Source organism: Oncorhynchus clarkii, chromosome 6, assembly GCF_045791955.1.
Source record: "Oncorhynchus clarkii lewisi isolate Uvic-CL-2024 chromosome 6, UVic_Ocla_1.0, whole genome shotgun sequence".
NCBI lineage: Eukaryota > Metazoa > Chordata > Actinopteri > Salmoniformes > Salmonidae > Oncorhynchus > Oncorhynchus clarkii.
Window position 1 is genome coordinate 68,082,962 of NC_092152.1, and position 143,662 is coordinate 68,226,623.

At 43.1% G+C, this 143,662-nt stretch overlaps 7 protein-coding genes, 1 non-coding gene and 1 pseudogene across 12 annotated transcripts; 7 read left to right on the forward strand and 2 right to left on the reverse strand.

Moving 5' to 3' along the window:
- Positions 1-5,443: 5,443 nt before the first annotated feature.
- On the forward strand, positions 5,444-10,970 carry LOC139411519 (tubulin beta-3 chain-like). Its single transcript, XM_071157984.1, has 4 exons — positions 5,444-5,698; positions 8,879-8,987; positions 9,186-9,296; positions 9,591-10,970. Exons 1-4 carry the CDS (start codon positions 5,642-5,644, stop codon positions 10,661-10,663), a joined length of 1,350 nt encoding a protein of 449 aa, XP_071014085.1. The 5' UTR covers positions 5,444-5,641; the 3' UTR covers positions 10,664-10,970.
- Positions 10,971-16,984: 6,014 nt separating this feature from the next.
- LOC139411521 (differentially expressed in FDCP 8 homolog) lies at positions 16,985-36,605 on the forward strand. Of its 2 annotated transcripts, XM_071157986.1 has the most exons (12): positions 16,985-17,178; positions 19,990-20,112; positions 22,055-22,152; positions 22,378-22,527; positions 26,481-26,622; positions 26,967-27,131; positions 27,809-27,936; positions 28,813-28,926; positions 29,446-29,526; positions 34,624-34,764; positions 34,911-35,020; positions 35,314-36,605. In XM_071157986.1, exons 2-12 carry the CDS (start codon positions 20,004-20,006, stop codon positions 35,405-35,407), a joined length of 1,332 nt encoding a protein of 443 aa, XP_071014087.1. In that variant the 5' UTR covers positions 16,985-17,178; positions 19,990-20,003; the 3' UTR covers positions 35,408-36,605. The 2 variants fall into 2 exon arrangements, with proteins under 2 accessions (XP_071014087.1, XP_071014088.1); XM_071157987.1 differs by lacking the exons at positions 16,985-17,178; positions 19,990-20,112 and adding an exon at positions 20,668-20,873.
- Positions 36,606-37,555: 950 nt separating this feature from the next.
- Positions 37,556-55,340, forward strand: LOC139411520 (mitochondrial inner membrane m-AAA protease component AFG3L1-like). Its single transcript, XM_071157985.1, has 18 exons — positions 37,556-37,569; positions 37,767-37,970; positions 38,900-38,987; positions 39,144-39,212; positions 39,331-39,452; positions 39,914-40,063; positions 40,251-40,325; positions 40,559-40,683; positions 40,888-41,158; positions 41,442-41,579; positions 41,837-41,990; positions 42,214-42,321; positions 50,675-50,800; positions 51,159-51,269; positions 51,537-51,652; positions 52,382-52,582; positions 52,682-52,876; positions 53,086-55,340. The coding sequence occupies exons 2-18, from the start codon at positions 37,842-37,844 to the stop codon at positions 53,311-53,313; spliced, it is 2,406 nt and encodes an 801-aa protein (XP_071014086.1). The 5' UTR covers positions 37,556-37,569; positions 37,767-37,841; the 3' UTR covers positions 53,314-55,340.
- Positions 55,341-59,196: 3,856 nt separating this feature from the next.
- Positions 59,197-86,611, reverse strand: LOC139412198 (dysbindin domain-containing protein 1-like). 2 transcript variants are annotated; one of them, XM_071159013.1, is made up of 4 exons: positions 86,356-86,611; positions 78,815-78,970; positions 71,378-71,515; positions 59,197-60,340 (listed from the first exon to the last, which is right to left on the reverse strand). In XM_071159013.1, the coding sequence occupies exons 1-4, from the start codon at positions 86,384-86,386 to the stop codon at positions 60,183-60,185; spliced, it is 483 nt and encodes a 160-aa protein (XP_071015114.1). In that variant the 5' UTR covers positions 86,387-86,611; the 3' UTR covers positions 59,197-60,182. The 2 variants fall into 2 exon arrangements, with proteins under 2 accessions (XP_071015114.1, XP_071015115.1); XM_071159014.1 differs by having other exon boundaries at positions 78,827-78,970; positions 86,356-86,602.
- A 3,713-nt stretch (positions 86,612-90,324) lies between these two features.
- On the forward strand, positions 90,325-99,952 carry LOC139412199 (dynein regulatory complex subunit 4-like). 2 transcript variants are annotated; one of them, XM_071159016.1, is made up of 11 exons: positions 90,325-90,356; positions 92,166-92,258; positions 95,248-95,445; positions 95,543-95,749; positions 95,894-95,948; positions 96,067-96,272; positions 96,621-96,788; positions 97,051-97,137; positions 98,421-98,630; positions 99,319-99,384; positions 99,599-99,952. In XM_071159016.1, the coding sequence occupies exons 2-11, from the start codon at positions 92,244-92,246 to the stop codon at positions 99,746-99,748; spliced, it is 1,362 nt and encodes a 453-aa protein (XP_071015117.1). In that variant the 5' UTR covers positions 90,325-90,356; positions 92,166-92,243; the 3' UTR covers positions 99,749-99,952. The 2 variants fall into 2 exon arrangements, with proteins under 2 accessions (XP_071015117.1, XP_071015116.1); XM_071159015.1 differs by lacking the exon at positions 90,325-90,356 and adding an exon at positions 91,599-91,730.
- trnav-cac (transfer RNA valine (anticodon CAC)) lies at positions 91,349-91,421 on the forward strand. Its single transcript has one exon. It is a non-coding gene; the product is annotated as a tRNA-Val (tRNA).
- Positions 99,953-109,812: 9,860 nt separating the features above from the next.
- Positions 109,813-116,573, forward strand: LOC139412432 (carboxylesterase 5A-like; annotated as a pseudogene).
- Positions 116,574-117,118: 545 nt separating this feature from the next.
- LOC139411522 (methenyltetrahydrofolate synthase domain-containing protein-like) lies at positions 117,119-125,276 on the forward strand. Of its 2 annotated transcripts, none has more exons than XM_071157988.1 (8): positions 117,119-117,295; positions 117,449-117,552; positions 121,059-121,172; positions 121,342-121,455; positions 122,403-122,493; positions 122,613-122,725; positions 122,858-122,983; positions 123,972-125,276. In XM_071157988.1, the coding sequence occupies exons 1-8, from the start codon at positions 117,268-117,270 to the stop codon at positions 124,893-124,895; spliced, it is 1,614 nt and encodes a 537-aa protein (XP_071014089.1). In that variant the 5' UTR covers positions 117,119-117,267; the 3' UTR covers positions 124,896-125,276. The 2 variants fall into 2 exon arrangements, with proteins under 2 accessions (XP_071014089.1, XP_071014090.1); XM_071157989.1 differs by lacking the exon at positions 121,059-121,172 and adding an exon at positions 120,889-121,002 and having other exon boundaries at positions 117,121-117,295.
- A 2,761-nt stretch (positions 125,277-128,037) lies between these two features.
- LOC139412200 (forkhead box F1) lies at positions 128,038-132,033 on the reverse strand. The gene is made up of 2 exons (XM_071159017.1): positions 130,711-132,033; positions 128,038-129,263 (listed from the first exon to the last, which is right to left on the reverse strand). The coding sequence occupies exons 1-2, from the start codon at positions 131,681-131,683 to the stop codon at positions 129,100-129,102; spliced, it is 1,137 nt and encodes a 378-aa protein (XP_071015118.1). The 5' UTR covers positions 131,684-132,033; the 3' UTR covers positions 128,038-129,099.
- Between the last annotated feature and the right edge of the window lie 11,629 nt (positions 132,034-143,662).

The following is a 143,662-nucleotide window of genomic DNA, read 5'->3' on the forward strand; positions in this document are numbered from 1 at the left end:
GAACAAAAATATAAACAGAACATGCAACAATTTCTAAGACTTTACTGAGTTACAGTTTGTATAAGGAAATCATTCATTTGAAGTAAATTCATTAGGCCCTAATCTATGAATTTCACATGACTTCGCAGGGGTGCAGCCATAGGTGGGCTTTGGAGAGCATAGGCCCACCCACTTGCCAGCCAGGCCCACCCACTGGGGAGCCAGGCCCAGCCAATCAGAGGTGCAGCCATAGTTGAGCCTTGTAGAGCATAAGCCCAACCACTTGTCAGCCAGGTCCACCCACCACCCAGGCCAGATGTGGAGGGGCTGGTGTGGTTACACGGGGTCTGCAGTTGTGAGGCCGGTTGGACATACTGCCAAATTCTCTAAAACAACGTTAGTGGCAGCTTATGGTAAAGAAATTGACATTAAATTCTCTGGCAGCAGCTCTGGTGGACATTCCTGTAGTGAGCATGCCAATTGCATGCTCCCCCAAAACTTGAGACATCTGTGGCATTGTGTTGTGTGACAAAACTGCACATTTTAAAGTGGTCTTTTATTGTCCCCGGCACAAGGTGCACCTGTGTAATGATCATGCTGTTTAATCAGCTTCTTGATATGTCACAGCTGTCAGGTGGATAGATTATATTGACAAAGGAGAAATGCTCACTTACAGGGATGTAAACAAATTTGTGCACAACATTTGAGAGAAATAAGCTATTTGTGTATGGACATTTCTGGGATTTTTTATTTTTTATTTTTTATTTTATGATGGTGTGTCATTTAATAACAGCATCAGTAATGAGGACTGTGATAGTACGCATGATAACAAATTAATTATAACATTATTGTTGTCATATCATTTGTTGCTATAATATTGTTGTAATATTGATAATTAATAATTACTATTATTATTTCAATACTAATAATAACATAATTAATCAAAAAATATGTATTGCTCTTGTTATTGTATGTACAGTGTACATATTGCATGTCATACATTTCTTAATCGTGTAATGTTTGTTGATGTCAATCCTCATTTCTTTTAGTCAACATGTGATCGATCCTGTGGATAAAAAAAAACATTTTGGTCCAGAAGTGTAATTTCAACCTTTTCTCAAGCCACAAGTGATGTTATGTGAGAATTAATTTAGTTCCCTCTGAATTACTGTATGTGTCTCTCTTGTCCATATGAAGGTCCTCAGTGTAATCTGGGCTGACCGTCTGTCTAACTGCCTCCTCTCTCGGACAAGAGGAGAGGTCTCTATCTAGGCCTACAGTCCACTGCTCTTTTAAGTCCTCCAAAGAAAGATTCAATCACTTTTAATATATTATTAAATCATTGTGAAACATAATAATTACTTCCTTTTTCTATTTCAGGTATCAATATGTTTGGAGACACTATTTTTAATATAAGAATACAATTATATACAGCTGTATTAGCCTGGCTGATACAAGACCAGGAAGAGAGGAGGACAGTTTTTTGAGCCAGGCTATACAGCTGTATACTTGCTATCATGTGATTGACAAATAATTTTTTCAATGTATTTTAAAATGCATTTATTTTTAGTGAAGCTGCCCTCTGATACACAAGGTCCATTCAACTAGCTGACCCCGGGGTGCTTTTTAATGGAAGGAGACATTTTTAAACTGATGGGGAAAATTAAAAGCTGCTTATGGGCGTCTTAATTAAGTTGGATAATTTTCTGATCCCCGTTTTAAAATCAAAGCCTTTGAACCATAACCTTCACAAATCACCTAGTTCCTTTCCTTCGGGGTGAAATGAAAAGCGTGTTTGTCTGTGAGCTTTCTAGATTTCCTTTGCACTATTGTTTGTTGAATGACTTCAATTGGCAACCAAAGTCAACCAAGTCAACCAAAGCCATATGTTGTAGGCAAAGATGTGACAGGAGCCTTCTACCAAATAAACAGAAAAGTGGTTGAGCAGCATCTGAGATTGAGAGTGTGCTGATGATACTGTAACCTTTGGAACTTTGTGGACCCTCTCCACGTGTTAGCCAGTCGTTGTGGGCCCTGGGGTAGGCTGTGTATTTTGGGAGGACTGAGCGCCTGGAATAACAGAGGGCTTTCATATCAATTTTTTTTTGCGGGGGCCCTTTATTAGGCATCAAATAGGAATTCTTGCCACTTCACTGAAGCAATAGGCTTTGTGTAGCTCTGCTACACAAAGCCGCTCTGTTCACATCTTCCACTGCTTTGGCTTGAAGAACCAACATGCTTGCCCTCATTGTTGCAACCTATGGAGGAAGCTTACACCCCGTCCTGACAAATGAGTCCTATAAATGAAAAATATTTCCCCTTCAAACTCAAATTCATCATAGTGCTTTATAATAGTTTCGGTTTTAGTGTATTACATGATGAAGTCAATGTGGACATAGTGTAACCTCAGTCATGCCCCTTTTGACCTTGAGTGCACTCCAAGAACAGGGATTCTATGCAGGTCTGTGCAGATAAATCAGTACAATGACAGTAGAAGTGCAACATCTCAGGAACCATGTAAAAATGATGGAAGGGTCTACGCAGAAAACTGCTCAGAAAATGTGTATCTGGAACACACCCCTTATGTACGGGTGTCTCTGCATGCACACAGTCCCCCTGCCATGCCTCTGAGGTCACCACATCCAATCAGAGCACATCGATAGAGGCGATTAGACATGTAGGGGTTATGGATGGATGACTGAGGTTGGGGTGAGATGGGTGCAGTAATCATTTAGTGGCTGGCATCCAAATGAGAGCTTGAAATCCTGACAAGGACCTGATTGTACAGGCTCCATTGTACAGCTCCATACTGTGCGTGTTTTACCCAAGAAAGTCTGGTCTGAGCCCAATGTCTCCTAGTCACACTGGAATCAAATTAGGTAACCAACATTCTTACTTGCCTGTTGATGCCTTCTGCCTAACCCTGTATAGGTTATATATACAACAATGGTCTATACAATCAACTGTACGTAAGTATGAAACTGTAAACTGTATGATACGACCCCAATCAAAAAAATAGCACAAGTATTTGTTTGAGTTCTGTGCATGGAAGCTTCCATGAAAATCTAACTACAGTATTCTCGACAGCAATAGGTTAATTAGAAAGTGAGACATTACTGGGAAATGCTGAAATTAGCTGGTATGCTCATTTTTAAAGAGAGGTTAGATAAAGGACAGTTTGAAACTCTTAGGGAGATACCAAGTGCCCAGTTGAATTGTGTTTGTGTGGGTTTCGAAAACTCCACATTCAATCCCTTTCTGAGGTGAGAGGTTATACAGAGGTTGTTTCAGACGTATTGGTTTACAATTTATTTCCCACCGGACATTCAGAATACATCTCAATAGTGGTTTTGTCATGAATAAGAGAGGTCCTCAGAATCAACCAAAAATGAAGTGAGTCTTAAACTCACTTAAGGCCTTTCAAATATGGATACTGTCTCATCAACAGTGCTTCATGATGTGAACTGCCATTTTATAACTGTTGACCAGATAACCCTGTCATCAAGTCCACTGGTGCTGTGTGACTCATCATGGCAATCCTCCTCTCTAACCTTACTGGCATGTAAGGCATGTCACTGGCATGTCAGAGAAGGATAGATAAGTTATGAGATGCATGATTTAATCATTTTGAAGGAGGGTTATATGACAGTAGCATCAATTTGATCAGCTTCACCACACTCTGTGCCACTATTGGGGCCCTTTATATCAAACATGTTAGAGAGGCTCTGGCAGTTTCTGACCACTAGATGGCCATATTGGCTTTGAGACATGGGAGGGGTGGACAAGCAACTCTTGACCTGTTCTTGCAAAACATTTAGCCTCAGTTTTTCTCACTACCCCCATAATTGGCAGTGCATGGGTCAGTGTTCTACAGACGTGGTCGTGGAGACCCACAGGATGTGGATACTTTTGGGATTAAAGAACAGTGACATAGTCCATGATTCAACTTTCAGCTCTCAAACCCTGTCGGATTCCATACATAAACCCTCTGATCTAGTTTTCCACTCCCTTGTCTATGGCAGTGTGGTCAGTAACGTAATCATTGTTGTTAGTGTCATCTTTAGAGGGACACTATGGTTCATTGATGTTCTAACAGGTGAACGCCCCTCTGCTAAAGCAGTTAGCTCAGCTGTATTAGCAGACGAACAGGAAATCAACAGCTATCCCACACTGTGTGGCTGATTAGTGACAGTGGCTCGCTCACATTGTGTGGATCTAGTTGCTAAGCAGCAGTGGTTGGCAGACACTGAGGGTGCAGAGAGGAGGGGGCTGTGGTGGCTGCCTCATACTGGTCTCTGTGCTCAGAGCAGAGGTTCCTCAGCTGTTGGTTTCACGGGTGTTGGCTTGTCATCCTCTCCACAGGCTCTGTGTGAAGACAAAGCAGGCCCAGACATCCAAAGAGACTAATGGCCCATCACAATCGTGTTTCTGGAAATCAGAACACACGGCTACTGGAACAGACGCAACTTACAGTGTGAGATGTACTGTATGCATGTACTGTAGATGTCTCATACACACACGTGCACACAAACAAACAAGTACACAAACAGGACCTGCTTCATAGGCAGACCATCTGTCCATGAGGAGCGCCACTGGAGTCTTCCTCGGAGCACTTAACCAGAACTGCTACCTGACTCAGCAATCAATACATATCTCAGCGGGCAGAGACTGCAGAGAGTTGAGGCATAGATAAAACATCCTTGGACCAGACTATTCACTGTATAATGATTGCAGTGTTCATGCTAATAAGGGCCACAGCAAGGTTGTGGTCATCAGTGTTCACTGTGCTCCACTCTTCTTCCTCCCTGAATCTACCGATACTGAATCTTAATGTTTCTGAGATTACAGTTAAGGGACTGACTGGGAAAATATATATTTTTCTGTAAGAAATTGTTAATCTCTGTCATTAAGGATATGTAGGTGTGAGTGATCTCCTAGTCTATAGAAAAAATGCACCATGCCACAAGACTATGTGCACACAGAGCAAGAAGCAGTAACACTGTTCAGTGTTTAAGATCATTTTCTCTCCTCTCTCATCACCCTGACATCTAACTAAGCTGTGTTGTTGCTTCCACCATGACTCTGGGATTTTTCAAATGTTGGTGGTCGTGTTTGTAGAGGTGGTGTGTGTGTGTGTGTGTGTGTGTGTGTGTGTGTGTGTGTGTGTGTGTGTGTGTGTGTGTGTGTGTGTGTGTGTGTGTGTGTGCGTGCGTGCGTGTGCGTGCGTGCGTGCGTGCGTGTACATGTGTGTTTCTGACCAGCATCCCTTTGACAGCCACGACTAGCCTAAATCTATTACTGACCCTTACCTTAACCTTTACCAAATGTTAACCAATTCGAAAATTAAATATCGGTTTGCAAGTTTGCAAGTCAGCCGCGTCCCGTTAGTTTTTCCCTGACTCACACACTGGGATGCTCTGTCGCAGGTGTCTGCCATTGGTCAGCGACCGTCTCTCTCCAGGACATAGATGACGTCAGCAATTGGTGGAACATACTACCCGTTTCCCCACACAGCAGACCTGCGCAGGATAAAACCTCTACTCAGCACATACCAATCCCTTTGCTTCCGTGTGCGACTGGGATCAGCGCTCTCTCCGACTCGCCCACAACAGTCAACTCGCCCACATCCACAAGAAGACGAACATAACACACAGAGGACAGGATGAGGGAAATAGTTCACCTTCAAGCCGGCCAGTGTGGCAACCAGATCGGAGCCAAGGTATAAACAAAATAATATTCCCAACAGCTGACTAGTTTAACCGTTATAATATTTTTACGCAAGTGCCGTTGTTCCATTTTAAAGCATTGTGATAATCTTTTTTTTTTTTAAATGTAATGCATTCGTATATATGTAGTTATACCGAAGTTGTGGGGCAGATGGTTTACTCAGTAACGTTAGGTTAGTTGAATAGTTTGGGACCCCCGCCTGTGTCGCAGATTGCAATAGATGCGTAGGTAGATGGAACTAAACTCAGAGACGGGAAAGGAAGTGAGGCATTTCACTCGCTCATTTTTTCTGGGTCATACACAGTCAATAGAGTAAACAGACGTGACCCAGATGCTGTCGCATTGGTGCCTATGGGAGAGCCCACACCTTAACCAGACCGGAACTGTGACCATTTGTTTTAATGGTAAACGGCCAGAGATCCACCATCTTTTGTAAACTGCGAGTGTTGATGCACAGAAAGGCGTGGTGAGACACTGTTGAAAACCACCACGCCCTCGGGTGGACTGCAGGGGGGCCAGACAAAGGCTCGGACTGTTGGGGCTGGTCCCGCTGCGCAAACACTCTACTGAGGGCCGAACACAGTTTACAGGCCACTGTCACAATGACAAGTATAGCTCAGGTTCTCTAAGCAGCATGCCAGCCTCCAGTAGATGTGGTCGTTGATCAACTATATAGATAGACATATATGACATGTTTGACTTCGCAGCAAACTGAATGGATCAGTTAATCCAAGTTTTGTTAACGGAGGATCAAATTATGATAACTGGTCCTAAATTAACACTGCAGATAACCTACAATCGCACTGACTAGTGGTTTGGGTTGCTTTCAGGTTTGATGGTCTATTAGACAGTGAGTCTTCAGGAAGGGTATTGCCTAAATGCTGAAAGCTTTTCTGTCTAAACTGTAATGCATTTTTTTATGGTCCGTGACTGTGAGGCTGTTTTTTAGACTACAGTTGACAGTTTCTTATTTTGTTGTTGCTCTGTTTTGGATGACATCACCTGCACTTACAGCCAGCCAATCAGGTGATGTTGTATGTGACCATCTAAAACTAAACCGGTCTAGAGTTCTTCTTCTTTTTTGTTCTGTTTTGACCATCTGGGGATAGCCTACATTAGTTCACTATGATCTGTGAGTCTCTACTGGAGCTGGAGACTATTTATCATGGATTTGTTCAACATGGTGGATCATAAATGGAAATCATTTCAGAGTGAAAGACATAAGGGGGCTAATGATACTGTCTCGTCAACCTGATGAGCACATTTATTATTCATAACATGTAAGGCAGCCTTTCCTGAGCCTCAGGTGCCTCCGTAGTGATTTTGGACAGCTACGTAACCTCCTCCTCATCATAATCAGCCTCATCACCATAATTATCATTACCCAGAACCAAATCTAGAACTACAGCATCAGCTGAAACATACTTGTTTGACCACAGCTGAACAAGTGAACGTGTCATGTGTCCACTTTTCTTCACTCCCCTCTGGAGTATTTCACTAGTGACTCGGCTCTTTTGCTGATTCTGACCACCGTTTCTCTAATGGGGCAGTTGTTGGGAAAATGACTTGTTCCTAATGCTCAGGTTACTCCCAACAAAGAGAAACCCAGAGAGATGGGGAGGGGGAGAGAATGTGTTGGGAGTGGGACTTTTTGTCATCTGATATACTGCAATGGTGACCTCATTTTGATGCTCAACTATGATATGGCAGTCTGTCTACTAGCACCACACATCTGCCATTGCTAATGCAGTACATGATGAAGTCAGATAACAACGGAAGAAATCTACACTTTTGCCAGTGTAGCGATCGTAACTGAGAATGAGAGAGCAGAAATCCCCTACATAGTCTTTAGTCATCTAACTCTGATTTCTCTATCGCTGTCTAGCGGTTTCCCTTTAATCTCTCTGTCTCTCTCTTTTGGATTTATTGTCTGTTTCTTTGTTTGTCCCCTAGAAGAAACATTGCCAGATTAAGTTACAGAGCCATAATTAAGGAACAAGAGGAACTCCTAATTACTGATTTAGATGGCAGGGGACATATGTTTGGGACAGGATAGATAATTAGAGAACTAAGGAGTATCTTCTGCGGAGTAGAGGGAGGGAGTACTTCACCTGGGGAGAGGAAGAGGGACACCATTGTCGGAACTCAGACCTAAAATAGTCTTCATACTGGGTGTGGTGCCCTTGGTCACAGCAGTCTAGACAGCCGGATAGAGGAAAGGTCATTTTTGTCAACACACTGACACCATATGGGATTAATGTCACTCCATCTGGCTGGCTGTTGAGTGACACAGATATGGGATTAACACACTGATACCAATATGGGATTGATATGGGGCTTTTGAGTGACCATTTTTATTGTGTACAGTATCGTTTTGGTGTTTGTCTGCTTTTAGTGAATGCCCAGATGGTGTTTTTTGCTTAAAGGAGAACAGCACTTTGCAGATAAGGACCTTCTATTGCACAGTAATGAGCAACTGAGATTAGCACAGTAAAATTGACAGCATCTAATCTATGATTTGAAATGGCCATTTGGCATCCTCCTTCCAAGTACGTGTCCTGTGTTTGCCCTTGATAGTGATGACTGTGTGGGCCTGCGGGGGTCTGTCTGTGTTCTATTTTAGACTTTCATGGGTCTCTGTCTGTCTCCCTTTGTCTGTCTCTCTGTCTGATAAACACACACACTGGGCTATATACTCAGTGACAGTATACATATTTGAAGTGATCAAGGGGACTACATTAGGCAGTGTCCTCTTGTCTTTTAACCTAGCAACACACTTTCTGTACGTGTGTGGAGGCATATTTATGTATGTATGTGTGTATGTTGAAGCGGAGAGAGCCTCTCCAGATGGAGTCTGTCCCCTCTGAGAGGGCCTCTACCACAGTATGATTCTTGTGGCCCTGGGGGAGGGTGGAGACAGCTGGACTAACTGTTGGCTTAAATGGGGTCATGGAGCAGAACCCAGGACGGATGGCAGACAAAGCCTAGATGCCCACTATCCCAACTTACATTGGCCCACCGTTTTTACTAGAGCCCCCCATTAATTCACCTCCAAGTACCCCAGTGATAGTTCAATATGGTCCCGACTATAAATCTGCTGAGAAATTTCTATCCACTTTGCTTGTATAGAACTATGTTTTACTGGTAATGTTTGTGTCTTTGTGTTCTGCAGTTCTGGGAGGTGATCAGTGATGAACATGGCATCAGCCCTACAGGGAACTATGAGGGCGACTCCCCACTGCAGCTGGAGAGGATCAGTGTCTACTACAATGAGGCCTCATGTGAGTCTGATACTGGAACTAAATACACATCTACACAAGCCCAGAAACAACACAACACTAAAAGCTCGGTTGCTCAATACTTGTAATGACCTAGACTTGAGAATATCCACTTTAATCCTATTGTACTGAACTTGACTGTGATATACAGTAGTATTTATTAGGGCGTTGCAGGTAACATCATCTGCTGTCTCTCCCCAGCCTCTAAGTACGTCCCCAGGGCCATCCTAGTAGACCTGGAGCCAGGAACTATGGACAGTGTTCGCTCTGGGACCTACGGACAACTCTTCAGACCAGACAACTTCATCTTCGGTCAGTATCTGTCTGTCCAACGTGGGTTAAATATGGCCACAGTGCTCAGTGATAGCATTAGAAGAGTGGCTGTTACGGCCTAACCACAATCTGCCATTTACAGTCTCTTCTGTCATTATCACTAACAACATAAATCGTTTGATGTAATATTTCCATTAAAGACATTTGCTTTTATTTACTTACAGTAAATGCCCCCAAATGTCATTAAAACATTATGTAAATGTGTAGCTCCTGTACAAGTGCAGCGTTGATAACTGCTGAAGCTCTATCTTGAAGTGTGTTGTTGCCCTATAGGTCAGAGTGGAGCTGGTAACAACTGGGCCAAGGGCCACTACACAGAGGGAGCAGAGCTGGTGGACTCAGTACTGGACGTAGTCAGGAAGGAATGTGAGAACTGTGACTGTCTCCAGGGCTTCCAGCTCACCCACTCCCTCGGAGGGGGCACAGGCTCTGGCATGGGGACCCTGCTCATCAGCAAGATCCGGGAAGAGTACCCTGACCGCATCATGAACACCTTCAGCGTGGTGCCCTCCCCTAAAGTATCAGACACAGTGGTGGAGCCCTACAATGCCACCCTGTCCATCCATCAGCTGCTGGAGAACACAGACGAAACCTACTGCATTGACAACGAGGCGCTTTATGACATCTGCTTCCGCACGCTCAAGCTCCCCACGCCCACCTACGGAGACCTCAACCACCTGGTGTCGGCCACCATGAGCGGTGTTACTACCTCCTTCCGCTTCCCCGGCCAGCTCAATGCTGACCTCCGCAAACTGGCTGTCAACATGGTGCCCTTCCCCCGTCTGCACTTCTTCATGCCTGGCTTCGCCCCCCTCACGGCGCGTGGCAGTGCGTGCTACAATGCACTGTCTGTGCCTGAGCTCACCCAGCAGTTGTTTGATGCCAAGAACATGATGGCCGCTTGCGACCCGCGTCACGGACGCTACCTGACCGTGGCCATGGTGTTCCGTGGTCAGATGTCCATGAAGGAGGTGGACGAACAGATGTTGGCCATCCAGAGTAAGAACAGCAGCTACTTTGTTGAATGGATCCCCAACAACGTCAAAGTGGCCGTCTGTAACATCCCGCCCCGCGGTCTCAAGATGTCCGCCACCTTCATCGGGAACAACACGGCCATCCAGGAGCTATTCAAGCGCATCTCTGAGCAGTTCACCGCCATGTTTCGCCGCAAGGCGTTCCTGCACTGGTATACCGGAGAGGGCATGGACGAGATGGAGTTCACCGAGGCAGAGAGCAACATGAACGACCTGGTGTCAGAGTACCAGCAGTACCAGGACGCCACCACCGAGGAGGAGGGAGAGATGTATGAAGAGGATGAGGAAGAGTCAGAGAGCCAGGCCCGGTGAACACCTTGGAAGAAGAGCCAAGCTTGTGGAAGGAAACCCAGCCGACAGCACTTTGTCTATGTGTAGCAGGGTTGTTATCTGCCTCATGTACACTGTACTGTATAACCCGCCCTCCCTATACCCCTCCCTGCTCTCACTGTCTTTGCTAACTGTTAGCCCCAATTCTCTTAGCCCTCTGACCAACTCATGGCCTCCTGTTGATAAAAATCTCCCAGACAGACCACTAAGTTGAATGGGTGAAATAAAGTATCTCATAAACTGATGACGAATATCCCTTAATTTCTTATAATAAACATGTTCAAGCCTACTTTGTAATTAGCTTTTTCTGACTTGTTTTGGGATATTAAACATGAATAATATTATACACCATCTTGTTTTGCTACACTGTGTTCAGGGTTTCTGAGGTTGTTTTTAGTGGAAACCGGAACAGTGTATTGCAGTACAATGACTAGGGGTCTTTCTTGGACTTGAACTTGGACTCCACTGCATGACAGTCCCATGTGGAGGTGACCTAGATGCTGGATAAAAATACTGGATCTCAGTCCCCTGGAGGTTGAGGCACACCTTGAGCAGCATGGGTGGAGTCTGGATAGAACAGTCTGTGAGGAGCTAAGATGGTGGATGATCTACAACAAGTGTCAAACTGATTCCACAGAGGGGTTGCGTGAGTTTTTTCTCCTCCCTCCCTTGGACTTAAGGTCACTGACTAGTAAGGAACTCCCCTCACCTGGTTGTCTAGGTCTTAATTGAAAGGAAAAAACAGCAGATACTAGGGCTAGGCCCTAATGGAATGAGTGTGACACTGCTGATCTACAAGATAGTCTGCTGAAGGCCTTCCAATTACATACTTATCTGCATGGTCTAAAACATGTAGGCAACCCTGGTCCTGGAGTGTCGCAGGCACTTCATGTTTTGGATTTAACCGACCTGGAAGACCAGGTGTGTTGAGTTTAGTCAATCACTGAACTGATCAATTAGTTTAGATGGTCAGGTGTGGTGCCTTGTTGGAACAAAATCTAGTCGCTTACCCCTGTTCTAAAAGGAGGCAGACACTAGTGCATACGGTTAGAGCCAATTGATTTGAAGGACAAGGAGGAACAGGTGAAATGTGGAGAGTGCCGCGAATATGACACGTTCAAAAACAAATCAACAATCCCAAGAAAACACCTGCATTTCTTGAAGAAACAGGAGAAGTGACTATCTCTCTGGTTAGAGAGATGGAGGCTGTTTGTGCTCTCTCTTCTACAATGTATGGGGCCAGTCGGCTGGGTGGATCACATGCTGGCGATGCCTCAGCACTTAGAGCCTGTGTGAAGGGGCCCTGGGCAGAGCAGCTCTTTATACAGTATCACAGAACACACAGTATAAATACTGGTAAAATAAACTGTAGTATATACCTTAGTAATTTATGTACTGTCTTTGCATATTGTAGTATACTTTAGTATTTACTGTAGTGTTTTTGTTTTATCTTTTGCATAGAAGTGGAGGCTTTCTCCTTCAGGAAACCTTTTGGAGAAATACTAATATAGCACATTTTCCATAACCTGTAAATAGGATTGGGAGTCTGAACGGACAGCTCAGAGCTTCTGCTCTCTTCTATAACCTGTAGGGAATACAATATATGGTTTATACTTTGCATGTAGGTTCCTCACTTATGGTTGGCACAAATTGCGATATGGAGGAGAGGAATGAGCAGGGTGTATGCAAATTAAATACGGTAGTATTTACTATAGTGAAAAAGGGTAGTGGTTTTGTGGACATTACTGTAGTATTTACTATAGTATTCTACAGTATACTACAACATTCTATGGTAAGTACTACACATGATCAAGGGACACGGGTGTAGTATATTATTATACAGTTTACTATAGAATTCTATGTAGTATTCTATAGTAAACTGTAGTATTTTCTCATGTGGGAAGCAAAGAGATGAGGAAGGCCTGTTGACTGTAGGGAGAGGCCTAGTGAGTCAGTGTCTCACTTGCAGCCAATCTGTAGAGGAAAGTGACATATACAGCTCACAGCACAGACCAGCTAGACTGATGCACTGGATCACGACACACAGAACGTATGGACGGGCCAATCAGTTTATATGTCACGTGCGCCGAATACAACAGGTTTAAACCTTACAGTGAAATGCTTACTTACAAGCCCTTAAACAACAGTGCAGTTAAGTAAAAATAGGTATTAGGTAAACAGTAGATAAATAAAAAATAACAGTAGCGAGGCTATATACAGTTGAAGTCGGAAGTTTACATACACTTAGGTTGGAGTCATTAAAACTTGTTTTTCAACCACTCCACAAATGTCTTGTTATCAAACTATAGTTTTGGCAAGTCGGCTAGGACATCTACTTTGTGCATGACACAAGTAATTTTTCCAACAATTGTTTACAGACAGATTATTTAAATTATAATTTACTGTATCACAATTCCAGTGGGTCAGAAGTTTACATACACTAAGTTGACTGTGCCTTTTAACAGTTTGGAAAATTCCAGAAAATAATGTCATGGCTTTAGAAGCTTCTGATAGGCTAATTGACATAATTTGAGTCAATGTACCTGCGGATGTATTTCAAGGCCTACCTTCAAACTCAGTGCCTCTTTGCTTGACATCATGGGAAAATAAAGAGAAATCAGCCAAGAGCAATTTCCAAACGCCTGAAGGTACCACGTTCATCTGTACAAACAATAGTACGCAAGTATAAACACCATGGGACCACACAGCCGTCATAGCGCTCAGGAAGGAGACGCGTTCTGTCTCCTAGAGATGAACGTACTTTGTTGCAAAAAGTGCAAATCAATCCCAGAACAACAGCAAAGGACCGTGTGAAGATGCTGGAGGAAACAGATACAAAAGTATCTATATCCACAGTAAAACGAGTCCTATATCGGCATAACCTGAAAGGCCGCTCAGCAAGGAAGAAGCCACTGCTCCAAAACCGCCATAACATAGCCAGACTATGGTTTGCAACTGCACATGGGTACAAAGATCGTACTTTTTGGAGAAATGTCCTCTAGTCTGATGAAACAAAAATAGAATTGTTTGGCCATAATGACCATCGTTATGTTTGGAGGAAAAAGGGGGAGGCTTGCAAGCCGAAGAACACCATCCCAACCGTGAAGCACGGGGGTGGCAGCATCATGTTGTGGGGGTGCTTTACTGCAGAAGGGACTGGTGCACTTCACAAAATAGATGGCTTCATGAGGTAGGGAAATTATGTGGATATATTAAAGCAACATCTCAAGACATCAGTCAGGAAGTTAAAGCTTGGTCGCAAATGGGTCTTCCAAATGGACAATGACCCCAAGCATACTTCCAGAGTTGTGGCAAAATGGCTTAAGGACAACAAAGTCAAGGTATTGGAGTGGCCATCACAAAGCCCTGACCTCAATCCTATTGAAAATGTGTGGGCAGAACTGAAAAAGCGTGTGCGAGCAAGGAGGCCTACAAACCTGACTCAGTTGCATCAGCTCTGTCAGGAGGAATGGGCCAAAATTCACCAAACTTATTGTGGGAAGCTTGTGGAAGGCTACCCAAAACACTTGACCCAAGTTAAACAATTTAAAGGCAATGCTACCAAATATGAATTGAGTGTATGTAAACTTCTGACCCACTGGGAATGTGATGAAAGATGAAAAAAATAAAAGCTGAAATACATAATTTTCTCTACTATTATTCTTACATTTCACATTCTTAAAATAAAGCGGTGATCCTAACTGACCTAATACAAGGAATTGTTACTAGGACTAAATGTCAGGAATTGTGAACAACTGAGTTTAAATGTATTTGGCTATGGTGTATTTAAACTTCGGACGTCAACTGTACAGGTGGTACAGAGTCAGTGTGCGGTTGCACCAGTTAGTCGGGCTATTTGAGGTAATATGTACATGTAGGATTAGTTAAAGTGACTATGAATAGATTATAAACAAAGAGGGGGTTGTGGGGCACAATGCATAGTCTGGGTAGCCATTTGATTGGCTGTTTGTTCAGTCTTATAGCTTGGGGGTAAAAGCTGTTGAGAAGCCTTTTGGTGCAAGACCTGGTGCTCCGGTACCGCATGCCATGCAGTTGCAGAGAGAACAGTCTATGACTGGGGTGGCTGGAGTCGGAGGCTGAGCAGTTGCCGTACCTGGCAATGATGCAACCAGCTCTCGATGTTGCAGCTGTAGAACCTTTTGAGGACCCATGCCAAATATTTTTAATTTCCTGAGGGGGAATAGGCTTTGTCGTGCCCTCTTCACGACTGTCTTGGTGTGTTTGGAACATAATAGTTTGTTGGTGATGTGGACACCAAGGAACTTGATGCTCTCAACCTGCTCCACTACAGCCCCGTCGATGAGAATGGGGACGTACTCGGTCCTCTTTTTCCTGTAGTCCGCAACCATCTCCTTTGTCTTGATTACGTTGAGGGATAGGTTGTTATTCTGGCACCACCTGGGCCAGTTCTCTGACCTCCTCCCTATCGGCTGTCTCGTCGTTGTCAGTGATCAGGCCTACCACTGTTGTGTCGGCTGAAAACTTAATGATGGTGTTGGAGTCATGCCTGGCTATGCAGTCGTGGGTGAACAGGGAGTACAGGAGGGGACTGAGCACGCACCCTTGAGGGGCTCCAGTGTTGAGGATCAGCGTAGCAGATGTGTTGTTACCTACCCTTACCACCTGGGGGCGGCCCGTCAGGAAGTCCAGGATCCAGTTACAGAAGGAGATGTTTAGTCCCAGGATCCTTAGTTTAGTGATGAGCTTTGAGGGCACTATGGTGTTGAGCTGAGGTCAATGAATAGCATTCTCACATTGGCGTTCCTTTTGTCCAGGTGGGAAAGGGCGGTGTGGAGTGCAATAGAGATTGCAACATCTGTGGATCTGTTTGAGCGGTATGCAAATTGGAGTGTGTCTAGGGTTTCTGGGATAATGGTTTTAATGTGAGCCATGACCTGCCTTTCAAAGCACTTCATTGCTATGGACGTGGGTGCTACAGGTCTGTAGTCATTTAGGCAGTTTGCCTTAGTGTCCTTGGGCACAGGGACTATGGTGGTCTGCTTGAAACATGTTGGTATTACAGACTCAATCAGGGACATATTGAAAATGTCAGTTGGTCAGCACATGCCCGGAGCACCCTCCTGGTAATCCGTCTGGCCCAGCGGCCTTGTGAATGTTGACCTGTTTAAAGATCTTACTCACATTGGCTGAGGAGAGTGTGATCACACAGTCTCCCTGAACAGCTGATGCGCTCATGCATGCCTCAGTGTTGCTTCCCTCGAAGCGAGCATAGAAGTGATTTAGCTCGTCTGGTAGTCTCGTGTCACTGTGCAGCTCACGTCTGTGCTTCCCTTTGTAGTCTGTAATAGTTTGCAAGCCCTGCCACATTCAGCGAGCGTTGGAGCCGGTGTAGTACGATTCAATCTTAGTCCTGTGTTGGCGCTTTGCCTGTTTGATGGTTCGTCTGAGGGCGTAGTGGGATTTCATATAAGTGTCCGTGTTAGAGTCCCGCTCCTTGAAGCCGGCAGCTCTACCCTTTAGCTCAGTGCGGATGTTGCCTGTAATCCATGGCTTCTGGTTGGGGTATGTACGTGATGTGGTGTACTCCTCAATACTCCTCAATGCCATCAGAGGAATCCCGGAACATATTCCAGTCTGTGCTAGCAAAACAGTCCTGTAGCTTAGCATCTGCGTCATCTGACCACTTCTTTATTGAACGAGTCACTGGTGCTTCCTGCTTTAGATAATCCAGCAGCAAGATCCAGCAGCAATTGGGAGACTTCAGTGCAACAGTTGCAATAATTAGATAGTACCATTGAGGAAGATCTATCTATTTGTTCTCTCCTGCCAAAGGAAACAAGGAGGAAGGATGATAATAGAGGGGCACAGTAAGGAAGCTATACCCAGACAACACTGCCAAAAATGGTAGAGGAAAAGTATTTGACACTGCTAGCAAAGTAAAGGCCATATCTAGTTATGTTAACACATTATAGAGGAGAGATGAGAAGAAGAGTTACTTGAGAGGTGGCTCTATAATGGCCCCAACACAAAAGCAATATTTTCCTTTCTTGCTCTGGCATTCATGAGCTGACGATGACCCTGTTGGTTTTAAACAAGCATACAATGAACAAAAAAACACTGTCTCTAAGCAATCTTCACCAAACGCTACTCAGATTTTGTGTAGATCTTTTTTTGAGGCGTTGAGACAGAGCTAGTGATTCAAGAAACAAAATGCCACGATATCCAGGTTGATTTATGAATGTTGTATCATGTACGCATGCATCAAGTGCATACCACTTTTGCCAGCAAAACACCAGTCATGGTTGTTGTTACATAAATTTCCCGCGAGGTATCGCTGCAAAGAAGTATTCCTGCGCTGACAGAGAAAAACATTGGAATCATGCTGTGTGATGGTGATGACAGAGAACCAGAGGATACAGGATATTTTTGCGAAGAAAACTGATTGCACAGCGTTCAAAGTGTCCAACATCAATAATATACGGATGAAATCTTGTTGTTTGAAGGTGGACAATGGGGTAAGTAAACTGTCTAGGGAATGTTAGCTAGCAAGTAGGCTAGCTAGCTAAGCTAACGACTGTTTTACTAGCAAGCTGGCTATTCATATTTACAGTGATTTTAGTTTTCACAGCTAACATTGTTGATAACATGGCCGTTTATAGTTACTGGCTACTTGGCTCATGCAAGTCTTCCAATGTTTTAAAACTCTTCTTACGTGCTACCCTTTTGTTTTGTAGGTAACGTTATCTAACTAGCTAGTTGAGATACTATTAAATTACTAGATAGAGGGATATTGTCAGAAACCCTTGACGTTCCAGAATGGAGTGATATGGCAGCCATATTGGCCAGGGAGATATCCAAAACAGTCTAAATTGAATACATGGCAGTAGAGGCATACTCCGGATTTTAGTTATGCAGCAAAATAAAAGTATGGCATGTGATATCAAATTGTTTAATATAATTATTGTCAACCTAAAATATTGTATTGGAACTATACAGGTTGTATACCAATTTTTTGTATAAAGCAGAGTTGTGGACTCCAGTCACATGACTTGATGAAATTTGATGACTTGATAGAAAAGGAAAATGACTTGGAGCATCAGCACTCGACTTTGACATGAGATTTATGAATTAAAATGATCTGGCCAGGTTTGTAATATTTTGTGGCACAGATTATACTGTGGATTGATTTCTACACGTAGCCAGAGACAGTAGCCGCAGCATCGCCCTTGCAAAAAACCTGCAACAGATTGGCTAGTGAAACGCACACTCGGCACACTGATCGGACCAGCAAACTGTCAATCAACACAGGTTGGGTGAGCTAGCGAAGAGATTGATGATTTGTAGCGCAAAAGAGACGATAAATATGCAGCTCCAAAAAAATGTGGTGATCAAGAATATTAACGGTTTACTTTGTAAACTCACCAGCAACGGGGCAACACTTATGATCAAATGCCTACTGGTGTTTTGGTTAGTAACAATTGCTTGAAATTGGTAATTTACTTATGAAGCTGGCATTTGGAATTTGTTGTTAAAATGAATTATTACTGTGGCGAAGACGCACCATAGCCTCCTGCGCGGCTCTAGCCTCAGCTTTTTTCCTGTTGTTAAAATGTTTGCTGTTGCTTTCACACGTTTAAATGCATATGCCCTATGAGGTAAATATATATTCCATCAAATACTACAATAATTGCTAAAGTTTCATCATTCTATATTCATACCGTTTATTGCAACACGTAGAGATTTCTGTTTCTGGTTTGATAAACATACGATCGATACCATTTCATTTAGCCAACCATTTCTTACTCTGAGTTGGCGCAATATGTGTAGTGCACATTAACGTTCGTAAGACTCATGAAGTAGAAGTTCTGTTTATTAAATTCAATGTATGGTTTCCTTTGTTCATATTCCCTGGGTTATGTCGGGGTTCTGTGTGTCTGTGTCCTATGACTGTCATGTTTGTTGTGTGTGAACATATTATTGTTCCATGTATGCATGGGGTTGAAATATCATGAATAATCATTAAGTCTGATTAAGACGAATGTACCAATGGATGTGGAAATGTCCTTTTACATTGTAGAACCAGTTTATTGGTTGTAATTGCCAATTGGGTAATTGTATGGTCTTGGGGGCCAAGCGCTTATATTATGTAGGCCTACCTGTTTGAGCTTCTGTTAGATTTGGTTTCTCAGGGGGGAGGGTGTACAGTCTTGCCCTCGACCTGTGTCCATTCAGATAGGACAGGTTAAGCCTGATACAGAAGCTATTTCTTTTGGGCTATTGCCTGTGTATATTTGGTAAATCTCCTCATATATTTTGTATGATCTGGCTTTCACCATTGGATTACCAAGACGTGTAAATAAGTCTACATTCTGAGCACGTTGACGTGTCTTCAGCTGATGTCTTGCCCTTATGACTGCTACAAGGTCCCTATTTTACTATTACATAGACTAGTCAAAATGTGTTGTAGCAAAATAATGGAAAGGGCTGTCTGGTAGCTCAATAGATAGACAAAGATTTGTAGTTGGACAAGGCGTTTGCATGTATAGTTATTTTTTTTACTTGAGACTTGACTTAAACTTGTGACTGGACTTGACTTGCTCTTAGAATGCACGACTTGGACTTGACTTGCTCTTAGAATGCACGACTTGGACTTGACTTGCTCTTAGAATGCACGACTTGGACTTGACTCGAGTCTTGAACTGTTCTACTTGGGACTCGACTTAAGGCTCATCTTGTGACTTGACGCTCGAATAATAGTGACTTGGTCCACCTCTGGTAAAATAGCTTCTAAATGCATGTAAAATAATAAAATATAGTATTTGAGGACATGTTTAGGCTATAAGTCAAAGCAAAAACAGTGACAACCCTCTAAACTATTACTTTTAATGGGAGTCTTGCTTGTTTTCAGACAGTGCAGTCGCTCATCTGAGCTGATCCTGCAGTTCTGATGACTGCTAAGGTTATGTGTCTATGATAATGCATATTAGATGTGTCTATCTGATCCCTACAAGACATCATAATATGGCATATCAACCATGCCTGAGTACCAATTCTCTGTACCCATATCCTCATGCTTATGGTAGCTCACCTTCATCTATAAAACATGGAAGATCAACACTCACAGGATCAAATTACAAAGCAATAAATGGCAGTACAGCCATATTGACTGGATAGAAAATAACCACTCTGTCCTTGAGGGAGTGTCAAGTTAGAGCGAGATTGACCCCCCCCTTCTCTTGAGGCTTGGCTTGGTGGAACGTAGCCTAGTCCATGTGTCTCTCGTCCTTCTGGTTCATGACTGACCATGTGTTGTGTGTCTTCCACAGATGTAGCCGGTGAGATGGAATATCATGAGAGACCTGCTTCTTTTCGCCAAGCCCGCCTCAACCCCTTTGATCGGGGTGAGGAGGAGGGCGGCCCCCCAGGGGGTAAAACCCCCTCTCGAGATGGTGAGTGTGACTGGCGGGTTGAATAGGAGCCTAGTTCATTGATGGGTCCCAATATACATGTGTTATAGAATGTGAAATGAACTAACACCTGTGCTGAATGTGATTGCCATGTGATGAAAAGAGAATGCAGAGGCAGATTCTGTGTGTTTTACTCATCTCAGCAAAGGCCTGGAGAATGGATGAGCCGGCAACCTGATGACACTGCAGCAGTCTCTTATGGAAGATGGAGTAGTGCAGTAGCCTGATGGGAAGTCAGTTCATGTTGTCTGTGCAGCCAGTCTGCATCTGCAAGTTTAGTGCTGCAACCGGTACCAGAGCAAGCTTTGTCTGCAGAACTATAGTCTGCAAGCGATGGAACAATCTATACATTTTGAAATGATGTGACTGACTGTACAGCTAAACAACAGCATAGACTGAAAGAGGAAGAAGGCTGCTGTCCTTTCCATATCTCTGTTGCTTAATATCTGATTTAGTACCACTCTTGCAACAGCGCCCTAACCATTATGAGCTCATCAAGAACATCAACTGACCCTGGATCTGTAGTTATGGGCCAAAAGTAATGAGAGGAACTGAGACAGGAGCATTAGGTGGTACTGTGGTTCAGAACGATTCCTGTAATCATATGCCTACACTTAGCCTAGTTCACTAGAACACTGTCTAGGCTTCAGCTGCATCTGTCTGCCTCTCCAGCACTTTCTGGCAGCCAGCGACTCAGGATGTCTTGTCTCTCGCTACCATGATGTCATCTGAGGTGTATGCAGGTACAAACAATATGCAGGCCTAGATAGTGAGATTAGGTATGGGTTTACTTGATACGGGCTACCTTGAGACTACTACCTGCTGAACGTTGTTTGTAATGATATGTTCTTGCTCTAGGTCTATCTATTAGTCAGTTGTTAGACATCCAAAATGCTTATTGCCGAGGGTCCAGGCTAACTGCTGATGTAATAGCACATGTCATGTAGCATCTCTGTATTTTCATAATATATATATTTTTTTTTTATGATGATAGGAGGAGAATCTTGTCCCTCGTGATCTTTAGGCCTAATTGATCAATTTCTTACTGTGTTGGGGCGTCTGTTACAGCCAAAAGTAAAAGCTTTGGGAAGCAGCTTTTTATCAGGAAGTGGTCTTTGGAGATGTAGAAGCTTAGAGTTTCAAAGAGGCTAGCCCTCAGCCAATGTCTGGTACCCTGGCACAAAACCACACAAAATGGCTTAAAGCCTCTCTCTGGTTCCTCTAAGGCTTTAAATATTTGATTAGTTTACATGCCCCCCAGGCCTACTAGCACTCCCTTTGATTTAAAGACTGGCGAGCTGAACTGTGTATGCTCTGGTGCTGAAGTTGGGAGCCGAGCTAAACCAAGGAGAACTTTCTTCATCAGATTGTCAGATTGCTTTGATCTGTGTGATTAGTCTGATAATACAGCAACCCACATTTGAGTTGGTGTCAGAGAATAAAGCTCCTATCTGCCATGACTTGCCTTTGTACTATAATTCTAAATTCTTTGTTGTCAAACCCTTTAATGAAGTAGCATAAACGTTTCCCAAATAATTTTACGAAGAAGAATAAGATTATTGCAAATCAGGGACGATAGCCTTTGTTAAATCCAACAGGTGAGGTGTAAATTGTGGGAGCGTAAGCTGATGCCTGGCCCACATCCATACCCACATCTGTACAGTGGGACTGTTAGATGAATCATATCTGCCTGTTAATCTTGAGTTTGTATAGGTTTAAGTCTGTTACCTAGCGACCTTTAGCACTTCAAAGGCAGTTTCCCTTTGGTTTTAAACAGAGCACATATTTGTATAAAAACAGTATCTTGTGACTGCTTTATCCATTCAGAGGGTGAAACTCCTTTTAGACAAATGTGTGTTCTGTAAAAGGTTGTGTGTGTGTGAGAGAACAATGCTTACAGTACTTCTTGTCTGTCTTTCCTCAGAGCTGAGACCTGAGCTCTTCTCCTCTAAGAGCAGAAACCAGAGTTTGGACCGAGCCATGGACCTGGGACTGGCAGAGGACCACTTCTCTCGTCCTGTCGTAAGAACAATCCTTATACGTCCATTTTGGATGTTAGTGAACCACTGACTAGTCGGTGTGGTTGCATGAAAAGTAATTCTTAGTGAAAACACAACTGTGATGGATACACTTGTCTGTCTATGTGCAGTTTAAATGGCAATCAGTATGTGTTAATGTGAGACTTGGTGTCTGGTCATGCATGGACTTATGTGTGTTTGTGTGTTTTTACTATATGTCCCCGTGCAGGGCTCGTTTGTAGCGTCGGACATTGAGCAGCTGAAGATGGCCATAGAGGAGTGTAAGAGATTAATCCTGGAGCTGCCTGAGCATTCAGAGAGACAGAAGGACACTGTGGTCAAACTCATCCACCTACGCCTCAAACTACAGGAGCTCAATGTAAGACCAGGGGAGAGGGGAGGTAGAGGGAAGTATTGAACTGCCCAGAGGCCATGAGTTAAGGGGGTAAGGAATTAGTCATGGTAGGTAGATGGCAGTAGTCATATCTACGTAAGAAGAGTCAACCAATGTAGAAGAGTCAGAGCACTTACTTGTGAACATGAACTGTGTATGCACTGTGTATGCATGAAAGCCATTCACAAATCATTCACTACCTCTGGAAATGTCAATACAATATTACTGTGTAGCATACAGTGCCTTCAGAAAGTAGTCACCCCTTGACTTTTTCACATTTAGTTGTTTTCCAGCCTGAATTTAAAATGTATTAAATTGAGATTTTGTGTCACTGGCCTACACACAATATCCCATAATGTCAAAGTGGAATTATGTTTTTAGAAATGTTTACAACTTAAATAAAAATGAAAAGCTGAAATGTCTTGAGTCAAGTATTCAACCCCTTTGTTATGGCAAGCCTAAATAAGTTCAGGAGTAAACATTTGCTTAACAAGTCACATAAGTTGCATGGACTCAATAATAGTCTGCAATAATAGTGTTTAACATTATTTTCGAATGACTACCTCAGCTCTGTATCCCACACTGACAATTAACTGTAAGGTCCCTCAGTCGAGCAATGAATTTCAAACACAGATTCAACCACAAAGACCAGCAAGGTTTTCCAATGCCTCGCAAAGAAGGGCACCTAATTGAGTAAAAAAAAGCAGACATTGAAATATCTCTTTGAGCATGGTAAACTTATTAATTGCACTTTGAATGGCATATCAATAAACTCAGCCACTCTGTTGCCGGAGAAGAAGGAAACCGCTCAGGGATTCCACCATTCCACCAGTTAGAGTTTAAAGCAGTGGTTCTTAACCTGGGTTCGATCGAACCCCAGGGGTTCGGTGAGTCAGTCTCAGGGGTTCGGCGGAGGTCAAGACACACTTCCGATTCATATGATTCGTGATGACACGCTCCGCTTGGCCATCATTGGCTGCATGTGATCACGCTACATCGCTAGGCCTATCTGTGCTGCAGGGAATTTGGTGTGCTCAGTAGTCGACTTGTGACTGTCGTGATGGTACGTCTTGTGATTTCTTTCTTAATATTTTAATCCCTTCATACTTACTATGTCGAGCAAAAAAAAGAAAGTGGTCGGACGAATATGTACAATATGGATTCACATGTATAACGGAACGTGATGGGAGTCAGTGTCCTAACTGCATGATTTGCAATGCCAAGTTGAGAAATTCTAGTCTAGCACCGGCAAAACTAAGAGAACACTTCCTTAAGCTGCATGGAGATGGAAAATACAAGAACACAACACTCGCTGAATTCAAGGTGAAGAGAGACAAATTCGATGAAAAGGCTACTCTGCCTGTTCTCGGCTTTGTACCCATCAACAAACCGATCCTCACAGCATCGTACGAAGTTGCTTACCTGATCGAAAAGCAGGGCAAACCACACACCATTGGTGAAACACTCATAAAACCAGCTGTGTTGAAGATGGCGAATATCATGCTGGGAAAAGAGGCTGAAGTTAAGTTATCCCAAATTCCTCTTTCAAATGACACCATCAGCGACAGAATAGAGGACATGAGCAACGACATCTTGGCTCAAGTAGTTGCAGATCTGATTTCAAGCCCGGCAAAATTCAGCCTTCAACTGGACGAGACCACAGACGTTTCCAATCTAAGCCAGCTTGCTGTATTCGTGCGCTATGTGAAAGACGACGTGATAAAGGACGATTTTTTATTTTGTAAGCCTCTTACAACAACAACTAAGGCAGCCGATGTGAAGAAACTTGTGGATGAATTCTTCAAAGACAACAATCTTTCGTGGGATATGGTTTCTGCAGTTTGTTCGGACGGAGCTCCAGTCATGCTGGGAAGAAAGTCTGGTTTTGGTGCGCTAGTGAAAGCCGATGCACCACACATCATTGTTACGCATTGTATTCTGCACAGGCATGCGTTGGCAACAAAAACCTTGCCTCCAAAACTGGCAGAAGTATTACAAATTGTAGTGGAATGCGTGAACTATGTGCGAACTAGTGCTCTGCGGCATTGCATCTTCAGTGAGCTGTGTAAAGAAATGGGCTCTGAATTCGAGGTACTTCTGTACCATTCTATAGTTCGGTGGTTATCCCGGGGACAGGTGCTGAATCGTGTTTTTGCCATGCATGTGGAATTAGCCCTGTTTTTGCAAGAGCACCAACATTGCCATGCAGATTGCTTCAAAAATTCTGAGTTCATTCTCATTTTAGCGTACATGGCCGATATCTTCGCAGCTCTCAATCATCTCAATCAAAAGATGCAGGGCGGTGGAGTCAACATCATCGAAGCAAAGGAAAACCTGAAGGCTTTTCAAAAAAGGCTACCGTTATGGAAACGACGAACAGAGAACAATAACTTCGCAAACTTTCCCCTGCTGGACGACTGTGTAAGTAAGATCGAAGATGTATCTGGAATCGGAGACATTTCTGTACCCGCGGAACTGAAGCAAGCAATTGCCACGCACTTAGATTTTGATGATTTTGTTCTTTGAACACAGTGATGTTGATGCATGTTGGTTCATTTTGTGCACCAGTCAAATATATACCTGTTTTGAATTTGAAAAAATCATTTTATTTTTCCAATTAAGAAGGGTTCGGTGAATGCGCATATGAAACTGGTGGGGTTCAGTACCTCCAACAAGGTTAAGAACCACTGGTTTAAAGGCTGTGACAGGAGTAAACTGAAGATGGATCAACAACATTGTAGCTACTCTACAATACTAACCTAAATGCCAGAGTGAAAAGAAGGGACGCCTGTACGGAAAAATAATATTCCAAAATATGCATCCTGTTTGCAATAAGGCACTAAAGTAAAACTGCAAAACATGTGGCTAAGAAATTAACTTCATGCACAGAATACAAAGTGTTATGTTTGGGGCAAACACAACACATCACTGAATACCACTCTATATATTTTCAATCATGGTGGTGGCTGCATCATGCTATGGGTATACTTGTCATCGGCAAAGACTGAGTTTTTTTGGGGGGGGGGGGATAAAAATAAATGGTATAGAGCTAAGCACAGGCAATATCCTAGAGGAAAACCTGGTTCAGTCTGCTTTCCAACAGACAATGGGAGCCAAATTTGTCTTTCAGCAGGACAATAACCTAACACAGGCCAAATATACACTGGAGTTGTTTACCAAGATGACATTGAATATTCTAGAGTGGCCAAGTTAGTTTTGACTTAAATCAGCTTGAAAATCTATGGCAAAACTTGAAAATGGCTGTCTAGCGATGATCAACAACCAACTTTATTGAGCTTGAAGAATTTTAAAAAGAATAATGGGGCAAATAATGTACAAGCCAAGTGTGCAAGGTGCTTAGACTTACTCAGAAAGACTCACAGCTGTAATCGCTGAAAAAGGTGATTCTAACATGTATTGACTCGGGGGTCTGAATACTTATGTAAATTAGAGAATTCTGTATTTTATTTTCAATACATTTGCAAAACCTTCTAAAACATGTTTTCACTTTGTCATTATGGGGTATTGTCTTTAGATGGGGGAGAGGGGAAAAAATCAATTGAATCCATTTTTAATTCCGGCTGTAACCACAAAATGTGGAATATGTCGAAGGGGTGTGAATACTTTCTAAAGGCAATGTACGTCTTGTTTTGGTCTTCGTGTCCATGTTATGTCAGTCTCTCGCTGTGGTTGTCACATTTGAACTTTTAAAAAACCATTTGAAACCACCCGTATAGCCCTTGCAGTGTCTGGATTCTGCTGGGATTGCCTGAATTGTTTAAAATATGGGTTGTTTTGGTGTCATTCACACACTGTGAGAATGAGTGGGTTGAAAGTGCTGCAGTGAACTCGTCCAGTTGATTAATAACAGAGACTATAGTGTAGGTCTCTGACACAATGCTGTGTTCTGATTGACTCTGCTCCTTGTCACTCAACAGGACCCTGAAGAGGATGAGCCAAACCTGAGGGTACTATTGGAGCATCGTTTCTCCAAGGAGAAGAGCAAGAGTGTGAAACAGACGTGTGATAAGTGCAGCACTATCATCTGGGGCCTCATCCAGACCTGGTACACCTGCACAGGTAAGAGTGCATTAAAACTAAGTCAAAATGTTCTCAGTGGTAAAACCTCATGGACACTGAACGGTTACAGCTGTATGGCTGAACTTGGGTAAACTATAAAAGAGAGAGCATTGCTAAGCAACCAAAACTGAACAGCGTTAGTTGCTAGGCAACACTGCCCTCCTGAAACCTTCTATTCTCCTCTATTGGTCGACGTTGGCCCTGGTGAATTAATTGAGTTGGAGAGAGAAATTGAATTGGTGTACCGTATGGCCAACTTTCTCTCCAGAATCTTAAGTCACATTGAATTTTAAAACGGTACTTAGCTGTTGACTAATATCTCTGTCCCCCTGTCCCTCTCGCAGGATGTTACTACCGTTGCCATAGCAAGTGCTTGAACCTCATCAACAAGTCCTGCGTGAGGTCAAAGGTCAGTCACCAGTCAGAGTACGAGCTAAGCATCTGCCCAGAGATCGGGCTGGACCGGCAGGACTACCGTTGTGCTGAGTGCCGCATGCCTGTGTCACTAAGTGAGTGTTCAGCCTTTATGAGACCGACTTGATAGCCAATTAGCAGTCAACACAAATTGAAATATATGGGCATGATGTCTATGGACCCTTGTTGTTTTAACACAATCACAGTTCTAAAAGCAATGCCTAACCTCTGGGTCAATGGGCTGTGTGGACATTCTTCTCCTCTCACAGACTAATGTGACTAAACCTACTGTACTGTACAAGGTAAACCTGGAGCCCAGTAAGTGCTTCTCTGTGGGGATCTAAAGAGATTTAGCTAGAGCACAGTCACTCATCCACTCTCTATGCTAATAGAACAGATGGTGCTTAACTCAGCCCGCTAATCTAATGCACTCACATCGAGCTTGGAGAGTTAAATCAGCTTTGATAGTATAATGTGATCATTAAAAGTTACAGCAATAGTTACTTGCCAGGGTTCTCCTCCCTGGGAGATGTTGAATGTAAATCAAAAGCTATGCTGAGTTGTAGTATCTCATTAAGAGTTGAATTATGTTGTGGTTAGGAAAATATTTGTTCCGGGATGTGTCAGTGAGTGTTGTGTGACAGTGTTAGTTGCATGATCAGTGAGTTGTCTCTGAGACCGTTATGTCAGTGAGAGTTGTGTGGCGTGGTGTCATTATCGCTCTAGGAGCCCCATGCTGCAATGCTCTTCACTGTGTTGTGTTGTCCTGTAGGGGGCGTGCCCAGCGAGGCCAGGCAGTGTGACTACACGGGCCAGTACTACTGCAGCACCTGCCACTGGAATGACACCGCTGTCATCCCTGCACGCGTCATCCACAACTGGGAGTTTGAGCCACGCAAGGTACCAAAGAGAGACGCTAATAGCACACTGTTTTTCCTTTATCAATATAGATTTTTTACACAAGCAGGAACTTCAACAAACTCTACCTTATATTACGTGATGTTTACACAAGCAGGAACTTCAACTAACTCTACCTTATATTACGTGATGTTTACACAAGCAGGAACTTCAACTAACTCTACCTTATATTACATGATGTTTACACTACCAGGAACTTCAACAAACTCTACCTTATATTACATGATGTTTACACAACCAGGAACTTCAACTAACTCTACCTTATATTACATGATGTTTACACAAGCAGGAACTTCAACTAACTCTACCTTATATTACATGATGTTTACACAAGCAGGAACTTCAACTAACTCTACCTTATATTACATGGTGTTTACACTACCAGGAACTTCAACAAACTCTACATTATATTACGTGATGTTTACACAAGCAGGAACTTCAACTAACTCTACCTTATATTACATGATGTTTACACTACCAGGAACTTCAACAAACTCTACATTATATTACATGATGTTTACACTACCAGGAACTTCAACAAACTCTACCTTATATTACATGATGTTTACACAACCAGGAACTTCAACAAACTCTACCTTATATTACATGATGAGCAGCTGGTAAGAGAATGCACCTCTGTTTCCTTTGGTGACCGTGTAATGGATAAAAATCACTGAAGAACCAGGCCTGAAGCCGGGAATAAGAATGATCCTATGATGTTGAGAGAATATAACCCTATCACAGTGTATCACATGGAGACAGAACACATTAAAACACTGTTTTCTTAGCGTCTGTGTTTGACTATTTTCATTCTGTGCAGTTCTATCTCTAACAGTGTGTCCCCTGCTCTCTGGTCAGGTATGTCGTTCCTCCATGCGTTACCTGGCCCTGATGATACCCCGGCCTGTACTGAAACTGAGGGAGGTCAACCCACTGCTCTTCAACTTTGTGGAGGAACTAGTGGAGATCAGGGTAGGTGACATATCAGCAACAGGGACTCTGCATGAATAGTGTGTACTGAATGTTTGTGACATAAATTCATTCAAATGTGGTTTTGTCTTTTTGTACAGTTTTTGGTTTTGTCTTGCACTCCATCTCCACTCCATATAAACTGGGATGAAGTCTGGGTTTGCTATAGAACTTGTTTTGGGAGCTCTTCCTTGTCTGTACTATCACACAGTAGGCCAGGCTTTTGTTTTCAGGACATTCTCACCAGTCAGCGGTTCTATTTGTGCCAGTGTGTTTTGTGGTGAGGGATTAGAATACTGAGGGAGATAGACAGCTCTTTCTGTCATTGGGGAGATTGTCGGGCCAGAGAAGAAAAACACTTGTTTATGGTATATAAAAGAACTAGCTTCATCAGATAGTTTCATGAAATTAGAAATATTCACATTCAAAAGCGATTTCCCATAGAACATGTTGTGTCTGACATTGGCCTATGGAATCAGGGTGTGACTAATGGCTAGTGTGTGAATGTGTTCCTTCCTGCAGAAGCTCCGTCAGGACATCCTACTGATGAAGCCCTACTTCATCACCTGTAAGGAGGCCATGGAGGCACGGCTGCTACTGCAGGTCAGCAACATCCCCGCAATATCAACACAACATCATCCCAACACCTCCACGACATCTTCACCACAGCCATAGCATCACATAAATATCACATTCCAATCTCTGTATAAAGGACATTGCATTTGCGTCCAGTGCCTTGCATAAGGGTCTTGCAGCAGTATTGTTAAACAACCCAGAGGAACCCATTTTTGCTGATGTCATGGCTCAGTATGTGCTGCAACAGCGCCACTCTCTGGCCTTTTATTAATAACATGCTGATATAAGAATCATATCAAGTTTAAAATGTGACATGCTTCGTAAATAACAGATGTAGACTAAATAAAATGTTTACTTACGGGCCCTTCCCAACAATGCAGAATACAATAAAGAAAATAAATATACACTACCGTTCAAAAGTTTTAGAACACCTACTTATTCAAGGGTTTTTCTTTATTTTTACCATTTTCTACATTGTAGTATATTGTCCATGTGCACATATCCATATGTATGATATCCATATGCGTATTTCTCTCAAATGCTGTGCATGAATGTGTTAGGAAGTATTTATCTTTTGCCAAGTTAATCCATCCACCTGACAAGTGTGGCATATCAAGAAGCTGATTAAACAGCATGAATATTACACAGGTGCGCCTTGTACTGGGGATAATAAAAGGCCACTCTAAAATGTGCAGTTTTGTTACACAACACAATGCCAGAGATGTCTCAAGTTTTGAGAGAGTGTGCAATTGGCATGCTGACAGCAGGAATGTCACCTGTTAATTTCTCTACCATAAGTCATTGTTTTAGAGAATTTGGCAGTATGTCCAACTGGCCTCACAACCGCAGACCACATGTAACTACGCAAGCCCAGGACCTCCACGTTCATCTGCGATCATCTGAGACTAGCCACCCGGACAACTGATGAAACTGTGGGTTTGCATAACAGAAGAATTTCTGCACAAACTCTCAAACCGTCTTAGGGAAGCTCAACTGCATGCTCAACGTCCTCACCATGGTCTTGACCTGATTGCAGTTTGGCATCGTAACCGATTTCAATAGCCACTGGCACGCTGGAGAAGTGTGCTCTTCACAGATGAATCCCGGTTTCAATTGTACCGGGCAGATGGCAGACAGTGTAGTGTGTGTGGTGTCGATTGGGTGAGTGGTTTGCTGGTGGGGTTATGGTATGGGAAGGAATAAGCTACAGACAATGAGCACAATTGCATTTTATCTATGGCAGTTTGAATGCACAGAGATACCATGACGAGAGCCTGAGGCCCATTGTCGTGCCATTCATCTACTGCCATCACCTCATGGTTCAGCATAATGCACAGCCCCATGTTGCAGGGATCTGTACACAATTCCTGGAGGCTGAAAATGTTCCAGTCCATGGCCTTCATACTCACCAGACATGTCACCTGTTGAGCATGTTTGGGTTGCTCTGGATCGACGTGTACAACAGTATTTTCCAGTTCCCGCCAATATCCAGCGTTTTTCGCACAGCCATTGACTGATTTCCTTATGAACTGTAACTCAGTAAAACATTTGAAATTGTTGCAATTTGCTTTTTATTTTTGTTCAGTGTACATGAATCCACAGTACTGAGTCGATGTTCAAGGGTACGGGGAAATGGAAGTAGATATGCACAGTTGAAGTCGGAAGTTTATATACACATTAGCCAAATACATTTAAACTCAGTTTTTTCACAATGCCTGACATTTAGTCCTAGTAAAAATGCACTGTCTTAGGTCATTTAGGATCACCACTTTATTTTTAATGTCAGGATAATAGTAGAGAGTGATTTATTTCAGCTTTTATTTATTTCATCACATTCCCAGTGGGTCAGAAGTTTACATACACTCAATTAGTATTTGGTAGCATTGCCTTTAAATTGTTTAACTTGGGTCAAACGTTTCGGGTAGCCTTCCACAAGCTTCCCACAATTATTTGGGTGAATTTTGGTCCATTCCTCCTGACAGAGCTGGTGTAACTGAGTCAGGTTTGTAGGCCTCCTTGCTCGCACATGCTTTTTCAGTTCTGCCCACAAATTTTCTATGGGATTGATGTCAGGGCTTTGTGATGGCCTCTCCAATACCTTGACTTTGTTGTCCTTAAGCCATTTTGCCACAACTTTGGAAGTATGCTTGGGGTCATTGTCCGTTTGGAAGACCCATTTGCGACCAAGCTTTAACTTTCTGACTGATGTCTTGAGATGTTGCTTTAATATATCTACTAGCATCTCATGATGCCATCTATTTTGTGAAGTGCACCAGTCCCTCTTGCAGCAAAGCACCCCCACAACATGATGCTGCCACCCCCGTGCTTCACGGTTGGGATGGTGTTCTTCAGCTTGCAAGCTTCCCTCTTTTTCCTCCAAACATAACGATGGTCATTATGGCCAAACAGTTCCATTTTTGTTTCATCAGACCAGAGGACATTTCTCCAAAAAGTACGATATTTTTCCCCATGTGCAGTCACAAACCGTAGTCTGGCTTTTTTATGGCGGTCTTCCTTGCTAAGCGGCCTTTCAGGTTATGTCGATATGGGACTTGTTTTACTGTGGATATAGATACTTTTGTACCTGTTACCTCCAGCATCTTCAAAAGGTCCTTTGCTGCTGTTCTGGGATTGATTTACACTTTTCGCGCCAAAGTACGTTCATCTTTAGGAGACAGAACACGTCTCCTTCCTGAGCGGTATGACGGCTGCGTGGTCCCATGGTGTTAATACTTGTCTACTATTGTTTGTACAGATGAACGTGTTACCTTCAGGCGTTTGAAAATTGCTCCCAAGGATGAACCAGACTTGTTGAGGTCTGTTTTTTTTTGGCTGATTTTCTTTTGATTTTCCCATGATGTCAAGCAAAGAGGCACTAAGTTTGAAGGTAGGCCTTGAAATACATCCACAGGTACACCTCCATTTGAGTCAAATGATGTCAATTAGCCTATCAGAAGCTTCTTATGCCATGACATAGTTTTCTGGAATTTTCCAAGTTGTTTAAAGGCACAGTCAACTTAGTGTTTTGTTAACTTCTGACCCACTAGAATTGTGATACAGTGAAATAATCTGTCTGTAAACAATTGTTGGAAAATTTACTTGTGTCATGCACAAAGTAGATGTCCGGACCGACTTGCCAAAACTATAGTTTGCTAACAAGAAATTTGTGGAGTGGCTGAAAAACGAGTTTTAATGACTCCAACGTGTGTGTGTGTGTGTGTGTGTGTGTGTGTGTGTGTGTCTGCTTAGTTGTGAGCAGTTATGGTATATGATACATACAGCACAAGAGGGGATTGTTCTAGTTCGAATGCAAATGAAACATGCATATGAAAATATTGTCCCAAGTAAGGGTTTGTTTTTACAGGGAAAGGTGCTCAAATTTCAGGCAATGCTTTTAGTTATTACATTATGTGAATTAACATTCTGTTGGTTTAAAGTCAGTCAACCTCATTTAATGGATATGGAAATGTGTCAGGTCCCTCTCTCTCTATATACAGTGGGGCAAAAAAGTATTTAGTCAGCCACCAATTGTGCAAGTTCTCCCACTTTAAAAGATGAGAGAGGCCTGTAATTTTCATCATAGGTACACTTCAACTATGACAGACAAAATGAGAGAGAAAAAATCCATAAAATCACATTGTAGGATTTTTAATTCATTTATTTGCAAATTATGGTGGAAAATATGTATTTGGTCAATAACAAAAGTTTATCTCAATACTTTGTTATATACCCTTTGTTGGCAATGACAGAGGTCAAACGTTTTCTGTAAGTCTTCACAAGGTTTTCACACACTGTTGCTGGTGTTTTGGCCCATTCCTCAATGCAGATCTCCTCTAGAGCAGTGGTGTTTTGGGGCTGTTGCTGGGCAACACGGACTTTCAACTCCCTCCAAAGATTTTCTATGGGGTTGAGATCTGGAGACTGGCTAGGCCACTCCAGGACCTTGAAATGCTTCTTACGAAGCCACTCCTTCGTTGCCCGGGCGGTGTGTTTGGGATCATTGTCATGCTGAAAGACCCAGCCACGTTTCATCTTCAATGCCCTTGCTGATGGAAGGAGGTTTTCACTCAAAATCTCACAATACATGGTCCCATTCATTCTTTCCTTTACACGGATCAGTCGTCCTGGTCCCTTTGCAGAAAAACAGCCCCAAAGCATGATGCTTCCACCTCCATGCTTCACAGTAGGTATGGTGTTATTTGAATGCAACTCAGCATTCTTTGTCCTCCAAACACGACAAGTTGAGTTTTTACCCAAAAAGTTCTGTTTTGGTTTCATCTGGCCATATGCCATTCTCCCAATCCTCTTCTGGATCATCCAAATGCTCTCTAGCAAACTTCAGACGGGCCTGGACATGTACTGGCTTAAGCAGGGGGACACGTCTGGCACTGCAGGATTTGAGTCCCTGTCGGCGTAGTGTGTTACTGATGGTAGGCTTTGTTACTTTGGTCCCAGCTCTCTGCAGGTCATTCACTAGGTCCCCCCGTGTGGTTCTGGGATTTTTGATCACTGTTCTTGTGAGCATTTTGACCCCACGGGGTGAGATCTTGCGTGTAGCCCCAGATCGAGGGAGATTATCAGTGGTCTTGTATGTCTTCCATTTCCTAATAATTGCTCCCACAGTTGATTTCTTCAAACCAAGCTGCTTACCTATTGCAGATTCAGTCTTCCCAGCCTGGTGCAGGTCTACAATTTTGTTTCTGGTGTCCTTTGACAGCTCTTTGGTCTTGGCCATAGTGGAGTTTGGAGTGTGACTGTTTGAGGTTGTGGACAGGTGTCTTTTATACTGATAACAAGTTCAAACAGGTGCCATTAATACAGGTAACGAGTGGAGGACAGAGGAGCCTCTTAAAGAAGAAGTTACAGGTCTGTGAGAGCCAGAAATCTTGCTTGTTTGTAGGTGACCAAATACTTATTTTCCACCATAATTTGCAAATAAATTCATAAAAAGTCCTACAATGTGATTTTCTGGATTTTTTTCTTCTCATTTTGTCTGTCATAGTTGAAGTGTACCTATGATGAAAATTACAGGCCTCATCTTTTTAAGTGGGAGAACTTGAACAATTGGTGGCTGACTAAATACTTTTTTGCCCCACTGTATTTGAATCTCCCGTCCTCTCTTAGCTCCATGATCGCCAGCACTTTGTGGAGAACAATGACATGTACTCGCTGCAGGATTTGATTGACATCTCTAGTGGCAGACTCAGCTGCTCTCTCACAGAGATCCACACTACCTTTGCCAAGCACATCAAACTCGACTGTGACGTGAGTTTTATACTGTACTTGTCTATCACAAAGGTGAGGAAGAACAGGAATCATTCTGGGGAGAAAACCAGTTGAGCAGGCAGATGTTTTACTGAGCTGTAGAGACCTGTGATACTGACGTGTGCCCTGTCTTTTGCCCTCTCCAGCGGTGCCAAGCCAAAGGCTTTATGTGTGAGCTGTGTAAGGAGGGAGACATCCTGTTCCCGTTTGACAGCCACACCTCAGTGTGCCACGACTGCTCTGCTGTCTTCCACAGGTCAGTCCCCTATCTGTAGACAACAGGTGAGGCTGATTGGTGGAGCTATAGGAAGATGAGCTCATTGATACTGTTCCATTCCATCCATTACAAACACATCATATATAAGGAAACCACATGTTTGACTCTGTTGCATTTATTCCATTCCAGCCATTACATTGAGTCAGTCCTCCTATAGCTCCTTCCACCAGCCTCCACTGGCAGACACGTTTATCAGACATATGTAGTGTTCATGTATAATATCAGTGATTGGTTGACACTTGCCTTTTTCCCTGTGTGCTGTTTCTCTTTAGGGACTGTTTCTATGACAATTCCACAACTTGCCCGAAATGTGCCCGGATGACCGAACGCAAGCACGACGATCCGCCGGATCCGAAAGACAAGTAGCCCTGTCGATCTAAGCCTGTCACTGTGACGGACAACCTGTGGGAGTGGCCATGTCACTTTTTCTTATGTTGAGGACCATCAAGACATTTTTATGACACAAACATGACTAGCTTTCCCTCTTGCTCTCTCTCTCTCTGTTGTTTTGTGGGGATGTTAAGTTACTTTGTTCCAGTTCAGTGGACTACGGAAGATGGTAGCAGGATACTAGAGTTTTATATGATCCGGTAATGAAGTGTGATACTCTGAGACTGGCTGCACTGTATAGCCCACAGTAACGCATCCCTGAGCACTTAACCAATGTTGTACAGTTTGTGTGTTACTGTGAGAGAGTACTGTATGGGCATCATGTTGCAGGCATGAATTGCAATGTGAGTCACATAATTGTCTTTACCTCTTAACAATCAAATATCTTTAACTACCTTGAAGTAGGTGTTAAATTCCAAATTAATCTTAACAAATAAATTTAACAAAACTACCATTCACCTCCAGGCCTTAACTGACATCGATAACGAGACAGGTATTTTAATGAGGTTAGGTCGTAGCTCTTCAAGACTTCCTCCCTATGGGCATGAGGTATTTCACCCCACTGTTGTGAAACAATGCGTTACATGATGGACAATGACACTAAAATGTTTTTTTTATTGTTTATTTGAACACCACAGAATTATCTCCCTGAAACACTTAAGAGAACATGTGGTATGTTATGTCTTAGGGAACTTTAATCTAGTACTTTTTTTACAGTAGAATTATTGGGCAGCCATGTAAACAATGTCAAGAGAGTAAAGTGAAGGAGAGCTCATTATGATGTGCTGATTAACTATATCTTAAGTGTACACACTGTATGCTGACATATTTGGAATTCCAATTGAACACTGTGTGCATTTACCCATTGATCAAGTGATCTATTTACAGTATTTTGTGAGGGGTTTTGCAGCCCGCATCAAGGTATGGCACATTATTTTCAGAGATGAGAAAGCTGACGAATGATACTTCTGGGGACATGAGCATGATGATGTTGACAAATTATTTGTTTTAAAATAATGAGTATTTGGCTGTGTTATGTTTTTCTCTACATAATGATCTTCATAACATGCAAGTGTAATGTTCCATGTGTTAGTGAAAATCCAGATATTAACATGAATTGTAAGATCATGTGAAGTTGAGCATGAATAATGTATTAATAAATTCTATGTTGTGAGGAGTGTTTTAGCTGACGTTGTGGCAGCTTTTGCCAATGTAGCTCTATGCTCCAGGCCTGTGGCAGAGGCTAATGCATATGTTACTGTGTACCTTGGCCATACTGAATGCTGTTTTGAACAGTGTACCAACAAACTGTATTTAAAAAGGAATGAGGGATTGTTTCTATCTGATCGTAGTGGAAAATGTGACCACTGAATGAGGGGATTCAATTATCTGGCCCGGTGGGAGGAGTTTGTTTAGGTGTGCGTTCGTTTGCCCCCAACCTCAGTGATTCAAAGCCCACGGCTCCAAAGAAAAGTGACATAGCCCAGGCTAGATCAAACACGTGGGGTAAAGAGTAAGATTCGGTATTTTCACATGCAGAAGTGATTTATTTTTATAAAAAGCTTTATCTGCATTCCCATCCCAGAGTAGCCTAGTGGTTAGAGCATTCGACTAGTAAACGGAAGGTTGCAAGTTCCAACCCCCGAGCTGACAAGGTACAAATCTGACGTTCTGCCCCTGAACAGGCAGTTAACCCACTGTTCCTAGGCCGTCATTGAAAATAAGAATTTGTTCTTAACTGACTTGCCTAGTTAAATAAATGTAAAATAAATGTTAAAAACTAGTTAGAAAATTCTAACATATATTTTATAGACAGGATATGTACATGTATAGATAGACCTTGCTGCCTTGTTGGCAACCTTGCCTAGTTAAATAAATGTAAAATAAATTTTAAAAACTAGTTAGAAAATTCTAACATATATTTTATGTATTATGTATTTATATATTTTTAAGGTTTGAGAAGGGCGCTCCTTCGCCGCTTTTGCTCGTTACGTCACGGGCCATTGACAGGTGCACCGCGGCTCAGGTTAATAGAACTCCCTCATTTTCATAAACGTCACTTGTTGTTATCGTTCCACGCATATTGACCAATCGCAAAGCAGCAGTTCGGTCTTTCGAAGGACCCGATGAGGTCGTGGGTATGCATGAACATAAATATAATAAAATGTGAATACTTTAACTTAAATTAATTGAATGTCCTTATTGTACAAATCATAAAACCAATGATTGACAGCAGTGATACATGCATAGATACATATTTGTGAATGTTATTTTTTGTTGAAATTATTTTACGTCAGGCTGTTGACTTGGTTTATCTCCCTCGGCGTAATCGTAGCTAGTTTTAAACTGTTGAGGCTCGGGAGTCGATCGACCCCAACAGCGGGGACACTCTGCCTGCTCCAGACGAAGTATGGTTCACATGATGGGGCTGCTTTCAGTGAGTGTTGTGCCCCTGCGGAACGGGGTGCAGGCTTGGGGCAGAGGCTGCGCCACCATCCACGCAGCTTTTCGCTACAGTAACTTTAGCTCATTATCGAAGGTAGGGTGCAATTTATTTAAATAATGCCGTCCGCCGTCATGCTATCACACAACATTGATTACAGATATGCAATATATTTAAAAATGCATGATTAAGCCTTGTTTGCCTATGCTTGATGAACTTTGTCATAAAGAGTTTATTGCACAAAGATCCCGTCCTTGCTTATGAAACATTTTCCCCCTCATTCACTTCATAACATGTAGAGTTGCTGCGTCCTGTGGGGAAGGGGGCGTCTCAGCTGCAGCAAATTGTGGGTCATGGCTAGAAGCGATCACTTCAGTTTTGATCAAATTAACGTCAGATTTGATTTTTCGTATCAGGTTAGGATAATTTACTCAGCAGGTTAGGAGAATTAACGTATCATTTAGGATAATTGGGTTAAGGTGAGGACAATCTGTTAGTGTTAAATAAAATGCAAAAAACTTTTGCAAATCTACTTTTGACGTAAATTTGACAAACTGCATCCTGTCGCAACGGTCTCGGAGCTTTTCGTATTATTCTAGCCTTGACCCAAATTGTGTGACACATTCAAAGGCCTTTTGCCAAATCTAATGCTTTTATAGCCTAACATAAATTCAATGAGTTAATCTGTTTATTAAGGACTTAAATATTCTTTACTGTAATAATAATCAGTTTGCCTGGTTCAGTTATTATGTCTGGATGTGTTTTATATTCAATGAATAGTCGGGGGTAAAAATGATGCACACCCAAAAATGTTTTGTAGTGGGGCTGACTAACTAATAAAAAGAAAGTCGGTTGCTATACCCATTTAAATGTTTGGGATCATAATTAGAATATTCAGTGAATAACATCTGAATAGTCTTCAACTGTGTATTGTTGAATATCAGTAGCCTAATGCAGATATTTTAACCCTTTCGAATATGAGATTCAAGGTAGGCTGTGTTAATCCAATCCTGCTCTCTCCTCAGTGTTCTGCATTAAAACGAATCAATCCCATGGGATTAAATCAATGCACTTTCACATTGGCTCGATTGCTCAGTTCCAAACCCCCACGAGGTAAATCACTTTAACACCAGGAATATGTTGATGTTATCATCTATGCATGTAATGACCATGGCAATTACAGATGACTGTGCAATTCATTTTTGTTGTTGTTTGATTGTGTCCTACATCTTCAATCCCTATGCTAATTAGATGTCTTAATTGCTTCAGGATTTGAGAAGTTCTTCCCAAAGAGTGAGGACACTCCTGGAGTGAACAAGTCATCTGAAGAGACCGGAGGTATTACTGAAAGCCTAAATCCTGTCTCTCTACTGGCACACTGTTCAAACACTGGGATGTCAATGATGGACAGCCAGTTGTCTGTGATTTAATTTCTTGTGTCATTTTGCTTGTTTAGATGAGAAGACCAAAGAGACAGAATCTCAGGGCGGAGGAGAAGAGGGACAAAATGAAAGTGATGAGAGAGAGAGGAGGAGAGGCGGAAGGAAGGATGAATCAGACTGGTGGACACGCTTCCAGGTCTGTTTCAAAGCCTCCGCTTTCTACAGAGCAGACATGTAAACAAACAAGATGTGCCTGTTTTCTCCACAACAACAGCACTCTGTCATCACTCATGTTTGATTTTCCACCCCTTTAATCTACCTGATCTGAACCAGAGACGCTACATAAACATGTCAGTCAATAATGCCTCGTTTGGCAGCCTGTTATGTAATGGAAGAGAGAGGAAAGTAAAAAAAAAGTTTAGTTTCTATTTCTAAAGGGCTGCTTTGTAAGAGGATAAAGGGTCGCCTTTTATCACACTACTAATGGGGGAGTTGACAGTTTGCATGAGAGGGAGGCAGACGCTGGCAAGAGCACCACTCTGCTTGCTTCCACTCAGACACTGTGTCTGTGTGTGTTCGCTTGTGTGTGTGTGTTGATGAGACTAATGTATACATTTCCACCCTGTTTCCCCTAATTGTTTTCTCTGAATCTGACAGAATGATTTCCCCTGGGATGAGAAGACCACGCGCAATGTCGCGATCGGATTCGCCGGCATGGCCTCTGCGTTCCTGTATTTCTACTTCCGAGAGACTGGGAAGGAAGTCTCCTGGAAGGACTTTGTAAATAACTACCTGGCTAGAGGACTGGTGAGAGACAGGGGCTATGTTTACTTTTCTTCACTAGTTACTATGTAATTACTATGTATTTTATAAGACCCATAAGTAAAGTATTATTGCTTGTGTTTTCATTGGAGCTGTTATGTCATTGTTTGTGTGTGGAACAGTGAGTCTGAGGTCTTCATTCTTTGATGTGTCTGATGTGTTCTCTGTACAGGTGGACCGTCTGGAGGTAGTCAACAAACAGTATGTCAGAGTCATCCCAGTGCATGGAGTCAACACATCAGAGGTGGTATGTACCAAATAATCACAGGGGAGACATTTGGGAGCCTTGTTTTTTTTACACTGTCCATAGGTCCCCTTTCTTTAGACTTCAAGAAATGTACAGAGTTTGCAAGTTAGTATGATATGCATTTGGATTTAGATGTCTTATGTGGTTATGTTCCATAATGTTTTGCTTGGTATTTAACCCGTGAGGAATGCCAGTTGTGTGTTCACATCCCCTTGTCTCTCTGTGTGTCACAGAGCTACCTGTGGTTCAACATCGGCAGCGTGGAGACGTTTGAACGCAACCTGGAGCTGGCCCAGCAGGAGATGGGCCTGGACTCTACACACAGAGTACCGGTGATCTATGGAAGCGAGAGCGACGGGTGAGACATCATGAGGTCTAGGCCATGGGATGGGTGGAGAGCTGTGGTAACAGGAAGACTTTTATTTGAATGTTGTTCAGATTAGGAGCTGTGGGGTTGGAACTCATTTGAAGGTCCTCTATCATGCTCTCACTGACCCTGGAGATGTTGATAGATTGATTGGCCCCTTAATGCTAATCTCTCCTCTCTCTTATTTATATATAGTACTTTCCTGATGAGCATTCTTCCAACCCTCTTGCTGGTTGGCTTCCTGCTCTTCACCATGCGCCAGGGACCAATGGCAGGAGGCCGTAGCGGGGGGCGGGGCAACCCCTTCAGCATGGGGGAATCCAAGGCCAAGGTCATGAAGGACAACATTGATGTGAGATTTAAGGATGTGGCGGGCTGCGAAGAGGCCAAGATGGAGATCCTAGAGTTTGTTAACTTCCTGAAGAACCCCCGGCAGTACCAGGACCTGGGGGCCAAGATTCCCAAGGTAACTCTTTCCTTAGATACCATACCAGCATCTGAAATACTACTCAGAATGACCCTGTTGTACAAGAGAATGCTCACCAAGAAAAAAAATAGCAGTGTGTTGGATTTCATGGCCATGTCAGGAAAACACTGCTGTTGTGTATGCGGAATGACGAGCTGAGATTATAGTTAATTGGCTGTTTGTTTGCATAGACATTTCCATTGCATCTGTCACCACTGCACTCTAACCTCCAAGTACTCACAAGAGTGTCCACTTATACCAGCTTTGACCATGTGCTTCCCAGGGTGCAGTGTTGTCGGGTCCCCCCGGCACAGGGAAGACCCTGCTAGCCAAGGCCACAGCCGGAGAGGCCAATGTCCCCTTCATCACCGTCAACGGATCTGAGTTCCAGGAGATGTTTGTTGGCGTGGGCCCAGCCAGGGTGAGTACTACCCCAGGGGAGAGGGGAGGAAGAGGGACAGTTGGATTACAGGGTGGATTTATGTTAGCTTTTCCTCTTTTTGTCTAAATATTTGCTTTGAGGTCACGCACTTGTTTCACTCCTCCATGGGAATAAATACATGTATCACTGTATTGACATCAGTTTTATAGAAAAAGCATGATAAACTTTGCTAAAGTGTTGATTTGTTGTGCTGTGGACCTACCCAGTAATGTAACCCATGCTTTTCCCTTTTCCAGGTGAGGGATATGTTTGCCATGGCCCGTAAGAACGCTCCCTGCATCCTGTTCATCGATGAGATAGATGCCGTGGGCAGGAAGAGAGGCAGAGGGAAGTTTGGGGGACAGAGTGAGCAGGAGAACACACTCAACCAGCTGCTAGTGGAGATGGATGGTAGGTCTGGTTTGGACGTCTTACACTGGTTAAATGAAGGTTAAATGAAGGTTAAATGAAGGTTAAATTAAGGTTAAATGAAGCAAAAAAAGTGAAATGATTCCCAAAGACACTCAATGAATGTGCCATGTTTAATTAACCATAGTTATGTGTCCTGTTTATTATGTGACCCTTCCATACAATCTTAACTGTTTTTTTCATCACTTCTCTGTTGGTTCTGTAGGGTTCAACACCAGCACTAACGTGGTCGTCTTGGCTGGAACCAACCGATCAGACATCCTGGACCCAGCACTGATGAGACCTGGGCGCTTCGACAGACAGATTTACATAGGTACAGTCAGTCCACTTTATAAATAACATCTCTGTGGCCTGGAACTGTTTATTTCTGTCATGGCTCTCTGTTCTGTCATGGCTCTCTGTTCTGTCATGGCTCTCTGTTCTGTCATGGCTCTCTGTTCTGTCATGGCTCTCTGTTCTGTCATGGCTCTCTGTTCTGTCATGGCTCTCTGTTCTGTCATGGCTCTCTGTTCTGTCAATGCTCTAAATACTGTAGTAGGTACAGATAGTCTAACTTTAGCAAGACCTAATCTTTCTCTACCTGTCACCACATATCAGCACAGCCATTGTTACAGACTATCAGACAATTCATTGGCCCCTCTTTCAGAGTCCAGCTCTATCAATACCTCACATATACAGGGCGGCAGGTAGCCTAGTGGAGCGTTGGAAGGTTGCAAGATCGGAATCCCGAGCTGACAAGGTAAAAATCTGTTCTGCCCCTGAACAAGGCAATTAACCCGCTCTTCCTAGGCCGTCATTGAAAATAAGAATTTGTCCTTAACTGACTTGCCTTGTTAAATAAAGGTAAAAAATATATATATATTCTAGATATAAGCCACAGTATGTGGATGCTGCTACCTAGCCGCTGTACGGTATACACAATGCTGTCTATTTCTACAGTAAAAGGTACTTTAACAGTGCTTTATCAGTGTGTTCAGTACTGTGACTCAAAGAGCGTAGCTTACTTGGATTAAACATAGTTTACCTGGATTGAACATGGTTACCTGGATTAGAGTTCCCAGGATTAACGTGGCATTAGCGTTTATTTCTTTGCTCTGGCGTTCTGGCTCTGCTCTCTGACAACTCTTCCTCTCTGGTCAACAGCCCACAAACAGAATGAGCTTTTCTGCCCTGTCGTCAGATTAGCATCTTCAGCGCAGTCTATTGGGGGATTACCCAGCCTGAGCCGGCCGGCATATCTCATGACATTAGCACGCCATGCCTGTCCAGTTCCGCCTCTCCTGACCTGACCCCCATTACCATAGTAACGCGCTAGCCTGGCCCTGTGAGTTTTGGGAAAGGAATTTGACCTGAACAGGAAAAGTCAGTGCTATAAATTCTAACTAGGGCCCAGAGCTTTTCGCTGTTGGGTCCTGTGGTCATTGAGAACTCCTGGTCCAGATTCTATTCCCAGACAGTCCTGGATGAAATGAATGTGGTTAATATACAGAGGCTTCTTTTCTGTCACCTTTCCCTGGGTAGTGACAGCCCTACAGCCCTTGCCGACATGATTAGAATTTGACATGACCTCATTTCAGCAATGCAGTAAAAGCTTGCCTGGTTTTTGTCCTTGTTATCAAGCCATTTTAGAAGTGAAAACTTGAAGTGCACAGAGATAAAAAATATATATATACAGTGCCTTGCGAAAGTATTCGGCCCCCTTGAACTTTGCGACCTTTGCCACATTTCAGGCTTCAAACATAAAGATATAAAACTGTATTTTTTTGTGAAGAATCAACAACAAGTGGGACACAATCATGAAGTGGAACGACATTTATTGGATATTTCAAACTTTTTTAACAAATCAAAAACTGAAAAATTGGCCGTGCAAAATTATTCAGCCCCTTTACTTTCAGTGCAGCAAACTCTCTCCAGAAGTTCAGTAAGGATCTCTGAATGATCCAATGTTGACATAAATGACTAAAGATGATAAATACAATCCACCTGTGTGTAATCAAGTCTCCGTATAAATGCACCTGCACTGTGATAGTCTCAGAGGTCCGTTAAAAGCGCAGAGAGCATCATGAAGAACAAGGAACACACCAGGCAGGTCCGAGATACTGTTGTGAAGAAGTTTAAAGCCGGATTTGGATACAAAAATATTTCCCAAGCTTTAAACATCCCAAGGAGCACTGTGCAAGCGATAATATTGAAATGGAAGGAGTATCAGACCACTGCAAATCTACCAAGACCTGGCCGTCCCTCTAAACTTTCAGCTCATACAAGGAGAAGACTGATCAGAGATGCAGCCAAGAGGCCCATGATCACTCTGGATGAACTGCAGAGATCTACAGCTGAGGTGGGAGACTCTGTCCATAGGACAACAATCAGTCGTATATTGCACAAATCTGGCCTTTATGGAAGAGTGGCAAGAAGAAAGCCATTTCTTAAAGATATCCATAAAAAGTGTTGTTTAAAGTTTGCCACAAGCCACCTGGGAGACACACCAGAGAAGGTGCTCTGGTCAGATGAAACCAAAATTGAACTTTTTGGCAACAATGCAAAATGTTATGTTTGGCGTAAAAGCAACACAGCTGAACACATCATCCCCACTGTCAAACATGGTGGTGGCAGCATCATGGTTTGGGCCTGTTTTTCTTCAGCAGGGACAGGGAAGATGGTTAAAATTGATGGGAAGATGGATGGAGCCAAATACAGGACCATTCTGGAAGAAAACCTGATGGAGTCTGCAAAAGACCTGAGACTGGGACGGAGATTTGTCTTCCAACAAGCCAATGATCCAAAACATAAAGCAAAATCTACAATGGAATGGTTCAAAAATAAACATATCCAGGTGTTAGAATGGCCAAGTCAAAGTCCAGACCTGAATCCAATCGAGAATCTGTGGAAAGAACTGAAAACTGCTGTTCACAAATGCTCTCCATCCAACCTCACTGAGCTCGAGCTGTTTTGCAAGGAGGAATGGGAAAAAATGTCAGTCTCTCAATGTGCAAAACTGATATAGACATACCCCAAGCGACTTACAGTAGTTCCAAGATGGCGTAGCAGTAGGACGTATTGTCGTGTCGTGTCCCTTGTATGTATCGTTTGTTTTCTTCACATATCTTTAAAACTTTTTGCTGAACCTCAACTTCTTCTAAATACTCTCCTGCAACCCGCCTCACCCAACGTAGCTATTTTTCCTGAAGTATTTATATTTACTTCGGACCTGGAACCCCTCAACTGAAGCTAGCCAACTAACTACCAGCTTCAGCAAAACATTGCTAGCGGTCTTCAGCTAACCGGTCATCAGCTAACCTTTAGCTCGGAAAGCTCTCGCCAGTTCGAACAACGCGACTCTAACCAGAGCATAACGGACCTATTTATTATTTTATTTTTATTTATTTTTCATCCCCGGATTCCCATCGCAAACGGAACATTTTGAGCTCCTGGGCTACAATATCCAGACCCACGACCGGTCCATCGATGTCACCGCATGAAGAGGAATAAACAGATACCCCCATCGCGACGTCCCCAAAGGCTAACTCTCTAGCCCTTGCTATCTCCTTGCTTGCAAATTCGGCCTGCTAACTGCTAGCTTGTTTAGCCCGGTCCGCTAACTGCTACCGTGTTTAGCACCGTCTACTAACTGTTAGCTTGTTAGCACAGGCCTGCTAACCGTCTGAATCGCCGCGTCCCATACACTCACTGAACCCATATTTACTTTCTATCCCTTTTCGATTTTTAATTTGTTTATACCTCCCGGTAACCTGCCTCACCCAATGTGATACAGAACCGCTATTATCTTTACATTTTTAGAACACACTCAAGAACCTCCAGAAGCTAACCAGCTAACTGGCTACAAGCTATTTAGTCATTGTTAGTTTTCTAACCTGGATAACACTCGCCAGTCCAGCTTCCCTGCCCCATCCACCGCTGCCCCTTGGACACTGATCACTTGGCTACATAGCTGATGCATGCTGGACTGTCCATTAATCACGGTAATCCATTCTGCTTGTTTATGTTTTATCTGTCGGCCCCAGCCGCACTTAGGCTCTGTGTGTAGTTAATCCGACCCTCTCTGCCTAATCAATCGCCATTCTACCTGCTGTTGTTGTGCTAGCTGATTAGCTGTTGTTGTCTCACCTACTGTTTTAGCTAGCTCTCCCAATTCAACACCTGTGATTACTGTATGCCTCGCTGTATGTCTCTCTCAAATGTCAATATGCCTTGTATACTGTTGTGCAGGTTAGTTATCATTGTTTTAGTTTACAATGGAGCCCCTAGTTCCACTCTTTATACCCCTGATACCTCCTTTGTCCCACCCCCCACACATGCGGTGACCTCACCCATTACAACCAGCATGTCCAGAGATACAACCTCTCTCATCATCACCCAGTGCCTGGGCTTACCTCCGCTGTACCCGCACCCCACCATACCCCTGTTTGCGCATTATGCCCTGAATATATTCTACCATGCCCAGAAACCTGCTCCTCTTATTCTCTGTCCCCAACGCCCTAGGCGACCAGTTTTGATAGCCTTCAGCCGCACCCTCATACTACTCCTTCTCTGTTCCGCGGGTGATGTGGAGGTAAACCCAGGCCCTGCATGTCCCCAGGCACCCTCATTTGTTGACTTCTGTGATCGAAAAAGCCTTGGTTTCATGCATGTCAACATCAGAAGCCTCCTCCCTAAGTTTGTCTTACTCACTGCTCTAGCACACTCTGCTAACCCTGATGTCCTTGCCGTGTCTGAATCCTGGCTCAGGAAGGCCACCAGAAATTCTGAGATTTCCATACCCAACTATAACATCTTCCGTCAAGATAGAACTGCCAAAGGAGGAGGAGTTGCAGTCTACTGCAGAGATAGCCTGCAAAGTAATGTCATACTTTCCAGGTCCATACCCAAACAGTTCGAACTACTAATTTTGAAAATTACTCTCTCCAGAAATAAGTCTCTCACTGTTGCCGCCTGCTACCGACCCCCCTCAGCTCCCAGCTGTGCCCTGGACACCATTTGTGAATTGATCGCCCCCCATCTAGCTTCAGAGTTTGTTCTGTTAGGTGACCTAAACTGGGATATGCTTAACACCCCGGCAGTCCTACAATCTAAGCTAGATGCCCTCAATCTCACTCAAATCATCAAGGAACCCACCAGGTACAACCCTAACTCTGTAAACAAGGGCACCCTCATTGACGTCATCCTGACCAACTGGCCCTCCAAATACACCTCCGCTGTCTTCAACCAGGATCTCAGCGATCACTGCCTCATTGCCTGTATCCGCTACGGAGCCGCAGTCAAACGACCACCCCTCATCACTGTCAAACGCTCCCTAAAACACTTCTGTGAGCAGGCCTTTCTAATCGACTTGGCCCGGGTATCCTGGAAGGACATTGACCTCATCCCGTCAGTTGAGGATGCCTGGTCTTTCTTTAAAAGTAACTTCCTCACCATTTTAGATAAGCATGCTCCGTTCAAAAAATGCAGAACTAAGAACAGATATAGCCCCTGGTTCACTCCAGACCTGACTGCCCTCGACCAGCACAAAAACATCCTGTGGCGGACTGCACTAACATCGAACAGTCCCCGCGATATGCAACTGTTCAGGGAAGTCAGGAACCAATACACACAGTCAGTCAGGAACGCTAAAGCCAACTTCTTCAGGCAGAAGTTTGCATCCTGTAGCTCCAACTCCAAAAAGTTCTGGGACACTGTGAAGTCCATGGAGAACAAGAGCACCTCCTCCCAGCTGCCCACTGCACTGAGGCTAGGTAACACGGTCACCACCGATAAATCCATGATTATCGAAAACTTCAACAAGCATTTCTCAACGGCTGGCCATGCCTTCCGCCTGGCTACTCCAACCTCGGCCAACAGCTCCCCCCCCCCCCCGCAGCTACTCGCCCAAGCCTCTCCAGGTTCTCCTTTACCCAAATCCAGATAGCAGATGTTCTGAAAGAGCTGCAAAACCTGGACCCGTACAAATCAGCTGGGCTTGACAATCTGGACCCTCTATTCCTGAAACTATCCGCCGCCATTGTCGCAACCCCTATTACCAGCCTGTTCAACCTCTCTTTCATATCGTCTGAGATCCCCAAGGATTGGAAAGCTGCCGCAGTCATCCCCCTCTTCAAAGGGGGCGACACCCTGGACCCAAACTGTTACAGACCAATATCCATCCTGCCCTGCCTATCTAAGGTCTTCGAAAGCCAAGTCAACAAACAGATCACTGACCATCTTGAATCCCACCGTACCTTCTCCGCTGTGCAATCTGGTTTCCGAGCCGGTCACGGGTGTACCTCAGCCACGCTCAAGGTACTAAACGATATCATAACCGCCATCGATAAAAGACAGTACTGTGCAGCCGTCTTCATAGACCTTGCCAAGGCTTTCGACTCTGTCAATCACCGTATTCTTATCGGCAGACTCAGTAGCCTCGGTTTTTCGGATGACTGCCTTGCCTGGTTCACCAATTACTTTGCAGACAGAGTTCAGTGTGTCAAATCGGAGGGCATGCTGTCCGGTCCTCTGGCAGTCTCTATGGGGGTGCCACAGGGTTCAATTCTCGGGCCGACTCTTTTCTCTGTATATATCAATGATGTTTCTCATGCTGCGGGCGATTCCCTGATCCACCTCTACGCAGACGACACCATTCTATATACTTCCGGCCCGTCCTTGGACACTGTGCTATCTAACCTCCAAACGAGCTTCAATGCCATACAGCACTCCTTCCGTGGCCTCCAACTGCTCTTAAACGCTAGTAAAACCAAATGCATGCTTTTCAACCGTTCGCTGCCTGCACCCGCACGCCTGACCAGCATCACCACCCTGGATGGTTCCGACCTTGAATATGTGGACATCTATAAGTACCTAGGTGTCTGGCTAGACTCTAAACTCTCCTTCCAGACCCATATCAAACATCTCCAATCGAAAATCAAATCAAGAGTCGGCTTTCTATTCCGCAACAAAGCCTCCTTCACTCACGCCGCCAAACTTACCCTAGTAAAACTGACTATCCTACCGATCCTCGACTTCGGCAATGTCATCTACAAAATTGCTTCCAACACTCTACTCAGCAAACTGGATGCAGTTTATCACAGTGCCATCCGTTTTGTCACTAAAGCACCTTATACCACCCACCACTGCGACTTGTATGCTCTAGTCGGCTGGCCCTCGCTACATATTCGTCGCCAGACCCACTGGCTCCAGGTCATCTACAAGTCCATGCTAGGTAAAGCTCCGCCTTATCTCAGTTCACTGGTTACGATGGCAACACCCATCCGTAGCACGCGCTCCAGCAGGTGTATCTCACTGATCATCCCTAAAGCCAACACCTCATTTGGCCGCCTTTCGTTCCAGTTCTCTGCTGCCTGTGATTGGAACGAATTGCAAAAATAGCTGAAGTTGGAGACTTTTATCTCCCTCACCAACTTCAAACATCTGCTATCTGAGCAGCTAACCGATCGCTGCAGCTGTACATAGTCTATTGGTAAATAGCCCACCCATTTTCACCTACCTCATCCCCATACTGTTTTTATTTATTTATTTTTCTGCTCTTTTGCACACCAATATCTCTACCTGTACATAACCATCTGATCATTTATCACTCCAGTGTTAATCTGCATAATTGTAATTATTTGCCTACCTTCTCATGCCTTTTGCACACAATGTATATATAGACTCCCCTTTTTTCTACTGTGTTATTGACTTGTTAATTGTTTACTCCATGTGTAACTCTGTGTTGTCTGTTCACACTGCTATGCCTTATCTTGGCCAGGTCGCAGTTGCAAATGAGAACTTGTTCTCAACTAGCCTACCTGGTTAAATAAAGGTGAAATAAAAATAAAAAAAAATACAGCTGTAATCGCAGCAAAAGGTGGCGCTACAAAGTATTAACTTAAGGGGGCTGAATAATTTTGCACGCCCAATTTTTCAGTTTTTGATTTGTTAAAAAAGTTTGAAATATCCGATAAATGTCGTTCCACTTCATGATTGTGTCCCACTTGTTGTTGATTCTTCACAAAAAAATACAGTTTTATATCTTTATGTTTGAAGCCTAAAATGTGGCAAAAGGTCGCAAAGTTCAAGGGGGCCGAATACTTTCGCAAGGCACTGTATGTATATTTTTGGTCACATTCTTGGCAAAAGTACAGGTGCAGAAGCACTGACTGTGCAAAATGTTTTTGCCATCAATACTATCATAACTCGCCTAATTGCCTTGTGTCGATAGCGGTCTGATTTGAGCTGTGCCCAACATTGCAGTAACATGTTATGTCAGCTGTGTGGATGTGGTTGTACCCTTTGTGAGTGAGGTGAGATTTCTGACGGCTGGGATCCATTTTCCCCCAAGTCCAGTCCAGCTGTACAATGGTAGGCAGCTCTGGCCTGGCATGGCCTGCATTCTTCTGTCTGCCATGGAAACTAACTGCAGCCTGAGCGAGAGCTTCTATAAACCGAAGGGTTATGTAACCGGGGGATAGTAACCATTAGGGATAGGAAGCGAGGCAAGCTGCTCCCCTGGGTCCTGTGACTAGGGTGTCAATATTTTCCCTCTTCCTCCAGCCTGAACCAGTGATCCGTCTCCATAAATATGTTACACTTCCTCCCTGTCAAACCTGATCCCCCTCTCTTTCCCTTTCTATCCCTACTCTAATTCAAATTGTTTTTCTCTCTTCTTCTCCTCTCAGGTCCACCAGACATAAAAGGCAGAGCATCCATCTTTCAGGTCCATCTGAGGCCTCTGAAGCTGGACTCCAGTATAGACTCTGAAGCTTTGGCCAGGAAACTAGCTGCCCTCACACCTGGCTTCACTGGTGAGTGGAGGGCCAGGCATGTTTGTCTGTGTGCACGTTGACAGCTAGCTGTGTACGGGATGGTTCGGATTTTGAAAATTAAGCCCTTTATATACTTCCATAGAGTCAGATGAACTCATGGATACCATTTGTATGTCTCTGTGTCCAGTATGAAGGAAGTTAGAGGTGGCTTTGCAGGCCAATGCTAACTAGCATTAGCGAGACTTTGACTTTGCGCTAGCTTTACCCACATACTTCCGTTCTTTGCGATAATCTAGTTAGAATTTGCTCGTGAGGGAAGTAGATAAAGGGATTCATTGCCAAAATCTTTAAAAGTAATGATGAAATTAACACAGTACATGGTTCTGTCAACATACAGGAGCTGATATTGCCAACGTGTGTAATGAGGCGGCCCTGATAGCAGCACGCTACCTTAACGAGTCTATCATCGTCAAGCACTTTGAGCAGGCGATCGAGAGGGTCATCGGAGGTAAGCTACTGTCACTGACTGGGGGATGGTGGGGAGAGTGGATGTCAGGGGTCAGGGCTCAAACAGGGAGTTCATCTTTGGAATGTAACAGTCAGACTGACTGGTGTTGACATGACCTTCCTGCCCTGTCTGTTGGGGCCAGTGAGGCCACTCTTTTACTCCTGAACAAGTAACCAAGCCCCCTCCCCTAACACACACAAGTGCAGCCTTGAGACATGAAACTCACACACACTTTGTGGTTGTAAACATGCCCATCTTTCCCCCCAGGTCTGGAGAAGAAGACCCAGGTACTACAGCCATTAGAGAAGACCACTGTAGCATACCACGAGGCTGGCCATGCTGTGGTGGGCTGGTACCTGGAACATGCTGACCCTCTGCTCAAGGTGTGCGGCCATCTCTTCCCCCCCTCAATAACATTCTCTTCTCCCCTCTTCTATTGTCTTTTATCCCCACCCACTGTCTCTTCTGTCCTTACTGTCCCTGTTCTACCTACCCTACTGTTAGAGGAATTGATTTCCTATATGTTCAATTAAAACACTCTGTCCGTTTCTAAGAATTTGTAAGATACTTATTTGCATAGAATGGACAGAGACCAGTCTCATAATTAATCAGTAGCGTTTATTTTCGAGAGCTCTGGTCATAATACAATGTACATTGGTTTATATACATCACATTTTGTCATAAATGTCTCTCCTCCTCTCAGATAAAATGGCAATATAGTTCACAAGCCTTCCCACATTGTCTGCCACCTGTTAAACAATCTACTACTAGCCCAAGGTCTCTCCCCTCCCTGGGTAGAGACAGAATGTCCTGTAAGGAACACAGTATTCCAGCCGATCTGACGATAGCTCCATTCGTTTCTAACAAGGAACAGAAAGTCCTTGTTCTAATTCTTGACGAAAACTACACACATTACATTCAGTATTATGATTATAATAAGATTCATACATCCATACATTAACATAGTACTATTCTGTTTAGTTATAGTTCTGATTTAAATGTATACATAATTTAGTCATTATTCATAAAAATCCCGTAACACCTACCTATCCCTCAATTTCACGCTGAGCAGAATGTAGGATTTTACCTGTTTGTTTCCTCTCCTGTCCCAGGTGTCAATCATCCCCCGGGGGAAGGGTTTGGGGTATGCTCAGTACCTCCCTAAGGAGCAGTACCTCTTCACGCGGGAGCAGCTGTTTGACAGGATGTGTATGATGCTGGGGGGACGTGTGGCAGAGCAGGTATTTTTTGGGAAGATCACCACAGGGGCACAGGATGACCTCCGGAAGGTCACGCAGTCTGCCTACGCACAGGTAAAAGCATGCGCGTTTAAACCAGCAGTGATGTATGTTCACACACACACACACACACACTCTAATTAACCTCTCTCTCCCCCACGATCCCTCTCTCAGGTGGTTCAGTTTGGGATGAGTGAGGTGGTGGGCCAGGTGTCTTTTGAGCTCCCCAGGCAGGGAGAGATGGTGATGGAGAAGCCTTACAGCGAGCCCACGGCCCAGCTCATAGACCAGGAGGTCCGCTCACTCATAGACGCTGCCTTCCAACGCACACACCAGCTCATCACTGAGAAGAGAGATGTGGTGGAGAAGGTGAGGGGGATAGAGAGGGGTATGTAGGAGAGAGATAGTGACAGAGGAGGGACATATGGAGAAGGCTAGAGAGAGGAGGTCCAAATCTCTTAACCCTAAGAGGGGGAGAAATAGGATGGCAATCGCATCGATAACCTATCAGAAAGGTATATAGAACATGGTTGAAAAGTGGTCTAACCTCCATCCCCTCCCGTGTGTCTCCCCTCCAGGTGGGGAGGCGTCTCCTGGAGAAGGAGGTTCTGGACAAGGCTGATATGCTGGAGCTGCTGGGTCCTCGCCCCTACAAGGAGAAGTCTACGTATGAGGAGTTTGTGGAGGGGACGGGGCCCATGAAGGAGGACACCTCCCTTCCAGAGGGCCTCAAGAACTGGAACAAGGACCGGGGGATGGAAGAGCCTCCCCAGGAGCAGCAACGCAAGCAGGCTCTTTACCTGTAGACTGACACCACGTCTGACCTGGCCCCCACCCAACCAGGCCACTGGAGGAACATGTTGAGACTTAATTTGGTGAGGGGAGGGCACTTGACATGACCCAGACAGACTGATATCAGGAGAGGGTGTCAGGTTTAAGGCACCCCTGCACCGTGTCCCTGATGGCTACAGATTGAGGGTTGTGGGGTGCAGCAGGGGATCTGCTCCAACAGCCTAGATTGTGCCAATTCTCATGTAGACTTTTTTTTTAAATCCGTTTGGGAATGCAAAAAGGTGTTCCTGCATTTTGGTTTTGCAGGGCATGAGATTCATCAATCTGTGAAGGATATCCACTCCTCTACCATGCTGTTCCTTTCCTTCCCTGGAGATTCCCTGCTGCACTATGTTCCTCCTTTGTCCTGACCACAGTGCATTCCAGGGCTGGTGTGGTCATTCTAAGGCCCTAGAGACCATGGTCGTCACAGGGAACATATATTGTTTTAATAGTTGTGTAGTATTCATTATTTGACCTTTTTCATTGTGTGTTGGATAAGTTTGTCTGACATGCAACATTTTTATGAATATATGATCATGTACATCAGGGATGGGTGACTGTCGGTGGCCATTTTGAAGGCCCTTGGATAAATCCCCCCCCCAACTTACTGTTGTGAGTTAAAATACACAAGGTGCAATTTCTACATTTGGTTGCACATCCGTTTTTCTGTTATGTTAGTCAATTAGCAATTTTCTTGATGTATTTTTATGATGTAGGAATGCAGATCTGTGAGCAACTGCGGCCCCTCATGATGAGTTCAGTTTTTTGTGGCCCCCACCCCCATCAATACTACCCATCCCTGATGTACATCTCATTTGAAGTGAGATGTTTTCTTTTAGATTTCATATTGCAACATGAAGGGCTATGTGAGTGTGTGTGTTGCACCATTGTAATAATTTGGTTGGTGCTAATTCGTCCTCTTTCACACATGTACAAGTGTATATTAATACCGTGTGTGATTTGGACAGCCAGGGTCTGCCATTATCAACGGCGACCCTGGAGGTAAGTGCCTTGCTCAAGGGCACATTGACAGATTTGGTTTTCACCTTGTTGGCTCTGGGTTCTAGCAACCTTTAACTAGCAACCTTTTAAGTTACTGTCCCAACGCTCTATCCGCTAGGCTACCTGCCGAGCTACGTATAATCCTCAACGTTTTTGCTACCTTCTGACCTTGTTGAATTTCAGCGACGTGTTCATGTTCTCTCATGTCTCTCTTCAGTCATTGACACTTGTTAACCCTCCGCAGTCACATGGCTGTTTAGTTTTCAGAAAGCTCAGCAGAAATCCAGTCCATGCAGAGCAGACTGTAACACTGGGACAGTATGACATTTACATTGTATTTTATCCTCTTTCTGGTTGAGGTTCAAACTGTTAGTAGGCCTAATTGAAGAAAAACACATCTTCTGAATGTCACTTTTCAGTCTTTTGCGAAAAACAACCGCCACTCCTCTACCTGCCCACTTTTCCCCACAGGAAAACAGCTTCTGACAAGTTTTATTTCTGAGTACAACTAGTGTACACTACCTCACCTCTTATGCTCTCTGTCTCTCTGTTGCTATAAGTCAACTGACAACAGATGAACTTCACACGTCTTTTGTGAAGTATTGAGATACATACACTACTGTTCAAACATTTGGGATCACTTAGAAATGTCCTTGTTTTTGAAAGAAAATAACATTTTTGTCCATTTAAATGAACATAAAATTGATCAGAAATACAGTGTAGACATTGTTAATGTTGTAAATTACTGTTGTAGCTGGAACCAGCAGATTTTTTTTAAATGGAATTTCTACATAGGCGTACAGAGGCCCATTATTAGCAACCATCACTCATGTGTTCCAATGGCACGTTGTGTTAGCTAATCCAAGTTTATAATTTTAAAGGCTAATTGATCATTAGAAAAACCTTTTGCAATTATGTTAGCACAGCTGAAAATTGTTGTTCTGATTAAAGAAGCAATAAAACTGGCCTTTAGACTAGTTGAGCATCTGGAGCATCAGCATTTGTGGGTCTGATTATTGTCAGAAACAAAGACTTTCTTCTGAAGCTGGTCAGTCTATTCTTGTCCTGAGAAATGAAGGCTTTTCCATTTGAGAAACTGAAACTCTCGTACAATGCTGTGTACTACTCCCTTCACAGAACAGCGCAAACTGGCCCTAACCAGGATAGAAAGATGAGTGGGAGCCCTTGGTGCACAAATGAGCAAAAGGACAAGTACATTAGAGTGTCTAGTTTGAAAAACAGACCACAAGTCCTCAACTGGCAGCTTCATTAAATAGTACCCGCAAAACACCAGTCTCAACGTCAACAGTGAAGAGACGACCCCGTGATGCTGGCCTTCTAGGCAGAGTTCCTCTGTCCAGTGTGTTCCTTTGCCCATCTTAATATTTTCTTTTTATTGGCCAGTCTGAGATATGGCTTTTTCTTTGCAACTCTGCCTAGAAGGCCAGCATCCCGGAGTCGTCTCTTCACGGTTGACGTTGAGACTGGTGTTTTGCGGGTACAATTTAATGAAGCTGCCAGTTGAGGACTTGTGAGGCGTCTGTTTCTCAAACTAGACACTCTAATGTACTTGTCCTCTTGATATGTTCACTATTATTCTACAATGTAGAAAATAGTTTTAAAAAATCATTTCAAACTCTTCAATGAGTTCCTATGTACGAACTTTTGACTGGTACTATATATTTCCATAGCAACGCCAGCCGAGCCATGCTTACTCCGACGCCCCTGGAGAAACCCTGTAGAGGGGTTTTGGTTTCCACTTCTCAGAATAGAGGGTATTGGGGTTTTTGGAGAAGTAATGAGATGATGTCGTACCGATCTGCATTGCACTTTCTGAAGTTTTTTTTTTTTTTACCTTTTACTGCTGAAAATAAAGGTGTCACTACCTCACTCAATCTCAGTATTTCTGACAGTTTTTGAATGACCTACATGGATTTATATTGAAAATGAGAATTGTTACACTCCGGACCATATGTATAAAACAATATGTTTCTACTTCTATGCCTAGTTGTGTGGGTCAGCGTAACAAAAAAGACAACGTTTTTACAGTACATTCCAGATGTCTTGGTGTAGCCTGAACTGTGTTTAAAGTCCAATCCTGCTTTTCTGCCTGATTGACTAACTGCTGGTTCTCGTGGCTCAGTTTATCTAGTGATCTTGCTTAAAGTACTATAAGGAATGTGTATATGACTGTTTCAATGCAAAAACAAAAAAAAGTCAACACTAAAATACATCCAGAAATGTTTAGTTTGCTATGTGATATATTATCAACATCTGACATTCACCAATAAATTCTTGATTTTATGTCCCAGTGTGAATGCTGTAAGGATGACTTAAATCAGGAGTATTTGTGCCACTAGTTATACTGGATGTGAAATCCCATTCCATAGGAACAGGGGGCACATTTTGTGTTGCTTTATATACAGTAGTGTACAGGTAACTGCCAAAATGAAGGAAACACCAACATAGTGACCTAGTAGAGTGCTTGGCCACCACAAGCCAGAACAGCTTCAGTGTACCTTCGCACAGATTCTACAAGTGTCTGGAACTCTACTGGAGGGATGTGACACCATTCTTCCATGAGAAATTCCATCATTTGGTATTGTTTGGTTGATAGTGGTGGAAAATGCTGTCTCGGGTGCTGCTTCAGAATCTCCCATAAGTGTTCAGTTAGGTTGAGATCTGGTTACTGAGATGGCCATGGCATATGGTTTACATCGTTTTAATGCTCGTCAAACCAGTGAGCATTCCTGCCCTGTGGATGGTAGCCAAAAAGAATGGCTTTCCCAGCAATATTATACATGAACCTACGCATGATAGGATTTTAATTGCTTAATGAACTCAGGAAGGACACCTGTGAGGAAGCACCTGCTTTCTATATACTTTGTATTACTCATTTACTCATTCCTCACGTTTCCTTTATTTTGGCAGTTACATGTACACAGTCCATGCCTCTGTGTGTTGGTGGTTGGTGGCACCTTAATTGGGGAGGATGGGCTCATAGTAATGGCTGCAACTGAATAAATTAAATGTTATTTGTATTTCTTATGGATCCCCATTATCTGCTGCCAAGGATACCATTCCATTCACTCCAGTTCAGCCATTAGTATGAGCTGTCCTCCCCTCAGCAGCCTCCTGTGGTTCCTATATACATGGTTCATATAAACGTGGCTACTTTTCTGTTATTCTGGCTGCATTTTGTTTTGATGTGACTGTAAATTAGCCGTAGTTGGCTAGCTAGCAAGCAAGGGATTAGACGTTGCCAGCCAGTATGGCAATGGAACTTTTAGAACGACTGGGTTGTGTCTCTGTCATAGATACAGAACAAAAAGGCTGAACAACTGGGTTGCTTCTCTGTCAACAGAACCAATAGAACGAACGACCAGCCGGCTTGGGTAGCAACCCTAGATTTGTGTTGGGACTGTATCTTGTGGAAGTATGAAATAGTATGAATAAATTAATCAAAATACGTTTTTTTATGAAATTGTCAATTATTATTTGAATATCAAATAAAATGTTATTGGTCACATACACATGGTTAGCAGATGTTATTCAGAGTGTAGCGAAATGCTTGTGCTTCTAGTTCCGACAGTGCAGCAATATCTAACAAGTAATATCTAACAATTCCACAACAACTACCTAATACACACAAATCTAAGTAAAGTGATGGAATGAGAATATGTACATATAAATATATGGATGAGCAATGACTGAGTGGCATAGGCAAGATGCAATAGATGGTGTAAAATACAGTATATACATATGAGATGAGTAATGCAGGATATGTAAACATCATTATTAAAGTGGCATTAATAAAGTGACTAGTGATCCATTTATTAGAATGGCCAATGATATCAAGTCTGTTTGTAGGCAGCAGCCTGTCTGTGTTAGTGATGGCTGTTTAACAGTCTGATGGCCTTGAGATAGAAGCTGTTTTTCAGTCTCTCGGTCCCTGCTTTGATGCACCTGTACTGACCTCGCCTTCTGGATGATATTGGGGTGAACAGGCAGTGGCTCGGGTGGCTGTTGTCCTTAATGATCTTTTTGGCCTTCCTGTGACGTCGGGTGCTGTAGGTGTTCTGGGCGGAAGGTAGTTTGCCCCTGGTGATGCGTTGTGCAGGCCATACCACCCTCTGGAGAGCCCATAATATGTTGGTAACCCGTTGTATACAAGTGATAAAGCCCGAGAAGCCGGTGTTTAGAGGATATATTGGCACGGTTTGCCGGCCCTCCACTTCGTCTCGGGCCTAACAGCACCTGTACCAATATATCCTCCAAACACCAGCTTCTTGGGCATTATCACTTAAACAATGCACGCTCTAGAATGTACTTCAAGCCAATCAGAAACGAGTATTCAACAATGCCATGGTATAAAGCTGTTTATGGATATGTGTATGACTGTAAGTCTATCTGCATTCCCCACTTTATTCTGTTCTGCCCTCTATCTGCTCAGTTAGGAACCTGCAGTCACCATTTAAAAAGCAGACATTTTAAACCTCTACAGAGCTGCCAGAGCCCATTGATTTTGGCGAAGCTGACAAGAGTAAATGAAAGTTATTCCTTTGAACATTTAAACATTTTGTCTATTCAATACTTCTCTGTCCACTGTGTGATTAAGTGTGTACTCTGAAGTATTTCAATGTGGTTTGAATTGAACTGTTTTCATGTTGCTGATGCTGTTTTTTTTCCACAGTGTTCCTGGTAGGAATTTGAGAGAGTTTATTTGTTTGCTCTGTTGAGCATAAATAATGGAAAGTTCAGACTGCTGTTCATAATACCCTATCAGACAACCTACAGCTGCACAATGTTTGGTTAGTGCTCTAATGCAAAAATCCCCCACAGAGAAAATTAACTTTGTTTGCATGAAATTCTTTATTTTTCTCACCACCCATCCCCACATCACTTGGTTTGGCAAAGGACAAGATCCACAGTGTTGAATGTAATGTTGGTGAGAAGGGCTGCTGTCGTATCTCATATCATATCTGCAAATACATTTAGTTTACTGTGGCCACACCGGTTTCCTCTCAGGTAGAGAGAGGTAGAAGAAGAGAGAGAGGGAGAGGATGGGATGAAAAGAGAGCGATGGAGAGTGGCCCCACTGAAACACTGCCCATTGCCTCCAGTTAGTTACAACCTACAGAAAGCCTGAAGAAAGTCATTCAGAGAGCAGATGGCCCTGGCACTTCAAGGAAGAACATTGTGCAATAGATTCAGGTTGGACTCTTATTCTAATTACAAAGAAGACTTCCAGATTGCCTGCTGTACTATCGCATAATGACATCCATATTCCAGTCATTTGTTTGACTGGAGTGGGTATTCTCGTTAACTTTGCCACATGATATTTTGTAGCCGAGGTTGTCACAGATTTCAGGGTCCGTCCCACCCCTCCAAGCCTACTCTCCCACCCCTAAGATGCTGTAGGGATGGGGAGGCTTTTAACTAAGCATTCTCCCCACACTGGGACAGCCTTATACCCTGTTGTTCATCCCAAACAAAGCCTCAAAAATCACACTGGCCCTCCAGTGTTTGGGCCAGAGGAACCCCTTGCATGGAAAACACAATAAATAGCATGTGTGTACGTGTGTGTGATTTTGCAGATATCTGTGTGTCATTTTTTGTGTGTTTGCATGTGTGTGTCTGTGTATTTCACTCACAGCCGTCATTTCATGTTAAGTTTATAATACAGTGCACAGCATTGAGAGCTCAGTCTGTCTGTAGTGTCTTCAGCACCATGGTTGTCTCAGTGCCCGGCGCAGGGGTTGGGGCAGTTGGTGTGGTCTCGGTGTCCGTTCCCGGTGTTTCCGCTCTGGGCCTCTCTCTTTCCGAGACCCGTGGGCTCTCAAGGCTGCTTAGGCCTCTCCAGCTTCATTAAGGGCCCTGCGGTGGTGTCGGAGTCGCTGTGGTGCTTCCTCTCCCTGGGGGGCTCAGCCTTGCTGCAACGGGTCCACGAGGGGGAGCGCATGTAGCCTCCTCTGGGCAGGGGTGGCTGGTGGTGGCCTGGGGATGATAATGAGGAGAAGGGTCAAGCTATGCACATGACATACATGTGATGAGAGGGTGAGTAAGTTATGGATCACACACATACAGACATGCACGTCTCTTAACCACACACATAAACCTCATGTACAGACAAGGTGAGGTCAAAGTGCACGCCTCTCACGTACCCTGATTTTTATATGGAAAAAAACAGCTTAGGGGACATGTATGTTGTGAACCGCTCTATACAGCTCAAACATGCTGACCACGTAACCCAGAGGCCCTGGATTAAGTTTCCACACCTTCCTGTCTGTCACGTATATCATATACACTGAGTGGACAAAACATTAGGAACATGTCCATGACATGGACTGACCAGGTGAAATCTATGATCCCTTATTGTTGTCCCTTGTTAAATCCACTTCAATCTGTGTAGGTGAGGGGGAGGAAACAGGTTAAAGAAATATTACATGTTTTTTAAGCCTTGAGACAATTGAGACATGGATTGTGTGTGTGTGCCATTTAGAGGGCGAATGGTTAAAGACAAAATATGTAAGTGCCTTTGAACAGGATATGTTAGTAAGTGCCAGGCGCACTGGTTTGAGTGTGTCAAGAACTGCACCGCTCTGGGTATTTCACGCTCAACAGTTTCCCATGTGCATCAAGAATAGTCCACCACCAGAGGACATCCAGCCAACTTGACCCAACTGGGGGAAGCATTGGAATCAACCTGGGCCAGCATCCCTGTGGAACGCTCTTAACCGCTAGTCTACCTGCTATCTCCCCCAATGGTCACCATACTGTAACTCATTTAACAAAGTAAATCAAGTCAGCAGGGGCTGTCAACTCCCTGAAGTCACCTAATGCCTCTAAAAGCTTCCTTTCTCTATGCCACTTCGCTCAATTATGTTTTCCCAAGGTTCTCCAAAAATAGTTTAGAACAGTACGCCGTGGGATAGTGAGTGCAGTTTGTTTCCCTACTGTAAAACAGATCAATTGGCTATGGTTGAAAGGCATCCCGATCACAAACACAGTAAAGAACAATAGAATTTAGTTCATGCAGCTCCACATGACCTATTCCTCTGGGATTCTGAAAAGGTCCTTACAGCATGATAGAGTTGCTCTGAATATAGAGGCAGATGAAACTATGAAGTACTCTGTCAGAGAGGCCGTGTGCAGTGTACTGAGTATGCGTTAGTGTATGTTAATGTGTATCCTATACATGTATGTGTCTCAAAGACACCGAATCCCAAGAGAAATGGAGGAGTTTAGAAAAGTAGGAGCGCTGTGTGCATGCGTGTGTGTGTGTGCATGTGCCTACGTGTGTAGTAGATGATAGATCATTTTAGTTTGATCTCTCTCTCTGCTTCTCATCTCCTCTCCGGTCATTGTTATTGCTCTAAAACAGTCACATGGTCACCTCTCCTCCAATCATCAGCTCCATTTAGCCTGCTGGCTGGTTATTCCAGTTCATTATGCTCACAATGGCTGCTTGTTTTAGCTGTCACAGACATTTGTCTCACACTTATTTTTCAGTGTCTCGGGGCAACAGAACTCCACCATAGAACCACTACACAGAACCACTACACAGCTCTCCGGTGTCTCTTTGGTCTATAGCCATCAGCATGCTAGATAGAGATTCTACCACTTCAGTTTTATAGAGTGGTGATATCATGGATAGAGAATATGATTGGTTCGCTAACTACTAAGGGGAGTAGAAATGAGAGCTGATTAGTGTTTAGGTGATGAGGTGACGACATCAGAGGAATGTGTTTGTGAAATGTTTTGGCAAATAGGATGCTGCACTTGATCTACTGCACTCCATCTCCCTCGACATCTCCCTCTCTCTCTCTCTCTCTCCCACCCCCTCACTTTCCACTACTACACTTTTTCTTTCTCTGTCTCTCTCCTACTGTACCTCTCTTTCTTTGTGTCTATCTCCCAGCTCTCTTTAATCTTGAATCAACCCCCTCCCCTCATATGTGTTAATCTGCATGTCCTTGAGTGCACAAAAGGGACCGGTGTCAAGCAAGTTCACACGAATATTGGTCATACGAAGGGGCATATGAAATAAAGAAGCACTGCATCTTTACACCACTTGGTGGTGCTATTCATTGTTACAGAGATCACAGGATTAATAGGTGTAGCGTTTTAACCCTCCTTTACTGCACACAGATCAATGCAATTACTGTCCAATCATAAGGCACGTCCCAGCTCTCACTCTCTATGTTAAATGCTGTAACTATAGATAAACCAGCAGTGATGTATGTTCGCACGCACACACACACACACACACACACACACACACACACACACACACACACACACACACACACACACACACACACACGGTATTGATCCCTGAAGATTGATGGTGTCTCCATTGGATTTTAATGGGAGGGACAAGAGCCTCCTCAGCATCCTGAGTGCTTGTTAATTAAACATTGTATCTGCCACCGTTGGTCCTTGTGTGTGTATATCCTTACTTTCATGATGTGTCTCTGCATCTCTACCAGTATGTCTCTATCTGTGTCCTTGTCTATGTCTGTGTGTGACTAGAATGCTATAGTCGCAGTATGAGTCAGCCCATCCCTGGTCAGGGTTTTGTGATTGACAGTTCTATGAATATGGATGCTGGAGAAGCCTCATCTTCTCCCTGCAGGATGCTGACAGAGACAGATCAGAGGATGAGGCTCTCACCCCACAAACACACACCTCTATCTATCTCTCATTTAACATCCCTTACCCTCAGACCTTCATATCAGGACCCCCAACCACCCCTTTCCCTATTGCTCAGGACCTATTCATAACCAACTCCCTTGAGAGTCCTCCCATTTAGTTCAGAATAGAATTTAGTTCATGCAGCTTCACTCAGTTATGTTTGCACAATCCAAATCCAATTTCCTTAACTCAATCCCCCATCAGCACAAAGGCACCCCCCCCCCCTTCTATCTCATTCTTGTAGTGTCTCTCTCCCTCTCTGCCTCTCTACCTCCCTGCCTCCCTCCCAGCCACCATGTCTGCATTGTCTCGCTGTACTAAACCCCTCTGTCTAATAAGCCCTTCTGTGCTGTTGGCTCCATCAGATTCCACAACCTGTGAGTTGCTGTGAGAACAAAGTCCACAGAAAACACCAGCCTGTGCTCTACAAAGGCTCCTAAACCACAGGGAAGCACAATGCCAGTATGGCGCCAACACGCTGTGTGTACCGTGTATGTTACACCTGGTTACTGTGTGTGTGTGTGTGTGTGTGTGTGTGTGTGTGTGTGTGTGTGTGTGTGTGTGTGTGTGTGTGTGTGTGTGTGTGTGTGTGTGTGTGTGTGTGTGTCTGTGTGTGTGTGTGTGTGTGTGTGTGTGTACCGTGTATGTTATACCTGGTTACTGTGTGTGTGTGTGTGTGTGTGTTACACCTGGTTACTGTGTGTGCATGCGTGCATGTGTGCATGTGAATGTGTGTGTGTGTGTGTGTGTGTGTGTGTTACACCTGGTTAATGTGTGTGCGTACGTATGTGTGTGTTACACCTGGTTACTGTGTGTGCGTGCGTGCATGCGTGCGTGTGAATGTGTGTGTGTGTGTGTGTTACACCTGGTTACTGTGTGTGCATGCGTGCATGCGCGCGTGTGAATGTGTGTGTGTGTGTGTGTGTGTGTTTCATGTTGGGACTGGGACGTCAGTTATGGTGCCCCTCTTTGTGCAGTCCTTTCAGAGGCCCCAGTGGACTCCTAAAGATTTATGAGCAAGACTACTACAGTTACCCTGAATGGAATAGCTTTCCCCCAGTCTTGCCCACAGCTGCTGCTACAGTATAGTGGGTGGTTGTGTTATTTTTGTCTGCTTGGAAAGCTTCAACCTGCCTTGTTAACACTGAGGAACCACAGCATCAAAACACACAGATTGGATCGATCTGGAAACATCACCATGCGTTGCCCATCCCCCTTCAATGGTAGCAGATTTGAAGGCAGCAAAAGGGTATATACTGTATATTGTAATGAGACCACCAAGCCAGTGACTCTCTCTGGTAAAGTGGTGACCATAAGAGCTGCAGTGTCCTCTCTCTGTCCTCCTGTGTCATCACAGGGTGTGACTGTCAGAGCCTGGGCACTCCCGGAGAACACTGTAGAGGAGATGACTCACTTCCACACAGATCTGGGATCAGCTTTCCCTCCCCCTATACTAATCTTAACCATTGGGGGGGCACACAAAATTGACCATAGATCAGTGTCTAGGGGCAACTCCATTCTACTGCCTCACTCCTCCTCAGATGAGTTTTAAGGTGGTCAAAGTGATCCTGGGGTTTGTAGTTTAAAAAGGATCTTTGAGGTGATAACAGTCATAATGGGTATTGTAGTCTCTGTAGAGATCTGGTATGTCATCTCTTGTTATATATCTATTTTACATACACAGAGAAGATGCAGATACTGACTGTACAGAAGGGAGCTGTACCAATGCAGCTGTACACATTTAGCTTATCTAATTTGTTGTCCTCCCTTTTTCCTCTGGTCCTCCCTCACTACTCGAACTCTCTCTGGCCTTCATCTCTCCATCCCCTCCTCATCCCTCCATCCCCTCCTCATCCCTTCATCCCTCCATCCCCTCCTTATCCCTTCATCCCTCCATCCCCTCCTCATCCCCCCCATCCCCTCCATTTCTTCTGACCATCTCATCTGCCAACTCTGATCCCTGGGCTGTCCTGACTGGCAGGTGTCCAAAACATAAGTGCCCACACAACTTTCATTACCCCTGTCTGTCCAGTATACAGTTAAAGAGGAGAGAAATTAAAATAAAATAAAGGAAAGGGATGGAAAAGAGGAAAAACAGAAGAAAATAAGAGGGATACATAAATAATGTGTAAGTGTGTAGTCATTTTGTTTAAGGCCTGATGATGATAACAGTATCTACAACTCAGGAGAGTCCTGGCCTTGTATCCAGCTGAGAACAATAAATAATTCAGGACTGCATTCAGAGTGAACTCCCTCAGCCTCCCCTATCTTCCTTTCCTCCTCCCCTACCGTTTCCCACACAAACCAATCTCACTATCCCACTCTCCCCCTGGCCTTCCCCCCTCTTCCTCCCCTCTCCCCTTGTACCTTTGACTAACCCTCCATTCACCCTCTTCCCCAACAGCCTCTCTCACCTTCAGCTCCACCCGCTTTTCCCCAGCCAATCTACTCTTACCCCCCCCCCCCCCCCCTAGGTTCACAACACACTCCTATGGAGTACCCAGCCACTCTACCTTTACAGACTACAGTCTATATACATATTATGCACATTATCCACCCATACATTCCCTTCATGTAGCCATGTCAAGGTCTTCAGATCCTTTCACCTTGATAAGCAGTTAGACAATCCATTTACTGTAAAAGCAAGCCACCTTCTTCCTTCACTGTAATACACTCTATACCTCTGGCTACAGAGCTTGTTATTTATCATTAGAGCAGGTGGTGATACTGAAGGAGCTTTAAGGGAACACAGATATAACAAGGAAGTAACAGAACTGAGATGTGTCCTGTCCTCCCTGGGTAAGGTAACACCAACCCCTGATAAACAAGTCCCTCTTTCTCACACACACACACAGCTGTACAGTCTGGATAGTCTGGCCTGGACACTGGGGAGCAGCTGTACAGTCTGGATAGGCTGGCCTGGACACTGGGGAGCAGCTGTACAGTCTGGATAGTCTGGCCTGGACACTGGGGAGCAGCTGTACAGTCTGGATAGTCTGGCCTGGACACTGGGGAGCAGCTGTACAGTCTGGATAGTCTGGCCTGGACACTAGAGAGCAGCTGTAGTCGTTAGTTATGCATGTGTGTATGAGTGTGTGTGTTTGCATGGGTCTGTGTATCTCTGTATCCTTTCTTGATTCTGCATGCAAAACACACTCATATCTGAGCACATTGTGTCACTGCTGGAGTGAGTCAGAGTGTCACTGTCTGATCTATGAGTGGGAAATAGAGAAAACACCAGCCAATGACAAAGCACTTTGAGCTACTTGGCAATGAAGATAGGATGCAAACCAGCATACATCTACTGAATGCAGATACAGTGAGGGAAAAAAGTATTTGATCCCCTGCTGATTTTGTACGTTTGCCCACTGACAAAGAAATGATCAGTCTATAAATTTAATGGTAGGTTTATTTGAACAGTGAGAGACAGAATAACAACAAAAAAATCCAGAAAAACGCATGTCAAAAATGTTATAAATTGATTTGCATTTTAATGAGGGAAATAAATATTTGACTGTAGATCACAGTGGAGGAAGACCAACTTTATCCCATTCAACATAATGTAAAGGGGCATACATACGGTTACATACGGTGCATTCAGAAAGTATTCAGACCCCTTGACCTTTTACACATTTTGTTATGTTACAGCCTTCTAAAATTGATTAAATTGTTTTTTTCCTTCGTCAATCTACACACAATACCCCATAATGACAAAGCAAAAACAGATTTTAGACATTTTTGTAAATGTATTAAATATAAAAAACTGAAATATCACATTTACATAAGTATACAGACCCTTTACTCAGTACTTTGTTGAAGCACCTTTGGCAGCGATTACAGCCCTGGGTCTTTTTGAGTATGACGCTTCAAGCTTGGCACACCTGAATTTGGGGAGTTTTTACCATTCTTCTCTGCAGATCATCTCAAGCTCTGTCAGGTTGCATGGGGAGTGTTGCTGTACAGCTATTTTCAGGTCTCTCCAGAGATGTTCGATCGGGTTCAAGTCCGGGCTCTGGCTGGGCCACTCATGGATATTCAGAGACTTGTCCCGAAGCGACTCCTGCGTTGTCTTGGCTGTGTGCTTAGGATCGTTGTTCTGCTGGAAGGTGAACCTTCGGCCCAGTCTGAGGTCCTGGGCGCTATGTAGCAGGTTTTCATCAAGGATCTCTCTGTACTTGTCTCCGTTCATCCTTCCCTCAATCCTGACTAGTCTCCCAGTCCCTGCCGTTGAAAAACATCCCCACAGCATGATGCTGCGACCACCATGCTTCATCGTAGGGATGGTGCCAGGTTTCCTCCAGACATAACGCTTGGCATTCAGGCCAAAGAGTTCAATCTTGGTTTCATCAGACCAGAGAATCTTGTTTCTCATCGTCTGAGAGTCCTTTAGGTGTCTTTTGGCAAACTCCAAGTGGGCTGTCATGTGCCTTTTAATGAGGAGTGGTTTCCGTCTTGCTACTCTACCCTAAAAGCCTGATTGTTGGAGTGCTGCAGTGATGGTTGTCCTTCTGGAAGGTTATTCTGTCTCCACAGAGGAACTCTGGAGCTCTGTCAGAGTGACCATCAGGTTCTTGGTCACCTCCCGGACCAAGCCCCTTCTCCGCCGATTGCTCAGTTTGGCCGGGTGGCCAGCTCTAGGAAGAGTCTCGCTTCTTCCATTTAAGAATGATGGAGGCCACTGTGTTCTTGGGGACTTTCAATTCTTCATAATTTTTGGGTACCCTTCTCTCGATCTGTGCCTCGACACAATCCTGTCTCGGAACTCTATGGACAATTCCTTCGACCTCATGGCGTGTTTTTTCCTCTGACATGCATTGCCACAGGTGTGCCTTTCCAAATCATGTCCAATCAAATGAATTTACTACAAGTGGACTCCAATCAAGTTGTGGAAACATCTCAAGAATGATCAATGGAATCAGGATGCACCTGAGCTCAATTTCGCAATCTCATAGCAAAGGGTCTGACTACTTATGTAAATAAGGTATCTGTTTTTCATTTTTTTACTTTTGCAAAAAAATAAAATGTTTTCACTTTTTCATTATGGAATATTGTGTGTAGATTGAGGAGGGAAAAAATAGTTGAATCCATTTTAGAGTAAGGCTGTAACGTAAACAAATATGGAAAAAGTCAAGGGGTCTGAATACTTTCTGAATGCACTGTGTAGATGTGAAAATAAACACTTTTATCAGGGTCTGTATTACACAGTGAGACAATATTATTGGTGTTTTGTTCCCATTTACCACCACTCTGCTATCTTAGTACACTAGTCCTGACTCCCATTCACCAGCCATAGGTCTTAATACAACACCTAAAATCTCAGCAGGTCCCTGACCTCCTCGACAGTATCACCCCACTGATTGAGATTATGGTCATCACACGACGCTGCTTATTCCTCCTGCTGGGCTTTTTATTGTCCGATTCGTCAGTAAAACTGCTGCACTCTATCAGAGGCTATAGCTGGATGGCTGGGGATATACTGTTGTTCTTCCTGTGAGTTTTATGGCTGTGGTGCTCACCGCACAAGCCCTGTGGTGAGGTCCTGCCGTCAGGACCAGGATATCTGGCATATTCACTGGAGCTCAGGGAGCCATCAGTCTCTTGTGGAGAAATGGGAAACCTTGCTGCGGTGGAGAGGGAATCACCACCTCTCATGTATTTCTCTTTCATGTTTCTCCCTTTCTCCCTCCCGCTCCCCTTTTTTAATGCTCCCTCTCCCCTCTCTGCCTCCAGCCTCTCTCTGTCACTAGGGGTCTACCTAGTCAGGTGCCTCCTCCTCCTCCCCCTCAGCGGGATTATTCTAGGAGGAGGTTTTGGGGAGTGTGTATGTGTGTGTGTGTGTGTGTGTGTGTGTGTGTGTGTGTGTGTGTGTGTGTGTGTGTGTGTGTGTGTGTGTGTGTGTGTGTGTGTGTGTGTGTGTGTGTGTGTGTGTGTGTGTGTGTGTGTGTGTGTGTGTGAAAAAACAGACTTGGTTGACTCACTGTGTAATGAAAAGAAAATGTGTCTCCTTGCCTGTGACAGACATGTTTGGGAAACTGAACGAACTGAACGCAGGCATGCAGGGGAAATTCAAAAACCTTCTACAGATGAGTGACCGAATCAGTGGATTCAGAGGAAAGGATTCTTATTGGAGAGAGTCATTCAAAAGTGAACCATGCCCCCTTCCCTTCCCTTTCCAACAGAAAACAGCATCAGTAAGTGTCCCACATAAGTGATGACTACTCACCTCCAACGCTTGGAAGAGCACTTTGTCACCTACTTCTCAATCCATTTGACTGTGATCCTTGCTCAATTGACATGCTGGTAAGGGAAATTGAATGGCTGATTAAGCTGTCATTCACAGATCACTACAGAGGAGTTTTGGTTCCTGACTCAAAGGGAATACTCTGCCATCTCCCTCTGACATTAATGCTGCATTCAAAACAACTGGGAATTCCGACTTCAGTGTGATCAAGTGAACTGGGAACTGAAAAAATGAGCTCCGACTGGAAAAAAATTGTTTTGAATGGTCATCCAACTCGGAATTCCAACTCTGGAACTCTGGCCTCTTAGAGCTCTGACTTTCCGACCTGAAGATCACTGACATCATTATTTGACCTTGTTTTTTTTCTGAGTTCCCAGATGTCTTAAAAGCACCATTAAACTCATGGTACCCTTTGCCAACTTATATATGTATGAAGCTGAATTCTGTGCTCACGTCTGCATTATAACCAAATATCGGTCCAGGTTGGATGTGACAGCAGAAATGAGGTGCGCACTGTCAAACGTGTCCCCGGACTTTGAGATACTCCGACGCCACATGTATCAAGTACACCCATCTCATTATTGGTAGTGAGAAAATATACATTATGTCAGACTAATTTGCAGATGACTGTCATAGCCCACATAAAATGTATGTGATGGTGAGTTGAGAAGACAATCAAAAATACTGTTAGAAAGTTTTTCAATTGACTGCCATAACGTTTTTATTTGGGGCTAACATTGGCTGTTAATTTTTTTTTTTAATTCACATGGTTGGGGTCGTGAGAATTTTCCACTATCAAAATGTGGTTGTGGGCCAAAAAAGTTTTGGAACCCCTGACGTACGGGCTAAGGTCAGACAAGGGAGAAACACAATACCTTTTTATGGGGAGTAATGTGATAAATTGGCATGGGTCCATCCTGGGGGTAAGGAGAAGGAGTGTGGGTGATGTCTAAGCAAGATTGTTGTATTTCTTAAAGTGCACCTTTGTGAGGTCATTTTAATATCCCGCACATAGAGCTGAACATAGCTCTCTGTGGTTCCCCATGCTGAGAACATACATAAGTTTAGAACAGGTGTATTGTAAAGTGAACATATGAGTACTGTTCCCAAGTCAGCTCCTGAGAGTGCACACATATCTCTTCTAAAGAGAGATGAGGTGAGAGTGTGAGCGTAAAGCATTTGAACAGAGTGATGATGTGGAGCTCTATGAGGATCGTTCTCCCTCTCAGCAGGAAACATGGGGCTATGGATCATAAGTAATACATTGGATGGATTTCCTGCTTCCTCTGATTGTGAGGAGGGCGGTTTGCTGGGCCCGGACGCGTCCCTGATCACAGGTTAATCAGACTCCCCTCTAAACTTATGCTAATTAGCACTATGCTACCGTAGTCTATTGTGCCCAGCCTGGGATCTGGTGCCAATAACTATCAACTTTGACATGGGCACAAACTGAAATGAGAATCTCCCAGAGACGCATAACAGGAATATACTGTATCTTGGTCAATATCACAAAATATAGAGAACTGCTTGAATTGCAGTAGGAATTCAGAGGAAGGTTCAATCCAATGTGCTGCTGAAGTTTTATTGGGTTCTCCCAAGTGTCCCTTTCCCTGCAGCCAAAGAGAACACAACTGTAAGCTTTTTATTAGAGTGCTCTATAGACCCGGGCGCGCGCGCGCACACACACACACACACACACACACACACACACACACACACACACACACACACACACACACACACACACACACACACACACACACACACACACACACACACACATTTGCTATCAGCTAAACCTTTTAGATTTTGATGTAATGGGGTCGTATACTACAGAATGGGGTGATATGTAAATGAGTCTGTCTAGTGGACAGAGTTTTTAGGTAATTTGGGTAATGGTTCTCTCAAAGCGAACAAAGACAATGTTTTAGCCAGTCCATCACACTAGGGTCGTCTTGGTTAGAGAACACAGAGGTTGTCAAATCCACCATTCAATGGTTAATGAATTGAGTAGATTGATTGGTTAATTGGTTAATGAATTGAGTAGATTTATTGGTTAATTGGTTGATTAATTGAGTATCTTAAAATGGTCTAACCTGCTGGGGACTCGTTGTGGTTCTCCTCATCAGAGTCAGCGAACACCTCAGCCAGCTCCTGGTCAGACATGTCGGTTAGCTCTGTCAGGTCCAGGAGGTCAAAGTGCACCTCCAGGGAGGACACGCTGCTCAGAGGCTCTGCAGGGTCAGAGAGAGAGGAAATTAGTAAGGTCATAGTTATGGACTGATATAGTAGCTGGTGGGTTTTATGATAAACTGAATAACAATCCAGTAGATGTGTAACATCTCACTACAACTCAATGCTGTCTACACAACTTACCCAGAACACCCCCTCCGCCACACACACATACACAACCCCCACACCCCCCTGACCCTCCCTCACATTCTCAGTGCCCCCTGGTGTGGAACTTATCTCTTGTGTTATTTTGATGCTCTGTGCCATACTGTAATAGAAAGATAAAAATAAGTCCTCTCTTTTACCTGCTTCACAGAGAGACAGCTTGGCTTTGTGTGCTGAGCTGTCCTGTGGAAGAGATATGTGTCTCTGTGTCAGAATGATACCATTCTTAACAGCCCATGTTTGACTGGAGCATAAGGACAAGGGCCAGAGAAGCCAGAAATAGAGGGTATTAAAACAACATGGTTAGACTGTTCCTTCTCCTCACCCTCTGTCCTGAGTGTATGTCACCTGTTCTTAATTCCAAAAGTCCCCAATACCCCAGACCCTGCTCCAATGTCTATTGATACCCCTGACCCTGCTCCAATGTCTATTGATACCCCAGACCCTGCTCCAATGCCTATTGATACCCCAGACCCTGCTCCAATGTCTATTGATACCCCAGACCCTGCTCCAATGTCTATTGATACACCAGACCCTGCTCCAATGTCTATTGATACCCCAGACCCTGCTCCAATGTCTATTGATACACCAGACCCTGCTCCAATGTCTATTGATACACCAGACCCTGCTCCAATGTCTATTGATACACCAGACCCTGCTCCAATGTCTATTGATACACCAGACCCTGCTCCAATGTCTATTGATACACCAGACCCTGCTCCGATGTCTATTGATACACCAGACCCTGCTCCAATGTCTATTGATACACCAGACCCTGCTCCAATGTCTATTGATACACCAGACCCTGCTCCGATGTCTATTGATACACCAGACCCTGCTCCAATGTCTATTGATACACCAGACCCTGCTCCAATGTCTATTGATACACCAGAGCAGCACAACTGTGCCGTTAACATGTACTGTTTTTATTCACGTTAAAATAAGAGCATGACAGTCCCAACATTCCACACTGGCAGCATTCATGCAGTATGGCAGTTAAATGTATATGCTTTGCTAAGCATCTATGGAGTGTTACAGTCCCATGCTTGTCTGACACAATGCTTTGGGCTGGGTGGAGCTGGCATTCTTTAGCGATCATGGGTGAGGCATAACGGCTGACCGTGTGCTCTATGTGGTGTTAATAGTAAGGGAATGTATGTACTTCATGTGTGTGTGTGTTTATGTATGTGTGTGTGTTTATGTATGTGCTGTGGAGGCGTATCTCTGTGAACACTTCTAGTATTTTTGGCTTGTGAGTGGGTATATATAGCTGTGTGTCTGAGTGTAGAGAGAGAGCGGGGATGGATGGTTTTTAAGGATACCGTTTCCCAGCTAATTTCTCTCTACCAGCCAGGCAGCATACTGCCACAGGGTGGATCACAGCCCTCTCCTCAACACTCCTTTGTTCCGCAGCTGCACAGCCCCATTCTCTCACTGTTCTCTCACTCTCCTGATAAATGTAGCGCAGACATTGATTTAAGAAGATAAAAACCTTTAACCATATTATTATAAGTCAGAGAGAGTTGATAATCATGCTAAATCATAATCCTGGTGGTGGCTCTGCTGTATTTCACACATTGTGAGGAGACATGGGCAGAGTTACACTGACGATTTGATATGGAGAATTTCATTGGGTGCCAGTAGTTCCCAGACAATTGAATTCTACAATATAAATTGTCCTCAACAATGGATTAAAGTGAGCTCAAATAAATCCATCTCTGCTCCAACTCCTTTCCACCTGGAATTTGGAAGTTCTTTCTGGTAAGCCCTTCTGTGGATTACAGTATTATTGTCACTGAATGATTGGTGCCAACATGAATGATGGTTTGCCATACTCTGTATACCTTTGGCTCTTACAGTGAGTGGTGGCCTTGCTTTGCCTGAGATACCATGCTACTCACAACAACACACGTCTACAACAAGAGACATTTTGTACAGTACTTGATGAAATGTACAATATAAAATCCTCCAACAATCTCTATTGTCTTGTTCCTCTGTACCAGACCTGTCCACAGACAGTATAAATACTGATTACATCTGCCTGTGTGTTCCAGACACTAGCTCCAAAGAGAGGAGATGTGAGGGGACAAGTGGAACGGGAGAGGAGAGGAGAAGGAGTGGGAGACAGTAAAGATGAGAGGAACACCAGTGAGGAGAGAGATGAGAGGAGAGGAAGGTAAAGATATTGTGGGTTGACATTCCTCTGTCGTTTGAAGTCTTCTAATGAGACAACTGCAGCCGTAGAGGATCAGAGACAGAGAAGCAGACACTCCTATCTCACCTTTGCTTAATGAGCACTACTTGCACTACTCCTCCTTCACAGGATGGGAGGAAGTTGACACGACACTGATCGAAGGTTAGTTTTACATTATCCAACCTTAATGGTGAAGGCCAGGATTTGGGGAGGTTAAGCTGATCCTCGATCTTTGGTTAAGGGCAACTTCTACCTCCCTAGGGCTTTGGGCTAGCCTGCTGTACAGATCTAGGATCATCTTACATGGAAAAGCACACAACTGGCCTTAGATCCGTATAGATGGGGAGACTACGGGTCAGTCAGTGTGTGTCTGAGGGGTTAACTGAACTCCACAGCATCAGCTGAACCATATGCAGTGATAAAGGCCTGATTAGCATTATGGGATGTCAGGAGCTCTGTCTCCATGGTGTGCTAACTGTTTCCTCAGAGTAAATCTCTACAGGCCTGCTTGGTTCACTTGGTTAATCTAAATTTGAACGATTCACCAACTGTTTGTTCCACCTGCCCCGGTTTCTGGAAGGATGTAGACTGTGGTGTGAGGGGATGACAGAGGCTCGCCTCATAGGAGGCTGTTGTTGATTACTGCTGAGGTGTGGTGGTTACTCAGGTGCTTACATCCAGGTGAGTGCTACACTTTTTGGTGGTGGATCTGTTCCAGCCTACCTACAGAGGAGGAGTAGCTGTGAATTTCAGAGACAGATGCTGCCTGATGAAGCGCTCTAGACCTGCCTGTCTGACCAATGTTTCTCCCTCCCCGCTGAACCATCCACTCCTGTACTTACTGTATCATCATCCAGCTGTGGAAGACCATCTCTCATGAACTGCCAGCTTCCTGAATGATTTTTGTATGTTTTTTAAAGCGAGATTCTGTATGAAAAGCGCTATATAAAATAAAGGATTACATTATTAATTAACCGAATCCATTTACCATGCTTCAGATGCACTGCATCAAAAAAAAGCCCATCTCTGTAAACAATCTTTAGAATTTAGCTGGTTGTGACATGCAATAACGTAGCAATATTTACCAGCGTGGATGACATGGGCTTATAAGGTCAATTAGATATAATGGTGTGAAATGGTTGGAGTAGACGAGCACAAACACGCTACACAGGGAATTGAATTGGACATGACTGTATTAAGCAGAGCCATTAGATCTGTGCAGGCCAGGCTCTTCAACTACCTGATCAGATATAAAGCTGGTCTGCTCACCCACGTTACGGCTTTAATAAAATGCATTACCGAAGCCTGTCAGGCGTAACAGCATGACATTAGCATCGCTCAGACTCAGAGGCTGAGATAACACAAGGCTAAAAAGGTCATGATAGCCATAGCAACAGACCTGAAAGAAGCAACACCTGCCCCATATTGGTTTTGATGGGGGAAATGAAAGAGCCTGTGTCCACAGCTGTCAGCAGTCTCACCACAGCAGCAGAGCAGCTCTGATTCTGAATGAAGCCCTGGTATGTGGCATGGTTTAGGCTATATTCTAGCCATTAGACTAGATTCTGAGCAAGCTGGATAGTGAAATGTGCCCATGCATATTTTAATAAGTCTACAAAATCTATTATATGGAGGGTGCTGTCGTACTCTAATAACCCCATACTATATTCTACTTCATCAGTACTCTAAGCCGACACACCCTCAGGGCATGTCAGGTGCAACCCCTCCCTGAGAAAATTATTTGGGTTTAAGAATGTATTGAGGGATGGAGGGGAAGTGTGAATATGGAAGAGGAATGTAAGGGTACAATGTTTGTGTGTGTGTGTGGTAGGGAGGGAGGGAGGGAGGGAGGGAGGGAGGGAGGGAGGGAGGGAGGGAGGGAGGGAGGGAGGGACTAAGATCAGACTGAGAATAGCTTCTACTGGATGAGTTATCCCCAGAGGCCCGGAATAGGCTTGTCCATGGCTGTCTGTCTCTTTGAATCTCCCAGCAAGAGCAGGAGAGAGGAAGGGAGAGAAAGGGAGAGAAATAGGGAGGGAAGAGAAGTAGTTAAAATGAGTTAGGAGAGAGAGGGAGAGAGGGGAGATGAAGACAGAAAGGGGTTATAAAGAAATGCCACCTCCACTTTATCTCTCTCTTTTTCTGTCTCTCTCTAAACTAGTTAGTCATCCCAGTCCCTTTGTTAATTTCTTTCCTCTACCGCTCCTCTACCCGCCTCTAACCCCTCCTCTCTTCTTTCCTGTCTTCTCCCAACCCCATTTCTCCTTGAATAATTGATCAGTAACACATTTTCTCTCCCAGCAAGGTTGGTGAGAGAGATGGAGAGAAACGGTTGCTGCTCTCTCTCAACTCATTAAGTGTCTCTCTGGGAGCCCATTGGCGGGACTAGACCCATAATACATTCACATTGAGAAGGAAAGGTGTCAGTCATACAGTATACTAGTATGGCAGCTGTTTAAAGGATGCTAAGTGGTAGCCCACTTGTGAAGCACACACACACACACACACACACACCCAAACCAACCACTTGTCCTTCTTGTCCTGCTATATTTGGCTGACGGTTACAAATTGAAAATGGGAAAAAATAAAGAGGACTTAGAAATGACTTTTGCTGTTTCCTTGGCTTTTGGCCCCTACTTAAATGCAGCCTCAGGTATTTCCTTTTTATTGTTCTTCTCCCTTCTTCTCTTCGCTCTGCCTTCTCTCACTCCACCCCACTCTCTGTCCTCTCTGTGGTTGTACTCAGGGATCTCTCTGTCTCTGCCTTCTCTCACTCCCCTCCACTCTCTGTCCTCTCTGTGGTTGTACTCAGAGATCTCTCTGTCTCTGCCTTCTCTCACTCCCCTCCACTCTCTGTCCTCTCTGTGGTTGTACTCAGGGATCTCTCTGTCTCTGCCTTCTCTCACTCCCCTCCACTCTCTGTCCTCTCTGTGGTTGTACTCAGGGATCTCTCTGTCTCTCCTTTCTGCCAGGATGTACTGTATATTGAAAATGTAATAGAATGTAAAATAAGGGGAGAGGGAAGAGTATACATGTAATGGAAAAGAGGAACGGACAAACTCAATTGGAAAGACAAATTGAGAGAGAGTGAGAGATAAGAAAGAGTTTGGGAAAACAAATCTGGGGAGAGAAAGATGAGGGAGAAGAGGGCTAATCTGCCTTAGTGAAGACTGAGATAATTGCCTGGTAGGCGGGGCTGTCAATAGCAGTAGTCTGGCTGAGGGGAGCGGTGGAGAGACTAGGGGCTCCATCAAAAAGTAGAATGCCTCTGTATCTCTCCCCCCCCCCCCCCCCCCCCCCCCCCCAAGGCCCCCCAGCCTCCCCATGGCTCACTGATCATTAGCCTAGCCAGAGCAGCCTATAATGAGGATCGAGGGGGGAGACGAGGTAAGCTAGAGAGATGGTTGTAAGGGTCTCCCCCTTTAGCAAAACGATGAGCACAGTATAGAACTGTCAGTCTCAACAACAGCCTGTAATGAGGCTGTAATGATTCCCAAACACTCTCATACACTCAGGCTTTAACAGGGGCTTTCACTGTGTCTCAGTAGGATTGGTTATAGTGCACAGTGAGATGCTTGGCTCAGGGCCAGTAAACTGGACTTGGCCTTATCTAGAGGTAACAAAGTCATTGGGTCCAGCCAAACTCAGCAAGAGGGCTATTAACAACTTTATCCAATTGTTATTCGCTCCCCACAATACATGGGGAGCAAATAAATGTACTAGTTTTATGATGTAACTAAAGGGTTTTTGTTTAACTAACACACATGGGATTTGACAGAGTACCACATTTCACCCTCCCTCCCTCTCTGTCTGTAGGGTAACTGTGCCCCAGGTGTCTCATTAAGGCAGAAGGACACAGATACTGGGCTGTAGTGGCCGTCTCCCTGAATGGGTGTTTAGTCGTTGTGTAGATAAAGGCCTCCTTGTGAGGCTTGTGTCTGTCTCTGTGTCTGTCTGCCTCTGGCTCAGCCCTGGGCCTGGTGCAGATAGGCACAGTGACACATGGTTCCCTCTGTGGGGGGACAGACACACAATGATGCCTTTTAGCGCGGGGATTGGAAGTGGGGATGGGTACAGGACAGGGTGGAAGTCAGGTCAGGGGAACTGGACAGATGGGTGCAATATATTCCAATTTAACCCCAGAGGAAGTGACGAACTGACCACAGTGTGTACCTGTGCCCCAACCTGTGCCCCAATTTTATTTTACTTTAGTGATAATTCAAATGTAGCTGCGGTGGCTCATTCAAATATTTTGGGGCGTGGCTCTTTTTGTGCAACCGTGAGTGAGGGTGTAATTCCAGTTGATGTAATCTGTTGTCTCATGCTGTCACATGTTATATGTTATATGTGACAAAGGCCAGTGATGTGTTCTTGTGAAAGATTCACATATGGCCTTGTGTCAATTCAGAATGATTGACTAAGTCAGTAGTTATCAATAATCTCCTCAGGGACCCACAGCCATTCCAGAGCTGGCACACCTGATTTAACTTGTTAATAAAACACAATAATAACTGCAATGGAATTTTAACAATATAAAATGGCTAGTAAACCAGAATAAAAACCATGCTACGGTTCTACAAAGAACCTCTGAGATTGAGAAAGGCCCTTTTTTGGTGCTACTGTATATAGAATCTTTTTTCATGGTTCTTTATAAAACCTTTTTAAAAAAGTGTCCATATAGCAATAAAAAGGGTCCCGCTATTGTTACAACCCTTGGTTGGTTCTATAAATAACTTTTCTCAATCTAAAGGTTTGTAGAACCTTACAGGTTTTTTTTAAATTTTGGCTTACTAGCCATGTTATATTGTTAAAATTCCATCCAACTACCATCCCTTAGCCATCCCTTAATTACTATCCTCCCCATCCTCCCCCACTCCTTTTTTCTATCCATCCAATCCACCCTCCCTCCATCCATCCACCACTCCTCCATCGCTCCCCTTACCCCGGTACTCACGTCTCCTCTCGGTGACGTGCAGCAGGCCAGCGGTGTGTCCTGGGAGCCCTCCCTCCTCTTCCCCCACTGGGTGATGGTACAACTCCTTGGAAAGGTCCCCTGAGCTGGAGGGCTTCAGCAACTTCTGGATGTCTTTATTGGGCTCTGTGGTGGCAAACACACACACACCCACACACACCCACACACACCCACACACACCCACACACACACACACACACACACACACACACACACACACACACACACACACACACACACACACACACACACACACACACACACACACACACACACACACACACATAAGTAAGTAAGTAAGTAAGTAAGTAAGTAAGTACACATGTACGCACACATACAGAAACAGTGGGAGAGAGCAAATGAGTGTTCGTTGTCACAGTCTAGCCCTTCCTGCATCCATGATCTCCTTTTGTTCATGTTTGGCATGTGTGTTTTGTGATGCATTTATGCTGTGTGCTGGCAATCATATTTAGCCGCTGTGCGTCTCGCCTCAGGAAGCAGTGCGTGACTAACAGTCTATTCTGGGTGACCATGCCTATCCATCTTCTCCTGAGGATGTCTTATGTGACATTTGTTTATGGACCCACCCTGCTGTGCACAATGCTGTATAACACAGACACACACACTTGCACACATGCGTGCACACATACGTGGATAAACACACGCACATGCACACACACACACACACAGAGTAAATAAACACTTCATAAAATACCAGTATTGGCATTTGGGTTGCAACAGAAAGAATATAACCACCAATCTAGAATTTCAAAATGTGTTGAAAAATCAATAATTATTATGTTTCTGCAATATAACCCCACGGTGTACATTTCAAAGTGGAAAATTCTGTTTTTATAGCATTTCAATTGTCAGATGAGAAAGCGTTTGTCTTACTTGTTCTATTTCCAGATATCTTGGTGCTCCTGTCTTTCTACAGAGCCTGTTTCACTGTCCTGTCCTGTCCTGTCCTGTCCTGTCCTGTCCTGTGCTTTGCTCACAGGGAAAAGACAATGTGGGTTGTTATGTAGTGACGGTAGCTCTACTGTTTCACTGTCCTGTGCTGTCCTGTCCTATGCTGTGCTGTCCTGTCCTGTCCTGTCCTGTCCTATCCTGTGCTGTCCTGTCCTATGCTGTCCTGTCCTGTCCTGTCCTGTCCTGTGCTTTGCTCACAGGGAAAAGACAATGTGTGTTGTTATGTAGTGACGGTAGCTCTACTGTTTCACTGTCCTGTGCTGTCCTGTCCTATGCTGTGCTGTCCTGTCCTGTCCTGTCCTGTGCTGTCCTGTGTTGTGCTGTCCTGTCCTGTCCTGTCCTGTCCTGTCCTGTGCTTTGCTCGCAGGGAAAAGACAATGTGGGTTGTTATGTAGTGACGGTAGCTCTACTGTTTCACTGTCCTGTCCTGTCCTGTCCTGTCCTGTCCTGTCCTGTGCTGTCCTGTCCTGTCCTGTGCTTTGCTCACAGGGAAAAGACAATGTGTGTTGTTATGTAGTGACGGTAGCTCTACTGTTTCACTGTCCTGTCCTGTCCTGTCCTGTCCTGTCCTGTGCTTTGCTCACAGGGAAAAGACAATGTGGGTTGTTATGTAGTGACGGTAGCTCTACTGTTTCACTGTCCTGTCCTGTGCTGTCCTGTCCTGTCCTGTCCTGTCCTGTGCTTTGCTCACAGGGAAAAGACAATGTGTGTTATTATGTAAAAGGTTGTCTAGTGACAGTAGCTCTACTGTTTCAGTTTCACTACCTCCGCTTCAATGAACCACCGCCTCAGAGCCTCCCTATACTCACTCGCATGTTTTATTTAAAGAGTTAAAACTCTGAAACTCTCATTTCATCCACTTCACTAAACCTTTTTACTGTGGTTCTCTATCCCTTTATTTCCCCTCTTATTGCAGAGTTCATATTCAGGTTTTTATCCCTTTGGACTGCAATTACCACAGGGCTGTCATTCTGTGTAGCTTTTCAAAGAGGCTAAGGGGATGAAATGGCACCAAAATGAGATTTTTATCAAAGTTCATATGACTTTTCTACCAGGCTCACACAGTTAAATGATCCACTTTCTATTGAATAAACTCCCTCAAATCTAGTGTAATATTTAGTGTAATAGGGGGGGTTGAACAGAAGGTTAACCATGAGTACTGATGATAATCTACAGTAACATTAATCCCCAGGTTATTATATCACCTACTGTATCCACATGAACCCCTGAATAGCTCTGTTCCTTAACACTGCATGCTGTGGGTTTGACCATAGACAGGTTTACACATACTGTCTTATCTAGAAATAAATGTAGTATGCACAGTATCTATGTTATGTGTGTGTGTGTGTTTGAATGTATGAAGTTGTGTGTAAAGGTAATTTAGATCTCCTCCAGTGTGTGTGAGTCACGTACAGACAGTGATGGAAAGAGACTGATGTGGATGTGCTTGTGTACTACGCCGAGTTGGACATTCAATTAGGTTTAAATTGAAAACGGCTCTCATCTGATGTTCTGAGACAACACATTCCTTGGAGGAAGACTGCATTCCACCAGGCTCTGAGTCACGGAATATTATCCAGGGAGCTGAGGTGCATCTTAGAAGACTCACAAACCAACACACAGCCTCTAGTCTCTCACACATGCCGATATACACCTGAACATTCGGTAAACTCATATGCACAGTCATCTTCAGAGCACACTCCCCACTCTAGTAGAAATCCATTCACACTTGATCAAACTGTTACACATTCACACACACATTTCCACACATGTAAGTGTACAAGCGCACCCACCCACCCACATACACATACACACACACACATCCACACACACACACACACACATCTCAGGGTGGTGTCCTGTACAAACTCTAGCCCACCCAAAAGGCTCCTTCACAGCTTCTACTCCCAAGCCGTAAGACCCCTGAACAGTCAAATGGCTACTCAGACTATTTGCATTGTCCCACCCCTCCTTCTTTTACGTTGCTGCTACTCTCTGTTTATTATCTATGCATCGTCACCTTACCCCTACCTACATGGACTCTGTACCGGTACCCCCTGTATATAGCCTCAACCTTGACTCTGTACCGGTACTCCCTGTATATAGCCTCCACATTGACTCTGTACCGGTACCCCCTGTATATAGCCTCCACATTGACTCTTTACCGGTACCCCCTGTATATAGCCTCCACATTGACTCTGTACCGGTACCCCCTGTATATAGCCTCCACATTGACTCTGTACCGATACCCCCTGTATATAGCCTCCACATTGACTCTGTACCGGTACCCCCTGTATATAGCCTCCACATTGACTCTGTACCGGTACCCCCTGTATATAGCCTCCACATTGACTCTGTACCGATACCCCCTGTATATAGCCTCCACATTGACTCTGTACCGGTACCCCCTGTATATAGCCTCCACATTGACTCTGTACCGGTACCCCCTGTATATAGCCTCCACATTGGCTCTGTACCGGTACCCCCTGTATATAGCCTCCACATTGACTCTGTACCGGTACCCCCTGTATACAGCCTCCACATTGACTCTGTACCGGTACCCCCTGTATACAGCCTCCACATTGACTCTTTACCGATACCCCCTGTATATAGCCTCCACATTGACTCTTTACCGGTACCCCCTGTATACAGCCTCCACATTGACTCTTTACCGGTACTTCCTGTATATAGCCTCCACATTGACTCTGTACCGGTACCCCCTGTATATAGCCTCCACATTGACTCTTTACCGGTACTCCCTGTATATAGCCTCCACATTGACTCTGTACCGGTACCCCCTGTATACAGCCTCCACATTGACTCTGTACCGGTACCCCCTGTATATAGCCTCCACATTGACTCTGTACCGGTACCCCCTGTATATAGCCTCCACATTGACTCTGTACCGGTACCCCCTGTATATAGTCTCCACATTGACTCTGTATATAGTCTCCACATTGACTCTGTATATAGTCTCCACATTGACTCTGTATATAGTCTCCACATTGACTCTGTATATAGTCTCCACATTGACTCTGTAAATAGTCTCCACATTGACTCTGTATATAGTCTTCACATTGACTCTGTATATAGTCTTCACATTGACTCTGTATATAGTCTCCACATTGACTCTGTATATAGTCTCCACATTGACTCTGTATATAGTCTTCACATTGACTCTGTATATAGTCTCCACATTGACTCTGTATATAGCCTCGCTATTGTTATTTTAATGCTGCTCTTTAATTACTATCATTCATTTTTTTGTCATTTTTTAAATGTATCTATTTTTGACTTAACAACTATTTTTCTTAAATCTGCATTGTTGATTAAGGGCTTGTAAGTAAGCATTGCACTGTAAGGTCCTGTTATATTCGGCTCATGTGACAAATACAATTTGATTTGATCTCCAAATTCCTCTGAGTCATGCGGCACATTGCCACCTCACTGACTCTGCAGCAACAAGCGTTAGCGCAGAACACAGCAGACAGGGAAGAGAGGGGGATGGAGATAGGTGAGAAAGAAGAGAGGGAGAGCGGGATAAAGGTGTGGGTGAAAAGAGGAAAGAGATAGATGGGAAAGTAGCAGCAGGAGCGTTCTTGAGGTTAACATCCTAACTCCCTGCTGGGCTGCCCTCCCCCAGCCCTCTGTTGGACATCATCATCATGTTGTCCCTCAGACTGCACAATCACTGTGGAAACATCCACGTCCTTAGGAATGGAGAAGAGCATCTTTGGCACAGATTGTGTGTGTGTGTGTCACACAGAGAAGGGTGTGGCATTTCAAAGGGTTGGCAAAGCAAGTCACAGACTAAACATGATGGATTCCCAGTTCACCCTGGATACAAGGCTTGCTGTTGGCTATCGATTTATTTTTCGCAGCGAGGGTCCAAACAAGCTGAGAGAATACAGCTCCACTTTCCCTTCTCTATAATGAGGTGGTGATACTATTTACCGTTTGCTGCTTCATTCCCCATATCTGTTACCCCCCTCTGTCTGTCACTCTGCCTCATAGTCACACACAATTAATGTTTACGCCAGTGGAGGCTGCTGAGGGGAGGATGGCTCACAATAATGGATGGAACGTAGCGAATGGAATAACATCAAACACATGGAAGCCATGTCTTCGATGTATTTGATACCATTCCACTCCAGCTATTACCACAGACCCATCCTCCCCAATTAAGGTGCCACCAACCTCCTGTGGTTTACGCCTCATATCAATTGCCAAGTGTAGTCGTGTACATGCTTTACATGCATCGACACACACATGGTATTCAATCAAAGTGTAGTAGGGATTTTCAAGGGGAATAAAAAAGAAAAGCAGTCACACATGAAGCCAATGGAAATCCATCTGGTTTAACACAACTCCTCCAGAACAGAAGCAGAGAGCATATTCTGATCTCACAGCACCAATGTTCCGTCAACACCCACCGAGAGGCTTGTAAGGAAGTCACAGAATCAGCTGCTACAGGATCACAGTGTCACAGAATACGATAACAGTCAGTGTCCTCTGTCCGTGTACCTCCAGTCTGGCGTCAATCACTATCTACAGATTTGAGAACAATCCATAACATTCCGTATCAGGTCTAGTGACCATCAACCCATACAGAAATTCGTGTCTGAAGTAGAACACTGGAAATCTTGTGTATTAGCCAGCATAAAATGAAAACATATAAATGTGCTAAGCACTGTGTAAAATTAACTTTATTCATTTTAAATATTCCCATTACACAAAAGGCACATCATAGTATAAAAGGCACATCACAGTATGTAATGCCTTGCTTCCTTTATTTTGTAGGCCACCAAGTATTATTGTACATGGCACATGTCAATGTTGATACTGTAAATATGTGTACTGTAAAGAATGCTCTAGAATGAGATGGATCTGCTAGGTATTGCGGTGGTAGGTGACATATGAGGAGACTCATTGGACTCATTGACTAAACCAGCTACTGTACATATGTGGCTCTGGGGACTGAGGTTGTATGTGTCTTTATCCTTATGTGTCTTTATCCTTATGTGTCTTTATCCTTCCTCCTTCCTCAGACATAAATCCTATATGAATGAGTGTCAGTCCTACATGGTCTAGGGTAAATGTGTCAATGAGTCAGGTAGCTAGCCTAGCCACCTAACGTGCCCCCAACCTGAGACACTTTTCAAAAGAGAGGACTGCTCATCTGTTTCTCAATGCTCTGGAATGGCTTATTGTACAATCCACCTGATCATATGAAAGTAATAAACTTAACCTAGCCGTCTGCAGAGATCTCTGATATAACCAAGCCATATCAAATGAGTAATTGGATGGGGTCTTATTCACTAGGACAGTCTCTAATAGGTCAGTCAACGTGATGAATGAGCTGACACTACCTCAGGCTGCTCTTAACCCAGTGTGTCCTACTATAAATGCCTACTGACTGAGCACTCTGAGCACCATCCGTACACAGTGTGTTTAATGGGACATGGTGAACACACCACCAGCCGACATTGAAAGGACTGGAGTGTGTTGTTTGAAAGGCCACTCTTTCAGGCTTCGGCTTACACTGCTCCTAGCAATCACGCATGACTTCCTCTGAATCAGGTTCTCTCTCACACACACCCACACACACTGATTGCATTCACCACAATAGTTTAATCAAACTCAACATATCGGTTCAATACAATCAATCTTCTTTCAACAGTAAAGGCAACAGGAAGTAAGTCTCTCCACACCCTTCTCCCACCACACTGTTATTTCTCTCATCGAACATCCATCCTTTTTGTCCTTTATCACAGATAGCAATCCATCCTACAGGAAATGATGTTGCTATGATCCGTTATATCAATGTCATTAAGGTATTGTGTCTAATTGATACCATACAAATCATATCTTGTTAATCACATCTTATTAACTACATTGTGTCAACACAGGGTACTGAAATAGCTCTACACACAACAACATCCTCCATATCTGAAAACAGCAACATGAACATGTGTTCATCTTCCTTCCGTTCCCAACCATGTCATTACATGTAAGCATTCAACACATATTTCAAATGCATTTAGTCTAAACATGCTAAGAATAGTATGGATTCATTAACATTAACATTATATATTCTCAAATTCAGACCTGTAGAAACATCCACCACTATCTTATTTCCATCCTTAATGTTGGCTACTGTTTCTTCTACTCTACAGTATCATCTGCAGTCCACTGATGTGCACTGCAGGTGGGCTAATAGATTAACAGAACCCACTGATAAGAGAATTAACTACAATAATATCCAGTCAAAGCTGGCAGAGTACATGATTTAACTAACATAACCATCTAGGCTACTAGAGTATATGTCTGGGGTAAAACAGAGCACCTATTCTCAGAAACCAAGTCTGGGCTAACAGAGGATTTAAATGTGACAATAGAGTGAAAGAGGCTGGTATGATAGACTACCATGAATAGACATAACATTACATAGAGTCAGTCTGGAAAGACATGATGATGAACAGTCTGGTCTAGGCTGATGGATTCTATGCTAACAGTGAATAACGTAAAGCTGCACCTACCTGGGCTCCCTGCCCCTCCCTGTGCCTCCATGCAGCCGAGCCGAGAGTGCCGTGCTGTCTATCACAACAGCATGGGAGTGGGGGAGACAGACTGAGTGAGATGGAGGGAGAGAGAGAGGTATGCCAGCTCTCGTTCACCACAGCATCCGACTCCAGCTGCACTCCTTTTTTTTATTCCTCTGTCGTTCTCTTCCTCACTGTCTGGTGCTCATCCCTGCTCAGTGCTCTCTCACACACTCACCAGCCTGCCCAATACAGATGTGAGAACACGCTGAGTTCACCGCTCTGCTGCCCTGCCTGCCTCACACAGAGAGAGAGAGAGAGAGAGAGAGAGAGAGTGAGAGAGAGAGAGAGAGAAAGAGAGAGAGAGAACACAGCAATATTCTATAAGCACATTGTGAAAGAGCTCGGCGAATGCAGAATACAGAGAGATCTAGAGAGAGAGAGGGAGAAAAAGAGGGGGGATAGTGAGAAAGTGAGAGAGAGCAGGATGGGCACAATGGCAGACTGCCCAGATTGAGAGAGAGGGGGGGGGGGCTGTAGGAAGGGTGTTGGTGGGGCTTTGGATAAAGGGAAGGAGGGGAGAGTTGGATACACCACATGGGTGGTAGAGAAGTATCACAGTCACTATGAGTGTGAGCGTGTGTGTCTGTGTGTGCCAATGACTGCATAGATGAATGGACAAAGTCACTGATCACATGACATTATGCAATCCTATGTGAAGACTCAATAGCCAAATGAAGTCAGTTAAGACGGCATATCATAGAGACATAACATGCACAGTTTGAGCTACTCAAGGAAGTGGAGCTACTCCAGCTTGCTCAGTGCTGTGCCAACAAGTGCTCATTATATGTGAGAACTCCTTCAAGACAGTTGGAAAAGCATTCCAGGTGAAGCTGGTTGAGAGAATGCCAAAACTGTGCAAAGCTGTCATCAAGGCAAATGGTGGCTACTTTGAAAAATCTAAAATGTAACACTTTTTGGGTTACTGCATGATTCCATGTGTTATTTTATAGTTTTGATATCTTCACTACTATTCTACAATGTAGAAAATAGTAAAATTAAAGGACAATCCTTGTATGAGTAGGTGGGTCCAAACTTTTGACTGGTACTGTAGGTGCAGGAGACAAAACATGGATGGATGGACACACGAGTTTGGTCTGTGTGTGAGTGTCAAATCAAATCGTGTTTGTCACATGCTTCGTAAAAACAGGTGTAGACTAACAGTGATATGCTTATTTCCCAACAGAAAAATATAACAATTCTAGAAAAATTATGGATTAAAAACTAGGAAAATTAGGAATAAATACACAATGAGTAACGATATCTTCGCTATATACACAGCGTATCAGTACCAAGCCATTGTGCAGGGTTACGAGGTAAATGGGGTAGATACAGTATATACATATAGGTAAGGGTAAAGTTACTAGGCAACAGGTTAAATAATAAGCAGTAGCAGCAGAGTATGTGAGTCAAAACCGTTAGTGCAAAAGGGTGTCAATGCAGATAGTCCAGATAGCCATTTGGGTAACTATTTATGAGTCTTATGGTTTGGGGGTAGAAGCTTTTAAGGGTTCCGTTGGTTCCAGATTTTGCACCAGTAACTATTGCCATGCTGTAGCATAGAGATCAGTTTATGACTTGGGTGGCTGGTCTTTGACAATTTTTAGTGCCTTCCTCTGACACCGCCTGGTATACTGGCCCTGGATGGCAGGGAGTTCAGCCTCAGTGATGTACTGGACTATACTCATTACCCTTTGTAGCGCCCTGCGGTTGGATTCCAAGCAATTATCATACCAAGCGATGCAACCAGACAACATGCTCTCAATTGTGCTGTAGAACCTTTTGAGGATCTGAGGGCCAATGCCAAATATGTTCAGCCTCTTGAGGGTGCCTTCTTCACGACTGTGTTGGTGTGTGTGGACCATGTTAATTTCTTAGTGATGTGGACACCGAGGAACTTAAAGCTCTCAAACCGCTCTACTACAGCCCGTCGATGTGGCTTAGGGTGTGCTCACCCCTCCATTTCCTGTAGTCCACAATCAGCTCCTTTGTCTTGCTGACGTTGAGGGAGAGGTTTTTCTCCTGGCACCACACCACCAGGTCACTGACCTCCTCCCTATAGGCTTTTTCATCGTCTGTGATCAGGCCTACCACCACCATGTCATCAGCAAACTTAATAATTGTGTTGGAGTCGTGTGCGGCCACGCAGTTGTGGGTGAACAGGAAGTACAGGAGGGGTATAAGCACGCACCCCTGAGAGGGGCCCCGTGTTCAAGGTCAGTGTGGTAGATGTGTTGTTACCTACCCTCACTACCTGGGGGAGCACGTCAGAAAATCCAGGATCCAGTTGCAGAGGGAGGTGTTCAGTCCCAGGGTACTGAGCTTAGTGATGAGTTTGGAGGGCACTATGATGTTGAATGGAATGAACAGCATTCTCACATAGATTGAAGTTGCCAGGGATAATAGAATGGTGCCAGAGGAGATTGCTGAAGTTTTTACGGGTGGCTCCTAACCAATTGTGCTATTTTGTGTGTTTTTTCACATTGTTTGTAACTTATTTTGTACATAATGTTTCTGCCACTGTTTCTTATGACCGAAAAGAGCTTCTAGATATCAGAACAGCGATTACTCACCTCGAACTGGACAAAGATTTTTTCTTTAACGCAGGTCTGGGTGCCTTGTGAGAATTTGTCGGTGAGTGGGTAATAGAGGTGGTATGTAATAGTGGTATATAGGTAGAGGGTTAGTTGGTGGTGCAATTTTTTCCTTTTCACCTCTTCCTTTTTATTTTTGTATAAAAAATGTAATGCGATTGACCACACACAACACATGCACAAACTAAATGTGCAAATGCCATGATACCAAAGAAGAAGAAAGCGAGGTAGGTGAATGCAATGAGTAGCTTTAATGCTTCTATAGGAATTATTCAAATAAAATGAGTTTGCTTCAAATGAAGATGTTTATAACAGATGACGCTATTGTCAGAGAGTTTTGCTATTTAATGTTACCTATTATGGTTTGTAAGCGAATGGGTGATTAACTAGAACAAAAAAAAGACCATACTTTTGGGGATCTTCACAAAATGTAATCCATAGAAGGGTCCTTTGGAGGAAGGATTGTTGACATATATTTGACAATTGTATTTTTAAAGCATAATTGAGGAATAAATGATTGAAGTTGGAACATTTGTGACATTAACTGCATTTACACAGGAAGCCCAATTCTGATATTTTTTCCACTAATTGGTCTTTTGACATATCACATCAGATCTTTTCACATATCTTTTTAAGAGCTGATATGATTGGTTAAAATACCAATTACAGAAAAAAAAACATATTGGGATGCCTGTGTAACTGCAGTCATTTTGGCCTTACCCAGGCCTCCTTTAAGACCATAATGTTTCATCTGTAGGTCCTACAAAGCAAAATGTTAGTCATATGAAGCTTTACCACTTGCTCTGTAATATGAGTAGTATTTTGACTTCTATAAAAAAAATAAAAAAAATAATAGAGGAATATAGTCAAATAAAAACAAATATTGAAAATATAACATTTTATTTATGTCTGTCTGTAATAGAGCCCTTTTGTGGGGGGGAAACTGATTGGCTGGGCCTGGCTCCTCAATGGGTGGGACTGACTGCCAAGTGGGTGGGCCTATGAGTGATTTCCTTATATTTTTCTAACCATTTCCATTTTATTATTCGTTTTTCAACTTCTAACGGAAGGAAGATTAATCAAAGAGTCCAAATCTCATGTCATCCCTCTTTCTCTTCCGCAGCAACAGGAGCAACGCCAGCTGCAGCAGACCCAGCAGCAGCAGGGGCTGCCACAGCGCCACCTGCTGGCACGGAGGACACTTTAGAAACCAGAGTTCATGACTTCTTTTGCATTCAATTCATTGACAATCTTGTCTAGGCGCTCATCTTCGGCCTCGATTCCTACACTCCCCCAAATGGTCTTGGAGGAGGGGCTGGTGTTGCCACCGAGCACAGGCAGGAGGTAAGCGGACACGTAACGCATTTTTAAGTCTTAACAGAGACGAAACGTCGGTCACGCTGAATTTTCCGGAAAAGAAAGAGCCCTTATATGAACTGTAACTCACCAAAATCTTTGACATTGTTGCGTTTATATTTTTGTTTAGTATAATATACCCTCCTTTTACATGTATCATTGCACGTCCTGCAAACCACCAGCAGAGGGCAATCATTTTGAAACCATTATCACATTTTCTCTGCTTACAAATTGGATCAGAACTCTAAAAAGTAGCTGAGATCCCACCCTGGAACTTTGATACGCCCGTAGAGTATATTATGTTAGACAATATATTGACACAAATTTTGTAGTTTCTATATTCACGATTATATCTTTTCAATATTCAATCGATTAAATCAAAAATAGTACTCATAATTACTGAGATAAAACTTAATATGACACCAATTGTTGCTTTGCAGCACCTACACATTAAATATGATGGAGCCTTAAAAGAGGCCTGGGTAAAGCCAAAATGTTACAAATATTCCAACATATTTCTCAACACACATTGCGAAGTCGATGTTGAAGATATAGCTAAAGTTCAAACATTTGTCATGTTGATTCAAAAAAGTGATATTTTAGCTCCAATCATCATGCCAATGAAAACCTAACCTGTTAGAATTATTTTAGTTAGAATTTACATTGGAAACTGAATTTACTATAGTCAATTGAATACATTGAGAAGAAGAGGTGAAGCGAGAGAGTTAGCTATCTCTCGAAAAAATCTGTGCAAAATAATCCCAAAGCGTTGCTATGGGTTTGACTCGCATTATCAAGGCGGATAACATGAGCACGTCGTCATTATATGCAGATTTCTGATATACTTCAATCAGTCCATGGGTGAATCTCAAATAATATTTTCTTGATTCCTCACCTCCTCTCTCCATGCCACTTTCTATATTAGATGAGAATACAGGAGGAACCATGAAAAAAGAACTAAATCTACAAGCAATACAACGGTTTCCGTAGTGTAGTGGTTATCACGTTCGCCTCACACGCGAAAGGTCCCCGGTTCGAAACCGGGCGGAAACATATATTTTTGTTCTAATGCATATCGGTACACAAAGGTTGTTTTCATTTCTTCGGCAAACGTTACATTAAATGATAATCTAAAACATAGTGAAAATGCAATCTTGAGAGATATTACAAAGTGCCCAAACGAAAAGTTATGTTACAGAGCAGTCTCGCGAGATATTCATCACCGTTGCCATGACGACACGTTGTTGTCGTTCGAGCTATCACATATGGATGTGTTTAGCTAGGCAGCGTGCTAGCTGTTTACTTTTTCAAAGATAGTCCCTTTTCAGCTATATCTGTGCGTGGTAGCAGTATTTCAGAATGGTAAGTACGTGTATTGTCTTTTCAACAATATAATGAAGCGTTATAGTTAGATTCACTGCAGTGTGGTAACGTTAGCGTTTAGCTAACTAACGTTAGCTAGCTACTAGTACTGTAATGTTCATCTAGCTTCATGAATACACGAATACATGTCTGCATTATAGCTAGCTAACGTAAACGGACTCAACTCCACGCAATGGTAAAGGAAGTCTAGAATGAACTTCACCGCGGAGTGGAGCCGAGACCAGTCGGTGGTTGTATATGATTAAGTTTTATTGAAAAAGTATGTATTTCAGCAAACAAAGGCAAAACAAAGGTGGACGTTTAATTTTTGAACTGGGCGAATCGATGTAACGTTAGCTAGCTAGGAGTTAAACCGCTACCTTTTATCTAGCTCGGTAGTTAGAAGTAACATTTTTAGATTTCGTTGTATTACAGCCACCCAAAAAGAAGGCCGCAGCCAAGTCTGCCAAAGGGAAGACGCCCACAGTAGTAGATGGCCTTTCCACGGAGGAGATGTCGAAGGAGCAGGTAGGTGTTATTTAATGCACCTCTACACATTAGCTACACTCTGATGCTCCATTACTAGGTCAGTGATAGCTAACTGTGCAAACATACACGGTGCAAACAAGTACTGTACTAGCTACTGAGCAACTATAGCAAATCAATATTATTTGTCACATGCGCAGAATACAACAGGTCCTTACAGTGAAACGCTTACTTACAAGCTCTTAACCAACAATGCAGTTTAAGAAAAAAAAAGTAAGAGATAAGAATAACAAACGATTAAAGAGCAGCAGTAAATAACAATAGCGGAGCTATATACAGAGGGTACCCGTACAGAGTCAATGTGTCAATGTGCGGGGGCACCGGTGTCGAGGTAATTGAGGTAGCATGTACATGTAGGTAGAGTTATTAAAGTGACTATGCATAGATAATAACAGAGAGTAGCAGCAGCGTAGAGAGGGGGGGGGGGGGGCAATGCAAATAGTCTGGGTAGCCATTTGATTAGCTGTTCAGAGGTCTTATGGCTTGGGGGGTAGAAGCTGTTTAGAAGCCTCTTGGACCTAGATTTGGTGCTCCAGTACCGCTTGCCGTGCGGTAGCAGTGAGAACAGTCTATGGCTAGGGTGGCTGGAGTCTGACAATTTTTAGGGCCTTCCTCTGACACCGGTGTAGAGGTCCTGGACGGCAGGAAGCTTGGCCCCGGTGATGTACTGGGCAGTACGCACTACCCTCTGTAGTGCCTTGTGGTCGGAGGCTGAGCAGTTGCCATACCAGGCAGTGAAGCAACCCGTGGGGATGTTCTCGATTGTGCAGCTGTAAAACGTTTTGATGATCTGAGGACCCATGACATATCTTTTCAGTCTCCTGAGGTGGAATAGGTTTTGTCGTGCCCCCTTCGCGACTGTCGTGGTGTGCTTGGACCATGTTAGTTTGTTAGTGATGTGGATGCCAAGGAACTTGAAGCTCTCAACCTGCTCCACTACAGCTCCGTCGATAAGAATGGGGGCGTGCTCAGTCCTCCTTTTCCTGGAGTCCACAATCATCTCCTTTGTCTTGATCATGTTGAGGGAGAGGTTGCTGTCCTTGCACCACACGGTCAGGTCTCTGACCTCCTTCCTATAGGCTGTCTCATCATTGTCGGTGATCAGGCCACTGTTGTCATCAGCAAACTTAAGGATGGTGTTGGAGTCGTGCCTGGCCGTGCAGTCGTGAGTGAACAGGTAGTACAGGAGGGAACTGAGCACGCACCCCTGAGTGGCCCCTGTGTTGAGGATCAGCGTGGTGGATGTGTTGTTACCGACCCTTACCACCTGGGGGTGGCCCGTCAGGAAGTCCAGGATCCAGTTGCAGACTGAGGTGTTTAGTCCCAGGATCCTTAGCTTAGTGATGAGCTTTGAGGGCACTATGGTGTTGAACGATGAGCTGTAGTCAATGAATAGCATTCTCACATAGGTGTTCCTTTTGTCCAGGTGGGAAAGGACAGTGTGGAGTGCAATAGAGATTTCATGATCTGTGGATCAGTTGGTGCGGTTTGCAAATTGAGTGGGTCTAGGATTTCTGGGATGATATGGTGTTGATGTGAGCCATGACCAACCTTTCAAAGCCTTTCATGACTACAGACGTGAGTGCTACAGGTTGGTAGTCATTTAGACAGGTTACCTTAGTGTTCTTGGGCACAGGGATTATGGTGGTCTGCTTGAAACATGTTGGTATTACAGACTCAGACAGAGAGGTTGAAAATGTCAGTGAAGATACTTGCCAGTTGATCAGTGCATGCTCTTAGTACACGTCCTGGAAATCAGTCTGGCCCTGAGGCCTTGTGTATGTTGACCTGTTTAAAGGTCTTACTCACATCAGCTGCGGAGAATGTGATCACAGTCATCCAAAACAGCTGATGCTCTCTTGCATGTTTCAGTGTTACTTGCCTCAAAGCGAGCATATAAGTGATTTAGATTGTCTGGTAGGCTTGTGTCACTGGGCAGTTTGCGGCTGTGCTTCCCTTTGTAGTCTGTAATAGTTTCCAAGCTCTGCCACATCCAACGAGTGTCGGAGCCGGTGTAGTACGATTTGATCTTAGTCCTGTATTGACGCTTTGCCTGTTTGATGGTTCATCGGAGGGCATAGCGGGATTTCTTATAAGCTTCTGGGTTAAAGTCCCGCTCCTTGAAAGTGGCAGCTCTACACTTTAGCTCAGTGCGAATGTTGCTTGTAATCCATGGCTTCTGGTTGGGGTATGTACGTACAGTCACTGTGGGGACGACGTCCTCAATGCACTTATTGATAAAGCCAGTGACTGATGTGGTGTACTCCTCAATGCCATCTGAAGAATCCTGGAACATATTCCAGCCTGTGCTAGCAAAACAGTCCTGTAGTTTAGCATCTGCTTCATTTGACCACTTTTTATAGACAGTCACTGGTGCTTCCTGCTTTAATTTTGGCTTGTAAGCAGGAATCCGGAGGATAGAGTTATAGCCAGATTTGCCAAATGGAGGGCGATGGAGAACTTTGTACGCGTTTCTGTGTGTGGAGTAAAGGTGGTCTAGAATTTAGTTCCCTCTGGTTGCACATTTAACATGCTGATATAAATGAGGTAAAACTGATTTAAGTTTCCCTGCATTAAAGTCCCCGGGCCACTAGGAGTGCCGCCTGTGGATCAGCGTTTTACTGTTTGCTTATGGCGGAATACAGCTCATTGAGTCCGGTTTTAGTGCCAGCATTGGTCTGTGATGGTATGTAGACAGCTACGAAAAATACAGATGAAAACTCTCTAGGTAGATAGGGTGGTCTACAGATTATGAGTAGAAACTCTACTCTAGTAAAACCTTGAGACTTCCTTAGATATCGTGCACCAGCTATTGTTTACATATATGCATAGGCCCCCACCCCGCGTCTTACAGAGGCTGCTGTTCTGTCCTGTTGATAGAGTGTATCAAATAAACCATTTGCTTGATATCCATGGGTTAGGCTGCATAGCATATTTATCTGAATCTACATGATCATGCTCTCTGTGTCAGCTGGAGGAGCACATTGTGCGGCTGCGGGAGGAGCTGGACAGGGAGAGGGAGGAGAGGAACTACTTCCAGCTGGAGAGGGACAAGATCCACACCTTCTGGGAGATCACCAAGAGACACCTGGATGAGAGGAAGGCAGACCTGAGGAACAGAGACCGGGAGATGGAAGAGGCTGAGGAGCGCCACCAAGTAGAGATCAAGGTATAACACACACACATACAGTAGCAGACACACAAACAGTGTTTAACCACATTATAATAGTTATCAGGGTCCTCACTGTTACTGTTCTGTTCCTCAGGTGTACAAGCAGAAAGTGAAGCATCTGCTGTATGAGCACCAGAACAGCATCTCAGAGCTGAAGGGAGAGGGCGTGGTCTCTAACAAGCTGATGCAGAAAGAGCACGCCGAGCTGGAGAATGAGCTCTGCAAGGGCATGCGTACCCTCAAAGTGGACATTAAGGAGCAGGAGCTCTCCAACGAGAACCTCGTCAAGGGCCTCAAACTGGTGCATGGCGTCCTCGCTCTCTCTGTCAATATGAGCTTCTCACCACCCAGATCAATGTTCTGCCTTTTTATCACATTTGCTTTCCTCACAAGTCTATGGTGACATTGCATTGATTGTCAATTCTTTCAATTTCTGTTTCAACAGAAAAACGACCAGGAAATTACCAAAACGAGAAATGACTTTGAGAGACAAGTGCGAGGTGATTATAGCTGTGCCTGTGTTGCCGTTAAACTGTACTCGCATGCGTACATATACCCAAAACATTAACCATAGCCATCTCTCTCTGTCTATTGCCATTTGACTGACCTGCTGAGTAGAAATTGAGGCCAAGTATGAGAAGAAGATGCAGATGCTGCGTCAGGAGCAGGACCTGAGGAGGAAGACAGAGATCCACGAGATCGAGGAGAGGAAGAACAGCCAGATCAACACGCTGATGAAGAACCATGAGAAGGCTTTCAGCGACATCAAGAACTACTACAATGACATCACCCTCAACAACCTGGCCCTCATCAACTCACTCAAGGTTAGCAATACTACAACAATATCAGCTAATGACCAAGGTATTTGTTCTGCTCAATAACAATAACCTAGGCCCAATCAACTGACTGAGGATTAGAAATTCCTCAACGTACAGTATCGTCAAACCTAACCTAGACCTCATCAACTCACGTGTGTATTACAAGACGATAACATAGAGGTGTATGATTGCTGATAGGTCCTGATCTTTAGCAGAAGGGTTCACTGTGTGGTGTCCCTGACTGACAGTGGCCAGGGTTTAGAGCCCTGGAGGGCAAACTGTTTGTTACACTGACACATCAATCCAATACAAGCTAGTAACCAGTTGTTTACATGGCCTGTGTGTGTCTGTCAGGAACAAATGGAGGAGATGAAGAGGAAGGAGGAGCGTCTGGAGAAGGACATGGCAGAGGTGCTGCTGCAGAACAAGCGCCTGACGGAGCCCCTGCAGAGGGCCAAGGAGGAGGTGACCGAGCTGCAGAAACAACTGGCCAACTACGAGAAGGACAAGACCTCACTGGCGGTGGGTTACACACACACAAACGCAGAATAGAGTACATGACATCTGGTTATATGGTAATTATACAGAAGATTTCGTGCAAAAAGCAACAATGAAGCAGTATGACAGATATGCATAAAAAATATTCATATAGCAACATGAAAAAGTAAAATGATCTCAAATGTTCTATGATGAATGGTTTGTGTTGGGTGTATCTGAGAGTGAATAGAAATGTTGTAGGGTACTTGGTGAAAGTAAATAGTAGTGATGGTGCCTGTCTTGACAGGGGGCCAAAGCACATCTGAAGGTCGCAGACAAGGAGATGAAAGACCTGAAGTGGGAACACGAAGTGCTGGAACAGAGGTTTAGTAAGGTGAGAAGCTACAATTACACACACACACACACACACAAACTCTGGTTTGTTATGACAAAGGCTTTTGTCCTCACATGTTGCATAAATTGTTGTCACTTGATTGAATCAAACCAAATGTTATTTGTCACATGCGCCAAATACAACACCTTACAGTGAAATGCTTACTTACGAGCCCCTAACCAACAATGCTTTAAGAAGTTAAGAAAAAAACTAGTTAAGTAGAAAATAGATAAGTAGAAAATAAAAGTAACAAATAATTAAACAGCAGCAGTAAAATAACAAGCGAGGCTATATACAGGGGGTACCGGTACAGAGTTAATGTGTGGGAGCACCGGTTAGTTGAGGTAATTGAGGTAATATCTACATGTAGGTTAAAGTGACTGAGTTAAAGAGTTAAAGTGACTCTGCATAGATAATAAACAGAGTAGCAGCAGCGTAAAAGAGGGGTCTGGGTAGCCCTTTGATTAGCTGTTCAGGAGTCTTATGGCTTGGAGGAAGAAGCTGTTAAGAAGCCTCTTGGACCTCAACTTGGCGCTCCGGTACTGCTTGCCCTGCGGTAGCAGAGAGAACAGTCTATGACTAAGGTGGCTGGTCTTTGACCATTTTTAGGGCCTTCCTCTGACACTGCCTGGTATAGAGGTCCTGGATGACAGGAAGCTTGGTCCCAGTGATGTACTGGGCCGTACGCACTACCATCTGTAGTGCCTCGCGGTCAGAGGCCGAGCAGTTGCCGTACCAGGCAGTGATGCAACCAGTCAGCTCTCGATGGTGCAGATGTAGAACCTTTTGAGGATCTGAGGACCCATGTCAAACAACAGAGTGTTTAGCCTTTTCAAATTTGGGACAGAGAAGAATCTGAGAAACTCTCATGAACACAGTGCCAGTTATTAAACATTAGAACTGAAAAGGCGTCTACACTGAAATCTGTGTTCCAATCTAATAAAAAAATGAGTTTTTGGACCATTGTTTCCTTTGAGGTGATTACAGAGGAGTTCAAGGATGAGTCCTTCTGCCCCTTTAACCTGTGTATGGGTCTTTTTATGAGACCACAGCACAAACTAACAACACAGACTGTTTATTAGGTTGACTAAAAACCTCCTAGTAACTGGAAACTTTTCACCCTTATAATGGCTACTATTGAAGGACTGTCCCTCTGTTTTGCACTCACACACCCCAAAAAGGGAACAGAATTGAATCAAATGTAATTCTATCAAATTGATCCATGCTTAACTGATCTGTGTTCCTAACTGAGCTGAGCCAATCCTTTTGTCTGTGTGGTGCAGGTCCAGGTGGAGCGTGATGACCTGTATAAGAAGTTCACCCAGGCCATCCAGGAAGTGCAGCAGAAGAGTGGCTTTAAGAACCTCCTGTTGGAGAGGAAACTGGGGGCTCTGACCAACACCCTGGAGAAGAAGGAGGCTCAGCTCAACGAGGTGCTGTCTGCCTCCAACTTGGACCACACCGCCCTCGGCGTGGTCACACGCAAACTGGAGGTATGCTACCCTCCCTGGGATACCTAACCCTAGCTTCATGTCCACATCCTGGTTCAGCCCTAACTCTCAACCACAACCCTAACCCTAGCTTCATGACCACATCCTGGTTCAGCCCTAACTCTCAACCACAACCCTAACCCTAGCTTCATGACCACATCCTGGTTCAGCCCTAACTCTCAACCACAATCCTAACCCTAGCTTCATGACCACATCCTGGTTCAGCCCTAACTCTCAACCACAATCCTAACCCTAGCTTCATGACCACATCCTGGTTCAGCCCTAACCACCCTGACTACACAAGAATACACAGCTCCATCATACCAAAGAAGCTACACTAGTACCCTACTCTCTTGTGTTGAGCTAACAGTAGAGTTGTGAAAACAACTAGCACCACACCTCATCAGACCTGCTTTGTGGTGGATACTGGATACAAGCCAAGTTGCCATTCAAGATTAAAACAGAGAGGTGTTCTTAACAGAAAAATGTGATCTTCGTTCCATCGTGCGACTATGTTTGCTGTTGCTAAGTCCTTGCTATCAGGTTTCTCTACTCTACTGTCCTAGAAGCTGATTATCAAGTGGCTTCAACCACATCAAATTGCAAACCTTGCCTGTGAGTGTAGTTACTGGAGGAAGCGTACGGCAGACTATTCTGCAGCCAAACAACTCTATTTGTTTTTTCCTTGCAGGAAGTTTTGGACTCCAAGAACATTGCGATCAAAGACTTGCAGTATGAGTTGGCGCGGGTTTGTAAGGTGAGGATGTTGGCTGAATACAATGCCTTTTGTGTCTGAACCCTATTTAGTTTTGTACATTAAGCGGAAAACAACAGTATTATAACTATGTAATAGAATAACTAACCAATCCAAAATCAATACATTCTCATCTTTATAGGCAAACGTGATAATAGCGTCTGTCAATATACTGTTACTCTCAATAAAAATGTTAACATCTCTGTCTGATGGGCAGGCCCATAATGACCTGCTGAGAACCTATGAGGCCAAGCTGCAGGCCTTTGGGATCCCTATGGAGGAGCTGGGCTTCAAGCCCCTGGAGAGCAGTGTGGCTGGACACTCCCTGGGCCAGGGCCCTGCAGGCCTGGTGTCTGTCCCCACATGAGAGGCTCCCAGGCTGGGCTCAGAGACACAAATACTCCCCTGACCCACACAGACTATCACTTACTGCAGTGCTAATGTGACTCTTCTTTCTATCTCACTCTCTCTTTATTGTAACGTTTGATAGAAATACTACTGAAGATCAACAGCAACTTGTCTTTTTCCAATACACTGTAAACATTTCCAAATAAACATATTTTTAAAAGTATCTCAGCTGCTGTATGTGTATACACTCACACATGGTGAAGAAACAACAATATATATGTTTTTATGCCGAGATGAGATCCATGTTTGTTTGTTCAGTCATCTCACTAAATGTGAAGGGCAGGCAAAAACCTGCAACATAGACACCAGGGTAGATCAGCATATCATCAGGACTATCAAATCCCAACTCAAACAGGATTTCCTGAGTCTCACTGCCAACAAAGGGATTTTTCTGAGGAGCCTGCTATAGAGAGCAATAGTAATGGCGTCTTTTTGTAGGCACTAATTCCAGCATGGTGTGTTGAGCAAAGCCTATGGGAAAATGAATGGAGTTTTTGTCGTTTTTTTGGATGAACACCAAAATAAGGGCTGTGGTAAACACAGGCTTAGGAGATCTTATATGTTTTGTTCTACAAGATAATCGCCATCGGCTAACATCACTTTTGTGAATTTTGAAGCATTGACGGTGTATGTAATAAAACATTTAAAAACGACACCCAAAGGCTTCTTAATTCATAAAGGTCGCGTTAACTGACTGATATCTCATAGAACAAAACGTATAAGCACTCAATTATCTCAAGTAAGAAAGTTAAATCAAGCTACTTTTTAAGCTCACTCTGGTGATCCTTCTACATTTTCGGGAAACAGTAAATGGACTAAAGTGCCTTGCCTAAGCAAGTTCTGTCTGACACTGGCATCATAACAGAAGAATAGGATAGGTGATGCTTTAATCATTTTATCTCAGCAGGCTTTTAAATTGAGAAAAACAGTGATTGACCCTGGTCAGTCAATCAACTGCTCTTCCCTCTGCCAGTCTCTAACTGACTCGATGGTTAACCCGTCAACTAAAAGTGAGTCTTTGTTTTCATTTCAACAATTTACTATCTGTGATGTGCTAGATGCCTTGCTTAAGATTAATGTTTTAAAAAATCCACTGGTATGCCTGATTAATTTTTTCTGGAGCTCTCTGCCCCCCTGTTGCTGAATCATTAACCCATTAGTTTTACCTGAATGTATAGCCCATTTGTGTGGTATTAGGTAATATGTTAATATTAACTCTGCTGTTATTATTGTACTATTAATAACATAATAATAATAATAACTGGTTATAATACCTGGTTATTAGATACAGTCCTTACCTATTGTGCTATTGCAGTTCGGTTCCATTTTTATTTACTCTCGTCCCTCATTTGATATGCAGACATTCATCCTGCTCCATTCATTGCATTCCATGTGTACATTCATTGTCTCTCTGTTTCTGTACCTTTACAGAACCATACCCATGTACATACCCATGTTCATCTTCTCCTGTGTGTGATTATGTGTGATTAAAATTCCTGCTTTATTCCCCTCTAACCAGGGGCGGTGTCAGTGAGTTTCAAACCAGTAAATATGTAGAGCTGGGTCGCTCTCTTTCATGGTCCTTTGCCTCGCCGGATTTGTGACTTTTGCTGACAACATTACAATATGGTGGCCCACAGAGACTACACAGGGTACTTTCCGCACTGCCCACCTGCGGTCCAGTGGAGTATGGTTCCGGGGTGTCCAATGGACGACTACCATTTGGATTATACCTTCTCTCTGGAGACTATGGGAACCCCCAGCCTGACGACGGTGCAACATGGACCCTATGTCCTCTCTCCTCCACCTGTAAGATGCTGCTCAGCGTCAGGTGGGGCCGCAACCCAGCGCATGGATTTGTCTTCTGCTTTCGAGTGCCGGGGGTTGCAGCACCGTGGACATCGCTGGATATGGTGTGCAGGAGGCCCATTTTTCCCGTGTCTTCGGAACCGGCACCGTTGCCAGATATTTATATACAGTGCCTTGCGAAAGTATTCGGCCCCCTTGAACTTTGCGACCTTTTGCCACATTTCAGGCTTCAAACATAAAGATATAAAACTGTATTTTTTTGTGAAGACTCAACAACAAGTGGGACACAATCATGAAGTGGAACGACATTTATTGGATATTTCAAACTTTTTTAACAAATCAAAAACTGAAAAATTGGGCGTGCAAAATTATTCAGCCCCTTTACTTTCAGTGCAGCAAACTCTCTCCAGAAGTTCAGTGAGGATCTCTGAATGATCCAATGTTGACCTAAATGACTAATACAATCCACATGTGGGTAATCAAGTCTCCGTATAAATGCACCTGCACTGTGATAGTCTCAGAGGTCCGTTAAAAGCGCAGAGAGCATCATGAAGAACAAGGAACACACCAGGCAGGTCCGAGATACTGTTGTGAAGAAGTTTAAAGCTGGATTTGGATACAAAAATATTTCCCAAGCTTTAAACATCCCAAGGAGCACTGTGCAAGCGATAATATTGAAATGGAAGGAGTATCAGACCACTGCAAATCTACCAAGACCTGGCCGTCCCTCTAAACTTTCAGCTCATACAAGGAGAAGACTGATCAGAGATGCAGCCAAGAGGCCTATGATCACTCTGGATGAACTGCAGAGATCTACAGCTGAGGTGGGAGACTCTGTCCATAGGACAACAATCAGTCGTATATTGCACAAATCTGGCCTTTATGGAAGAGTGGCAAGAAGAAAGCCATTTCTTAAAGATATCCATAAAAAGTGTCGGTTAAAGTTTGCCACAAGCCACCTGGGAGACACACCAAACATGTGGAAGAAGGTGCTCTGGTCAGATGAAACCAAAATTGAACTTTTTGGCAACAATGCAAAACGTTATGTTTGGCGTAAAAGCAACACAGCTCATCACCCTGACCACACCATCCCCACTGTCAAACATGGTGGTGGCAGCATCATGGTTTGGGCCTGCTTTTCTTCAGCAGGGACAGGGAAGATGGTTAAAATTGATGGGAAGATGGATGGAGCCAAATACAGGACCATTCTGGAAGAAAACCTGATGGAGTCTGCAAAAGACCTGAGACTGGGACAGAGATTTGTCTTCCAACAAGACAATGATCCAAAACATAAAGCAAAATCTACAATGGAATGGTTCAAAAATAAACATATCCAGGTGTTAGAATGGCCAAGTCAAAGTCCAGACCTGAATCCAAACGAGAATCTGTGGAAAGAACTGAAAACTGCTGTTCACAAATGCTCTCCATCCAACCTCACTGAGCTCGAGCTGTTTTGCAAGGAGGAATGGGAAAAAAAATTCAGTCTCTCGATGTGCAAAACTGATAGAGACATACCCCAAGTGACTTACAACTGTAATCGCAGCAAAAGGTGGCGCTACAAAGTATTAACTTAAGGGGGCTGAATAATTTTGCACGCCCAATTTTTCAGTTTTTGATTTGTTAAAAAAGTTTGAAATATCCAATAAATGTCGTTCCACTTCATGATTGTGTCCCACTTGTTGTTGATTCTTCACAAAAAAATACAGTTTTATATCTTTATGTTTAAAGCCTGAAATGTGGCAAAAGGTCTCAAAGTTCAAGGGGGCCGAATACTTTCGCAAGGCACTGTATATATATATTTTTTTACCTTAATTTAACTAGGCAAGTCAGTTAAGAACAAATTCTTATTTACAATGACGGTCTACCAAAAGGCTAAAGGCCTGCTGTGGGATGGGGGCCTGGGATTAAAAATACAATAAAAATACAATATAAACAAAGGACAAAACACATCACAACAAGAGACAAGACAACACTTCATAAAGAGAGACCGGAGACAACAACATAGCAAGGCAGCAACACATGACAACGCATCATGCTAGCAACACAACATAACAATGAGACAACACTACATAAAGAGAGACCTAAGACAACATAGCATGGCAGCAACACAACATAACAACAACATGGTAGCTACACAACATGGTAGCAGAAAACATGGCACAAACATTATTGGTCACAAACAACAGCACAAAGGGCAAGAAGGTAGAGATAACAATACATCACCCAAAGCAGCCACAACTCAGTAAGAGTGTCCATGATTAAGTCTTTGAATTAAGAGATTGAGATAAAACTGTCCAGTTTGAGTGTTTGTTGTAGCTCGTTCCAGTTGCTAGCTGCAACGAACTGAAAAGAGGAGCGATCCAGGGATGTGTGTGCTTTGGGGACTTTTAACAGACTGTGACTGGCAGAACGGGTGTTGTATGTGGAGGATGAGGACTGTAATAGATATCTCAGATGGGGGAGTGAGGCCTGAAAGGGGTTTATATTTAAGCATCAACCAGTGGGTCTTGCGACGGGTATACAGAGATGACCAGTTTACAGAGGAGTATAGAGTGCAGTGATGTGTCCTATAAGGAGCATTGGTGGCAAATATGATGGCTGAATGGTAAAGAACATCTAGCCGCTCGAGACCACCCTTACTTGCCGTTCTATAAATTATGTCTCCGTAATCTAGCATGGGTAGGATGGTCATCTGAATCAGGGTTAGTTTGGCAGCTGGGGTGAAAGAGGAATGATTACGATAGAGGAAACCAAGTCTAGATTTAACTTTAGCCTGCAGCTTTGATATGTGCTGAGAGAAGGACAGTGCACCATCTAGCCATATTCCAAAGTACTTGTATGAGGTGACTACCTCAAGCTCTAAACCCTCAGAGGTAGTAATAGCACCTATGGGAAGAGGGGCATTCTTCTTACCAAACCACATGACCTTTGCTTTGGAGGTGTTCAGAACAAGGTTAAGGGTAGAGAAAACTTGTTTTACACTTACATTTAAAGAAAGCTTTGTTGTAGAGCATTTAACACAACATTTGGGGAGGGGCCAGCTGACTCTAATACTGCATCATCTGCATACAAATGAATGAGAGAGCTTCCTACTGCCTGAGCTATGTTGTTGATGTAGATTGAGAAGAGCGTGGGCCTAGGATCGAGCCTTGGGGTACTCCCTTGGTGACAGGCAGTGGCTGAGACAGCAGTTTTTCTGACTTTAAACACTGCATTCTTTGAGAGTGGTAGTTAACAAACCAGGCCAAAGATCCATCAGAGACACCAATACTCCTTAGCCAGCTCACAAGAATGGAATGGTCTACCGTATTAAAAGCTTTGGCCAAGTCAACTAAAATAGCAGCACAATATTGCTTAGATTCAAGGGCAATGGTGACATCATTAAGGACCTTTAAGGTTGCAGTGACACGTCCATAACCTGCGTGGAAACCAGATTACTATAGAGAATACTATAGACATCAAGAAAGCCAGTCAGTTGATTATTGACAAGTTTTTCCAACACTTTTGATAAATAGAAATAGGCCTATAACAGTTAGGATCTCCCCCTTTAAATAAAGGACAAACCGTGGCTGCCTTCCAAGCAATGGGGACCTCCCCAGAAAGGAGAGACAGGTTAAAAGGTTGGAGATAGGCTTGGCGATGAAAGGGGGAGCAACCTTAAAGAAGAAAGGGTCTAAACTATCTGACCCAGATGGTTCTTTCGGACCAAGTTTAAGGAGCTCCTTTAGCACCTCGGATTCAGTGACTGCCTGCAGGGAGAAACTTTGTAGCGGGGCAGGGGAAAAAGAGGGAGAGGCATTGGGGATAATTGCATTAGAAGGGATGGGAGATTAGGAAATGTTGGACGGGCAAGGAGGCATTCCTGAGTCAAGTAGGAATCCTGACTTAATGAAGTGGTGATTAAAGAGCCCAGCCATGTGCTTCGTGTCAGTAACAACCACATCATCAACATTGAGGGACATGGGCAGCTGTAAGGAGGAGGGTTTATTCTCAAGGTCTTTAATCGTTTCGCAGAACTTCTTGGGGTTAAACCCTCAGAGAGGGAACTGCTCCTTAAAGTAACTAACTTTGGCCTTCCGGGTAGCCTGAACACACTTATTTCTCATTTGCCTGAACAAGAGCCAGTCAGCCTGAGTATTCGTGTGCCAAGTCTTTCGCCAAATGCAATTCTTGAGGTGGAGTAACTCTGCAAGATCAAGGTCAAACCAGGGACTGAACTTGTTTTAATTCAAATGTTCTTTATTGGGGCGTGATTGTTAACAATACCACTGAAAAGAAGGTCCAAGCGTCTTCAACAGTGGATCAAGCTGATTCTATACCATTTTACAGAGGCCAGTTCATGAAGGAAGGCTTGCTCATTAAAATTGTTTAGCAAGCGTCTATGACAAATCAGGACAGGTTGTTTCACTGAGCAGCCATTACGAACACAGGCTGTAAAACAGTGATCACTAAGGTCATTACAGAAAACGCCAGACCTATCAGGATTATTTGTGAGGATAACATTGAGGAGAGTAGCCTTTTCTGGGCGTTTGGAGTCATACCTTGTGGGATTGGTGATCATCTGAGAAAGATTTAGGGGGACCCATTGCTTTAGGACTTGGTCAGGTGGTTTAAGCATGTCCGAGTTTAGGTCACCTAGCAGGACAAATTCAGACTTAGTGTAAGGGGCCAGGAGAGAGTTTATGGCAGGTAGGGTACAGGCCGGTGCTGATGGAGGATGATAGCACCCAGCAACAGTCAACAAAGAGCTATTTGAAAGTTTAATGCTTAAAACCAGCAAATCAAATTTTTTGCGGACAGACTTGGTGGAGACAAACCGAGCACTGAAAGTGATCCTTGGTAAAGATTGCCACTCCCCCACCTTTGGAAGATCTGTCTTTCCGAAAAAGGTTATAACCAGAAAGGTTAACGTCAGTTTTCAAACACTCTTCCTTAACCACGTCTCAGTAATTACCAACACATCTGGATTGGAGCTGTGAACCCACACCTTCAATTGATCCATTTTAAGTAATAAACTTCTAATGTTAACGTGCAGAACAAGCATTTTAGGCAGGTAGTCTAGGACAACAACAAATAAAAGCGTGTACTGACCGTTTCATCAACATGAAAGAGAGGAGGATGGCTTTGGTGTTTCTCTACATGTGGGGTGAGTGAACATGTTTCTCTCCTTGGATGAAAGCGCATGGACATATCCACACACGCACACAGAAATCAGAACCATGGACAGCCACATATTTTACCCACACACCGCTACTATTTATGTTGCCCATTTGTATATCCACATTGTAGGGTATTATGTCATATGTTTACATTAAGTGCTGTTGTTATTATTGTACCAATTATTTAATACCTGGCTATTAGATACAGTCCTTACCTATTGTGCTATTGCAGTTCTGTTCTATTTTTATTCACTGTTGTGGGCCAATTGATATGCATACATTCATTCCTACTCTGTTCATTGCATTCCATGTGTACATTCATTGTCTCTCTGTTTCTGTACCTTTACAGAACCATACCCATGTACATACCCATGTTCATCTTCTCCTGTGTGTGATTAAAGTTCCTGTGTGTTAACTCTTGGGCTGCTTTATTCCTCTCTAACCTGGGGCAGTGTCAGTGAGTCACAAACCAGTAAAATAAACTACATGACCACAAGTATGTGGGAACCTGGTCCTGCCTCTCGCTTAATAGTTGAACGCAGATTATTCAGTCAAAGTTCCTATCAGTCCTAGACTATGGCCACATCATCAATAAGAACGTAGCTGCCACTTCATTAAAGCATTAGACGCAGTTTATCCTAGCACACTGCGCTTTATTACGGGTGACAATTTTAGTACTCTGCATTCTCTACCAGAAAGTTGGTTGGCCCTCTTTGATGTCACATATGTTGACACATTGATATGTTTTCATTTATAAAGCCTTTTTACAAAAAAGTCCCATTGTAACATCATTACTAAACTTTAGACATATGAATTATCACACCCGAGCTCAAGGATGGCTAACTCTGGGAATTCCTTTGGTCTCTAATGAGTTAGGTAAATCAGCTTTGAGGTTTTTTGCACCTTATCTGTGAAACAATCTTCAAAATGTTCTTAAATGTGATGTTTTGCTGCCTCTAGGCCAAAGTTCTTCAATCAACGCTGACTGAGGACCTTTTTACTGATTGCTGTGTTTGTTATTATGACCATGTTTTTCTTTCTGCATGCATTTTGTATTTATAGTCTGATGTGTGTATTTTCTGTAATGTATGTAATTCTGGGCTCATCTGTAAAAGAGACCTTGGTCCCAGTATTATTCCCTGATAAAATATTGAATACATAAAATATGTGCAGGGTTACGAGGTAAGTGAGGTAGATATGTACATATAAGTAACAGGATAGATAATAAACAGAAGCAGCAGCATATGTGATGAGTTAAAAGAGTTCGTTCAAAAACGGTCAATGTAGATAGTCCTGGTAGCTATTTGGTTAACTATTTAGCAGTCTCGTGGCTTGGGGGTAGAAGTTTCGTGGTGGGTGTGTTTTTCTGCTGTGGATTGCATCTTGATTTACTTAAAGGGAATATAGACATCCATTTTACACGAGCCTGCTAGCCTGAGGCTGCCTCTGTCCTTTATGCCTTTGTCGGCACTTAGCACAACTGCCTCAGTCTATCCTACCTCCATGGTAACGGCATCTGGGTGCAGGAACTCTCTAGTGGACACACGTGACTATCCCTAGGCAACAGTCAGGGATTTACATCAAATCGGTCCAATTGATCCTCCTCGGTTGCCTCATTGGGCATGCGCCTTTTCTTTTTTTTACTGAAAACAACCAAACTGCACAGAATTCCAGTAGACTAAAACTGATATTTCTAGTTCCTTCGTATTGAAAGATTGTCAGGTTATGGGATTTCTAAACAGCAGACTTTAATCATGCCAATCCCTGATATTGCACCGAGTTATCAATTGGAGAGCAGTTTTCACTGGTGAGCCAAGATACTTATTTTATTTAGCAAATTATTTGAAGTAGCTGCCTCTAGTCCTACTTTTACTGTAATGCATGATAGTTGAAAATGTAAGTTGACTATTATAATACTATTATAGCCTAGCCTATAAACTGTTTCATTGTGGGTTGATTGCATTCAACTAGTTTACTGTAATCCCATAATTTATTTGATGCATTGCTTATTCCACATACCATTAAAACCAGGTGTAATGAGTACGCTGGGAGTCGGGAAGCAAGTTCAGGAAGTGTATTGAATAAATAAATGAACATAGAACAAAACAATAAACACGAGTAGTGTACAGACATGAAACACTGAAACAGGAAAAAATAACGCCTAGGGAAAGAACCAAAGGAAGTGACCGAACATAGGGAAGATAATCAGGAAGGTGATGAAGTCCAGGTGAGTCTGATGAGTCGCTGGTGCGCGAAACGATGGTGACAGGTGTGCGTAGTAATGAGCAGCCTGGTGACCTAGAGCGTTGGAGAGGGAATATACGTGACACCAGGGACTATTAAAATGTACATTACAGCCTGCTGTAACTTCAGCACTTTAGATTACTGTATTGTCAATGATGTTGCTGTTAGTTCAATGTAATTTCTGTCCAGGTTAGCTCAAGGTCTAGGCCTGTCCTGAGCCAAGCTGAAGGTAATTTACTCATATTTGATTGCCTGATATCATGTCATTATTGATGTTCTGCACACTCCGAACTCTGCAGAAATATAGACCCAAGATAAATAAGGGGAGTTGGTAGCATGACATCTAATTTCATAGTGCATGTCCAGGCAGCTATAGCAGATTAAAATGAACCAGGATGTTCTTTCAGAGGACTCCCCCTTTTCAAACTGCTGTTTGACATTCGATCATGACTGAATCAACTCGGCTGGCTTTTTAGAAAATCCATAACAGCTTGCATTGGAGTTTCCAATGCCAGCCTGTGATATAAAGAGCAGCTCAATCCTCAGTCTTCCACAGATTTACTGAAGGCATTTAACTGAATTGGGGCTCCATACGGTTCATATTCCTTTAGCTGGAGGGCATACTTTTCTCTCTAATGTATTGATATTTGGTTACTCACTGGATATGGATGTATTGTGCATTAATGTATAGAGATTATGTAAATCGGCAACTGCTGAAATAGATCTTCATGTGGTTTGATATTCTACAGATGTGAATGGATAATCTCTCTGGCACCACTATGATGGGTTAGGGCAGAAGAGTCCTACTCGCATGGATAAGTCTGAGCCTGTTTGTGAGTTTCCATACAGTCACAGGTAAGAATGTATGTTCTGTTTAATTCACATTTAACAACTATGAAATGCATTGATTAGCTGTAAACAAAAAGCTATCTATATATATATATATATGAGATTTTATTTAAAAATTTGGTATGGCTGTAAATCGCTCCTTTCCCAATTAATGCATCATTTGACAGACTACTACATTCCCTTTTCTATAACATGTAAATCTTTTCCAGGGGACAGAGGGCCTCATCCAGCTTCATACTAGATATGGTCAGCTGGAGGGCAGACTGGTCAGAGTGAGAGAGAGCCAGAGGAAGGTGGCTGCCTACCTGGGGATCCCCTGAGCCCCCTTGTCGGGCCGCTGAAGTTCCAGGTCCCCCAGCCTCCCTGGGTGTGGCAGGGACTGAGAGACACCAAGGCTTACCCCCCCCCCCCTCTGTATGAGCCTAAGCAGTAATGTCTCAGAGAGACAGGCAGGGAGACAAACAGCCTATACTGTTTAATGGGGAACTCTGAATCATGCGTATTTTGATTAACATTTTGCCATTCATGTTTGTATTGATAGTGTAAGAAAATGTCACCTTTCTTGTCCTCCTAACACATAGGTGTCTGCAGAACATGAACCACACTAGACAGATGGGGGACCTGTACGGAGGTCGGTTCCCTGTCCTAACCACCTCAGAGGACTCCCTTTACCTGAATATCTACACACCAGTCAAACCTGGGGACCCAAGGAAACTACCAGTGAGGAGAGACATGAGAATGTACTCATATCTACCTTAAGAGTAGACAAACATGTCTGCTGGTGGTGTTGCTGTCTTTTTTTGCATGTGTATACTGTGCATCTAGGAAAACAGATATTTGCTGATACAGAAAGATGCACTGGCTGTCTGTATGTAGGCTTACTTTGGGCACTGATCCATGGTTCTGTCTGTCATCAGGACTGTTCCACAAGGCCATCAGAGTGGAGAACCCCTTGTCTCTGTTCATCCAGGATGACCCCAAACCTGCTGCACAGGTGATCTGCTGTTTCACTGTGTGCTGATCATAACAGCACGTCTCAAGGATCCCAGACATTGTTTCATATACAATATCAGAACTGGATAAAACCACTGAAGGTTTTAGACTGTCATTATTATTCTGGTACAATGTAACGTGTTGTAATTACAGTCATTCAAATGCTCTGGTTTCAATCTCTCCTTCTTCCAGCTGGTGGCACAGAGAGCAGGCTGTCTCAGTGATGACTCTGCAGAGCTCATGACCTGCCTCAGTGCCCTCAGCCCACTGGACAGAGAGGTGGCTACACCTGCACTGGTAGGTTTGTTCTGAGCCTCACACTCACCCTACAGTATGTGGGGTGTATGTATCTGAATGCCAGGCTGTTTCTGCTTTAGCTAACTTGTACTGTATAGCGCTGTTGAATGCAACAACATGGCTGTTTGTGACTTCCATTCTGGGGCCCATCCTCTCTCCACTGTCCCATCCCTGTGTCTGTGCACAGGGATGGGACAGTCATCCCCACCAACCCGGAGGAAATCCTGCAGACCAAGAGCTTCTTGGGCTTCCCCAGCATCCTAGGGATCAACAACCATGAGTATGGCTGGATGCTCCCACATGTATGTCCCTGCATGAAGATATGAAACCTGTCATATAATTTACAGGTAAATGTACTTTTATCATTTTATTTTTTACCAGTTTTTCCGGTTTCCTAGCTTGGATCTTGAAATGACCTGTGAAAACATGATGATTATGATCCTGGCGTTTATGCTTCAGAAACTGGTTAGTGAACTCTGGTGGCAGCCAGGGTTGGGTAGGTTACTTTCTAAATGTAATTTTTTAGAGTTACTAGTTTCCTGTCCAAAACTGTAATCAGTAATGTAACTTTTGGATTGCCCAAACTCAGTGACGTAATCAGATTACTTTCAGTTGCTTTTTGATGACTTTCTCCTTAAGAGGCACTAGAAGACGAAGTAAAGGATCCATCAAATGCATTTGGTGTGTCATCATGGTGGTCTCTGACTTGTGGTCAGACTTGCTCAGGTGGAACTAACTTAAACTTGCGTCTTTTTTAAATGCTGATTTTGAATGACATCAGAAATGTGTCAATGTATTTTCTTTCAAAAGCATCCTTTCTGAATTTAAAAGTAATCCACGAAGGAATAATTTAGCTTTTAAAAAGTATCTGTAATCTGATTACAATATTTTTGCTGGTGAAAGAACAATCGGAACTTCACTTCCACTTTTTTAATACCATGATGCACGCAGGAAAATACACACTGGGATGATAACAGAATATTATCAACCTGTTGATTTAAGAGGAGATCCTAGAGTTCCTCCTTATTGTCACACAAGACTGTTACTTGATTGGTTAATATAGAACGGTGGGTAGGCTTTATGCAAAATATAAATGACGTTTGTCTGATAATAGGCAGGCCAAAGATTGGGATTTATCGAAAGACAAACAGGTTTTGCAGCTGCTTGACATGGACAAATTGAGTATTCTAAAGGATCTACAAAACAAGTCTGTACACTCTGGGAAATATACAGTACCAGTCAAAAGTTTGGACACCTACTCATTCAAGGGTCTTTCTTTATTTTGACTATTTTCTGCATTGATAAATAATAGTGAAGACATCAAAACTATGAAATAACACACATGGAATCATGTAGTAACCAAAAAAGTGTTAAACAAATCAAAATATGTTATATTTGAGATTCTTCAAATAGCCACCCTTTGCCTTGATAACAGCTTTGCCCACTCTTGGCATTCTCTCAACCAGCTGCATGAGGTAGTCCCCTGGAATGCATTTTTATTAACAGGCAAATTGACATATGTCAAGAACGGCTCAAATAAGCAACGAGAAACAGTCCATTATTACTTTAAGACATGAAGGTCAGTTAATCCTGGAAATTAAGAACTTTGGACATTTCTTCAAGTGCAGTTGCAAAAAACATTGTGTCATTATGAAACTGGCTCTCGTGAGGATCACCACAGGAAAGGAAGACACATGGTTACCTCTGCTGCGGAGTTCATTAGAGTTACCAGCCCCAGGAATTGCATCCCAAATAAATGCTTCAGAGTTCAAGTAACAGACACATCTCAACATCAACTGTTCAGAGGAGACTGTGTGAATCAGGCTTTCATGGTCAAATTGCTGCAAAGAAACCATTACTAAAGGACACCAAGAAGAAGAGACTTGCTTGGGCCAAAAAACACAAGTAATGGACATTAGATTGGTGGAAACACACATCCAGGCTGTGTAAGGGCTATTTGACCAAGATGGAGTGTGATGGAGTGCTGCAGCAGATGACCTGGCCTCCACAATCACCCAACCTAAACCCAATTGAGATGGTTTGGGATGAGTTGGACCACAGAGTGAAGGAAAAGCAGGTAACAAGTGCTCAGCATATGTGGGAACTCCAAAACTGTTAAAAGCATTCCTTATGAAGCTGGTTGAGAAAATGCTGTGTGCAAAGCTGTCAAGGCAAAGGGTGGCTACTTTGAAGAATCTCATTTTGTTTTGGCACTTTTTTTGGTTACTACATGATTTCATATGTGTTATTTCATAGTTTTGATGTCCACTAATATTCTACAATGTAGAAAATAGTAAAAATAAAGAAACCCTTGAATGAGGTGGGTCCAATCTTTTGACCAGTACTGTATATACAATGTTTATGTATACATACATGGTATATAAAAATCCATTAGTGACCATTAATACAGTACTTTTTTTTTGTAATCAGTTTCTCCCCAACCCTGGTGGCAGCTTTATAATGAAACATCTAGCAGTCTGGTCCATGAGCTGTATTTTAAACCCTGTATCTCCCTGGTTGCATCTGCCACACTCTGCCCTGGGGATCATCGTAGAGGAGTACTTTGGTGACATGAAGGACCCCGTGGGGATCAGAGATGCCTTCTTGGAGCTTATGGGAGATCTACTGATTGTGGTCCCAGGGGGTGTAGAGGTGAGGCATACACTGGGAACTATACCAATCAGATGCCATATGTTTTCTTCTCTTTAGAAACCTCCTGGAAGACATTATTTGATAATTATGAATAAATCATTTTAAGATAGTATATCTAAATGATTGAGACTTTTTTTAGTTGACAGACATGGTCTGCTGATATTCACAGATGCATTACACACTTATCTGTCTATGCAAGATTCAGGTTGCTTGATGTACTACTATGAGTTCCAGCAGGTGGAGGCTTTGTGAAAGCAGACCACTGGTGGAGGCTTTGTGAAAGCAGACCACTGGTGGAGGCTTTGTGAAAGCAGACCACTGGTGGAGGCTTTGTGAAAGCAGACCACTGGTGGACAGATGACAGTGATGGGTAGTTAATTTTTTATATATATATATATATATATATATATATACTGGAGAAATTGTAGGCTAAATATGTTTGAAAACCTTGTTTCTACATCAAATTCTGGGGGGAACTGTTCATATCAATAACATGAGTAGCAAGTTACTGTGAAGTAAGTCCGATGTTAATACTGTGACGTGACAAAAGACTGAGGAAGATTATATTTGGACAAGCTTATTCTGCTGAGCCTTATTCTGCAGCTTTTCTTGGAAACAGAACAAAAAAAAGTTCCACTCATAGATAACACGACAGAGGAGGAACGACAGTTTAGTAGGACCATGATTAAATACTGGACAACTTTGCCAGAACAGGGTGAGAAATGCCTTGTTCTCTCGCTCGGTATTTAGTTAGAGAAGCTTCCAACACATACATGTAACAAGAACCAGATTTCTGTCATGTAATCAAGTTTTGATACCCCCAGAAGTTCTGAGTTTTCTGAGTAAATAGATTTCTAAATAAGTTACAGAAGAGTTCATATTAGACAAAGGACAGTTTAAGACTCCCTACTGTATGCAAAAAAAAAACAAAAAAAAATGCTACTGTGTACCAAGTATGCTTTTCATATCGACTTAGCGGTTACTCTATATAGGACATTTTATAGTAGCTCAACCACCAATTGCATTGGGTCATAGTAGTTTGGAAAGTTTTCAGACACCTTGACTATTTTCACATTGTTACAACCTTATTATAAAATGTATTTAAATCGTTTTTCCCCCACATCAATCTACACACACTACCCCATAGTGACAAAGCAAAACAGGTTTAAATGTTTTTGCAATTGTATAAAAGGGAATATTACATTTACGTAAGTATTCAGACCCTTTACTCAGTACTCTTGTTGAAGCACGTTTAGCAGCGATTACAGTCTTGAGTCTTCTTGGGTATGACGATACAAGATTGGCACACCTGTATTCTTCTCTGCTCCTCTCAAGCGTTCAGGTTGGATGGGGAGCGTTGCTGCAAAGCTATTTTCAGGTTTCTCCAGAGATGTTCGATCAGGTTCAAGTCCAGACTCTTGCTGGGCTACTCAAGGACATTCAGAGACTTGTCCCGAAGCCACTCCTGCATTGTCTTAGCTGTGTGCTTAGGTTCGTTGTCCTGTTGCATGGTGAACCTTCACCCCAGTCTGAGGTCCTGAGCGCTCTGGAGCAGGTATTAATCAAGGATCTCTCCATACTTTGCTCTTTTTTGTCTGTCCCTCGATCCTGACCCGTCTCCCAGTCCCTGCTGCTGAAGAACATCCCCACAGCATGATGCTGCCATCACGATGCTTCGCCGTAGGGACGGTGCCAGGTTTCCTCCAGACGTGATGCTTGGCATTCAGGTCAAATAGTTCCATCTTGGTTTCATCAGACCATAAAAGATTCAGACAAAAAAATGTTTTAAATGTAGGTGCATTTTGGCAAACTCCAAGCGGGCTGTCATGTGCCTTTTTACTGAGGAGTGGCTTCTGTCTGGCCACTACCATTAAAGGCCTAATTGGTGGTGCTGCAGAGATGGTTGCCCTTCTGGAAGGTTTTCCCATATCCACAGAGGGGCTCTGTCAGAGTGACCATCGGGTTCTTGGTCACCTCCCTGACCAAGGTCCTTCTCCCCTGATTGCTCAGTTTGGCCGGGCATCCAGCTCTAGAGTCTTGGTGGTTCCAAACTTCTTCCATTTAAGAATGGAGGCCACTGTGTTCTTGGAAACCTTGAATGCTGCAGAATTGTTTTGGTACCCGTCCTCAGATCTGTACCTTGACACAATCCCGTCTCAGAGCTCTACAGACAATTCCTTCAACCTCATGGTTTGGTTTTTTCTCTGACATGCACTGTCAACTGTGGGACCTTTTTTATATAGACAGGTGTGCGCCTTTCCAAATCATGTCCAATCAATTGAATTTACCACAGGTGGACTCCAAGTTGTAGAAACATTTCAAGGATGCACCTGAGCTAAATTTCGAGTCTCATAGCAAGGGTGTGAATACTTATGAAAATAAGGTATTTATGTATTTGTAATACATTTGCAAAAATGAAAACATCTGTTTTTGCTTTGTCATTATGGGGTATTGTGTGTAGATTGAGGATTTGGTGTCTTAAATCTATTCTGAATAAGGATGTAATGTAACAATGTGGAAAAAGTGAAGTGGTCTGAATACACTATGTAAAATTAAGTATTCATAAGTGCACCAGCTCATATGATGCCAATGGGTTGTCTCTCTGTTCCTGTAGTAACCCTAATGGAGAGAGTGTGTTTGCTTGGCCGACACTCACTACAGATCCAGGCCAACCTCGGGCTGGGCAGTGTCTCAGAGAAGAAGAGAGCCCAGTTCTGGAGAGAAGACTTCCCTAAAGGAGTGCAGACTGCTGGACACAAAGATGCACAGAGTGACCAGTAGAACTGAATGTTCACTATGTAAAATGTTGTTCTAGGAGTGTCCATGTTGTTGCCCTCCACTCCAGTCTGCTATTAGGTTACAGTATATGAGACTTTCTTTGCCTTTTCCTTATTTTGTGTCATATTTTGGCCATTTTAATATTCCAGATTTTCTTTAATGGTTTTTATAAAATATTTTATTTAGCAATTGTTTAACATTTATGTAGTTTATTTTGATCTTGCTGTGTTCATATGTCCATTAAAGCCATAAAATAATTAAGTGTGACTGATTAGACGATTGTCCTCCTTCTTAGTAATAAAACATTGTAATTAGACACTTATCTGATAGTGCTTGAGACATTGATTTAGCCTGCGTGCAGTGTGCGATTTCTCAGTGGAGACGCGATATGTGCAATCATTAGTCCAAACAGTTTCTTTAGGACAAATTTAGGAATGTCCTTCCCCGTTAGTTACGGTTGCTTGCGTTATACGTTTTGTAACATAATCTGCTTAATGAATGTACCCCACGTTTGCTTTTGACGGTGTAAGGTTTGGTCTTTCCGAGCTACCATACAGAAAAAACATCCCTGACAAGCAGCTGTTGCTACAATGTTACAGAACTCCCACGTGCGCAAATCAATCTGTGGTCACTTTGTGATAGTTTGACTAATCGTCAGTGATTTGCGAGAATTTTCTACATCTTCGACGAGAGGACAATGGAGGCCGTTATTACGATTAATCCCGGTAAATGATTGCTGCGTGTTTAGCGAGAAGTCACTAATGCTAACGCATGCCAATGGATGGTAGCCTAGCAGTTACCGTTATGAAGTTGGGATTTACATGACCCTTTCTTCAAAACTGTCATTTCATCAAGCATGTGAATTGTTTTCTGTTTAGGGGCCACGAAATGGGACATCCGAGAGAAAGTTTGGGATTACATTGAAGCTAAGAATCTTGCAAACTTTCCAAGGCCTGTGCACAACAGAATCCCCAATTTTAAGGTAGGGCTTTTCTGGAGGTTCAGTGTACTGCAATTTGATTGAATTATTCCTAAAGCTAACCCTCTTAGTATTTGTCAAAATATCAAGTTTGAAACCATGTTTGTCTGTAGTTTAAATGTATATTTTGCATGTGCTGCTGGTAAGGTCCCATATAGCCATTTTGAAAAGTATTGTAAAATGTTCATTGTGCGCTCTCCACAGCCATTGGTCTGCACTAATAAATGTCTCTAGCTAGCCTTACCTAAACATCAGACTGCTACCATGGTTACTCCATGACACCAGTCTGAAAGTAGCTGTAAAAAATGTTGAAGAAAATAATACTTACACTTTACCGGTTGTACATGCTGTTGTTCCTTTTGGCTGTAGGAGGTTGAGATCAGGTATCAACAGGAAAGTGTTGTTTACCCGACTTTTTGCACAATATGTTAACAATAGCCGAATGTAACCGAATGCGTTTGTATTTATTAGGGATCCCCATTAGCTTCTGCCAAGTCAGCAGTTACTCTTCCTGGGGTCCAAACACATTAAGGCACTTACATCACACACAAAACAAAACATTAACACAGTACATCATATTTAAAAATGTTTTTTTTTTTTTTTTATCTAGGCAAGTCAGTGAAGAACAAATTCTTATTTACAATGATGGCCTGGCAAAAGGCCTCCCGCGGGGATGGCGGCTGGGATAAATTTAAATTAAATAAAAAATAAATAAATATATAGGACAAAACACACATCACGACAAGAGAGACGACACTAAATAAAGAGAGACCTAAGACGTGTTGCTGCCATCCTATGATAACACGTGGTAGCAACACATCATGGTAGCAGCATGAAACAGGGTACAAACATTATTTGGCACAGACGACAACAACAGAAAAGGCAAGTAGGTAGAGACAATACATCACACAAAGCAACCACAACTGTCAGTAAGAGTGTCCATGATTGAGTCTTTGAATGAAGAGTTTGAGTGTTTGTTGCAGCTCGTTCCAGTCGCTAGCTGCAGTGAACTGAAAAGAGGAGTGACCCAGGGATGTGTGTGCTTTGGGGACTTTTAACAGAATGTGACTGGCAGAACAGGTGTTGTATGTGGAGGATGAGGGCTGCAGTAGATATCTCAGATATGGTTGGGGGGGGCCTAAGAGGGTTTTATATAACATTATTACACAACTACATCTAAAATACAGAATGTATAGTACCACATACAACATTATTACAATGTACGTGTGTGTAGTGTGCGTGTCAGTACGTGTCTCTTCACAGTACCCACTGTTTCATAAGGTGTATTTTTATATTTTTTTAAAATCTTATTCTGCTGCTTGCATCAGTTTCCTAATGTGGAATAGAGTTTCATGTAGTCATGGCTCTATGTAGTACTGTGTGCCTCCCATAGTCTGTTCTGGACATGGGGATTGTGAAGAGCCCCCTGGTGGCATGTCTTGTGGGGTATGCATGTGTGTCTGAGCTGTGTGCTAGTAGTTTAAACAGACAGCTCGGTGCATTCAGCTTGTCAACACTTCTTACAAAAACAAATAGTGTGGAAGCCAATCTCTCTACTTTGAGCCATGAGATTGACATGCATGTTATTAATGTTAGCTCTCTGTGTACATTTAAGGGCCATCCTTGCTGCCCTGTTCTGAGCCAATTGTCACCTGACCACACAACTGAACAGCAGTCCAAGTGCGACAAAATGAGGTCCTGTAGGACCTGCCTTTTTGATAGTGTTGTTAAGAAGGCAGAGAAGAGCTTTATTATGGATAGACTTCTCCCCATCTTAGCTACTGTTGTATCAACATGTTTTGACCATGACAGTTTACAATCCAGGGTTACTCCAAGCAGTTTAGTAAGTTCAACTTGCTCAATTTCCATATTATTCATTACAAGGTTTAGATGTGGTTTATTTTTTTGTCCCAAATACAATGCTTTTAGTTTTTTTAAATGTTTAGGACTAACTAATTCCTTGCCACACATTCTGAAACTAACTGCAGCTCTTTCAGTGTTGCAGTCATTTTAGTTGCTGTAGTAGCTGAAGTGTATATACGCATATGTTTTTCTGGCAGCAGACTGATCGATATTGTCCAAAGCCACACTGAAGTCTAACAAAACAGTCCCACAACCTTTTTATAATTTCTTCTCAGCCAATCATCTGTCATTTGTGTAAGTGCTGTGCTTGTTGAATGTAATTCCCTATAATCATGCTGAAAGTCTGTTGTCAATTGTTTCCTGTAAAATAGCATTGTATCTGGTCAAACACAATTTTTCCAAAGTTTACTAAGGGTTGGTAAAAGGCTGATTGGTCAGCTATTTGAGCAAGTAATGGGGGCTTTACTGACTTTTGCTTCTGTCCAGGCCTGAGGGCACACACTTTCTAGTAGGCTTAGATTGAAGATATGGCAAATAGGAGTGGCAATATTGTCCACTATTATCCTCAGTAATTTTCCATCCAAGTTGTCAGACCTCGTGGCTTGTCATTGTTGATAGACAACAATTTTTTGACCTCTTCCACACTCACTTTGCCGAATTCAAAATTACAATGCTTGTCTTTCATAATTTGGTCAGTTATACTTGGATGTGTAGCGTTTGGTAATCTTGCCAATGAAAATAAAAAAAGTAGTTGCCAATATCAGTGGGTTTTGTAATGAATGAGCCATCTGATTCAATGAATGATGGAGCCAAGTGTGCCTTTTTGCTTAAAATGTCATTTAAGGTGCTCCAAAGCTTTTTACTATCATTCTTTATGTCGTTTATCTTTTATTTCATAGTATTGTTCCTTTTTATTCAGTTTAGTCACATAATTTCTACATTTTCAGTATGTTTACTAATCGGTTGTGCTGCCAGACCTTCAGTCAACTGAGGCATGTTTTCTCACAATTATCTGTAAGTGTTTGTCGTTCGGTTATTGTACAAGTGTTTTGCCACGTGCAAATTGCATCAGTATTTAAAATACAAACGATATACAGACGACTAGCACACTGAAGGTCAGGTTGATAACGCTACTCTGTAGATATTTTGTCACACATTCCTACCTGCAAAGGACCAACCACACAGACAACCGGTATGTAGAGGTCGTGAGAGGAAGCTTTCCTGATCCAAACGCTAATTTCTGCCAAAGTATAATTCTATGCAATTAAACTTGGGTTCTTCAGGCTATAGCTAGCCTAACTACCTTATTAGATATGTCATATTGTAAGCTAGTAGCTATCATAGTACCTTTGTCTTTGACCTGTGGTAAAATCTCTATTTTCAGAAAACCTATTTTTGACACATGCTTTTGAACCCCTTATCCTTTGTGTGTGGATGCGTGCTTGTCTTGCTGTATGTGGTTGTCTATGCGGTCAGGGTGCGGTCCCGGCCTGTGACCGTCTCTCAGCCCTGCAGGAGTTCAAGTCCAGCCAGACGGTCAAAGTGAACCCGGACCGACCCCAGCAGCAGGCACGCTACATCACCCTGGATGTAAGTGTGCACTCACATCCTCTCTCTTTACCCCCTCTCCCCCTCTCTGCCCCCAGGGTGCCCACACTGCCTGCGCCAAGGTGTTGGAGCTGCAGGTATTCAGTGAGACTGATGAGGTGAAGGTGGACCCTGACAAGCCGCTGGAGGGGGCGAGGCTGGCCGTGCTGCAGGTAGCCCTGGGTCACAGGCCACCATGAGCCTGGGCCATTGGTTCAGTAGTGTTGTCTCATCACCAGATCATAACCATGGAGTGCTGGCATTAGGTTATTTGTATTAGATGCCCTTTACTCATCTGTCTATGTTTTATATTCTCTTATCTTACTAAACTCTGGCTTCTAGGCAAGGAAAACCCTGCTGGTGCCGACCCCTCGCCTTCGCACAGGACTCTTCAATAAGATTGTCCCGCCTGAGGGAGCAAGCAAAGAAGAACTGAGAGTGTGCTCTACCTCGCAGGCGAGTCAGTCCCTTCTCACTAGTGCTGAGCAATTAAATGAAATGTTTTTTTTTTTTTAACAACTAATTGACTTCAGTTCAATTATTTGAATTCAATTTTGTTCTGTTTTTTTCTTCTGTGAGCTCATTGTGCTGCAGAGATAAATCAGATCCAGCCCAAACTGTGCAACGTTGTAGTTTCCAACAGGCCAAAGTTCTACATAGTTTAGTACAGAACTTGACAGTTAAATACAATGAACATAATCCATTGTGCGTCTACTTGTCCGGTCTGATTCTTTTACGCCTGCTATGTAAGAGAGAGAAGAATGCGCGACCAAGAAGGGATACATAGAGAGCAGTTGCTTCATGCTTTATTTACTTTGAAGACCTGCTGAGATAATGATTTTGACAGGCAGCAGCTCTATAGAGATGAGATGATGACTTGGAATTTAATAATAAAGTCATCAAATAAAACAAATGTAGTACACACAGCTGCAATATTAAAGTCATGTTAATAAGTGAAAAGCAGTCACTACCATCATGGGACTTTTAGTAGTTGTGTTCTGTTACAGCATTCAACGCACGTAATGCGTAGTGCATTTCATGTTTATAAAAAATTGCAGTAATAAACTGAACAAACCTCAAAAAGAGCTAATCGCTCAACACTACTTCTCCCCCAACACCCACCCCAACACCGCCTAACATATCCCTCTCCATCCAGCCCCAGTGCACATGGATTCAACATCTCACTTTACCTCCTTCATTCATCACTTCCCATTCATTATCCCCATGAACATGCTGTCACTCTATACAACCTGGTGAATCCACCATAGAAGACCAAATGCTTTGTTCCCAGACTAGTTGGAGTGTCGGGTTTCAAACGTAAAATGTTTGAATCCAATGTTTCTTGTGATCTGGTGCACCTGTTCTCACCTTTTCTGTCTTCCTTTTCTTTGTTTCTTCACCAGGGAGTGAAGGAGTTCAGCGTCCCTGTGGGTCTGGATTCCAAGGTTCAGGTGGATCTTCTGGTGGTTGGCTCTGTGGCCGTGTCTGAGAAAGGTGAGAGCCCGCAGAGAGAACTCTGTGGGCAGTGGACACCTACCCTGGTCCAGGAAAGTTCCGGCTCAGCACCAACACCCATACTGTTAGGATGAATCTCATCTCTCCTTTCTCCTCAGGTTACCGGATAGGTAAAGGAGAGGGCTTTGCTGACATGGAGTATGCCATGATGCTCTGCATGGGGGCTGTGACCGAATCCACTGTGGTGGTTACCATCGTCCATGACTGCCAGGTTAGCCTGTTATCCCACAACATGAAGTCACACACTGTGTTTGGTCTTAACCTGAATAAGTGTTGCTTCATGCTCCAGATTCCTATTATTTTGCCATGTGTATCTGTGCTTGATGTCTGTGTATTTCTGCAGGTTGTTGACATCCCAGAGGATCTGATTGAGAGCCATGATATCACTGTGGACTACATCCTCACCCCGACCAGAGTCATCAAGACAGACTGCCAACGCCCCAAGCCCCAGGGCATCATCTGGACTAAGGTACAACACTAAATCTCACCCAGTTTACTGTCGTTCAATATGATTCATTCCATTGCCTATGCAGTTGTTCGAACTACTGTTGCTGCTGCTAGCTACAGCTGCTGGTTTTACTCATACGACTGCTATTAGTTGCTGTATGTTGCTGAGTGGATGAAACCTCAATGATTTGAGCTAATAAACCGTTTTTAAAATGAGGCCAAAGTTGCGCCCATCTTCTGTAGTTTTCCAGTGACTTTTGGCTGCACCTCAAACCGTGTTGCTTGAGTTTTGTTTGCTCACCTTCCCGTAGAAGTATACCCATTACACACACACACACGCACGCTACCTCTGGGGTCCCTTAAGACCACCATGCCCGTCCTGAGGACCCATGCTGACCTCGTAGACAGGAAGGCCATGTCTGTTCATCAAAGGCCTCTCCACTGGGCCAGCCTGGCTGTGCAAGGCCCAGTTAAAGAGAGGGCACCGGGGCCAAGGTAAAAACAATAGCACATTATATCCTGTACAGGAGCAGTCGCCATCAAAGCCTTAGCAGACACGCTCTGCCCTGGGAAATCAGAGAGCGGTCTTTATATAGCTTACCAGGGAAGTGGAATATTCCCCCACAATAAAGATGATACGGTCAGAGAGGTTATCAGTGCTCCTGAAGACTCTGTCAGTCTGTTTCCTCTGCATTCACGTACTGTAAGCATGGATGTGTTGTTATGGAGTACTGTTGTGTTGGTTGTTGTGCCCTTTGAGGTTTGTTGAGTTGTCTAGTCGTGCAATCTAGCATGCACTGAACATTTGCATGGTCACCTAAAACAGCATGAGCAGGCACCAAACATCAGCTTTCTTGATTGTTTATACCCCATCACTTTACTAAACTCCATTCTTCTTGGCATGACCCAGAGCTGGGCTGCCCTTAACCCAGTGCCTTGGCTAACCTTGAGCAGCCCTGCTGTGATATGACCTTGAGCAGCCCTGAGCCTGTCCTGTTGTATACCTGTAGCTGAACGCTGAGATGCTGGAGAAGATCCCCGTGCTGAAGAAGCTCCGGGCCTTGGAGGAGGAGCAAGGGAAGGACGTGACCCTGGGGACCCACCCTCCCCCGCAGCCCAGGGAGAGGGCCAGGAGGGAGCCCCGGAGGGACAGAGAGCCCAGGTCAGAGGGTGATAGACCCCGGCGTGAGCCCAGGCGCAGGCCTAGACGGGACACCCAAGAGGACTCTGAGAGGGACCCCAACGGGGAGTCCAGAGAGGAGACTGAGCAGAAACCCAGACGACGCCCACCAAGAGTGAGGAGGGAGGGGGGCAGAGAGGGGGGTAGGGATGGTGACGGGGAGGGGGAGGGAGGCCAGGAGGGAGGCAGAGAGGGGGGTAGGAGGGTCAGGGGATTCCGCAATGGGGGCTTCCGTGAGGGGGGAAGAGATGGAAGTAGGGGGAGAGGCAGAGGAGGAGGCCGGGAGGGGGCCAGGGGGAGGGGAAGAGAGGTGGACAGGGATGGGGTCAGGCAAGAGGGCAGGGAGGAAGGTGGCGAGCCCCGTGAGCGCAGGCCCCCCCTGACTGTGACCACAGTGTACCTGGGGGGCATCCCTGCCGGGCTGCGTGTCAGCGAGCTGAAGACTGCTCTCCGGGAGAGGGAGGCAGCCCCCATCCGTCTCACGTGGCAGGGTGCTCAGCACCGGGCCTTCCTGGACTACTTAGACCCCCAGGCTGCAGACCAGGCCCTGGCCGCCCTGGAGGGGCTCTCCCTGAACGGCCACGACCTGCAGGCTGAGCTGGCCAAGAGCCAGAGGGGAGGCAGGAGGCCAGGTCCAAGCAACCGGAGGCCCAGACCAAATACAGGCCCCAAAAATACAGCTAGAGAAAGTAGAGAGAGTACGAGTGAACCAGAGGCAGATTCCCCCAAGCAGGAGCTCAACCATAACGAGTAACTGCCTGCTTCTATGTCCATCTCTGTACAGAAGCCAAGCCAGCAGAAAGAAAAGGCTGTGTTTCATGAAAGGGAAGGATGATACCTTCACTGTACCAATGTGAAGTGTGAAAATATGTTTAATGCCTTAAGCAGAGTTTGGTTTGTCGTTATGGTTTTTAGTGTTGGTATTGATAACACGTAACCCCATTTACGTTTGAAATGTTCTTATACGGAAGTTTCATCCACACTGGCAGGCCTGTCTGTCAGTCACAAAGGAAGGCGAGGTTGGAGGTTTCCCTGTTAGTCTCTTTGTGCAGGGGCAATGTTTAATGCCCTACATGTAATGCCATCGGAATTCACAGGATATTTTGTGTACTAAATAAACCATACTTTGAGTTCATAGTTTTAACCATTTTGTCTTCTTTATAACTCAAAACCCAGGACGAATCAACCTATGACTGTCAAATGATGACCTGTGTACACACCACACACCGCTAGTCTGTCAGTACTGTGTGTTCCTATTGTAAGTTATCCTACTGACGAACAATCTGGGGAAAATATGAACCTAAAGATAAAACGGATTAGGAAAATAGTATACTAAGATGGATGGTGAGCTGGTGTGTTAACCCTTCATCAAGTGTCCAAGCCTCTCATAGGACCTTGTTTATGTCTTTTGTCAGTATTGAACTGTTTTTCAGCACTCCTCTTGCTAGTGGGTAGCTTGTGGCATAACACATGGTATAGCCTACCAGAGGGCCTGACACGTCCAATTAGTCTGTCTGAGGGTGAGGAGTTAAAGAGGACTAGCTGTAGTATACTGGATGTGCTAACCTCTGAGCTATTTATTGCTAAAGATATGTTGTCTAACCCCAGCAGGTAAACATTATGGCTGGCATGACATGTCTGATGGCTTAGATATTTGAACCTAGCTTGGTCACAGTTTGAGGTTCTATCTGCAGCTACCTGCAGTGCCCTAACCCAGTGACGACCTGTGTGCATCTGGTTGGCCTAACGCAGTGACTTATAGCTGCTGTGCTAGTGCTCGGCTTGGCCAAAGAGGTGTCCTACAGTTCAGAGTAGTTTAGACTCAGGCTGAGGGACAAGCACATAGCATGTCTGCTTCTCCAGACCAGAACCCAGGCAGGCTTTTTATGGAGCTGTCATCCAGCCCAGGCCGGGGAACAGCTGTGGAGCCCCAGCAGGAATCCCAGCCCCATAGAGGTGCTGCGCCCCGGCTCACGTCATCAGCATGCTAATGTGTGGTCCCTTCGCTACAGTGTGGAGCGACTGGGCCTGCTGCCCCTGTGCTCTGCTCATACAAGGGAATTTCACTGGAGTTCAGAGAGTGGTCACCTCCTCGTGAGATAACACAGCTCCATACATACATAGTCACACACAGAAACTCTTAACATATACACAGCAGGGCACGGGGCCGAATGTGAGAATATCACTGAGAATAAGCTATTATAACAATACTTCACTTCCAAAACACTCAAGTTGTATTACTGTATTTGTTCTTGTAGGTAAAAATGTTATAGTGCAGCTAAAGTGGTTACTTTAATATAATAAAAACACTAACATCAAGTTGAAGTGACTATTGAAATGCCAAATATAATATTTGTGCGATTTACTTTGTTCCTTTGCTATTGGAGGCATTTTTTCAGATATATATATATATTAAATATTTTAAAAAGGGCTTCTTCTAGAATGGCCTAAATCTTTTTTCTTACACTAATGGTTTAAACGGTACATTTGAACAGGCAGTATTTCAATATTAGTCAAAACGTTTTGATAGTGAATGCAACATTTGTTGTATTGTTTCATTCGAATATGTTTTACTTAACTAGTTCTAGTATAGTGTTGAAGTGCTCTGTATAGCTTGGGAATTCAGTGCACTTCTATCTATTTACGTATAATGGATTTGTGCATAAATTACCCATTTAAGTCAAATGAAGCATGCCGATTTAAAGTTAGATTCGGCGCTGAAACAGGCCTACATTATGTCGAATATGACATTTCTAAAGTAACAAATTGAAAGATTGCATCGACATGTTTTCGTGTAAAAATGGCATTTCAGATCGTAAATGTTAATATTTTTAACAGTCGCTCCAAGCCTGGCCGGCTCTTCTGCAGTCCAGCCTTTTAGATTCAAAAATGGAAATAAGACCGTGGTGTCTTATAATGCACGAGAAATGCTTAGGCCTATATTATTTTAGTTGTCTTTATACTGATTTAAGCCTTGTGTGATTCGCTATGTATTTTTTGGGGGGGGGGGGGGGCAGCAGATGTCATGCAATGTAGCGCTAATTAGGCAAGGCCTACAAGCATCTACAGCAACAAGTATGTTGATACTTTTAAAAAAGTATAATACTTGCAAACCAGATAACGTAATGAGAATAAGCCCATAATCTCAAGGTTGAAAAAAGACAACCCACACATCAAAATAAAAACTCCCATTTAAATGTTATTTAGCATTGGCTTAACTTTCTACGGCCTACTATATTCCGGTAAAAACAACCTCCCATCCAGAATGCGGTATTTGAGAAAAGGTAGTCTGTGAGCCCGTTGTGCCTTTTATAAGAGTAGGATAAATGGTTCTCGGCGCGTTTTCCTCCCTCTCTTTGAAACCGAATCGGAGGCGAATTCGCCCTCCCCCGTACCTGCTGGCTTTGATTTGTTAAGGGTTAATTGCAACATACACTCCGATTACACAGTTATGCATTGGGCAGGAGTTTTCGACCTCCAACAGATATGTCTTATTTTATATCCAACCATAGGTTATTGTGTTTTTAGCTAATTCCTTTAACATGAGCGTCATTAGGCTATGGATGTAGCATATGCTAATGCATGATGTGTTCACCTATAGGCCTATTCTTGTCTAAACCCGAATCAATTCCTAAATGTGTGTGGCCTATTTTCACATGAAAACATTTGGTTGATGACCAGAATATTTGAATATTAAGGACTGTGTTATGACGAATATTTTCGATTTTCAAGACACCTTAAATAGAACACCCCAAAAAATATGTAAAGGCCTTCCTGTTGCACCACACAGTAGAATAGACTGAACTGTATCTGCATGTATAATTGTTAGTTTTTTTATCATGGGGGGAAAAAAGAACATTTGACAAGTGTCAAAATAATTGAAACAGAAATAATTGTATAGGTATTTCAGCCAGTTAAACAAACTGCATGCCAATACGTTTAATTTTACAAATCGTGTGTAGTAATATACAGACTAATCTAAAGACACTCGAGTATGCCAATACTCAGCATAACATCATTTACAATTTATACAGTGCTGAAAAATAACGGGTGTCTACACGGATATATACACCTAAATAGACATGTAACTTATCCTAAATAGACATGTAACTAACAGTGCTTACATCTATATCTTCCAATTTCCGTTTTAAAACAAATAAGAACGCGTCATGGCAAATATTGCCAATAAAGCATACTTCAATATTGTGGCTATAAGTGTACAATTAAACATATGCACAGAATAAATAAGAAGTTGCGCTTTACTATTTAAAAAGTGCCTTCATCTTTCCTTAATTCAGATCGTCTTGTTGTTGATTTAAAAATGTTTAATGCATGGTGTAGCCTAATAGCTTAGTCCAAACGTCTCAGAAAATCAAATAAAAATCAAACTATCATTTCGATGGAGCCGAGTAGCCTAACCCGGATAAATGACCAATGAAATTGTCCCCGCAGTATATCGTTTGAATGCATAACAAAAATAATACACATTATTGTACATTGTAAAATATTCTCAAGTGGTAGTCATCCGCCCGCAGAGTTATAGTACCAAGCGGCAGCTGGGGTTGAGATGCATGAGGTGAGTGTCAACCGGTCTCTGCTTTACCTCTTGTGTGGCACACAGACATTTCTTGAAAATAGCCCACAGCTTAGGCCTACACCACAAGGTTGTTCTGTGGTATTTCCACACCCTTTTTGGTTTCTGAGACAGATAAACATTGAAGTTGAACTAAATCTGCATTTGCACGTATTTATGTCTCTGTACCAAATCCTTTTTTTTGTGTGAAAAGTTGTTTAGTTTATGGGTTCTCTGGCGTTACTGTTGCTTCTCTTACAGCGCGCTCCAGGGCCTGCCTTCTCTCCTACCTCCAAGGGTTGGGTTGCTTCCTCGTCTCAGCCTTGCAGCCGCTTTGGCTTTAGTGGCTCAAGTCAGTGATGTCCGTTATTCACTGTAAGTGCTGTCACATGACGCAGGGCTTGATGTCCTGGTAGGCGACCTGTTGGTGATGATAGTAGGAACTGCTGCTGGGCGAATGCATCGTTGAGGACGTCATCGCGTTGAAGGAGAAGACGAACTCCTTCCGGTCACACATACTGGGAGACTGGGAGTGGTACCGTGGAATACCTAAGAATACAGATGCAAGAGTAAAGAATATATCAGTTCACCTTATGCCATATAGCATGCCAACCCAATGTGAATGTGTTGCTGTCAATTGCCAAAAACAGTATGGTTGTCTTTTTGAATGGGCTAGTAAGAACCATAAGTCGAGAAGGATATAGGCCAGCATTTTAAAGAAAAGGTGTTAGCAAATTAGTTTAAAAAAAAACTTATTTGTGTGTACAAGGAAAAATAATAAACTAGTATTGCCACTGGGTGATTGCATATAGCCCTAAATTATCCATAATAATAACACACATTTACCTTTGTCGATAGAAAGAAAATGTAAAAAATAAAAATACAAAAAAAGGGAGGAAAAAGTCCTATTTTCAAAAGTGACTTCTGAGCTTTTTGATGTTGGACTAATTTGTTATTTATAGGGTGAATTGTAATATTGTGCATCGTATTATTTAGCCTATATTATTGTAATATTACTATACTATGATATAAACATCGATTGAAGTAGGACTAGTATTACCTAAATATTTTCAGAATATTGTTGAAGAGGCTAAATTCGTCCTAAATTGCCTTTCGGGAACAATTAATTGTAATTTGGGTTGACAATCTTTCATTTAATTTGTGAAAACCCCGGTCTGTCTACCCCGCTGATTGGGGCTGTCGTATAGAACTGTTGAGGCTGAGAACCGTCTGGAGAGCTCGAGGGTGGGATAGTTCTAATTGACAGTGGCCTGCTCGCACGCGAATCCCGGAGGACCCTGTGCCTCCGGGACTTGAGTTGGCTGGCTCCGGCTCGCGCTTGTTGTTTTTGCCTCTAGATTGGCACCATTCTAAACACAAGTCCCATAAGACGTGCCGTCCGAGTGCTTCCTGAAACCACCTCCAGGAATTTATTAGGAAAACAGAGTGCGGGTTAAACCTGCTGTTTGTTAGTTGTCCCACTCCTTGGCCAGTTAAATTAGGACAGGAAACTGAATTACTTAACCTCCTTACTGGATAATTAGACGATGGTTTCTTGCGTCCATTTCCTTATTTCCAAGATAACAGAACCATCAATTCTAACCAATATTATCCGCCAAAAACTGGCATAATGGAGTTGTTGTAGGCCTATGTGAAAACAAATGCACTGAGCATGCCCAGTGCTCAGTTCATATCTTTGCCCACTGCACTGATTGCAGTAGGCGAAGGCTGCCTAAAGACCTTTACATTATTGCTATTGGCCTACTATATGCAATCAAAGTTTGTATCTGCTTTCTGCGAAGCAATGCTCTATATGCCGATATATGTTCATGTTTTACTTCACCTCGTTTGTAATTTAAATTAAACGGTTTTGATTTGGTTCAAAGTAAATAGTGAGCTATAGAATAGGCCTAGTGTTTATTTTGCACATACTTTAGGCTATTGGGTATGACTGATTGTAAAAGGCATGCGTAATCATTTGGCGATGTTAGTTTACCTTGCAAATCCGTGTTACTGTGTCCGTTCTGATGAAGATTATATTGGTCTAGGGAATGCGTGGGTAAACTGGGCTGCAGCGGGTTCGCCCCGGGGTTGCAGGGAGACAGTGGCTGCTGCTTGATGTAAGAACCTCCGTTATTCAGAGAGGATGAAGGCGCTTGAGCCCAGGCCGAGCTTGAGTAGACGGGATGCGGCTCCATCACTCCCCCGCTGGTGAGGAGGGGCGAGCCTGAATTGTCGTGGTGGGGGTACTCGCCCCCCGTGGATCCTGTGCAGCTTCCCATGTAGGAATGTCCACTGTTGGCCGACAAGTGGGACATGGAGTGCCCGGCCAGACCCATCCCCTCCATGTTGCCTGCCAAGTGTCCATTCATCATCCCAATCCCGCTGTCCAAAGACAAGCCGTTGGGCGGACAAGACAGGCCCCCGCCGCTCCCCTGGAAATTATAGGACTCGGGGAGGTGGTTGAATCCCAGGCCGTTCATCATGCTGTACATGGGTTTCAGCGCCTGGCATTTACGCCTGAAGCCCCGCGGCCTCCTGCGGAAGGATCCCTCCTCGAACATGAACTCACTGGCTGGGTCGATAGTCCAGTAGTGGCCCTTCCCGGGCCGCCCGAGCCCCTTGGGCAGCTTTATGAAGCACTCATTCAGGGACAAGTTGTGACGCACGGAATTCTTCCATCCTTGGTAAGAGCCTCTGAAAAACGGGAAGCGGCTCTGGAGGAACTGGTAAATTTCACTGAGCGTCAGGCGTTTGGTGGGAGAGCTCTGGATTGCCATGACTATCAGCGCAATGTAAGAGTAGGGGGGTTTCTCCGGACGGCGGATTCCCGCGTTGGTCTTTTTGGTTTTGGTGGTGGAGGAGGCGGTCTCCATCACAGTGGTCTGTCCATGGGGCTTCTCCGGGGCAGACATCGGGCTGCTCTGGGCAGGAGTCTGCGCTGGGGGCTGCTGGACCTCTGCCGTCATTAGTTAGACTATCAGCGCAATGGCAAAAAAAAGTTAGACAAAAATATCCACGTCCTCGTTTTGAAGTAGTACTAGAAACTTCTTATAAATAATCAAAGAAAAGTTTAAGATGGTTACCAATAATCTCGATGCTGTGGAACTACGCACGGTCAAATGCAAAGCTGAATTTCTGTAAACCGTGCGTTAATGCGCTCTTCCTTTTGGTGCCTAAATTCCTTAGCCAATGTGAACCCTGAAATCCGTAGCGATTGTCCAAATTGAAATCGGAGAGAGACGGGAGCTACTTCAACTTCAGTCGGTGTGTTCTCGTGCGTCCGGAGGAGCTCGCCTTTTACTTATCCGTTGCCATCAGCGCCTTGCTAGCTCGAGCGCTTGACCATCAGGACGTCATTGGCGCACCGGGCCCGCCCAGTCCCCTCCCACTCACACACATCTGCCTGGCTTTAGTTTGTCTGGGAGCAGTTTTTTTCCAACTCAGAATCAGAGAAGTGGGTCTTTCTTAACACTCAAAATTACATTTTATTGAACAGAAAATTATCATAAAAAAAAAAAAAATGAATGGCGTGAAACAGGACTTATTTTCAAATATAGGACATAGCCAACTAGAATGTCTGTTTTTCAGAATATAAATGGTAGCCTAATACAACAGAGGCCTATGCTTGAACTTTGCAACGTTGGGACATGTTGTCTTTATTTTCGCAACGACAATATTTCTTCAAAACATTTTTTTGAAAATTTATGTTTTTAGTAAGCTTGTATGCACAACCGCCGTGATATATAAAACGGGTTTTCCACTTGTCAGATACAGCAGGCCAACCTCACCACATTTCACTGACTTTGACTTATTAAAGTGTGAAGTATATTTAAAATGTTGCTTAAAATACGCTTATTTTAAAGAAAATGTCTCTCTATTCAAGACCACGCTGCTGATTTCTTTAAAAGATAGACAGGAACATGGGCAGGATGTTTATACAGCAAAATGTAAACATTTTCCCTGGCCTTCTTTAAATAAAAAATCAAGCAAAAAGACTCTCTAGATCAGCTCATACTCAATCTGATGCATTATGTCCGTTTTAGACAGCTCCTTGTGTATATGGATAGGACTTTTCAACGTAAATGCAGAAAGGGATTCAATCATGAATAATTATTATGTTCACACAGTAGAACTGAGGGTAAGAGCGCCCTGAGCCTAGCCGAATACTGTGCACTGAAACTCGGATGAGGACTTCAGATCGACGCCCACCAAACTCTCTCCGCTCAGAATGGTGCTCGAATCAAGGTAAGTCACTTTAAACTTTTGTCAGTTAAAACAAGACAGCGATATGGCTGCGGGCCGTCGTCTCAATTTAGTTCCAATCAAGATTTACTAGACCTGTTGTGCAGTTAGAAGTGCGAATAAGATTGGACGCCGTATGATGCTCTAATTAGTCATTTGATTGTAATGTGGTGGGCAGCCTAACCAGACTATAGTGTCACAGAAAAATAGTAACAAATATCATCTGAGTTACAAAGTTAAGCGATGTAGCACATAGGTCTACTTTATGTTCCTTTTTGAAACGTTCGAAGGGCATTCCTTATTAACAAAGAACTGTCTTAGGCTCATCATTTGCAGGCTTATCATTTAGAAAATTAGAATAAGAAAATAAGTAATTAAGCTACGTTTAGAAAAGGTATTGTTTTTGAGCAGCACTTTTTACTATAGGTCTTCAAGCCTTCATTGCACCTCATCCACCATTCTAAATGTAACCAGTTTTTGGCTATTAATTTAAGCCTTGAACCGGTAGGATATATGTATGTGTGTAGTGGAGAGCCGCCGGTCCATTGACCAAATCTGTTGACAGCAGACTGTTCATTGTTCCACGGAGAGCGCACAAGCCCTCAGCCCCTCAACCCTTACTCAGGCGCTCCTGGTGCGCGGGTTCACTCTTCGGGCTGGCTCGTGGTGGTTCTGCTGTTTTGGTTTGCCGGGTTGTTAGACAATTTTATTATATGCTATTGATATCCTGTAATTAATGCACATATTGGATATGCAATAACGCAATTCAGTCACAGACACTTTGGCAAATTGTAAATACTAAATGTCTTAATACATTTTGGGTGTCATAAAAGTAGGTTATACAGGCTACTGTTTTTTCTTGACTAAGATTTTTGAACAGTCTTTGGAATTAAAATATTCTACAATTAAATGTAGTTTTCCTGCAAATATGCGTCTACAGGAGAATATTGTAGGCTATGTAGGCCTACTCATTTTTTAAATCAAACTTCGAAAACTAAAATCATGTCATTTTGATGTGGCCTATCTATTAAACCGTAAGATGATGTTCTGAAGCGTGTATAGGCCTACATGTATTTGAAGGACAGCCTGTGTTCCAACAAACCGCCGTAAATGCCGTTGTTGGCTTGGTTCCTTCGTGGCGTTTTTGCCAAAGGAAAATAAGAACATATTAAAATCTCCGCTGTCAACTACACAGGGCATGCGAGAGGTGCAATGGTGATATTTGCTGTTGCGGCTGAGTTTGGAACCTAGGTAAAGAAATGTACATAGGTAGTAGTATTGTTTTAACCGGTCGCTACACCGGGCGCTCGCTTGGAATGAGGCCCACGCATTTATCAGCGAGCGGACCACCCAGCGCGCGCTTGCGTCCTCTCTTTCCCCCTGCATTTAATTACCGTTGATGACTTCATTCCGAGAATCACGCCTTGTTTCAACACGTCGTGCCCGTCCCCAAGCCGAATGGCCCTCTCACACACTTTAACCCCGCCACTCATCTTTGACATGCACTTTGAAAAACTAATGTCCACGGCTAATTGATCCCTAAATGTTTACCCAAACCAGTGGGACGCGAGTTGCTCCATTGATCTTTGAAGGGGGACGCGCCGATGACTGGCGCGTTGTTAAACCCCTCCGTAAAAAGCTGTTGACAGCTACGCATAATTATTAAGGGTCCCTCTGGACTCTCAGTTGATATTATAGACTATTTTCCGTCAGTCAAATTATTGTTACTGCGTTGTTTTAAACGAGTTATGGTGTCCTCTAAATTCTATTGATTTCTTTCCATAGTACATTGCATAATTAAGTTATTATAGAACATTGGCTGAAGTTTCATTGGCCATATGTCTTCTATGGAATATATGTTTCTTAGATAACATGCTTTACCGCCTTACCCATGTTAGGCAGCCTAATGATTACATGGAAGTATTGTAAAGCGTGAGGAAAGGGTTAACTCCAATGGTATATCTTTACGCTTGTAATGTCACTGTTGGAAGATTGTGTTTGTCGGCATTTTACGGCAATCCGAGGTCACCACTTGCCCCTCGTAGTTTATTTCATGTACTTTTTCCATGACGTCCTCCAATGAAATATTTGACAGCGTTGCATCCTCAGGAATGTTCGACCACTTAGGTGGAGGAATTCCACATCATTCGGCCAACCCAGCAGTATGCGTTTTTGTCTCAACAGAGAGCCTCTCCAAATGGTCTTATTGTTATCCAATCGACGAAATCTGACCCAAAGGCCCATTTGTTTTTTATTTTACATGAACTTAATATTTTATTTGTTTATTTTACATGGACGTAATGATGCATTATATTGTTGAGGGTGGTTTAGATTTTTTTTCTGTACATGAACACCCCCAATCACACGTTTTAGACACATGGCCTTTATTTTAGCAACCTTTGTTGCAACTACAACACTCTGTGCCTGGACATTTCAATCAACGGTGATAGGCATATTGCTGAAGCTGTACGGTGATACACTCGGAGTCTATCTTGCATTCACTGCGAGGGAGATTGTAATTCAGCCTAAACCTTGAATTAGCCTACTTAAATTTATATCATATAGCTTGTCCAAGACTCACCCAGTTATACATTAGAACTGCCACTAAAGATTATTTGTTTAAACTTTATTTTGTATTTTTTTTGCAGCTGCCCTTACCATTCAGAAAACTTGGTGATGGGAAAATGAGACTCCAGAACAGAAATGAATTGTTATTGATGAAGGGGTCATTTAAAAAAAAAAAAATGTATAAGCTACTGGACGTTTAACAAACTACTGTTGTAATTAGTTTTATAGGCCATTTGGGAATATATAATTGATAAACAATATTAGTCCTGAGTTTGTTTAGAAACTGAAATGACGGCCTCGACACTGAGAAATCAGTGTGTTACCCGCTTCAGTGTTAGAGTGGAGACGGAGAGGGTCACCAAAAGGCTGCAGCAGAGTTGTTTGGAGAGCTTTGTGACGGATTGATCGATCAAATGTATAACTGCACCTTAGAGCCGCAAGTTCATTGGATCTGGATGCACTTGAAGTCGCTTCTTTGCACGCCTCAGGATTTTAAAAGAGAACCTTGAGTGCATGATTTGGAATTATGCTTGTTTACTTAGTAAAGCATTTTCTAAAAGTCAAGAGATGCATTCGTTTTGATGCTAAATATAGGATCATGTTGAAAAAAATATTAAGGTGTAGTTGTGCCATGCCTAAATATTATTATTCAATGATTTACTGCAGAATATCAATTACGCTTTGCAGTTCTGTCCTTTCTCTTATTTGACCCATTTCTGGGCTGGGCTATGGGCTCTTGCATCTTGGTCAATTAACCAACGTGATCACACAAAATAACCCAATGTAAAGCCCATAATGCTAGTACTATGCAAATGTCATTATTCACACCCCTTGACTTTTTCCACATTTTGTCGTTACGAAGTTAGATACAAATTGATGTAATTTTATTTTTTTGTCAACGATCTACACAAAATACTCTGTCAAAGTGGAAGAAAAATTCAATCATTTGTAAAAATAAATATTTATATACAGTACCAGTCAAAATTTTGGACACCTACTCATTCAAGGGTTTTTCATTATTTTTACTATTTTCTACATTGTAGAGTAATAGTGAAGACATCAAACTATGAAATAACACATATGTAGTAGGCCCAAAAAGTGTTAAATAAATCAAAATATATTTTAGATTCTTCAAAGTAGCCACCCTTTGCCTTGATGACAGCTTTGCACACTCTTGGCATTCTCTCAAACAGCTTTACCTGGAATGCTTTTTCAACAGTCTTGAAGGAGTTCCCACATATGCCGAGCACTTGTTGGCTGCTTTTTCTTCACTCTGCTGTCCAACTCATCCCAAACCATCTCAATTGGGTTGAGGTTGGGTGAGTGTGGAGGCCAGGTCATCTTATGCAGCACTCCATCACTCTCCTTTAGTAGTGGTTTCTTTTCAGCAATTTGACCATGAAGGCCTGATTCACACAGTCTCCTCTGAACAGTTGATGTTGAGATGTGTCTGTTACTTGAACTCTGTGAAGCATTTATTTGGGCTGCAATCTGAGGCGCAGTTAACTCTAGTGAATTTATCCTCTGCAGCAGAGGTAACTCTGGGTCTTCCTTTCCTGTGGCGGTCCTCATGAGAGCCAGTTTCATCATAGCACTTGATCGTTTTTGCGACTGCACAAAGTTCTTGAAGTGTTCCAAATTGACTGACCTTCATGTTTTAAAGTAATGATGGAGTGTAATTTCTCTTTGCTTATTTGAGCTGTTCTTGCCATAATATGGACTTGGTCTTTTACCAAATAAGGAAATCTTCTGTATACCACCCCTACCTTGTCACAACACAACTGATTGGCTCAAACACATTAAGAAGGAACAAAAGTACACAAATTAACTTTTAACAAGGCACATCTGTTAATTGAAATGCATTCCAGGTGACTACCTCATGAAGCTGGTTGAGAGAATGCCAAGAGTGTGCAAAGCTGTCATCAAGGTGGCTACTTTGAAGAATCTCAAATATAAAATATATTTTTATTTGTTATTACATGATTCCATATGTTTTATTTCATAGTTTTGATGTCTTCATTATTATTCTACAATGTAGAAAATAGTAAAATAAAGAAAAACCCTTGAAAGAGTAGGTGTGTTTAAACTTGTACTATTATTTGACAATGTAGAAAATAGTAAAAATAAAGAAAAACCCTATGTCAAAACTGTAACTTGGCCACTTAGGAACATTCACTGTCTTGGTAAGCAGCTCTAGTGTAGATTTGGCCTTGTGTTTTAGGTTATTGTCCTGTGCTTAGCTCCATTCTGTTTCTTTTGTTATCCTGAAAAACTGCCCAGTCCTTAACAATGACAACCATACCATGATTCTGCCACCAATATGCTGGCAAATATGGAGAGTGGTACTCAGTAATGTGTTGTATTGTATTTTCCCTGAACATAACACTGTATTCCGGACATAAAGTTAAGCCCATTTTTTGCATTTTAGTGCCTTGTTGCAAACAGGATGCATGTTTTGGAAGATTTTTTATTCTGAACAGGCTTCCTTCTTTTCACTCTGTCAATTAGGTTAGTATTGTAGAGTAGCTACAATGTTGTTGATCCATCCTCAGTTTTCTCCTGTCACAGACATTAAACTCTGTAACTGTTTTAAAATCCCCATTGGCCTCATGGTGAAATCCCTGAGCGGTTTCCTACCTCTCCGGCAACTGAGTTAGGAAGGACACCTGTATCTTTCTAGTGACTGGGTGTATTAATACACCATTCAACTTGTAATTATTATTTTTTACCCATCTACCAATAGGTGCCCTTCTTTGTAAGTCATTGGAAAACCGCCTTGGTCTTTGTGGTTGAATCTGTGTTTGAAATTCACTGCTCGTCTGAGGGGCCTTATAGATATTTGTATCTGTGGGGTGCAGCGATGAGGTAGTCACACAGAGTCCATGCAACTTGTGACTTGTTAAGCACATTTTTACTGTTGAACTTATTTAGGCTTGCCATAACAAAGGGGTTGAATACTTATTGACTCAAGACATTACATTTTCATGTTTCGATAATTAAAAAAAATGTCCAAAAACATAATTCCACTTTGATGTTATGGGGTATTGTGTGTGTGTGTATAGGCCAGTAACAAACCAAAAATATAGATGTATTACATTTTTAATTCAGTCTGTAACACAACAAAATGTGGAACAAGGGAAGGTGTGAATACTTTCTGAAAGCGCCGCTAAATGTAGATATATCATTCTCAAAATTGTTCTGAGTAAATAAAGGTTATTAAATGAATATAAGATCTAAATTTGAACAAAAATGTAAGTAATAGTTTGCTAAAATTGTATTCTGAAATCCTGAAACCAACATATTATATCTTACATGAAATAATACACATATTTATAATATTTATAATAATTCACATATTGTACATGTTATGTAACTCAGGGCGTCGTGTGAGAATGCCAAGGCAAATTCATGTTTTAAACCTGGCTATCCATATTGCCAAATATGTAGGCCTATGGGTATATATACTTTTGTCCTATTTTTACATGCGATATATTTCTTAATGAGTAGTTAAAGGGAAACATGGTAACAAAGAGAGGAAAAATATGCACATATGAGCTCAGTCAATGCCGTTATGTTGCCTAATTACGTACAGGAGCATCCAGTGCACAATACCAGCAGGATACGTGAAGGATACATATAACATGCACATTATGTTGCTGTAATGCACTGTATGGAAAACAGTTCAACAATTGAAAATGTTGTCTTTGTTTTAAAAGGCATGTGTTGGGAACAATCATTATGCAATGCATCATTTGGCCAAGGCCTATAAGGATTTCGTTTTTCAAGGAGGAGTGCAGATATCTTGATACATTACAAGGAAAATACTCATTCACACTTTCCGTGCCCACATGTGTAGCCTATTTGTTAATGTACCATTTGAAAACCAACAACGAAATCACCAAAGGTATGCATAATTAGTTGTTTTCCTTTTGTTTTATGACTAGCCAAATGTAAGAAAATCGTTGTAACATCAACAACAATTTGTCCTTTCAGTAATATTCTTATCTACTTTCATGGACAAAGCACAATATGAAATATGCACATGAGTATATTTTACAAACAATGTTTGTAAAATATACTCAATGTTGATTCCCTTTTACACTCTTGGCTATTTTCGGAACAATGCATCATCAGTATATACATTACTGCAGATTTCAATTTCCAATGGTCTGAAACTAGATATCTCTGTCTCGTGTGTCGCTTAGGCCATCTAGCGTTGTCGTTTTTATTGAAAACAGTATAATGTTGAGGTGTGTGCACCCCCCTCATCACTTTCTCTGGCGCGGTAGGTGGCCGTGTATATTTTTGTTCAAGTGGTGTTTATGTGAATGAGAAAGGACTGGATTGCTAGCAGACCGCTGATTGCGCTCATTGGGCCTCTACATTGATCTGAACGGTACAGTTGAGGGGCCCCACCCTTTCATGCAATCAACAGCACTATAGAATCGCGTTCTACGACTTTTTAATTTACTTGGCAAGATCTCGCCGCTGGACCTCCAAGGCGCGCGCGGGTGTGAGTGAGGGAGAGGGGAGTCCTTTAGGCGCGGTAACTCCAGTGTCCCACGATACCGAGGACACTACCCACGGTATATAGGCTACAACAGGACGCACACACATCTACCATGAAGAAAACGAATTCACCGTATCCCACTGGACACAAACTGGTTGAGTCTACTTTATTTCAAAGTCATTTGTCAACATATTGTGACATTGACTCTACCTGGAAAATACATTGGATTTGCAAAAAGTAATTAACATAAACAGTTGATTTGAGAGTGAAATTTCAACCACATAATTAAAATCAAATAAAAAATCTAACTTTATTTGTCACATGCCCCAAATACAACAAGTGTAGACCTTACCGTGAAATGCTTACTTACAAGCCCTTAACCAACCAGTTCAAGAAGAGTTAAGAAAATATTTACTAAATAAAGTAAAAAATAATCAAAAGTAACATAATAACGTGGCTATTTACAGGGGTACCAGGATACTATAATTGTCATAATGGTAACCAATTTTCAACATATTTTATACAAGGTTTGTCTATGTTGAATTTGTACCTTTTGGAACAACAACAGATCTTCACCATTATATCCACTATCAGAAAAAAAGAGAAAACAACAGGCTGGACAGCACCTCCTACAGGAGAGATGATCTGTCTACAGCTATCTATTAGAGCAGCACCTTCTACAGGAGAGATGATCTGTCTACAGCTATCTATTAGAGCAGCACCTCCTACAGGAGAGATGATCTGTCTACAGCTATCTATTAGAGCAGCACCTCCTACAGGAGAGATGATCTGTCTACAGCTATCTATTAGAGCAGCACCTCCTACAGGAGAGATGATCTGTCTACAGCTATCTATTAGAGCAGCACCTCCTACAGGAGAGATGATCTGTCTACAGCTATCTATTAGAGCAGCACCTCCTACAGGAGAGATGATCTGTCTACAGCTATCTATTAGAGCAGCACCTCCTACAGGAGAGCTGATCTGTCTACAGAATCTATTAGAGCAACACCTCCTACAGGAGGGATGATCTGTCTACAGCTATCTATTAGAGCAGCACCTCCTACAGGAGAGCTGATCTGTCTACAGGATCTATTAGAGCAACACCTCCTACAAGAGGGATGATCTGTCTACAGCTATCTATTAGATCTCCCATCCAGTGTTTTAACCAAGCCCAGCTTAGCTTTGATATTTTCCACTGACTACCACCAATGTGCTATAGTGAGAATGGCTATTGAGATATCTTAACTAAATATATAAACTGTTGCTATTGAAGTCCTTCTGAGGTGTAATTAGAGCAAATTAAATGTAACCATACTCTATAAATCATACATCATCATTGAAACTATTTAGGCCTATATTGCATTTGTGAAGTCATCAATAGCTATTGTTTCAATTCAACACAAAAAATGGACAATAAATAGGCCTAGGATTTAAGCCTTTGGTTGATGTCAAATTTAATCTTCAAGTTAATAATGAATATGTTGGGTTCACCTCTCCATTTCAACCAAAAATCTAAGTTAAAGAATAGGATTAAATCACATCAAACTGATTTCAAGTTCATTTGAAGTTTGATTTGATTTAGTTATATTTTTTAACTTTGATTTTCGGTTGAGATGGAGACATGAATCCAACATATAAATTATTAATTTGTAGACAAACTGGAATTAGTCAGACTAAGTCAGTGGCACAAAATATATCTCCTTCAAATGTTATTTGGTTGTGTTGACAACCGAACACAATTCAATATCATTTTTGCAATACAGTAAATACTATATTAACTTAACAAATATGTTGAATTTACATCTCCAACTGAAATAAAAGTGAAAGAATATGATTGAGCCAGTGTCTCAATTGAAGCTATCCCAGCATTAGATATGTCTCCTATAAATGTTGATATTTGGTTGCTTGCCAACCTAATACAATTCAATATGACCTGTGTAAGATAGTCAATAGCCTAAAATGAAGGCCATCTTACAAACTAATTTAACATTTTTTATTCAACCTTAAAATGGGTAACACATCCATGGCCACATTTTGAGGTTACGGTAACTCTAAAAGTCCTTATTATGGAATCATAGAATGCGTGCATGTTCATAGCATGAAACGATCCCAGGTCTGTGGAGAACTTCACAATATAAATATCTGTGCGAAATCTCAAACATCATTGATCACTTGCACTATGCACTTTTAATGTAATCTCAAATACAATCCAGGTCATTCGGTTGTGCTATTAGATGAAGCACAATGATAACGATTTAAGCAGTTGTATAAATACAAAAATGACATTGTATTCCCATTTGAACTGTTGTGCTTTTAAGTGGTTGAAAGTGCAATGATAACACATGGAGAGCTTGGGACGATAAGGTTCTATCTGCATTTTTGTCTAAATGTAGTGATTGTCATAGCCTTGTTCTGTTCTATGTTCTCTAACTATATAGTACTTTAAATACCCCCAATGCATGTTGTTAAGTTCAAAAGAATACTAGATAATATTGCTTACACTATTCAAACCAATGAGGTTTCAGAACTTTAAAGCCAATTATCTATCTCTGAGACATATTACTGAACATATAACCTTATAACTCTCGACATTTAGATGACAACTAAATAAAAAATCATAAATTGTTTTGACGTTTAGAATTTGGTTGTGCTTTTAGATAGGTTAAAGCATAGTGATAACACATTGGGAAATCAACAAACTTCTGGCTGTCTCTGTGAGTGGGCGAATAACAGTTGAAATCTCATTGATCAACATCTCAACGATAAATTACCCACATTTCCACTTTGAAATAACGTGGTGTGGCCAGTGGGATGTTTCAGGCCATTTCAGCTTTCTGTTAATTCCATAGCATTATCTTCTTAGTGAAGTTGTCAGTGATAAAGGTATTCAGATATCGATACGCTTGCCATTTAGCCTATGAGCAGGACCTATTTTATTTGTAAGATGTTACTGGTTCATGCAGATGGGGATTGGTTGATAGAAGGCCCTACACCTTTTTTTCTGATTAGAATTAGGGAGCCAATGAGCACATGGCACACAACAGACCCTTTCAGTTCAATTGGGCACATATTCATCCCGTATCTGACACACTTCAGTCATATTCCTATAACCTCGCCTTGCTCTCCATCCCTTTGTTTAGAAGACTTATCATGCAAAAAGAGTCCAAGACGAGGATTCTCCATGGTGGCCTACAACAGCGTGTGGCATGTCCATTGATCATTCATGTCTTGAACAAAAACATGAATTTCATGATGCAATGTGTTGTGTGTTCGGTGTCTGGGCAAATTCTCATATTGAAAAATCTTGCATTTACAGATCTATATGAAAGCTCTATTTGTCAATTTATTTGAACTATTGACTGAGGCTACTGACATGAATTATAATTAACTTGTGATAATGGACCTTTAGTTAACTGATCAGTAAATGCAACTGATTGTTTTTGTGATCAGACACATGAAATGGAGAATGTGTGACCCGTTTTAGAAGTCAAAATGTAATTAAAACTGCATTATTCGAGAGATGGAAAATACATTCATTCAATATTTGTAGGCCTTATATGCTGTAGGCGTGGTTATTTGTTGTTGATGATTGAGAGACATTGGATTTTGGATTTGCTTTGGACAC

Coding starts and splice junctions, on each gene's coding strand:
- LOC139411522 (XM_071157988.1), top strand. CDS start 117,268: ATGGAGGCCGTTATTACGATTAATCCCG. Junction 121,456..122,402: donor GAGTGTGCTCTACCTCGCAG/GCGAGTCAGTCC, acceptor TTTCTTCACCAG/GGAGTGAAGGAGTTCAGCGT. Junction 122,494..122,612: donor TGTGGCCGTGTCTGAGAAAG/GTGAGAGCCCGC, acceptor CTTTCTCCTCAG/GTTACCGGATAGGTAAAGGA.
- LOC139412198 (XM_071159013.1), bottom strand. CDS start 86,386: ATGGAGGCACAGGGAGGGGCAGGGAGCCCAG. Junction 78,971..86,355: donor GGGAGGGGCAGGGAGCCCAG/GTAGGTGCAGCT, acceptor TTGCCACCACAG/AGCCCAATAAAGACATCCAG. Junction 71,516..78,814: donor GAGGAGACGTGAGTACCGGG/GTAAGGGGAGCG, acceptor CTGACCCTGCAG/AGCCTCTGAGCAGCGTGTCC.
- LOC139411519 (XM_071157984.1), top strand. CDS start 5,642: ATGAGGGAAATAGTTCACCTTCAAGCCGGCCAGTGTGGCAACCAGATC. Junction 8,988..9,185: donor CTACTACAATGAGGCCTCAT/GTGAGTCTGATA, acceptor GTCTCTCCCCAG/CCTCTAAGTACGTCCCCAGG. Junction 9,297..9,590: donor ACCAGACAACTTCATCTTCG/GTCAGTATCTGT, acceptor GTTGCCCTATAG/GTCAGAGTGGAGCTGGTAAC.
- LOC139412199 (XM_071159015.1), top strand. Junction 96,273..96,620: donor CCCTCATCAACTCACTCAAG/GTTAGCAATACT, acceptor TGTGTCTGTCAG/GAACAAATGGAGGAGATGAA. Junction 96,789..97,050: donor AGGACAAGACCTCACTGGCG/GTGGGTTACACA, acceptor CTGTCTTGACAG/GGGGCCAAAGCACATCTGAA.
- LOC139411520 (XM_071157985.1), top strand. CDS start 37,842: ATGGTTCACATGATGGGGCTGCTTTCAGTGAGTGTTGTGCCCCTGCGG. Junction 40,684..40,887: donor TATGGAAGCGAGAGCGACGG/GTGAGACATCAT, acceptor ATTTATATATAG/TACTTTCCTGATGAGCATTC. Junction 42,322..50,674: donor CGACAGACAGATTTACATAG/GTACAGTCAGTC, acceptor TTCTCCTCTCAG/GTCCACCAGACATAAAAGGC.
- LOC139412200 (XM_071159017.1), bottom strand. CDS start 131,683: ATGACGGCAGAGGTCCAGCAGCCCCCAGCGCAGACTCCTGCCCAGAGC. Junction 129,264..130,710: donor CAGTAACACGGATTTGCAAG/GTAAACTAACAT, acceptor CTGTATTCTTAG/GTATTCCACGGTACCACTCC.
- LOC139411521 (XM_071157986.1), top strand. CDS start 20,004: ATGGAATATCATGAGAGACCTGCTTCTTTTCGCCAAGCCCGCCTCAAC. Junction 22,528..26,480: donor TCAAACTACAGGAGCTCAAT/GTAAGACCAGGG, acceptor GTCACTCAACAG/GACCCTGAAGAGGATGAGCC. Junction 27,132..27,808: donor CCGCATGCCTGTGTCACTAA/GTGAGTGTTCAG, acceptor GTTGTCCTGTAG/GGGGCGTGCCCAGCGAGGCC.